Source organism: Ptychodera flava, chromosome 20 (assembly GCF_041260155.1).
Source record: "Ptychodera flava strain L36383 chromosome 20, AS_Pfla_20210202, whole genome shotgun sequence".
Lineage (NCBI taxonomy): Eukaryota > Metazoa > Hemichordata > Enteropneusta > Ptychoderidae > Ptychodera > Ptychodera flava.
Window position 1 is genome coordinate 16,116,559 of NC_091947.1, and position 144,179 is coordinate 16,260,737.

General features: G+C 39.6%; 7 protein-coding genes, 1 long non-coding RNA gene and 1 pseudogene across 8 annotated transcripts in view; 5 read left to right on the top strand and 4 right to left on the bottom strand.

Moving 5' to 3' along the window:
• Positions 1 to 5,293: 5,293 nt before the first annotated feature.
• LOC139120147 (CDK2-associated and cullin domain-containing protein 1-like) lies at positions 5,294 to 21,356 on the bottom strand. The gene is made up of 9 exons (XM_070684305.1): positions 20,900 to 21,356; positions 19,445 to 19,571; positions 12,420 to 12,522; positions 11,397 to 11,492; positions 10,800 to 10,902; positions 9,624 to 9,713; positions 9,247 to 9,385; positions 8,535 to 8,578; positions 5,294 to 7,512 (listed from the first exon to the last, which is right to left on the bottom strand). Exons 1-9 carry the CDS (start codon positions 21,009 to 21,011, stop codon positions 7,469 to 7,471), a joined length of 858 nt encoding a protein of 285 aa, XP_070540406.1. The 5' UTR covers positions 21,012 to 21,356; the 3' UTR covers positions 5,294 to 7,468.
• Positions 21,357 to 24,063: 2,707 nt separating this feature from the next.
• Positions 24,064 to 30,254, bottom strand: LOC139120731 (homeobox protein ceh-30-like). Its single transcript, XM_070685268.1, has 4 exons — positions 30,163 to 30,254; positions 25,577 to 25,854; positions 24,982 to 25,178; positions 24,064 to 24,677 (listed from the first exon to the last, which is right to left on the bottom strand). The coding sequence occupies exons 1-4, from the start codon at positions 30,252 to 30,254 to the stop codon at positions 24,270 to 24,272; spliced, it is 975 nt and encodes a 324-aa protein (XP_070541369.1). The 3' UTR covers positions 24,064 to 24,269.
• A 2,967-nt stretch (positions 30,255 to 33,221) lies between these two features.
• LOC139120156 (homeobox protein ceh-30-like) lies at positions 33,222 to 34,966 on the bottom strand. The gene is made up of 3 exons (XM_070684311.1): positions 34,744 to 34,966; positions 34,255 to 34,436; positions 33,222 to 33,937 (listed from the first exon to the last, which is right to left on the bottom strand). The coding sequence occupies exons 1-3, from the start codon at positions 34,889 to 34,891 to the stop codon at positions 33,515 to 33,517; spliced, it is 753 nt and encodes a 250-aa protein (XP_070540412.1). The 5' UTR covers positions 34,892 to 34,966; the 3' UTR covers positions 33,222 to 33,514.
• Positions 34,967 to 40,405: 5,439 nt separating this feature from the next.
• LOC139120157 (uncharacterized) lies at positions 40,406 to 44,113 on the top strand. The gene is made up of 3 exons (XR_011549053.1): positions 40,406 to 41,132; positions 42,600 to 42,692; positions 43,273 to 44,113. It is a non-coding gene; the product is annotated as an uncharacterized lncRNA (long non-coding RNA).
• Positions 44,114 to 51,116: 7,003 nt separating this feature from the next.
• LOC139120155 (homeobox protein ceh-30-like) lies at positions 51,117 to 53,927 on the bottom strand (annotated as a pseudogene).
• Positions 53,928 to 61,101: 7,174 nt separating this feature from the next.
• On the top strand, positions 61,102 to 74,433 carry LOC139120158 (protein-glucosylgalactosylhydroxylysine glucosidase-like). Its single transcript, XM_070684313.1, has 9 exons — positions 61,102 to 61,401; positions 62,115 to 62,251; positions 63,796 to 63,903; positions 65,294 to 65,507; positions 66,189 to 67,012; positions 69,970 to 70,182; positions 71,014 to 71,245; positions 72,021 to 72,321; positions 72,783 to 74,433. Exons 1-7 carry the CDS (start codon positions 61,196 to 61,198, stop codon positions 71,058 to 71,060), a joined length of 1,749 nt encoding a protein of 582 aa, XP_070540414.1. The 5' UTR covers positions 61,102 to 61,195; the 3' UTR covers positions 71,061 to 71,245; positions 72,021 to 72,321; positions 72,783 to 74,433.
• A 2,529-nt stretch (positions 74,434 to 76,962) lies between these two features.
• Positions 76,963 to 87,438, top strand: LOC139120159 (protein-glucosylgalactosylhydroxylysine glucosidase-like). Its single transcript, XM_070684314.1, has 10 exons — positions 76,963 to 77,202; positions 78,320 to 78,524; positions 79,014 to 79,138; positions 79,804 to 79,911; positions 80,831 to 81,056; positions 81,402 to 82,267; positions 83,198 to 83,410; positions 83,986 to 84,218; positions 85,215 to 85,515; positions 86,838 to 87,438. The coding sequence occupies exons 1-10, from the start codon at positions 77,151 to 77,153 to the stop codon at positions 86,978 to 86,980; spliced, it is 2,472 nt and encodes an 823-aa protein (XP_070540415.1). The 5' UTR covers positions 76,963 to 77,150; the 3' UTR covers positions 86,981 to 87,438.
• A 2,142-nt stretch (positions 87,439 to 89,580) lies between these two features.
• Positions 89,581 to 103,493, top strand: LOC139120160 (protein-glucosylgalactosylhydroxylysine glucosidase-like). The gene is made up of 9 exons (XM_070684315.1): positions 89,581 to 89,995; positions 94,913 to 95,037; positions 96,688 to 96,798; positions 97,322 to 97,559; positions 98,174 to 98,994; positions 99,288 to 99,503; positions 100,064 to 100,296; positions 102,016 to 102,313; positions 102,736 to 103,493. The coding sequence occupies exons 1-9, from the start codon at positions 89,835 to 89,837 to the stop codon at positions 102,909 to 102,911; spliced, it is 2,379 nt and encodes a 792-aa protein (XP_070540416.1). The 5' UTR covers positions 89,581 to 89,834; the 3' UTR covers positions 102,912 to 103,493.
• A 37,782-nt stretch (positions 103,494 to 141,275) lies between these two features.
• The window catches only part of LOC139120161 (NK1 transcription factor-related protein 1-like), a 5,542-nt gene continuing 2,638 nt past the window's right edge, over positions 141,276 to 144,179 (top strand). The window contains exon 1 of the mRNA XM_070684316.1: positions 141,276 to 141,971. Within this exon, the coding sequence (XP_070540417.1) occupies positions 141,536 to 141,971 (436 nt within the window). The 5' untranslated portion in view covers positions 141,276 to 141,535. The remainder of the gene's footprint in view (positions 141,972 to 144,179) is intronic.

Below are 144,179 nucleotides of genomic sequence, written 5' to 3' on the forward strand. Positions count from 1 at the left end.
CAATCGTCGATTATGGCGGAAACTTTAATTGTTCAGTTTACAAATAACATAAAATGTAAGACGTTATACTATGAAAAAAAAACCTTTTTACAAAACTACACACAGATAGGTCAACATCCAGAGAATAACCTGAGCCCAAATCCATCAAACATGATGTTCAGGTAGCACAACAGGTGCAACAAGTCTGTGCTTTATGTTGAAAGTACCAGCATCATCAGAGCCTATAAAGGCTGGAATTTCAATGAAAGCCTTATTTTGAATACATTTTGCTGTAATGTCACGACATTATATGGCTTATCCGAAGATATACCTATAGAAAATGTCAATGCGTTTTTGTGGAGGGGAGTGCCCGGATTTCTTCAAATGCACCCATAACATTGTGTTGATAGGTGTATTGCTTCAAAATGACGAATTAACAGGTATACCGTAACTCTTTTACCAGTAGGAACTAATCGTTAAAATATTTCTAAATGTCGCTCCGGATCAACTTCAGACAACAGTCTTTGATGAAGTGAATACACGTGCTGTTTATCGATAGTCTGTTTATATTTTGGTGAACGGTAATGTGTTCCAGATGTAACTGTAAGTTTTTCACTTGAGATGTAAGATGTAAGATGTTGTAGCCTCTATGTATGTACAATGTATAGCCAGACAGGCCTGATCTATGCATAATTGGGTCGAGGAGAATCTGATGTACCATGTGCATGATATACTGTCTATGATGGATATATTTGCCGCAGGCATCTTTGTTTTTTCAAGGGGCATTTCTTTGCTTGGGAAACCACTGAATGTCGAGACTATGAGTTTCATATATCTGGCAGATGTTGTTTATACGAAAATTACTGGTGATAATACTAAATCGAAGTTCTGATTTCTTGTAGGATATGCATCACTCGAAATGAATGCTCTGAAATGTAGATCGCAGCAGACAAGAAATACTTGAAGTGCCATCATTTCGTTGATGTTCGGGGCACGTTGCTTTCACTCTAATTATACGGTTGGGTATAGGGAGGGCAAAGTACAATTGATTATTGTCTGTTCTCTTTCGGGAAAAAAAATGCAGATAATGAAGACTTATGAGATCTCAATGATGATTATGCAAACGAGTAGAGAATCACGCGACCTACGTTTGTTTGGTATATCGGGTTGTATATCGGGTTCTCTCTGAATTCACTAGTTGCAGTCATGAAAGGCACGGAGTGTACACACGACTGGAACTTATTCGTGACATTTGCATAAGTTAACAAATATGAGTTCATTAGGAATATTCGAGGCATAGAAAGAATGAAAGAACATACAATCTACTCCTAATCAAAAACGAAACAATATAGTGTGGGATATATTTCTTTCTTATCATCCTTCAGTCATCCTACTGTTCCAGTAGTGCACTTGTTCTATGTGACTTTCTGATAAGGTACAGAGGCAGCGGCAGGATTTGAGAACCGAAATAAGGAACTTATACTTCCTTTCAACTGTTCAGTAAACTTTGGAGCAATATTGTATCAGACAACTGAACTCCCTCTTATACATTTGCGAGGAACAAGACAGGTAATAATTTATGTAACTGTAACAGTGTAACTAGAATTCTGTATTGGGGACAGTGGGTTCCCTGAATGTCATGCGTTTATGTCGATTGCTTCGTCGTTCATAAAAAACTTAAAGATGTAACGCTTACACTTTCTGTGACTTTCCAGCTCGATAGATAAGTGTTCCATACCCATATTTGTAGATGTAAGGTGATAGTGCCTGCTATAGATGTGATTTTCAAAAGACGACTGTGGTTCTCACCCTCTTTCACGATGAGATTTTAAATACAAAAGTTCCCGACTTTATAAGGCCTATACCGGCTAAGATATAAGCTTAATGAAGGCAAAAGCAGGCGCATACACAGATACATAATCATTTATGAGTGCTCTCTTCGCTGATCGATATACCTGAGTATGCCAGTACCAGGGAATTCACCCCGGTTGCAAAATACTTGTACCAGTGGAAGTAACAGTATTTATTGTACTCCTTTATATGCCTTCTACAGATTAAGGTGGTCGAAGCCAGCACATAAAAGTTCATGTTTTTTCTAAGTTGCTGATGATACTGCGCAATTGAGTCGTTTTTCAGAAGGGGAATGCCACATTAACTATAGCTTTCCCCGTATAGACCAATCTTCATGGTGTAGTTGAATAATTGAACCGAACATCGTATCAGTACTAGTAAAACTCGCGAAACTTCGTTCACAGAGAAGGTACAATGATATGACTCAAATCTCTTTCGTGTGATAGTTTTCGACATTTCAGTGTTGCAAAGTTACTCGAATCTTCTATCATCAGTTCTCATTTCGTACTCGTCAAATTTTAAACTCCCGATCCCCACGAAATAGCATGATTCCCAACTCACTAAAAACGAATGGACGGACAAAGACGTTAGCCACTGGAGAAAAAGACAAAGATACTTACAGCGGTGATCTCAAGAGGGCGAACTACATAGAACGAAAACTTCTGCCGACAGCGAGGCTATTTCAGTGCTATTTTGTCCCTATTGACGAATACTTTGTTTTTTATTGATAAGTTGAGGAGTAGCGTCGATATTTTTTTAGGCTCAATTTTTCGCGCCCAGAGAGACTTAAAGGTAAAAGATGCCCCTGAATTATATTAATTCTCACTTCCTTTGAAAGTCTAATTCTTTCGTTTATTTTTTGGGAAAATGCTTTGCTTATTTACAGTTATGTTGCCATGAATGTTCACGATGGTAGTGGACATGTGTATACGTGATTTGTTTCATGGATAAATATTAACTTTTGAAAATTCCTAAGAAATAAAACAAGTGCGGAGATGACTTGACAAAAGCGTTGTTTTACAATTGGCAAAAGGCAGACTTGCGATTTGCCAATGACTGCATTTGTTCTGGCAGAATGTGATAAACATGGAGCTGGAAGGTATGAAGATCATATACCACATACAACACACATAGTCGTATTATGTGTTACAGACTATAAACTATACTCAAGTAACTCAAAAGAAACCCTAAGTAAAAGAAGTCAGACCTTGCCACCCTTTATACGGTAACGGAGCATAAAAACACGAAGGAAATATAAGGGCTCGTGCGCACCTCGAATCATCGAGTTTCATAGTTATGCTCCTATTTTCCTCGAGGAAAGGTTAACCCTTTGAGCACTGTCATTTTCCCCCCGAAAATGACAGGACAATTTTTTTCCGTGATTTTGGACCAAATAGACAAACATGTTCATGGGCTACACATCTTGACCAAAATTTTGAGAAAAATCAGAAAAAAATTATCTAGATCTGAAAGAAATTGTTGGCGTTTAATTGTATAAAGACAACAAAAATCGACTTTGGCACTCAAAGGGTTAAACTATTCTCTTTCATAGTCAAAAACAAAAACCTGGCGTCACTGGGCAAATTTTGGTGGTGTAGACATAAAATATACAACTCATCGAGATATTTTATTTTCATCCACAATTTTGTATAATTCTGGTTTTCTTGATTTGAATGACCGAGAAAAGTTCATGTATGTCTTTGCTCACAAAGATAAACTACCTCTTGTCAAATTTATTTCTTGTACTTTAGTTCCTCCCCCAGCAGCAGCTTCATCAGGTTTGTTGAAGTCTGCATCTTTCAGTTGAGTTGTGTAACTTTTGCCTTACAACACTCATTGAGTGTGTTGTTGAACAATAAAGTAAAGTATAAATATTTGAAATTCAAAATGGCCGTGATACCCTTTTTTAAAGGAAATTAGATATCAAAACAGGCCCAATGATCAGTATCATTCAAGGTGAACAAATAATTTACCAGGTCCAAGGAAAAAGAAGACAGTGAATTTGAAAGCATTATCTACTCCGTTGGCTATAAAATGAGGCCACACTTGCATGACTTGTGTCTAATACATAAACTGTGCGCTTGGGGGCGCTCATCCGGCTGCCACCATCATACCTATACGGATGTAAAAAAATAGGAAGTGCACACCTCAACACTGACAAACTTACACTTTTGCTAAATTGCTTAGAGAAAGTTTAAAACGATTTTCTTTCCATATCAAGAATAAAACTACAAGACCCCCTGCAAATTTTGGTACAAGAGAAGCAAGTTACCTAAAATTCACCGACATTTGAAATTCGAAAGGGCTGCTATCCTTGTGTCTACCTCAGAAGAAAAATTAATTTTTCACTTCCCCGAACGAAGACAGTGAAAACAAGCTTCACGAGTCCCCATGAGTCGTAGATTAGAGCGGTGTAAAATTTGTGAGTCAGAATACTGCCCCTGAAGCACATTCAGCCAAATGGGAAAACTATTCTGTGGGAAGGAATCATCTGTACCTAAGAACTTGCATGTCATTTTTCGTGTTTTCTGCCTTATCACGATTGGAACTATTTTGGGATGATTGGATTTTTATATTTTTCAAATTTCTCAAAAGTGTTAGGTGCCGTATAGCTGAATGTTGCAATATTACAAATTACTCATAAAAGCAAGTGTGTAATGCAAAAAGAAAAGCAGATGAGATTACATCTGTAGATTAAATCGACATTACTTCATCATCCAATTATCCCAAATTAGTTCCAATCGTGTTCCTTACACCACATCCTCTTTGTTCTAAAAATGGAATTATATCAGCGAGTGCAAGGATCGGGATACAACGGACTCCTGATTAAAATGTGAAAGCACAGTAAGTGTGATCACTTTCTTTCACGATTGCTCATATATTTTTAGTCATTTTTTTTTAGTTTGTGTTTGCTTATTTACTTATCTCTTTATTTCTTTTGTCTGCATGTTGTTTGTCATTTTGATTGTTTGTGTTGTTCATTATTCAGCCTGAGACCCAGTGATCATGAAGCTGAACACGATTGGAACTAATTTGGGATAATTGGATTGTGAAGTAATGTCTATTTGATCTTCAAATGTAAGCTCATCTGCTTTTCATTTTAAGTTACGCACTTGTTTTCATTGGCAATTTGTAATATTGCAACATTCAGCTATAGGGCACCTAAAATTTTTGAGAAATTTGAAAAATATGAAAATCCAATTATCCCAAATTAGTTCCAATCGTGTTGCTGGAACGTGAAGGATCTGAGACTCTTTGTTGGATATTCAGGAAAATACAAAATTGTTTCTGTCCCACATGGTTTTGTCTCATTGCCATCGCCACCTACCATTATGTAAAATAAATGGTCTGTCCTCAACTGGGAGACATGTCGGATGTTGTTACCTTAAACACTGACGACCAACATCAATGTTAAAAATGCTATTTCACTCTGTATGACAGAGAACACAAACTCCCATCATGATTATTTCAAAACCAGATCAAAGTTTATTAGAAAAGCTGATATAACACAACAGTAAGTTAAGAAAAGTGAAAAAAGTGGACGATGGCCAAAAGATGAGGTTTCCATAAATTCACCCTGGTATTTTACCAGATTATAGTATATTGTATAATGACAGCCAGCCATTGTTTCCATGGAAATGAATCACATGACAGCACAATGCTTGAAGCAGTGCCCACTTGACACCAATCTCATTTTGACTGGCACATGATAAGATACAAATATTTTTGGACTTTCAAAAAAAAGGGTCTCCTATTTTTTTATATAACCATGCTTCTGAGGTTATTATCAAAGCACACTGTAGCATTTATTAAAATTAAATTAACTAAATATTTGAAGCTGAGAGTTTTGTATCTTGAACTCTGACCTTTTCAAGAGACAGTGTCTAACTGATGGCTAAAATCACAAAATTCTAATCATTTTTAGTCCTGGTAATTATAATAATACTATAATATATGCAATAATACCCTAGCATATTGCAACAGTGTGGCTCCCTTGCCACAGCTCTGTAGGTAATTCAAAATTCTTGAAATGTCTTTGCAGCAAGGTTTTTGTACTGATGCGGCAATTTGTGCGACAATTTGCCTGTTTCCCAGTAAATCAAAAAGTTTGACTCGCAAGAGAAAGGAAGTTCTTGCCCCTTAGTGAAAAAAAATGAACAGGAAAAAGAAGAGAAGTATACTGTATTGAGTGCTGAAAGTTTTGAGGTTCACTAGTGAAGTTAGGATATTAACATTGGATTCTTAATTATGATAGCTGTTCCCAAATCTTGGATTACGTTTTCAGGCCTATCATCTGGGGCCATGGAAAGGTTGACGACATTGTGCCACCATCTTATGATTTTGTTCAGACTTTGACCTTTGAACTCTGAAAAAAAAAAACTACATCTGTTGGCTGAAAAACCTTTAACTATTTTGTATACTTGAGCATGATCAGGACATAAAAAGTATCTACAATGTGTGTTATTGTGTCTATTTTTACTTGATGAAAATGTTTTTGTCTGTCCTTTTTTCATGAACATGTCAAACAGTTCTGCCGACCTGTACCCTCCTCAATGACAAAGCTTTGCGACGATAGAGTGCATGAAAATCTAAGATCTACTCGGTGTTATGATGATATCTTGAATGCCCAGTACTGACTATCCCTAAACTTCGTATTTGGTGTTGCAGAGAGTTTACCATGGTGTTTGGGTTTTAAACTACCATAGTTTACGTAGAAAAGCTTTTATCATGTTGATGGTTGTGTGTGTGTGAGTATGCTGTGTAAATGTGTCACATGATCAGAATGTTTAAATGCATATTTGCATACAAGAATGAGAGCGGTATGTGACTCTGCTAAGAACTTTTACCTCTTGGGGTCAGGGGTCACATCCACTTACAAGCTGTGATTTTGAATATCAATATTTATATTCTGTAGTATAGATAGGCGACTTGGTAAGATACTACATCTACTATTACTTTCAGGAATTGTGGCTTCCAGATGTATGAAATTGTCAATGAAAGTCTGTCCTACCCTGACCAGCACCATAACCTAAGGCCTGAAGCCTGGATTTTGCTAAAAACATGTCAGGATCGCGGAGACAATCATAGTACACAGTACAGTAGCAGTAATATTAGAACATCAGTTACTTTTTTGACATAAGGCAATGTTCACCTTGAAATAGAAAGATTTAAACTTTTGCTCCAAACTTTCCTCAAGGAAACTTGAAACCATCCTCTTTCATATAATCAGAAATAAATATCAGGGGTCACCTTGGAAATTTTTGGGATTAAAGCAATAAATACTGAAAGTCAAAATGGCTGCCATACCCTGTGTTAACTCTACAGGTGGAAAAAAATTAAACTTTTGGTTTTCACCAAACAAAAAAAAAATACCAAGATATTGAAAACTTCTTTTCTCCAAGGGCTTCTAAGTAAGTCCACAGGAGCAGCAAGCATTGCAGAATTGTTAAAATTGAGCGTCTGAGAATCCCGTCCCCCGAAGCATATTCTACTTGAAGAAGCACTCCATCAAGAGGCAGACAGAATTCTTTTGACTGTATCTATCACAATTTGGATATCAGCTGGCAAGTCATGGTAAAGTGATAAGTTTATTACTATAACCAGAAGAAAAAAAGGGGAAAAAATATCTCTCCGCTTTTCAGCTGCTTGTGTTCTTTGGCATAAAGCTTAAAGGTAAATTTTCTGAAACAGAAAAGAGAAAAGAGACAATAATTAATTTATCTGACCTGGATTTTTTTTTCAGAGATTGCTGTAAAGGTCTGTGTTTTTTGAAAAAAGTCAGACTTTGGATCAATTCACTGGATGAGAAGATATTTAAGGCGGGACAGAGACTTACACCTTCCGCCAAGAATGAAAACAGATGGCATGCCCTCATAATTGAGCAGTTTAAAAATACATCCCATTTATGTCATCTGATATATGCTAAACCAAGTCAGGGTTTAAACAGTACCTGATGGTCAAATGCTGTGAACATGTAATACTGCTGCAATTTTCATTAATTGAAATTTAAGACTAAATAGTTGAAGCATCAAGTATAGTCTCTCTGCCTATGATTTGAAGAGCACTTCAAATTGTTTGAATTATTATGACATAAAAACTTTGGACAGTGTATGAAACAAAAATGTGCATCATGTATGGAGTGAGCAAAATTGAAATCTGGTTATAAGAAGCAACAGCAAATTTTCATGTGCAATCACTTCTCATCAGGATAAAACTGTCAAGAACAGAGCAGCAATGTTACAGTTCAGACTTCTTACAGTACCAGAGATTTTCTTCTAGAACGTAGGTCTTCAGTATCGACTTGATTCATTCAAATATGATATGCTCAAATGCCAGTACCTTTAACTTTAGATAATTATTGTTTCACTATATTTGTTCTGTATATCAATTGCAAATTGTTGTTCTAATCCTTGCAGCGAGTTGAAACACCTTCATTTTACTTGTCAACACAGCATCTATCCATGTAGAATGCACTGTTATTGTTTAAATTTCAATTCTACTCTGGACCAGAATTCACTTGTCAACAATAACAATATGGTTCACACATGTACAGGCTGTTAATTGACAAGCTGAACACTGTGTATCTCAACATGCTTTGTGGAGTAGATCAAGAAACTGTAGTTGACATTAAAAAGAAAAACTATGAAAAAATCATCAAACGTTACAGCTGCTGGCCCTTTAGTACATGTATTATTATAACTCACTGGGTATACTGTCTTCTCCTGGCCTCTTCCTGCTTTGGTCCCCCCTGTCGAAAAACAACATTGAGAAACCATTATTTCAGTTTATTCCACCTACAGTCATTTTCATTAGCTGGTGATTTCAAGTCAGCGAATGTAAGAATGGAGTCCTTACTGTGACATATGTTGCCCAAAATTTTTCAGATCTACCCATCTTTTTTCTTCTCTGCAAAGCCATGGTTGTAAATGTCTTTCCGAGATGTCATTCCCTTCTGAACACACAAGTTTCACCTTTACATTCATTTTTTTCAAAAAAGACTGAGAAAAAACCATAGAATTTGTGGAAAAAGTACCCCTAATGGTGGTGAAGCTCATCATTAAGTGAAAATACACATACAGTGAAAAGCAGCATTAGAGACATTAGGAAACTCAACTGTACTAAAATTGAGCTTGCTTATTTGAATTGCTGTTTTTTGATCAAAACATGCTGCACTGCCTAAACCAGACCCCAAAAACATTAACATCTAAATAACATTTGGAAAAAAAATTGCTGTCATCATGACAAAACATTTGCTTTTTATTTCACCTGTTTCCTCTAGCTTTATGATGAATATCAATAGGTTGACAAATTAGTGTGTGACACACGAAGTAGGCTGACAGCGCCCACAGTACAATTTCACTCTGGAGTCAAAAATGCCTTTTACACTTGTGAAAAAAAATCATACAACATGCATACCTTGTGTAACCACATTTTTCCAGCTCTCGTTGCATCTGTTGTGTTTCTACGATATACTGTTCAAGCAGCTCCTCTTTTGCAGGAGGAAAGATATTTGGAATAAATCTTGCAAATAGATGTGGTTTTAGCTGTGCCAATTCTGAAAAAAATAAAAAATACAAAATGATCCTTGTATTATAGACACATAAAATCTTGTGGTGTTGTACATCTGTCAGTAATGTGTGGTTTACAGAGAGAGAGAGAGAGAGAGAGAGAGAGAGAGAGAGAGAGAGAGAGAGAGAGAGTGAATGATGTATATATAGAGATAGGCAGAGACAGAATGGCAGATAATAACACAATAAGAAAAAGAAAGAAAACGACTGACTTCTTAATCATACCTGGTTTGAGTTGATAAAGGCCTTTGACAATATTTGCCATGGTTGGTGGCGAAACTGCAAATGGCTTTGTCTGTGCTTCTTCTAATAAACCTATGATAACAATGAAATGTCAAAACTGTTAAAAAGATAATTTTCAGCTACACATATATTGATGCTGGTACAAGAAACAGCTGAGCTTACTGGCACACAAGAACTAAAATGAAAATGTTAAGTGCTTCAACAGAAGAGCTGAAAAAAGTTTTACATTTCAAATTCATAACACTTGAATCTTTTATTAATTATTCAAAGTTTTAGAAAAATCCGAATGCACTGGTATCAAAAGCCCCGCACACAAGTCGCGATCTCGGGTCTATGGCACAAGATACAAAGTGTAATAGTTCACTTTGCTCTCAGGGGTTAAGAAGCATGGTTAGCTATCTCTCAGAGCACTCACTGAAAGATATAGCCAAAGATAAACTTGTCTTTCAATAGAGTTGTAATGGACTGGTAAATGTAAGCTGCACAGATTATATGAGCCACGTAAAACATACAGATATTTAAACAGTTTTTGACACTTGGGATATTGCACCGACACGTTTTCAAACAGGTTACATTTGACAATGTTCAGATCCTACAGTATTGACATGTTGGCAAACACAACAAAGGATTGTATAATGTAGGGAAAACGATGGATATGTCAGGAATTCATTGAAAATCTTCTGTTTTTGATTATTTGTCATGACATTGGAATACTACATCATGTAATAAAACAATGAATAGTATTAGCTCAAGGACGGATCTTCTGTGTTTTTCATGGAAAATTGGAATATTGCTGAATCAGGAAGGTATAGAATGACAAACCGAACTGTTTATGGATAATTTCTACAGACATATTGACCTTTTGAATAGCCGATGCATGGCAACGGGGCAGTGCATGCTGCAAGGGTAATGCGGCAAACGTCCTCCAACCTCTATCAACACAAAGAAATTTGCACTTTGTGCCGATACCAGAACTGTATTTCTGGCTTGACTAAAACATTACAAGCATTGACTCGCTGATATTTACTGGGAACAAATATAATTACGTTGTAAGTGGGTTCTGCTGAAAATTTAATGTACCAAACAGTATACCTCATAAAACTGTTTTCCTACAGGGAAAACAAAACCAAATTGTTTGAATATGTGGATGGTACTTACTGAATAATAATGGAACATGTTTGTCTGCTACATATATTGTGAATAACTTAGATAATTCATCTTTTAAATCTGTATTGAGTTTTGTTGCTACGTAAAAACGATTCTGTAACAAAAAGGGAAAGGTCAGACATTAGTAACAAAATGTAATTAAATCAAATTGTTCTAATCTAATAATAATGTCTGACAGCTGAAATCAATTCATCTCTTCTCATCAATGTATAATAATAGTTGGATTCTTGTACCACAGTGTGTTGCACCGCGCATGGGTTTTCAGTGTTGCCTACAATATTCATGTTCATTTCTCGTTGCACTTGGAGTACTGCAGTTTTGTCACAGGGGCTGCACAGGGTCAGTGCTTGGGGTAAGTATTTTTTTGTGGTGTGTATGCACTGAGTCAGCAAGCCAAATACTGGGCGTTTCTTCAACATGCGTTCAGAAGTAAAATGACAAAATTTTGTCGATAAAGTGGTATAAATATCCACACATTTTCAGTTACAGTCACCGCGTGAATTAACCCTTTGAGAGTCAAAGTCAATTTTGTCTCCTTTACAAAATACAACTCACACAATTGTTTTAAGTGCTGCTATAATTACTTACCATGTAATTAAAAATTGGAACAATACCTCCTAAAGCTTGTGTATATTGGTTTAGTGCAAAGTTAAAACTTCCTACGTAGGATTCTTGTGGACTAGACTGGAATACAGAAAGCAGTAATGCATTAATTCTAATTTTGTTGAAGTATTACAGTATTATGCTTCCGAAAAGAGATCATTAGTATCCAGAAGTTTATTTTCTTTACATGTCTCTTTGTTTAAATTTCTTGGCACTTGACTCATCACAGATATTTGCCAGTAATTGGACATTTTGATTGGCCTTTTTTGAAGACTTGGTGTCTGGAACTATCAGTAGTGAAATTAAGAATTGCAAGTTTGAAAAATATAAGAAGTGCTCTTTGAAGCCTTTCGTCCCCATTTCCGAGTATTGCGGTCGAACTTCACCAATGTAAAACAGTAGGAGTGGGCAAAATCATTATAGTGAAAGGGTTAGAACAGGCCAGTCAGCTTTAGCTAAATCACGCTATGACAACAACGTAGGCACATAATTCTTGTTATCAAGGCCTTCAAACTATTTTTCCTTTCACTACCATGGTTGGGCCTTGACCTATTGTTATAAATGGTGATTCTGGACCTGCCTACGAGAAACAAATTTATCCTAAATGTGGCTCTGATGAAATTACTCTACTTTTGTACAATTCAAACATCAAATGTAATGACACAGTCAAATCTGATTTTAGTGTCATTACCAACAAACATAAACAAACACTAAAATAACATCACTTTACCAAATTTGCACTAGATGCACCGGGAATATGCATGTACTAGATGTACAATATTTTCACACTGTTTTGCTACAGTTCCAAAACACAGGTAACTGACTCCTAATCTAAGATAAACCCTTCTGTTGCAGCCTGGTACAACTCCAGAGATATATAAGCAAAGTGAAATAGAAGTCTAAAAAACATTGGCAGGCTTCATACCACACATGGAAACACTCTCTATAAATCCAATAATTAATTAATTAATTAATTATTAATGTCATTTAATATGATTAAGCACTTACTTGTAATTCCAGTGACAGTCTTTCTAAATGTTTACTAATGACTGTAAGTAGATCATTGTACATCTGTTCTGAATGTTGTTGACAAACACACTTGTAAACACAGCTGAAAAATGTCAAGAAATAAGAAAATGTCCATTGATTAATTAATGCTTCTCTCTTCAAAAAGTCACAATTGACCTGTTAAATGGAAGGCATTTTTATAAGAATGACTTCTGACTACCTTGCCACTGCAGCACCTGAAGACAAAGATCAATGCAGGGTGATTAGAAAATGTACAAGATGTAGGGTAGATCTGTTAAGGCATATCGGTTAGACACACATTAACCTCCCGGTAAGTTGAAATCATGACTGTGGTCAAGCTCCACTTTAAATTAAAGTCTCTGACCTATTTTTTGTGATATTCTGCTTCTGTCAAAGATGAGATAAAAATGTAGTATAGGTGAGCATTGTCCTTTATTATCTGCAGTAGCAAAGAGCAGGATTTCAAAATTTCATTGACTGATGTCAAGAGGGATGAATTCATGGAAAAGATAGGATCTGTTATATGATAACCACATTGCAAATCACATGTGAAATACCATTGGTGGTACGTATACTGTAGATGACAAGTCATTGACAATGACATAGTCCCCACTTGTAATAGGAGTATTAGTCTTGAGGGGGCAGGGAAATGAGGTCATTAAGAAGTATCACTAAAGTGTATATGTTCAGATCTATGGACACATAAGTCTATGTCATTGTTCCCAATTTGAAACAAGAGGCATGTCTAAGTTATGGTTCTAAATCGGGAAAAAAGATCAAACCTCTAGCTGTATTGGCCAGCCAAGAAATACATATGTGCATAATAAATGAGGTACAAGATGTGACATCTTAAGGTCTATTATCCTATCAAAATTGAAGCGTAAAGAACTTGTGGTTACTGAGTTATGCATATATATGCATATTCAAGGTCATAGGTCATCAAGGTCACGTGACATTTTGAAAAAAAACATTATATTGCTAATTAATCCATATATGCCAAAATTCAGACCTCTAGCTCTATTGGCTTGCCCACAATTATATATGGGCATAATTAACGAGGTAAAGCATGTGTTGTCATAAGGTCTCCAATCCTACTAAATATAAAGGACATAGCACTTGTGGTTACTTATTTATTGACATAATCGTGTATTTTAGGTAAAAGGTTATCGAGGTCACATGACATTTTGTCAAAAAATTTCTATCCTATAGTCTATCCCTATATACTAAAAATCATACATTTACCTCTATTGGCTTGCTCAAAATTAGATATGCACATAATGAATGAGGTACAATATGTGGCGTCATAAGGTGTCCCATCATGCCATATATGAAGGGTGTAGCACTTGTGGTTACTGAGTTATGGACAAATATGTATTTTTGAGGTCAAAGGTCACCAAGGTCACGTGACATTTGTCAAAAATTGTATTGCTAAGTTATCCCTATATACCAAAAATCAGACCTCTAGCTCTATTCGCTCACTCAAAATTAGATATGTGCATAATTAATGAGGTACAATATGTGGCGTCATAAGGTGTCCCATCATACCAAATATGAAGGGTGTAGCACTTGTGGTTACTGAGTTTTGGACAAATATGTATATTTGAGGTCAAAGGTCATTGAGGTAACATTAAATTTTTTCAAAATAATTGTATTGCTAAGTTATCCCTATATACCAAAAATCAGACCTCCAGCTATATTGGCTCGCTCAAACTTAGATATGCGCATAATTAATGAGGTACAATAAGTGGCGTCAAGGGGTGTCCCATCATACCAAATATGAAGAGTGTAGCACTTGTGGTTACTGAGTTATGCACAAATATGTATATTTGAGGTCAAAGGTCATTGAGATCACTTGACATTTTGTCAAAAAAATTGTATTGCTAAGTTATCCCTACATACCAAAAATCAGACCTCTGGCTCTATTGGCTCGCTCAAAATTAGATATGCACATAATTAATGAGGTACAATATGTGGTGTCATAAGGTGTCCCATTATACCAAAAATGAAGGGTGTAGCATTAGTGATTACTGAGTTATGGACAAATGTGTATATTTGAAGTTAAAGGTCACCATGGTCACGTGACATTTTGTCAAAAAAATTGTATTGCTAAGTTATTCCTATATACCAAAAATCAGACCTCCAGCTCTATTGGCTCGCTCAAAATTAGATATGCACATAATTAATGAGGTACAGTATATGGCGTCATAGGGTGTCCCATCATACCATATATGAAAGGTTTACCACTTGTGGTTAATGAGTTATGGACAAATATGTATATTCGAGGTCAAAGGTCACCGAGGTCACATGACATTTTTTCAAAGTGTCTGAGATATCTGCGTGAACGGATGGACTCACGTGGATGGACTCACGGACTGACATGACCCGATCTATGAGCCCCCTGGACTTTATCTGTGGGGACTAAAAACTGTGTCACTGCATCCTTTTTGCAATATGAATACGATGAGAAACTAAATTTTTATTTTTCTTGGCCTTATACATGGGAGTCTATGTACTGCCTTATACATGGGAGTCTATGGACTGCCTTATACATGGGAGTCTATTGACTTCCTTATACATGGGAGTCTATGGACTGCCTTATACATGGGAGTCTATGGACTGCCTTATACATGGGAGTCTATGGTCTGCCTTATACATGGGAGTCTATGGTCTGCCTTATACATGGGAGTCTATGGTCTGCCTTATACATGGGAGTCTATGGAGGTGAAAACTAAAAAGTCCTCTACCACGGCCAAATTTGATCGCATTGTGAAACAAATCGACGTGCATCTGTATGAGGTATGGTACTATCCTTGTACCAAGTTTGAACGAAATCGCTCCAGGCGTCTCTGAGATATCTGCGTGAACGGACGGACGCACGGACGGACGGACGCACGGACGCACGGACATGACCAAACCTATAAGTCCCCCCGGACGGTGTCCGTGGGGACTAAAAATGACACAATGTCCGAATCATGTACTTGTGTATGTTGTAATAAGGAGCTCTATTCACATCAATAATGAATTCATCTCTGAAATTGTAGCCATTGGAACTCACGAACATTATTGTAAGATTGATGCGATCAAGAAATGAGAACAAGAGTACAGGGGTACTTATATCAGGGAAATGCAGCAAAAGACTTTGATCTGACTGGAAAAATAACAGGCTCTATTTTACATGAGGGAAAAATTGAACATAGTTTAATGACATCGGGGAGTATAAAAAACTTAGCATTGGGCATACTTGACTCATGCCCAGCAAAATGCATGTTTTGAGATGTTGGTTGTGCAGAGAGGGGTACTGACGTAACAGATTTATGGATAATCATGATCTCATTTAAAGAGAATAATTTGCATAGCTTTTTTTATCGCTATATAATGTACTTCCCAGTTAAAGATAAAAGTCTTGTGTTCATTGATAAAAATATACGCAAATTCCTGTGAAGGGTCTACTTCCTTTTCATTTTGTTTTTTCTGATTAAGGGAAATTCTATGATGTAAGGTGTATGTAAGCCCACTTCCTTCTTGTTTAATGTGGAAACAGTTTCACTTCTACTGAAAGTTTTTCTTCTTTATCTGACTCTTGATTCTCGGAAGACATTTTTTTTCATCTAAAACGACGATTTTCCTTTGTAACACTGGTTTTCCTTCGTAATTTCTCCACAAGGTATTTGCCTCTTTTGTTGATTTGTTTGCTGAGCAAATCTTGAATGTATTACAGTATCTTTGGTATCTTTGGGTTATACAGTGTTATGGGAAAAAAAATTTGTGCAACAACAGTGAGTTGCTCATGGTGTTTTCATCTTTTCACGGGCCAACAGTTGTAATTTTTTATGAGTTTTTCATTATTTTTGTGTTTTACTTATACATTTGAATTTATTTTTGTTTTTTAATTATACATTTGAATAGTGGTATGGCTTAATTAGCATGCTGATCTTCTTTGTGAAAACTTTGTACGTTACATATGGTAATAAGCATCCGTTTTCACCTCACCATATTGTCGTGTATGTGCACATGATTATGCAATCGTCAGCATTTACTTATATCATCCTTAGGGTACCATGGTATTGTGATACAAAAAGACTGAATACACAAAACATGAATACCAAATGTTTACCTCTAGCCGGCACCTTGTCTCCTATTACACAATGAAAGTCAATTGCCTTTCTGGGGGATGGCGTGTTTCGTTGTCTTGAATACAGTCATTTCTAGCTAATCACTTTCAAATGCTTCCATGTATAATAGTTTTGGTAATTGACACAGTGGCCCAATCAGATACTGCTGAAGGGTCACCTCAGGTCAGAATACCACACAGAGCATTACAGGTTTCACTTTGATGCAACTATCAAACCTGCCTCAGTTCTACCACATAACAATTCATATACCATGTGTAATGTTTCTTTGGACTGGCATCTTGTGTTCCTTTCATAAAACTGCAACACGATACAGCTGGCATTTTTTTTTCTGTTATTACAATTCTATTGAAACTTTGGTGACCATGGTAAGTCAGAGCATTGTAAGTTACTCAGTAACTGTGAATTGATGAGGTGTACTATAAATGAACATTCAACCCATACAAAAGTACACTTGGTTGAGAATTAAACTGACAAGAGTACAGGTCACCACTTATTTACCCGGCTATAAGGAATGATTTCCACTTTCTTGAGGTCAGAATATCAGTAATCAACGATGAAAGCCTCGGTGTTTTTTTAAAAGGTTTGACTTCCTAGAAGCATCCTAGCAAGCAAAGACTGAACTGCTGATGTAATCACAGAAACTCCTGTTGTTCTATTATTTCATGAAGGAAATACAGTGTTGCATTATCAAATAAAACCTGCGTCTAGCTGGACTAATAAAATCAGCGTTTTGTTGGCCAGGAAAAGTTAAGTAAATTTAACGTGATGCACAACTAACCGTATAATTAGATTTTGTGAGTACATTGAGGGCTATGCCAGGTCTGCAAAAATTTGATGCACTGAGAAAGAAGAAAAGAAGAAAAAAGCTTGATCGATCAGAACACCTGATATTTTTACTGACTTTGGCTATTCAAGAATGAAGATTTTCCTGAATGAAGGATACTTATAAAATGAGAATACAGCTAATATCTATTTGAAAAAAGTATTAACTGATGATTTGAATTGCAAAGCCAGGGTAATGATCATGGGAATAGAAGGGTTCAGAATCCAATCTACTGTTAGCAATACTGAGTGTGAATAATTGAATAATGCTGATGTTGGCAATGCTGTACCAAAGTCATGGAAGCATTGCAATTTACAGATAACATCCACTATACCAGTGCTTGGTACAAATGCGTTCCATGCATGCATTTTACCTTGCTAGTAAATCAACACTTCTAACTACAACCCTTTCCCTTCAGGGGGCAGGCACCAGCCAAGTCAGCAGAATACAGTATTATGCCAAACCCTATTTTCACCTACTTGACATGTCTCTCATACCTATGAATGTAGCATACCTGTGTGAAGTTTGGTAATTTGAACACCCTAAACATCCACCTAAACACAGTGTGTATTGCTGGACTTGGCTGGTTATCGAAATCACTGATTTTCACAGACTTGACGTGAAAGTAATCATTGAATTTCAGCTAATGGGTACACTAAATGCAATTTCTACTGACTTGACAGTAAAAGGCATAAATTGAGGTATTTTTAACAAGGAATCCTGTCTCTCCTGTCTCTTGAATGGTAGAGTTTTGATATGACCAAGAAATACACTGTTCATAACCATGAAATCAATACACTACATACGTACACAATGCTCGTTACTGTAGCTATATATGAAATGTTGTATTTAGGATCCTTTCAATTACAAAATGAAGGGGCTGATGCTAAATAGGATACAAACAACCCATACACATGTATCTGAAGTAAACTACTGTTTTCTCAGTTAAATTGAATACCATGTGTAGTAGCAAGCACTTTCAGTCTCATGCTGTCAGCTAGATTCAAGATTTGGTTCTATCTTCAAGTACTTCTTAAGGCCATTTTCAAAAGACAAGATTGACCACAATGTTGTTTACTTATATAAATTTGCCTCAATCTTTCTCTGCCATCGACGGCTGTTGATCATCACTGATATGTGATCATCGATATGTGATCATCACTGAAGTCAAAATGTAAATAAGAATGAATAACATGCAAAAAGGAATCATGAACATTTTAATCTGTATCTGTAATTTCTCATCCAGGATATGCCGTCCATATGCCATATTACAGCTTCATAGTTGACAACTGATTTTTTTTCTCCAAATTAGAACTCATTTTTCAATAGTAATATTGTATATAACACACAGTGCATTGTCATGGTAAGAGCTGTGCATTATATTTCAATATAGCTAACAGAGAAGAATGAGAAAATGCATTGGTTTCTAGAACAAAAAGTAATAACAATAAAATTGTAATCTGATAGCTATTTTCACTCTAAGTACAGGAACATATTTCTTTGAAATCTGTATAAAAATATCCCTTTTTGAGAAAAAAAAATGCAATACCTTAAAACCTTTTCCATTTCCATTACTGCTAATTAATAGCCACCAAATTGAACACTAATTCTTTTCATCCCTAAGATTCTTTTTAATGCCCCTCTTTTACATCAATTACGGGCATGACGAATGTAAGGGAAACCTTGCCACACATAGAGATATCACCATCAAACATGACCCTGATCTCCAATGCAAGTGTTACCTAGCATGTTGTAAATGTAAATGTGGATTTGACAAACCCTTGGACAACAACTGTCTTTCTCATTCATCCAAGTATGCAAGTTAATTGACTTGCTATATTTTATCTGCATACCATAGACCACAGTGCCTGCAATTCTCTATTATCCAGTAGCAAAAGGAAATTTAATACTCCTGGTACACATGTGTGTAAAGTCATGCACTTTCAGTAGGACATTTGCTCTCCTGTATGCATATCCATTTGAAATTCACAATTGCTCATTCAATTTTCAGCAAGAAAATTTACCACTTGACAAAAAAATCAACTCACCTGTACATCTGTTCATAGGATATTGGGATGTAATCACCCGGTGTTTGGGTCAGGAGTTGAGTGATAGCACTCTCTAACTTGGGCCAATACTGGCTTTCATATTCTTCTTTTGTTATTGCACCCATAACTGAAATAAACAAAAGTTTAAATTTGACCAAAATCTAATAATTAAGACAACACATAATATTGAAACTATTTCGTCATGTCTGGAATGTATAACACTTGGGTTGTCAATGCATTGAATACTTAATCCATGTGTTAACAACTAATGCATAAAAGTGATAGATTTAACACAATTATATTATTTAAGTTGCACCTTTTGAAACAAAGTCCTACCATAATGGTACGAAAGGTAAAAGTTGTGTCTGCCGTTTTGGGGACAGACACCAGCAACATATTAACGCAGACAAATTTGGAAACAAATCCTATCCTAGTACTCGTACATATGAAACATGGCATCCTATATTTTCAATTTCACTTGGTGGACGTTCTGTTGTCATGAAGTCATTCAAACACATTCATACAAAACTTGTTACTTTATTTTATGACATGACAGCCTCGGCCAGGTCAGGGTATTATTATTGATTCTTAGAATAGAGCAATAGATGGTTGTGTTAGCTTTTCTTTCATGAAGCTTGTTATGACAAAATATCAAAGACTGACATTGGGTGTTGGACTAATTATGACACATAATAGTTGATTTAATAGCAGTTTCAATGGCAAACAAAAAGATGTTGATGTCAACTTAATAGCATACGACAACAACTTGATAATGGGATCAACCAGTCCCTCCATGGGAGAGACTGTCAATCAACACACCAGCATCGAAGTGCACATAGGAATCACAACTACAAGGTTCAAAAAAGAATGTTGATGGTATTTTGAAACATGTATTAACAACACGTGATGTGACGATTTGCTTTGTAGACTGTGGCCACTGGGGCTCTCTTGAAGAACTTTCTCCTGGTCGCGGTACGATGCGCCACAGGTGCTACTTCACACAGGAAGTCGCCCTTGACTGTAGGTTAGTGGCAGGAAGGACGGGTGACAAGTCATTGCTGACATGCAAAGATCACGATTTTAGGTGGCAAAAGCGGCTTAATGACTGCTTTGAGATGAGGGAAAAACAAATCCAGGGATTTTTTAAGTTGTTATTTTATTGAAAAATATTTGCGTAGTATAATTTACTGATCTTGATCTTAAAAGTCCGACATCTAGGTAAAACTAAGCTACCAGTCAGCAGTACCTCGATGTCGACCCATGGCCACACGGCACCACAGCATTTGCTCGCGTGACTTTCACTGTAAAATAGACAGTGCCACATGTATGCGTGTCCATTGAACATTCAACTTTTTAATGAGCGATTCGAAACTACTGTGACGAACGGGAAAACAAACACAAACACATATGAACACGGGAATGGTTTCTGTCAGACAGCGGCAAGTGTACACATACCTACTGGCCTAAGAAGTGATGGCAACTTCTTACGTTCGGCTTCAGCCGTTGACTGCTGTTGGTCTTCATTAGGCTGGTGTTCGCCGCACTGATCTTCCATGGGCTCATCCATCCTTAAAGTGTGACGTACTCCCCTCTTGATGGCGAATTTATCACGAATTACAAGACTTTCTGTGAAACTTCATCCGTGCTGAGGTTTCAATATGGCGATACCGTGTGTTTGTTTGTCAACTCTACATGAAACTGGTGTCGCAAGAGGGCGCTACTATCACAGATGAAGGAAGAGCAGAAGAGTGCATATGTCGTGAATATTCGGAGTCAGAGGCAGTCCAGGGAGCCGTCGGAGTATCGTGCGCTGGGTTGATCGCCTTCCGATTCAGTGACGAGGAAACAGGTTTGCTCAAGTGAACAGTAAAAGTACGATCATATGCATGTTGACATGAATGACACAATAGAAGAGACCCTCTCACGAGTCGGGAGGAGAGGGCACTCAACCCTATCTGTGTACCATGGACAAAGTATCAACTGCAATTTTCCACTACTTGCAGAATAGTCTATATTTTCGCAAAATAAGCAGGTTAAAACTACATTTTCTTCAAAAGCAGGCAAAAAGTGCTTACTTGAAAGTCGACGTTTTGTAAACATTTGCTCGGTCAAAAGTCTACAGCTACATAATGCTTTAAGTGGGGGTGCAAAAGCGCGGTACATAAGAGCCTATATGTATACCCTTCCTAATATGCGAAATGGTATCACTGATGAGTATGAGTGTCACATATGACGTTAAACAACCGCGGCAAACACAGCAGAGTAACCTTTTTTCTCGTGGAATTTTGCAATAACAGTGGGTTCTAAACTTCTAATATGATCTAATCGCAAAAATGATTTCGCATTCTATACCTTGACCTCTTTCAACTGAATCGGTTTGATACGAAGAACACCATTCTCGCCGGATGCGAAAATTCCTTCTAAGACCCACGGTCCCTCCACAAAAGGCCATGCACTGGCGGGGAAGGGTCGACGCTCAGTTTCTAGCTCCATGCTCAGAGTGACCAGAGTTTTAGTCGTCCTGTTATGTGCGAAACTTCCAACTGTGACGTCGATGAGAAAATCAGCATTGTTTGAAAACCAAAAACCTAACGAATTTAGAAATTGAAAATATGAAAAGAGCGAAGAAATAAACGAGAACATTGAGGACCTATCTCCTATTGGTTGGTATTCAGAGAGGCGAACAAACAGTCGGTTCAAACTTTTACAATTGAATAGCATTTCCGCTCGTTTCACATCTCTGGCGTTTTCAAAACGTTGGAAGACAAATCCTGGATGTTTACATTATGAATGTGACGTGTCAGAGTACAGGTTAGTGTTTACGTCGACATCCAGTGATCGCACAGCCTAGAATCCTATTCGTCCGCTTGCCTCCGTACCTCCGACCCCAAGGGAGTGGGTCGGAGGTACGGAGGCAAGCGGACGAATAGGATTCTAGGCTAGTGATCGCAGAACACGCGTCAGTTTCAAGTCAGAAGTCTAGGAAATGTTGGCTTTGCTACGGTCAGCAGGTTTTAGAGCCTCAAGGCAGTAAAGCGGTGTATTCTGATTTTTGATGTCAGTCCACAAACGACAGACTGGATATGTAAACCAACGTTCAAAAAGTTACTACTGGAACGGATTTATGTGATTAATCCTTTTGCCAGTGGCACTTGTGGATCGGAAAACATGCGCTAGAGGTTTTCACGTCAAAATGTAGTAACAAAACGACATTAATATCAAACGCAGTCACGTGTGGGTCGAGCGCAATGCAAGTGAGACACGCGTATACGGCATATCGGTCTGTGGATGGCAGCTGGTTAATGCTATGACAAGAGGTGAGGCCTGCTCGATCGTTGATAGGACAAATATTTTGTTTGTCGGAAGAGATGGACTATTGCTGTCATTCTTTTTGTAACAATGAAATAATGTTGATAAGTGCAGTCACTATGCTTGGAATTGCTCGAATGTAACACAATCCCTTTCTGTAAATGATGCACTGTCTGTACCAAATGTCGGGTTTTTCCAATACGAAGATCAGTTCAAAACTTTCGAAGGTAGCAACGCCCTCGCACTGTAGCAATCGTGACTACGCAGACTTTCGTTTTGCCAAGTTCTTCATACATACACATATTTACGTCACTCAACTATAGACTTTCTCTCCCCGGATTTTTGCGAGTTCCATTCTCAAAACCCAATGATTTATGAAATAGCTTGTTTAATTTCATTTGCAAGACACAACACCATCCCTCCATCCACCCGCGGGACGTTGACATGATTTAATAAAATAAGGTGTATGACACGCAGTATGTGACGTATGGCACATGAAAACATTGTTTATTACGGATGGCGTAAGCGGGGGCGTATGGTTATCTCATAATTAATCTTGGATTAATAATTTCTTCAGTTGGTAATCCAGCCTATAGACACCCGAGAGCAGGGCGGCCGAAGCCCCGCCCCTATAAGCCGAAGAAAATACCTTGTCCCCTTCGCTTTGTTCGGCAACGTTCGTTCGCAGTCGGGGGTCTTGACAAGATTTTGCCCGTATCATAGACATGTCTGCACACAGCAGCTGGTAAACTGGCCCCCAGTCGTCTGGCTTTTCTCGGCAGCAGTTACTGGCTGGCCAAGGCGTTCACCCAAGGTCCCTCCACAAATTTGTGGAGGAACCGTGGTTCACCCCACGCACTAGCCTACCACTTAGCGCGAGTCTGGTGAAGTTTAACCCATTCTGTTTTGGTAATTATATCCCAACAGTCTTTGAGCAAGTCTAAACAGTTGGTTGATGAAGTAAAAAGCAACTCTATGGGGTTTTTGTGTTTTTCAAATTTGAAAACAGGGGCAAAGTCGATTTTTTTCCATGTGAATAGTAGTTTTCACTTATATAAGCACGAATACTAAAGGGGTAAATGGAGCTTAATTTGGGGTTGTGGAGAATTTTGAAATTCTTTCACCCAATCTTCAGCATCATGCGTGACTGCATTTTTTATTGTGTGTTGTGTACAGGACAATGGACTTAACTTTTGTTTACTTTTTTTTTGAAAGAAGCGAAGCCTGTCACTTTCCTTGTTAAATGGCTGTGGTGAGTGCATTATTGAAAAGGGGGCAAAAACATAAAGGAACAAATCCAGGAAGCAAAATTTCAAACAAATGGAAAGTTTATTATGAAATAAATAGTTTAAAAATTCTGTATATACAAAAATTTCGCTGAAATTTTTAAGTCAAAGAACACGAAACTGGGGGTACTTGGTACCGGAAGAATGCAATGAAACGAAACAATAGTCAGACGGCATTGATGTGTCTCTGTCATTTTAAAAGTAAATAAATCTCTATCAAGGAAACTTCTTCAACCAAAGTACGGTAGCGAGTATTGTCCATGAAATGACCTGTAGGGGCTCGACACTATGGGTCCTATGTTGTAGTTCGCTGCTGGGTGAAGATGCATGGCTGGTGCGAAAGCCGCCCTCATCGGTGGCATGGTTTGGTACGATAACGTCGGCACTGCTGCCTGGTGGTAGGGCATCGGTACCATGGGTTGAGTCGGTGGATGCAGGTGGACGGTTGTCATTGGTTGTAGCGGGGATGACATCACCGGCGTGCGGTAGACAGCTGGTGGAGAGGGGATGAGCGGTGATGGGTAGGAGGGATTGGCGACTGCGGAATACGGATGAGGAGCGAGAGGTGTTGGGTCGTCAGAGTAATCTTTGCGCTGTCTCTTCCACTTCATGCGGCGATTTTGAAACCAAGTTTTTATCTGCAATAATAAAAAAGATAATCTCATTAATTTCTTGAAGGAGGTACACACATTTAGTCACCTTTAAACACCTCTCTCTCTCTCTCTCTCTCTCTCTCTCTCTCTCTCTCTCTCTCTCTCTCTCTCACGGTAGGTCCAATTTGATACTGTCAATTTACAAAGTGAGCCATTTTAGATGTTAGGCGTTAGTTTCGTTTGATGATGGTTTTTATGAATAAGACGACATAATTTTAGGAAGAGCAGGACCGTATTTCGAATATTATATGACAAACAACCCCAAATAAGTAAATCGAACCGTTTACACACCTGTGTTTTCTGAAAGTCCAATTTTATCAGCAAACTCCTCACGTTCTGTGGGTGACAAGTACTTTTGGTCTCGGAATTTCTTCTCCAATTTATAAACCTGCTCGTTACTGAACGCCGTGCGTGCCCGCTTTCGCCTTGACGAGCACGCACTGTAGCAACTGTCACTGGTGCTCAAGTCAGACCCACTGTCAGAGGCTGTGAAAAAAGGATTAAAAAAGAACAGGTTATTCACTGTGAATATGTTCTGGGAGAAAGTACAGCAATAACATAAGGTGTGGCTCGCAAGATTGTTTATTGCACGAACAAAATCTAATTACTATTTTTTGCACTGAGGATGTAATAGAAGTTGAGTTGAAGCTCACGCTATATTCAAGAAGTAACGACAAAGTGAGATATGTTTTTATGCACTGGATCTGTTAACGTAGGTAGATGGTTGTGGATGTATGGATTAGAGTTTAGCCCGACAGCACCTCTTAGACGACATTTTACGGTGCAACGACGTGACCGACAGATACTCTTTCGGTGTTTATGCTACCACAAGGGCACGTCTGGCCTTTAAACTGCGATAGGGATGGAAGTAGGCTAGTACTTACGTGTCGGGGAACTGATCGCACTCTCTGCACCACTGTATTCGGTCTCGGAGCCGGCAACGCTACTGGTGTCTGAGCTCTTGAATTTGCCATCGACCATGGCGGACGTCTGCGCAAGAATAACGGCAACTTCGTAATCGTCGACGTCAGACGGCCTTCTGGAGTCCTGTCTTTTTGCGTCGCTTGAGATATCGCCTTTCGTAACCATAGTTGTAATCGTAGAGAGCTGTGATGGATGTGAGAGTACACAGTAAAGTAGTGTACTGAAGGTAATAGCGACGCTTTATACTATCTGCGCAATGAGCCAATTTGCATAGACTTGGCACGTATGGACCAATCACATTGCAGGGAAACGTGTGAAAAAGTATTATTGACTTGTGAATGGGTCTGTGGAGTAGTGATAATGACTCAACAGGTCTCACCTACTTTTGTTTACATGTGTCAACGCGTTAATTCTGGAAAAAATATCACATGAAAGCCCATATCATTGTCAACCTACATCAAACTTCAATCCAGTTTACACATAGCCGATAGGCCTATAGTCCTGACCACAATGAAGAGCTAGAAAGTTTTTCTCAACTGCCCGATGTGTTTTCTTTTACTGGCGCCAGGGTTTTCACAGATTAACATCGATGGGAATCAGAATTGAGACAGCTCCACGACACAGAAGCGACTCTCGCCGAAACAAAAATACCCGTTCAGATTTTAAAAGAATAATTTTCGGAAGCTCATCGACATTGTCAGATACGACAGACGACCCGTACAAATAGGCATTGTATGCTGGCTTTTATCTGCAGCGATTGTTGAAATCTATCTGCGACTCATCCATTAAGATCTGCAGATAACGACGACAATATATTGTCCCTCAGGGTACGTTTGTAGAGACAACTAAGAGAGAACCCTCCTGATCAGTTTCTACCCCTTTCCTCATGGGGATATATAAGCACAGAAGTAGCTCACATTGACAAAACGTATCTGAAAGCTGCGGGTACTGGACACCGCACACCATGCATGCACATAGAGAATTGCACACAAAGGCTTCCCTTTCATGGAGTATTTCACTGAACAATTTCACTCATTAATGCAGTCTCTACGACTAGTTTCCCATACTCAGTAAAATTCAGACGGTTTCTATTATTAGGTTGGTAACTTGTGCCGCCGACCGTAGTCGCTGTGTACGGTTGTGCCCGGGGAGGCAGGGGCGGTTTGCAGTTTCAACACGTGTTGGGCTGCGAAAAGAAGACATTAAATCGGCAATAAAGAAGTGTTAAACCACTTCACAACCTTTCAGAGAGCCTTAAATTCCTGTCCCGACTGTGTGTAATCCGGTGGCGCCAGCAAGTGAAAACAAACCTCCTCGTCTTTTGAAATCGACAACGATCCTCATTGTTTTCCTAACTGTGTCTTACACTTTCCCTCAATATTGACAATGATTTTTTTTCCAAACCGAGTAACAAAGGGACCACACGAGGTTAGCAAGGAATCCGTCGATGGCGAGAAATTCCGGACAGCGCCTATCGGTGTCAAATCGTTGATCGATGGGGTGTTAGGAGCTTTTCACGCTAAACATCGTAATGACAAGACCCGAGGCAGCTGTTTATGTACAAACTCATGTACATGTATTGTATGTAAAGGAAAAAGGATACGGATCTTGTAGAGAGAAACATGGTTCAATTAACACCCCCTACCCGCTTCAGTCGATTTACACGGGTAAAGTCGGTCGAAAAGGATAAAATTAAGGTAATCTTTGTCGGCCTGTTTCCTTTTTCCCATGTTTCTTACTCTATCCTAAATTGTGTTTTTTTTCTGTGCGAGGAATGGATCGAGCTATCATAAACCGCGATCATGTGAATATAGAGGTGTAAATGTTTCCATTGTCCGGTATCTAATGCCCAATACTCGTACTTTTTCTCGCTTCGTTAGGAACGTGTGAACAGAAGAAAGCTACATTACAATGACAATTGGTAGAGCTTTCACTTTCTATTGATTTTCACGGCAATCGCACCTTGCTGGCGCCAGCCCTGTATCACAGAGGATCCGCCGACTATTTGGTTGTAATTAAAAAAAAATTGAGTAGCGAAAGAAACTTGACAATTGATCATCAGGTATAGCTTAGTGTAATGGTACTTTTTTATGAAGAACTTGTTAATTGAAAGATATATCAGAAAACACGCTGATTACCAACAACAAAACACTGTTCTATATTGTAGCATAGGCCACTCCCGCATTTCCCCGAAACATGAAAACTGCCGACTTTCATTGATACACTAATACACCTTTTATATTGCTTTCCTTGGCGTTTTTAGAAAATCTTAATACAAATTTAGTAATATATATCTTAGCTTGCGATACATGTCCATGATCCCTCTACAGAGTGGGCCATGATACAATATCAAGGCGTTGGGTATTGGGCAAATGTTTCAAGACGCTGAAATCGATCTGGTTCATGCACCGAATGTAGTGTACGGACTGTGACTTATCTTAGCTGTACACGTCATCTGGTCCAACCTGTTCACCCCCAGCTCCTGTAAACACGTCTACAATCAACATTTATAACAAAGGGTTTGAGCTAAACCATGGTGGTGAAAGGGTTAATACATCTGCTATTTAATATCGACAATGTCGCGTCAGCGAACAAGTTATGAACCACGAAGAAGTGGCAAATAGTTACATCAGCAACAAAATGTTCATGGAGGTATTGCACACATGTGAATACTATACCTCTTTGCGTGGTAACGCTACGAAAGGCCGAGCTTTCTCTATATGCTATAAAATTAATCATTGATTCAACGCAAAATGTGTACAATCGCGTTGACCTATGTCAAATCTTAAGTTCGTTTGTTATCGGTGCACGCGACGTGTTACAAATACTGGCGCCGTTAATTAAATGTGTGCCTTGTACACTACCAAGAGCGCCAAACGATCGTCAAAAGTGCGATTGGAACACATTTCACACATCCAAACTGAATACATGGAAAACCTATACAATCCATTGTCCGAACGCTCAAATTGCTGTTATTCTGTATTTGTATGTTAATCGAATTTTTATCGGGATTTAGTTGATATGCGGGCACCAGAAGGTTATTAAGCTCTCAGCGCTTTTTTAAACATTTAAGCGATTACACGGTTTATGACGTGCATGAACAATAGCATCATGATGTTTATTTCAATGGCTTGTTGGCGCCATTGTAAATATCAACATCACTGATTAATAACTTTAGACGATTTTCACACGATTGATTGATAAAATATATCCTGTAGGTTTACTTTGTGTCGTTGCTGAATGAAGTATGAGCATATGATATACCATGGAATTAAAAACGGATTGTAACCTAATATTCAGCCAAAACAGTGTCAATTAAATTTAAACTATTTGCGACATAATCAGTTTCAAGTAGTCATTACAATTATTATAACAACTATATGTTACCCCCATGTCTTTTGTAAATTCATTATTCTACTTTGCCCGTATCTAATGCGTCAAAAGAAGGAAAACAGAGTACGCCCTAAAAAGGTGAAATAATTAAGTAACAGCGGTACGATGTGACGTATAATGCGTTACGAACAAATCACTACATTTTATTTTTGTTCAATCGGTCAAGTTTCTGATAAAACCCATTTTTGTCAATTCAATTTCACGTCATTTGATCATACACGGACACGCAAAAGAATGCTGCATGACTTGTCGAGAACACCACAGCCAGCCTAATGTCTATTGCGTGTGAGGGTATACCGTTTACACACAGCTGCCTCGCACACAAAGGAAACTTCCTGTATCCCTCCATATGCTGCTCCAATGATCCGCAATTGCAAGAGATAGCAAAGTTATACATGACGAGAATCTTGCCCGTGGTTCATTTGACCCGGACAACATATAATAAATTACGTTGGGAGGGCGTTGCACCTCATAAAAATGTACCATCACACTGGTGTCATGTCTTTATGAATCATCTCGTATTGAGTGATGTGCGAATAAAACGATTGTAAACAGATTACTGAGGGCCAAAGGGGGCATATTAAAATACCCATTAGCGCTTGGAACGAACAGTGCGTACTGAAAATTACATAGTTGAAATATTCTACATGAACGTGTGTGAAAATAACTTAACACAGTCTAACTCCTTCAGTCTTGAACCGACGACATATTCATGCGCCTCCTCAGCTGCTGTAATTTATGAATTTGCGTGTATATAATTCATTTGATAGCAGTCAGTGCAGGGAAGGCGTGTTTTATAATTGGGAATAGATTGATCGGGTGCCGAAAAAAATACAGGCTGTGGTAAAGATTATAATGAAATTGACACAAGTAGGACGAGACCTCATAGACTAACACGGAGCATAGACGTCGAGGTTTTACCTCTATGCACCGGGGTACGTAGTACCGTGGAGGTAGCGCCTACTACCTGCATGGTAGTACACTCAGACCATGGAGGTAGGTAGTACACCTGTACCTCCAGCCACCCATGCCATGGACTGAACATGCCAAAGTAAGACTGCAGAACAGTGGGCCCACACGAAGCTGAGGTGTGACTCAACAACATCTAAATTCAGAGGGTAGTATGTTTGTATTTCTTCACCATTAAACAAACCCCCCTCCCTCGACAGGCCCTGATTTCAACCTTGAGGAGGATGTGGCAACGTGTTTTTCGGACGTGCCTGGACCAAGTGTGCCTGTGTGCATCTTGCATACGCTGGAAATACATATAGTACGGTGACTTTCGAGTTGGGTTTTACCGTAGTACACCCACGTTGCATCTCCCACGTTGGGAATATATAGCAGACAGCAAACAGGAACTGCCGTAGGCCCTGATCCTACGTACAAAAGTGGTGTTAAAAATCTTGGTTAATTCACAGCCTCCATAACATACGCGTGATTCTTTATATAAATAAATGTGAGGCATTCTGTGGGCTGTTGAGTCCAAGAACAATCTCTTTCTCCTTACTAATTCACAGGTTAATTGTCGTGCGATATTGCATTAGCCTTACGATTCTTTTAAAGTTTTGTGAAACCCGTCAACATGTTCAAAAAAGTAACTTTACATTTCAATGGCTATCAATGAGAACAAAACGAAGATCAGGACTTTCGTCTTCCCGGCGCCAGTGGATGGTCATTTGCATACGTGAGTGACCGAAAGTGAAATTGAAAAGGATGGGATTCCGCGATTAATTAGAGAATTTCTCACGTTTACAATCAGCGATGTGTAAATCACAAACAGGGTAAAAGACATGCGTTCAAAGGTCTCTGAAGACATTGAATTATCGAATTAACCTTCGTTAGTCAGGAGTTCGTGTTCAGTGACCGGGTAACATTGACAATGAAATCTTACAGACCAGGTATTTCAGAAATAATACCTTCACCCGGGCATTGAATGTTTTTTACGCATAAGCAATGCGCTTCTTCTTCCGGTCTGAGGAACTGTGGTCTATGGTTGTATCGACATAAGCGACGACTACTGCTTTCGCATACTGTCAAATATGGCAAAGGAATGTACTATTGTCATTATATATACATCTTCCTAGACTTGCTCCAAGTCTGTGCATGGGCATATAAGTATCAAAACATATAAAAAATTGGAGGACTAAACATCAGCAGACCGACGCGCTAATGGTGGGCTCTTGCGTAGATCGTGTGGTGAACTCCTTGACTAGCTAGTAACTAGGAAAACCAGGCGACTGGGGGTGGGTGGGTGGCAGTCTAACATCTTTAAGAAAAAAAAGTACATCTTTTATTTGAAACCAGTGTGTAGAAAGGTTGTAATTGAAACATAACGTATGAGCCCTGTATGCGCAAATGATTGCTTACAATATGCGATGTTATTTTTTTTGACGAACGAATCCCAGTCCGGACTTGAATTTATTGGTAAGGTGGAGACGCTACCCCTCATGTTTGTAAACAATAACATTGAACACCACGTGCATGTAGGGTGTGTTGTCAAGTTGAACACTGAGCGTTCGGCGCGATTTGGAAATAAAAAACAGAAAGAAACTGTATTACACAAACAGGACAAAGACAATTGAAAATACATTACAAGTTACAACTGTTGGAGCTGGAGAAACTAATGCGATAGGTCACGGCTCGTTCACTAATGGTCGCACATTGCACGCACGTCGAGGGGCGTGCTCCTCGACAACCGTGACTAATTCTTATCACTGTTGTATTTACGTCATACAAAGACTTTGCTGAAGCCCTAGACGGTATCATCCGCGACAGCACCACAAATAAACTTTCTTATTTACATTTTAGGATAAATATACAACATAATTATATTTTCACGTTTACTTTATTTTAATCAACAAAATTCTTGTTAGTTCTCTGTATCATTGGGTAATTTGACCAGTCCTCTACCATGAATGTAGTCTAGCTCTCTTTCCGTGTTTACACTACATGGAAGATGATGAAGGATCATGTAAGATCAATGTATTATGCGGAAGAAATAAACCTCTGCTGTTCAGATAACATGGTTTTCAAAAATAAGGTAGGTAGATTGGCAGGAATTATTTTTCCAATTTTTTTTATTTTTAAATATGCATTTTTCAGGGGTTCAGGGCGGTCAAACACTGCCCACAACATTTCCAAATGTATCATACCACAGTCTCTATCCACATATAAAAGGAAAAAACATAAAAGACATCCTCGTGCAAGCAAAAATCAAATGCCAAGCACAGTCCCTCTACGCGTGATTTTACGTTTTTTCACCTCCGTGTTTACGAAGCTATAAAAAGTTTAGGGTCGGCAGGTAAAAAGTAGGGTAGGTCGGGAGTATTTCGTTAGAGCGGAGTGCAGTGTTACGTTTCTGAGATGTCTTCAACCGTTTCACATCTGTTGATCGGAGGGAACGCTATTCAGCATGTGCAAAACCCGAAGAGGTGCTTCTGGACAATGAGACTCTAGTATCCAGCGTGGATTTTGATCTCGTGTTTTTGTTTTTCGACTGCTCATCGATGGTTTTGTGAGGCCGCTGGCGCCAGTGAAGACAACATACCGCCCTGTTTCATTGTTCGGTGATCCAAAGAACAATTGCGACGTTAATAGAAGTCTTACACCCTTTTCAGGGATTTAAAACACTTAACAAGTTGACCCACAATTAAGCTATTGCTAAGACTACTCACAAACACTCCTAAATTGGACTATCACTGGCACAATGTGTGTTTTGAATAGTATGCTCGTCCAACGCTTATTAGCGCAATGTAACTATTTTAAATAGCAGCCAAGTCGACGGAATTTTCAACGGTCCCGGTTTCGTAAACAGGGACCGTTGTTGTCGTGCGTGGCATTCAAATATCTGGGTCACATTTCAATCAAAATCGCAGAATTGTGATGTTAGTAGTTAACTTAATCACCGTAGATTATAAGAACAGCCATTTAATTGGTATCCCTGTACATGCAGAGCAAGGCCTTTCTATCCAGCTAATTCAACGATTGTATTAATTATCAATTGCTTGCATTAATTACTTGTTAATAAATGTAATAGGATATGTTGAAAGGGAAGAAAGCTAATTTATAAAGAAACAATTAAGCAGCATGTGCATGGAGAATAACAAGCACACACACAGCTAGCACACGACGCACACTTTAAATGCACACCATACGACTGTGAAGACCTCAAAGTGGTCCCCGACTTCAAAGTACGACACATCTCAAAAAATTTTTTTCAAAATTATAGTTTCCGTTTTTTAATTATTAATGATAAGTAGATATACGTATATAAAATTGTAATGTATTCACAATATTTACAATGGCAAGGTATCTCGTTTGCTACATCAACCAACTTACAGATAATAAAATTAATGCGAATGCTTTAAAGTACTAGCGTGGTTAGGACACCACTGTCGTTTAAATTATTGAAGTTAGTGAACATTTTGACGACATATAACAAATTGTCGATTGATGTTGATCGAAATTCCCCTCCCCCTTTCGATAAAGTACTTGTGACGTTTAATTCAGTACTGCAGACTTGTATAGTGTCCGCGTAGTGGTCCGAACGGCGTTGGAACTGCGCGGTAGCTTGAAAAATACGAGTCCGCTGGGAACGGCACGCAGGGTCGTGGCAAGTGCGTGAACGGTGCGTAGTGCGGCAAGGCAGTGGGCATAGGGTAGTGCGATGGATAGTATTCTCGCCTGGGCAGTGGGATCGGTGGAATATGGACTGTCGTCATCGGTTGTGGACCTTGCGGCTGTGCCTCAGGAATAACAGGTGGCGCCAGTGACGATGGAAACATGGCGTGATGGGATGGATAGGTTGAAACGGGATAAATCATCGATTTGCAATATCCACTGAAGTGTACATCGCCACTCGGAACGTCAGCGCCCGCTTTAGGTTGTCTCTTCCATTTCATTCGTCGGTTTTGGAACCAGGTTTTCACCTACGTAGTAACATAAAAGATAAAAACTGTTTATTATCATTATATTCACCGTAGTGCTATTTATGAAGCTTACTGCTTTTCGATCAGCATTTCAGTAACAGTTCTTCGTCCACTACAGCTGAACAAAAGTGATATATTTTTGTTTTGGAGAATATGTTGTTTATTCAGATGAAGACTCGTTCGTGGAGTTACGGCTACTCCACAAAGTGTGGAGTGACTCGGGCTATGATGGAGCATAGTCCCTCATGGAGCCAAAAAACGACCCTCCATGGATTGTCTCACTGTTACTTTTCACACAAGAAAGGTTAAATGCTTACCTGCATTTCCGAAAGTCCAACTTTCTCCGCGAAGTCTTCTCGTTCGGCCGGGGCCAAGTACTTCTGTTCGTTAAATTTTTCCTCGAGCTTGATGATCTGTTCGTTGCTGAATGCCGTACGCGCCCTTTTCCGTTTCCGTCCGACTGTTTCGCCACAGCTGTAATCTGAACTCACTTCGGATACTGCAAAAAAGGAAAGCGAAAAGATAAAAACATAAGTTCGCTCGTTGGTTGATAAAAGATCAAAGTAACCGAAATTTGAAAAATGCTTTGTAAAGTACACGTCTTTTGAAATGCTGTAAACGTGAAGTGGGAAATCGGGACAGTTTCGGCAAAACCGGTATATATACCCAGACAGTAAAAGCGAGTCTCCCTTCTCAGTATTGTCTATGATTCAAATCATTTTTTTGCAAAAAAGGTCATCATTCTTGTAGACGATTGAAAATTCCGTCTTATCATTTTTCACATCGTGGCATACTTTGATACTTACGTGTTGGTGAAGACGATGCGCTATTTCTTCCCTTAGCTTCCGCGTGGCTTTCATCACACGGTATAACGAGTGCCACCTCGCCAAGGTTGCCATGCTCCGCCCGTGCATCGGCGTGCTTCGGTCTGGACATGAGCGCTTCTTGGGTCATCTTCGTTGATGCCAGGTGATTTCAATTCGCGTCCGTAGGTTTGCCGTCGGAATGAAGTAACGTATACGTGCGGGTCGCGTTCAGTCTTATATAGGGCTGTTTCGTGGAGCGAGTTTACCATAACAAATAGCTTAATTTGTGTTGTACAACAGTCCACGGCTGAATGAGCCCAGTGTAATGAACCAATGCGCTGGTTGCTTTGAAAATGCAGTGGTGATAAACAGTGGGTAAATTACCGGTTAAACTATTAACCATGCGGAAAGAAAAGATTAAACATTGTTGTGTTTTGTAAGATTGAATATCAATTATCGTTTCTAATTAGTCCATATGTGCCAGGACTGACATCATTGGTTCTGCACGTGAACATAAGGTGACATGAAATTAAAGGTGTTAGTGAATCATTTCTAGTCATGAAAAATGTTTTAAAATATTCTGAAAATTAGTTTTCTTCACGTTTCAATAGACTATTCGAATTGGAATGTTGGAAAACAATAGGTGGCGTAGGTCCTAATTCGTATCAAAATGTAACGATTTAGTTTTCGCTGTTGATTGAGTCTATGACCATTCTGGAAACACAAGCATTCAGACAATAGGGCTTCTGGTCCGTACCTAATTAATCACCGTTTTCCGAATTAGTGTATATGCTCCTTCTAGTTCTTCAAGTGCATTTAGCTTTTTTCCTATAACTTTCTTGCCACCAGACTTTGTGCTAAATGTTAGAAAGGCAAAAAGTATGACCAATATATTACATATAGTGTTGGAAAATGATGAAATATTATAAATGCAGTTTATTCTGCTTTCATGCAATGATCGAAACCTAAAATTTAAATTGTGTTCATCATTGATCCATGTCGGTTATCACAGATCACAGAAATGAGAGAGAGAGAGAGAGAGAGAGAGAGAGAGAGAGAGAGAGAGAGAGAGAGAGAGAGAGAGAGAGAGAGAGAGAGAGAGAGAGAGAGAGGGGGGGAGGGAGAAAGGCAGAGATGGAGAGAGGCAGAGAGACAGAGAGGTAGGTGGTCATGCAGACAGAGACAACAGAGGTCCATTGCCTAAAACACTTGGTCATATACGACTAGCTCTGTCTAAAACTGTCTCTTCGCAATTTCAGCGTGGACTGCCCAATCGGTCCGCATACATCAGAAGTGCTGGTAGCACGTGATACAAAGGCGTACGCGCGCGTGCACTTTTTGTGCTGTATATCTGAAGGGCATTTTCGTTGCGTGACCACGATGTAAACGCTTTCCATGTGAAATAGTGGTGACATAGGACGACAATGGGAAAAGCGATACTTGTTCGGAGTTATTAACATTTGTGAATATTGGTAAGCCCGTCCCTCTCATCAGTTGCCTTGAATCTTGCTGGTAGTATGTACACACTCAAAAACGTATATGCTGGTAGAATGCCTGTAGGCATAAAAAACTCCAAAATCCTCCCAAAAAACTTTTTGTGATTAAAATTTACATGTGAATGTTCCCATCTGAAACCCACTACAAGGCTGTTTTTGTTTCACGTTGAGGCTCCCAAGCTTCAACTCAAAAGCAGTGGACATTTGGACAGGTGGATCGACGCTTCGTCGCTCTCTGTAGTTTTGGTAACAGCTCATAAACTGTGAGAAAATTTCCCCGGTTGCTGTACATGCACTCCGAGGAAAACCCATCTTTGAAACCGACATATCATTTGTTTAGAGCTATTTATGAATTTGTCACCACGGAGGATGACGTGGTGTGTATAGGCACGATTTCCTCGCACGATTGTTTACGTCATCAAGACTTTGTTACGAATAACTTTTAGCGATGCAAATTTTTTAACCCTTTCATAAAGGTGTCATCGTACACCATAGCATGCCACCATGTCTCTCTCCATCACTCAAATACAAGTAGTTCACTATCCCCTGAATGAAACGAAACCCATTTCAATACCGAATATTTTAGCTTGTTAATAAATTTATCAGATTGTGTCACAGATGGTGATCTCTGTTAACATCCGGTTGGCAAAATAATACCCTACAATTACCATGGATTTCTAATTATACCCGTCACTACTGCAATGGATCAACCTAATGGCCACTCTCAAGAAGGTGACAACGGTATTCAAATCCAATCATAGCCTTCGAGTCATGCGTACTTCGCCTTTCATGAATTGTGTCACTCATTGGCGGTGGCGCCACCAAGTCAACATGGGGGATTTGTTAATCTATTGTTTTCCGCGAAAAACGGGTCTCTCGCGCATTTCTTTTCAACGCGTGTCTTTTCAGTAATAAATTAGCAAACACAACACAAGTTGCCGTAACAATTGTGTTTTGAACGGCTTCAGCGAAAACACGGACACTTGGATGATATAGCGCACAGCCCGTCCCATCATCGAGGAAATGTGGATACAAGACGCTGTCTGCAGACATTTATTGTTACGCTGTTTTGTTTTCCCATAAACAGACTGAACTCGAAGCCGTGTCTGCTATGAGGCGATTTGGTTTTCCTAGGGCGATGAGGAGGTATTATGGCGTCCATGCATGAAGCACCATGTTTCGCTTCATATTTCCAACTGACGACGCCGGCTGCTCGAAAGATTCGAAAAAACGCCACCTTTTATGACTGCAGTAATAAGTTAACGTACGATTTTGTAAGCACGCAGTGTTCAGACTCGCGGTTGTTGGACATTAAAAGTGTGACGTCATGGATATGCAAATGAATCAGTAAATTTGAACTTATTCAACGGCGCAAAAATTCCGCCAAAACTCCCGAAATTTCAGGATGCCGGAACTGCAACATATATATCGACTAGCTTATTCAAGCAACTAATGTGAACTTTGTAATTTCTTTCTCATGTCAAGCTCATGCCACATATCAAAAACAGCGCATAATCATTAGAAACCAATCCTAGCTCTATAATACACTACAACCCTAGCGAGACATCCGTTGCTGTACTTTCCAAGCTTATCGAAACCCCAATTGAAATGCGAGTAAGAAAAATTGAAATTGACCGACACTGTCCTTTTAAGTCATTTGACATTGAAAGCACACAACAGAACATAGATTAATCGATGCAAATTAAAGTCAACGTATTTGTAAATTGCCATCAACAGCGCACAGGCTTTATTCTTCATATCACCCTCATTGAACAGCATTCATGACATCGAGGAAAGGGAATAAAATAATTAATCGTAGCAAAGGGTGCAGTAGAAAGTTCTTTCAGGAGAGGATGTGGTTTATTCTCCTGTTTATCAGTGATACTAGTAGATCATTTTGCCGACGCCGCAGCACGCGTCATCATAACGCCTGGTGTTGGCAATTAATTCAATACTCTGATAAGGTCAACACATTGGACCTTCAGACGATGTCTGTTGACTGGTAACAGCGCTGTGTAGCCGTGTGTTACGAGTTGAACATGTTAATAATGGAAAGGGAGAGACTGGTAGTAAATACATGTATTTTTTGGAAATATCTCAGGTTGAAAAGCGAGAATAAAACATCTTTTTTCAAGCGACCCGTCCAGGCAGCACATGAAGTGTAGAATTGGTAGTTGTATAGGATGGCAAGCGTCGACATGGTAAAAAAATGACATATTTCAATATCATCCTGACCTTTCTTCAATAGCTAAACGAACCAAACCATGCTTCGACGGTCACTTCGAACTTTATTATATTCTATCCACAAACAGACGAGGGCGGGTTTCATAATTGGATACCGAACAGAGAGGGCGCGTTTTCACACACTGGGTTGATTGCCAGATGATTCAAGATCTTTTGTGTCAAGTCCGATAAATGTTAACACCAACAAAATTTTATGATCGTTGCGTGGACAAGTCAATGAATAGACACTTGGGAAACAGAGAGAGAGAGAGAGAGAGAGAGAGAGAGAGAGAGAGAGAGAGAGAGAGAGAGAGAGAGAGAGAGACTTCAGTGATGATACGACGATAAGAACAAACTTTAAATCGCCCAAGTTCAGAACTTTCAGAGCTAACGGAAGACCCAACGATATCAAGCTGTGAACAGAAATGAAAACTCGCTGATGTCATTTGATAAATGATGAAATATGCATTTTCCTTTGTTTCAAAGAGATTCTCTATGACATTGAAAAATAAACCTATCCTGGTGCAGCCATGGGTCCCAGAAAATTACATTTTGCTGTATGATGAAGCGAATAACATTAAATCGCGAAAACCACAGTTTCTCTACGGTCTATGGTTAAACTAATTGATTGGCTAAGACTCAAGCAGTCTTCAATTGTCACCGTTTTCTTGTAATTACAGTGTTTATACACCAAATGTATCATTCATTTCGATTTCCTGCTCTTTTCGTTTGCTCCAGAAGATAATTACAGACCACGGAGCAACTGACCAGCGGTGACCAAAGACATCTGTGCTACTTCGATGTCTCCCAAGGGTCCGCTTGTGCTCAGATCGGCAAACAGTTCATTCAACTGAGTATAGTCGGCCAAGTACTCGTATCCGACTCCAGTCTGTTCCAGGGAAATATTCATAGACCCACGATGACTAAATTTTGTCAAACTGACAACTGTCCAAACCATATGCACATAGAAATTCTTTGTTATTATTCAACAAGTTCTTTCCGATTATCGATGCTGGTATTTACTCAGTCAAATCTATTATTCTACCGTACAGAAAATGAAAGGATTAGGCACTCGATTAATTACATGCCAATGGCGTTGCATGCAGTTTCTATATGTCAATGCATGAATCTAAAGTCGTACCGTTGTCGCCAGATGTGTTTTACTCACCGTGACTAATCACTTTACCGGCTGTTACATCAATTGGCTATAATTGGTCACAGGTTGTAAAATGACAATAACGAATTAAGTGGTTTCCGAGCAAGATGTCAGGCATAGTACACCGGTAATTATGACCATTATATACAATGGAAATCTACTTCACGCCCTGATGCACATCCTCAGAAAAAGAAATTATCGCTCTTGAGTGTACATCATGGTACACAGATGACTCTTAGAGTGTTTAGGGTTGCCGGTAATACTTAAAAAAATGAATATGATGACCTGTATTTAAACAGATACATGACCAGCAACTTAAAGGGCCATTATTTGTAACTTTTGACCATTTTTTACACCGGAAAATTCCATGTTGGAGGCTCATATTTGTTGCAAAATGTTGTTTTAACGAAGAAACAAACATGATTAGTGATGTTATAGCCGCATAAAACTGCTAATTTTTGTCCAAACGCGTTTCCCTTCCGAGCTCGTTTGTTGACGTCTGGCATGCTCAGCGTGCTGGGGAGAACGCAGATATGGTGACGCCGCGATCACGCGAGATGTACAAGTTCACCTTTATTGCGTGATCTAAACAACATTGCGTCGTGGATTGCCAGACATCTGGCTACGCAACCTGTTCGGACAATGGACTACGACGTAAGTACCGGTCAAAGTAATGAATATTTATTTTTAAATTGCTGTAAATGGCTCGAGCAGGTTCAGAAGAATGCCAACGTTGGAATCCGCGTGTCAACAGAGTTTGTATTTCTGTCCGGACAAAAATGAAATTTTCGTTGTAAAATCACATGTTATTTAGTTGTCGGGCACGTAATGTTTCCGAATAATATGCGATTCTCTGTTATTTGACAGACTCTTCAACATGAGCCAGTGATCATTTCAATCAAAACTAACGGAAAAATCGCCAGAAGATACAGCTAATGGAACTTTCTATAATACTAAATAAGGAGACTTCGTTTTGCGTACCAATTTTTCTCCGAATTGAGGCAATGGAGCACCAATCTGATGGCATAGTTATGCTCACCTACCAGCTTTGTCTGACATCTCCCCAAATCATCATCGTTTATTGCGTGGATCGACCGCTACACATAGATAAGTTTTCACATTCGCCGTCGCCGAACACTGCTCGCTTTTGAAAATGGCGGCTGTGAGTGTAAACAATACGCAAACAATACATACAAACGTACACTCACGGCCGAAACAAAGGCGATGATCGGCCATCGTTCGGCCAACATCCGAAAGTTACCGACATAGTACGCATGCGCAGACTGTATTTCTGAACTATAAAGCCTGCCGCACTGCATTTGACCGGACAGTATTTCCAGACTCCTCGGAGGAATATGCAACGTGTCAAGATAGTGGTCCCGGTACGGCCGTTCATACAGCGAGCAGTTTTCGCGGAACTCATTGACGGGGAATGGGGGGGATTTGCTACGGCGATAAGTTATGTTGTTTAGTTTAATGGAGAAGATTTCGTTTATTGTGAGCAAAACTATCAGGTAAGCCAACCATTGCAACGTGTAATTTCTGCGTGCACCATGGCATGTGACTTCACTGTGTCTGTGGTTTTATTTTTCGTTTTTGACTAAGACTTCACAGTGACTCGGGTGTTGCATTTTGTTTTTGACTAAGTAACGCCTATCCTTATTCTTCTTTTCACAACAACATTCTATGCGGTGACTACAATTTTGAGTTTGTTTGATTTGCCGACTTTTGAAATCATTTTAAAGTTTACTTTTGCAGCCATGCAGCATGACATGAGGTCATTCATTTCAACCGTCAACTTGCACACCTGTACAAAAGCGGCCTTGCCAAATTCCATCGAACGCACCTGCTTTGCATTCTCTATTGAATGACATTTTTGAACGGAGACTCAACTTCAAGAAAAGGAAAGTTTCGTTTTTAAATTTAACAGTTTTTGACGCCTCACACATAATTTTGTAATATTTATCGTGAAATTTATCGACAAATTCCCAGTCATGTAAGTCATGGTATGCGCAGCAGCGACTGCGAGAACTATGAGAGAACGAGTGACAGAGGGGTTTGATATCGTGTCAGTTCTATGGATTAAAAAGCCGACGACATTAAAACACTACACAGCGTGGTTCCTCTAAAACCATGAGTACAGTAACGTTTACTTTGACTTGAGGCAGTGTTTTTTGTGAATGATATTTTTTTTATTACTTTCCATGTATCTATGTCAGCCCTATTAGAAATATTTATGATAGGGGCGTATAGAGAACATGTTATATCCATGATGTACCCATGACTTTAACGTCATTTTTATGTCGCGCTGAAGTGAAACAAACTTTCAACGTACTCGAGCTTGAGATATCAGTGGTAAACTATGTAAGCCGAGTGCATATACATGTACCCTCTCCTGAAGTGCTTAACATATGAATTATCAACTTCTTATCTCTACTTTAATTGCCCAACTTTCCTTATAATAAAGAAAGAGACAATGTAACTCAAAACAATAATTGTGTTATTATTATAGTTGACAGAGTACTGAGTTGTCTTTAATGCAAAATACCTATCATCTTTGTTCACATTCTCCTTTCTGTAGACATGCCAAAACGCAAGAATATTACCACAACCATAGCAGAACTTCAGACCTCGCAACATCATTGTACGTCATTTGGTACGTACATGTACATTACCAATGTAACTGCTTAGTATCCACTTTGGCACAGCAAAGTGTACGGACATATAAATGTGGATGATGGTAATTGAAGTATGCTGAAACAGGACTAATGTAGACATTCATAAGGGATCCTTTTGTTTTCCACTGAACATGCAACGTGCTGTCAAAATTTTTTCCTCCTTTGTGAGATAAACAGACGCAGCTTTATTTCACACCACTGTATCAATGAAACGAAGGCATGATAACATGATGGGACAGGAAAGGAAACAGAACAATTAAGTTATAACTCTGTATTAACTGAACAAATCTTTTTGTGTGGCAGTTACAACACAGACACTGGATCAGAAACTGACCAGAAAAGAGTCGCCATTGAAGAGCTTGAAGACTCCAACCGTAACATCAAAAGTCTTTGCAGGTGAGTCTTGCATATCTACAACTTCTACATATTTGCTTCTGTTTGCCACATGGATATATTGCAGAGGAATCAGTATTGGCAGTATTTATCTGGTGTACATAATCCTTATGTTTCTAAGTCAATCTGTCTATTGCTATAGTAGTCTTGAGGGCAGAACTAATCAGCTGAGGGTCAGGTTTGTGAATGTATGAGGAATGGGTTGATAATTGAATGTCCTCATAGTCACATCACAGTTCCAAAAATAAATATGCTGTTAGCCTTACAATGTAGAAGCAGTCAAAGATCACTATTACTTTTGAACCTGCACTTAATAAATGTAGGAATGACTGTTGCATTCGGTCGCAAGTAGATGGGTTAAAATTATCATGCATGTAAGTAAATTAAGCAAAAACATGGTCAAAAAGTTAAGAATCTAAAATTTGAAAACTTCTGGCTCTGGGACTATTACATTATGTAGAAAATTCTATGATCAGATGATAGCACAAGTTTGTAACAAAAAAGTTGACCTATTTGCAAGTATGCATATGAATGAGCAAGGAATTGCAATAACATCAATTTCCCAATTTACTATTTTCTATAGATACGTGCACAACACCAATATCAAGCCAAACAGCATTCTAAAGTTACAACATTGACAGCTTGGTTCAAAGCCAACAGTGAAATATCCGATGCAAGACTCATTCCTTATCATAATTTCCCAGAGCACTTTACCTTGAATGCAACTACATGTGAGTGGAAACCAAGAAAGAAAGGACTTGCTATTGGGAGACTATATCAAGCTAACCCTGTAGAAGGAGAAAGGTTCTATCTTAGACTTTTACTGCATCATGTACCAGGAAGCATATCATTTGAAGACATTCGAACATTACCAGATGGTACAATTTGTTCAACCTTTAAAGAAGCAGCACTGAAGAGAGGGCTATTACAGGATGATGAAGAATGGATTGAATGCCTCAGAGAAGCTTCTGTTTATGCAAGTCCAAATCAAATTCGTCAGTTATTTGTACAATTTTACTTTTTTGTGAACCTGCAGAACCTCTTAATATTTGGAATAAATTCACAAGGGAGATGTCTGAGGATATACAGTTCACAATGAGAAATAGTAGGAGTAACTTGACTACAGATGACATCATAATTGTACACTTCGTCATATTGAAGATTTACTCAACAAGCATGGGAAATCATTGAAAGACTTTCCAGGGATGCCTGAAGCACAACAGCAACTGAAAGCTACTAGCTGTCTTATCGAAGATGAAACTTGCTATTCTGTTGAAGAACAATCATTAAAAGCAGACAAAAATGAAAAGATGTTTAATCAAGATCAACTTAATGTTTACAATGCTGTCTTACAAGCCATCGAATCCCCTGATGCATCATTTCTGTTCTTTCTTGATGGACCTGGTGGAACAGGGAAAACTTTTTGTGTAACACTATATTAGCCCGTGTTCGCTCAAACAGCGCATTGCATTAGCTGTAGCATCATCAGGTATAGCAGCTGAACTGCTTGACGGTGGAAGAACAGCTCACTCTAGATTTAAAATTCCAATACCAATACTTCAAAACAGCACATGCAACATTTCAAGACAAAGTACTCTTGCTAAGTTAATTTCTAATACATCTATTGTCATCTGGGATGAAGCACCGATGATCCACAAATATGTGATGGAGTGTGTCCACAAAACATTTTGTGACATCATGCATTCAGATATGCCATTTGGTGGAAAAGTAGTTCTGATGGGGGGGGGGGGGACTTTAGGCAGGTTCTGCCTGTCGTTCGCAATGGATCCCAAGCAGACATTGTTGATAGTTGTATCCAAAAGTCATTTCTGTGGACCCATTTCCGCATCTTTAATTTGCAAATCAATATGCGTATTCGTAGTCAATCACATGATTCTGAACGAGATTTTGAAGAGTTTCTTCTTCGTGTTGGAGATGGTACTGAGACTGAATATCTTCATGATGAAAAACCAAAAATTAAGTTACCCAAAAATCAATTTGCATAGAGAAAAAACAAGATGTAAATGATACTGTTTGCACTTTGATACATAACGTCTTTCCATACTTGAGAGATTCAACAGATTTGGGTCATAGTGCCATTAACCGAGCTATTTTAGCACCAACTAATGCAACTGTGGACAGTATAAATTCCAAAGTCATGGATATATTTCCTTCAACTATCTGTAAAACTTATTATAGTGCAGACTCAGTATCTGATACCAATCATGCCAGACTTTACCCAGTAGAATTTCTTAATTCACTTACACCATCTGGACTCCCCCCCCCCCCTCATAAGTTGTTTGAAAAAAAACTGTCCCATTATGCTTATAAGAAATTTGAGTCCTTCAAAAGGCCTTCTAAATGGAACAAGGCTAAAAATTGCTAATCTTGGTAAGCGCATTATTGAAGCCATTATTACCACAGGAAAACATGCAGGACAGTCAGTATTTTTACCTAGAATTACAATTACGCCTTCAGATTCTGGCTTGCCATTTGATTTAAGGAGGCGACAATTTCCGATTCGTCCAGCCTTTGCTATTACAATTAATAAGTCTCAGGGACAAACATTGGACTTTATTGGACTTGACATAAGAGAACCGGTATTCACTCATGGACAACTATATGTTGCACTTTCGAGAGTTCGTTCATTTTCTAATATACGAGTCATGTCTGATAGTTTTGAGGGTGAGGATTGCTTTACTGAGAATGTTGTTTATAAGCAAGTATTATTTTCTATGAAATAATGATTAACTGTCCCATTATGCTTATAAGAAATTTGAGTCCTTCACAAGGCCTTCTAAATGGAACAAGGCTAAAAATTGCTAATCTTGGTAAGCGCATTATTGAAGCCATTATTACCACAGGAAAACATGCAGGACAGTCAGTATTTTTACCTAGAATTACAATTACGCCTTCAGATTCTGGCTTGCCATTTGATTTAAGGAGGCAACAATTTCCGATTCGTCCAGCCTTTGCTATTACAATAAATAAGTCTCGGGACAAACATTGGACTTTATCACTTTCGAGAGTTTGTCATTTTCTAATATACGAGTCATGTCTGATAGTTTTGAGGGTGAGGATTGCTTTACTGAGAATGTTGTTTATAAGCAAGTATTATTTTCTATCAAATAATGATTAACTGTCCCATTATGCTTATAAGAAATTTGAGTCCTTCACAAGGCCTTCTAAATGGAACAAGGCTAAAAATTGCTAATCTTGGTAAGCGCATTATTGAAGCCATTATTACCACAGGAAAACATGCAGGACAGTCAGTATTTTTACCTAGAATTACAATTACGCCTTCAGATTCTGGCTTGCCATTTGATTTAAGGAGGCAACAATTTCCGATTCGTCCAGCCTTTGCTATTACAATTAATAAGTCTCGGGGACAAACATTGGACTTTATCACTTTCGAGAGTTTGTCATTTTCTAATATACGAGTCATGTCTGATAGTTTTGAGGGTGAGGATTGCTTTACTGAGAATGTTGTTTATAAGTAAGTATTGTTTTCTATGAAATAAAGTAATGATTAAAAAAATTACATAGTCATTCCTGCCATATGGCATTGTTTCTATAGATAAGATATCCCCATGTTGTCTAATGATGATTCGATTCAATATTTGACCCGTGCAAAGCACGGGTATCTGTCTAGTAAGGTAGAATGCGCCTCTTGGACAGATATTTAGACTCTCAAATCTTTTCAATTTCTTTTCTCATCTACACTTGTTGGGTTCATTATAAAGCCCTTGGTGTAAGAAAACTTTTGACCGTTTTAGTTTTTTGAAAATCGAAAATTTATTTTTCTTCATAGAGTTAACACAGGGATGGGAGCCATTTTGAATTTCAGATACCAAAATTTTGTACGAATGACCTCCGATTGTTATTCTCGATTTTGAAAGAGAATGGTTGAGATATTCCTTGAGGAAAGTTTGAGCAAAACGTGTGTAAGTCTTTCACTTTCGAGGCGCATAATACCTTAAAATGAGAGTTTATTTCCAGGATAAAGTACGTAACGTGACACTGTGTATATCCACATAATTCATCTTTGATTCATTGAGTTATTGTAAAAAATGAAGGAAAATGACGAGTGAAACGAAACGGTTGGGTTGCTAGCCGTCCAACGGAAAAAACGGAGAAAATGTCTGGCGTTCTATGTCAATCTGAACTCGTTTTTGTAAACGATAGTTTATTGGTTATCAAATTTCCTCGACAAGAAATGAACTGCTTGAAGCCGTTATGCTAAGGGATGGACCATTAGACCTTGGGAGGGGGGTGGTCACAATGAAATTGTGAAAATTTTTTTTTACTATTGTAAATTTCTGAAATTTTTTTTTTCCAATTGAGATTAGCTGTGCAAATTTTTTTTTTCAGAGTAAATTTTCAGATTTATAATTTTTTTTTAGTTCGTCGCTGTCTGAAGATAAAGAGGGCAAAGATGTGGTGCCAAGCACCACAAGCCGCCACGCAAGCGGTCACGGGGGGGGGGGGGAGGTCAGGAGAGGGGTGTCCCCTGCTGCTGTTGGAGCTTCTGAAAAATAGAGATTAAAATGGTGTTATTTGGTGGCACTTGGGGAGTATTTTTGCGGGGGGGGTCAGGAGGGGGTGTCCCCCTCCTGCCGTTGGAGCTTTTGAAAAATAGAGATTAAAATGGTGTTATTTGGTGGCACTTGGGGAGTAGTTTTGCCGGGGGGGGGTGGTCAGGAGGGGGTGTCCCCCTCCTGCCGTTGGAGCTTTTGAAAAATAGAGATTAAAATGGTGTTATTTGGTGGCACTTGGGGAGTATTTTTGCGGGGGGAGGTCAGGAGGGGGTGTCCCCCTCCTGCCGTTGGAGCTTTTGAAAAATAGAGATTAAAATGGTGTTATTTGGTGGCACCTGGGGAGTATTTTTGCGGGGGGAGGTCAGGAGGGGGTGTCCCCCTCCTGCCGTTGGAGCTTTTGAAAAATAGAGATAAAAATGGTGTTATTTGGTGGCACTTTGGGAGCATTTTTTTGGATTACACATCTTCCTCTGAAACATGGTCTTCTTGCTCCTCAGTAGCTTCCTATAGTTTTGAAAATTGACTATTTTGGTTTCCTGGCTTCCCTTTCTACTGCGTGGTGAAATGCCTACATTCACCCCCCCCCCCACCCCAAACATCATGCATATCTCATGATTTACAATTGATTTTGACAAGCTGAGAAGCTAAAATAAGCTAAATAATATAGTTAAATTTGCATATTTGTGTTTTTAGAGCAATTGTTGCCCTTTTTTGATCAAAACATCTATTTCTCTGTAGCAGCATGTCCAAATTGATTGGATGTGTATAGATGTGTTGAAATTTCAATATTTGTCTTTTTAGGGCAATTTATGCCATTCATAGTAAAAAAATCTGTATTCTCTGAAAGGGTTGTCCAATTTCTTTGAAATTTGCTACACAAAAACGATTATTCATGCAGATTTATTCAGTATTTGCTATCGAGAAACTTTCAAAGTTCAACCCTTTTGTGTGTTTTTGTGTTGGGATTTGTTGGATAGATGGCATTCTACGTAGTGTATTGTTGAATGTTAAAACATGTGTTGCTGTTGTTTTTTGAGACTGTTTTTTGAAAAAAAGAATTGAAAATGCCTTTTTAAAAGCAAAATAATACATAATGACTTGATATGTTGTTTTATCATTATTGACGTGTTTCTACTTGTTCACCCATTCTTGCATTCATCATTGCAATAAAATGCTGTGAAAAAAATGAAACTGATGTGGCCTGCATCTGTTTACCTTGATCTTAAAAGGCAAATACAACTTTCTGTCTTGACAACCATACCATAGTTTCAATGTTTTACCTAGTGTACCTGCTTGGTTTGTACACAGGAACAAGTAGAAAACAGGCTCTATAATTTCATAATTTTCAAGTGATCAGAATACAAAAGTCCTGAAAAGATAAGATATTACAACTTCCAGTATAAGGGATACAGTCACTCTAAATGTATAAATTAAAATTAAAAATGTGCCAGGAGGATGTACTAAAAAATACAGAAAGTTGCTTTCTGTCGGTAAAATCTAAAAAAATTCAAAATTTTAAAGACTTTTGCAGATTTTTTTTTTACGCCTTTGTCTTCTTATTTATTATTTTTTTTATTTTGCAAACTAGTTTGAAAATTTTTTTTCCCTAACTTTCTGCTCTGAAATTTTTTTTTTTCTGTTTTTGACCACCCCCCTCCCAAGATCTAATGGTCCGTCCCTAAAGAGAATATATGTACCTTGCAAAAAATTGTAAAAAAATCCACTCATCTTACAGAATTTACTTAAAGGCGCCCCTTCTCAATCCCAGGTTCTCGCATTAGCAAATGTGCCAATAGCCCATTAACAGTTTGTCATTCTTTTGTTTTCCATTGAATATTTATCAAGTACATAATATTTATATTTGATAAATCTGATAATTGAGTGGGGGCTTTAAAAAGACACGCATCGTACACACAGACACAAAGTGACACAAATATATACCTTGATGAATAAGCATATTGTTGTTCATACAGAACAAAGAGAGAATGTCCAAAATTTACTTAAACCGGGAAGCCATTATAGTTAATCCAGCAAACGGTAAATACAACCAACACTTTAATTAATGCAATATATTGTTGAGGTAATCAATGAGTGGAACAAAGCTCGGCTTTATTCTGTCTGCGCTGAACACAAGGATTCGCAAAAGATGTGTTTTAAGGTTTCCGCGTACTTTGGAAATGAAAGCTTTATTAACTATCGTTGGCTCTTATTAACAGGATCGGATCAATTTGGGATAATCGGATGATGAAATAATGTCGGATTAATCTCCAAATGTAAGCTTATCTTCTTTTCTTTTTTAAGTTATAAACTAGTTTTTGTGAGCAATTTGTAGCATTGCAACATCCAGCTATAGGGCACCAAACATTTTTTGAGAAATTTGAAAAATATGAATATCTAATTCTCCCAAATTAGTTCCAACCGCGTTTACTATTATTGTTAAATTAATCATTGGCATCCCTCCAATCGTCTGAATTGGACGACGAATTATCCTTAATTCACCGAAATTTGAAATCCTGAATGGAAGAAATTTTCTGTTTTAATGCTATCGGAAGAATTAATATTTCGATTTTGATTGAAAAATCACCATGTAGTCTTAGAATCAATTGATTCCATACGAGCTGTAGGCGAGTCACAAAGAACAGTGATCCCGGGTCAGTGGTTGATCTGTCGCTGGGATGTATTCCGTGGAGAATCTATGCTAAATTCATGGAAAAAGGAAATTGTGAATATCTTAAAAGATCATTGTTAATGTTGTACTTGTTAGTCAGAGATCAAACCAGTTATTTTTACCACACTGTAGAGCTTTTTTATCTTTTATCAACAAATGTGCAAGAAAAACCTTTACGTATCATTATAACGGAAAGGATAAGAAGAAAGCTTTCAGTGCATTGGAGACATTTGGATGAAGGGTTTAGGTAGGTGCGCAGCCTAGCCAGAAGATCCTCCAGCCGAAGATGTCGTTTTTTTGACGAGCTTTCTAGTTTCTTGAATATATCCTCATTGATAAGGCCACATTTCCTTGTGGTGGAGGGATTGTGCTTGGAATTACTTGGGATAAGGGATTACCACTTCTTGGATCCCGATGATACTCCCCTATTTCGCGATTGAGGAAAATGAAAGACTCAAAATTTTGCTCAGACTTTTCAGAATGAAACTTTCAACCATTCTCTTTTCAAATCGACAATAAAAATCGGGGGATACACTGCAAAGTTTGGTACTAGCGAAACAAATTACCCAATATTTTGTGATATTTGAAATTCAAAATGGTCGCCATCCCTGTGTTAACTCAATTAGGTGAAATTAAATTTTGGATTTTTAAAAAACTAAGCCGGTGAAAGTTTCTCCAGCTTTCCAAGAGCTATAAAACGAGTCCCACAAGTGGTGATTAGAAAGAATTGAAGAATTTGAGAGTCCGCATATCTGTCCCCCGGGCGCGTTCTAAAACCCTGCTCAGGTGCAATATGTTACATGTATTGGGTATCAATAATTATTGGTAGTGGAATGTTTGGACAACTATCTATACGAGTAACTTTTGCTCGTTTATTCAGGACATGTAACTCTTAGCAAACAAAACAAGGCAAACAGGATTATGCCGGATCAGTCAACTTTATTTATTCATGCTAAAATGCCGTGTCGCAATTTCCACGACTTTCATACAACGTAGATGTGGTACCGTATGTTCATACACAAACTGCAGATGCAATTTCGTTCTGCGCATGCCGCTTTGGTCTGTGCGCCACCCCAAGAGTCTAGGGTTGTATTGACCAATTTGACTGAATTCGAAGTTTTTTTCAGCGTCTGTGTGTATTTTTGTAAAGTGCATAATCGCACGAGAATAATAGCCCGAATCAAACGACGGGCGAGCTTTAACAATGACGATAGAACACAATTGTTTAATTTTAAATTTTTATTCAAAACAAAGAATTGAAAGTTTTAGTGGCAAAATTAATCTATATACAATATTGTCTTTAATGTTTCACAATTATTTTTAAGTTAGATTAATTTAAAATGAGAAAACAACAACATGAAACGACGTTTCGACATCAAAGTAGACGAAATCGAAGAGCAAAATAAAATACTGTAAGGTCATGACACATCTGTGATACAATCACAAGTCTCTTTTCATAATAAATATTAGTCGCATAGTTAATCACGACCGGAGAACCAGGATATGGGTTGTCTTGGATGATAAAGAAGTGAAAATATTTCGTGAACGTTCTCAGTACATAACATGCGGCACATCGTAATGTCCTGCCAGGGGTCTAATCGGCGATGACGCTAGGCCATTGTAGCCGGCCGGATGGTAGGTCGGCAGTGTCGGAGCGTAAGAAACAGGTGGTACACTGGTCACTGGAGGATAGGATGGCGGAGGCTGAGCGTTATAGGGTGGCGGGAGGAGACTCGAACCAGGCGGTAATCGGACCGTCGTCATCGGCTGGGCCTGTGACGTCACCATCGGCGAGCCGATGGTCTGATAACTTGCGCCGGAAAAGGTCGGGGAGTCCGTCGAGTATGGAGGAGCTGCAGGGTACATGCCAACGCGGTTGACCTCGGGGTCATCTTTTCGCTGCCGCTTCCACTTCATCCTGCGATTCTGGAACCAAGTTTTGACCTTGACGAAGAGAGACAAAGAAGAAAAGTCAAATTTGATATTATACAAACTGGGTACCTCCTGATCAGACAGATCTCGTTACAGTGAGAATTATCAAATAGCTAAGTACATTTCATATTATTAATTTATTATTATCATATTGAAACCACTTCGGTTACTATGATGCTTTGATGCAGGGAGTCTGCAATGCAAATCCATTGTCAGAATTGCACATTCTCGCCGACGTTCTATCATAAAGACAGACGTAATGCAAATTAGAGATATCACTTGGATTCGTACAAATCAAACAGATTTCGACACTGCCAGATCGTGTAATCGTTTGATCTTGACATTTTGGCCATTAATCGTATTATTCGATTCATTAAATGTTTAGGAGACATTTTTAAAGTTGGATAGACACTTCTCAGTTTGAAAACCTTTGTGTCAAATCTTGAGTGTCATAAACAGTGATAAGATCATTGGTGGCCAAATGAAGCATTGTCTATCACAGACTGCAGAAGACAGACATTTACTCGCCCTACAAAAGTACATTAGAATATTGAGTGGAAGCCAAAAATATCGTAAGCTGCACTCACATCAAACGACTTCTGAATTTTTTTGAATTTTTAGATTTCCCATAGCAACAGCGTGTACCGACGCGCCTTTGCAACCCTGATGCAACTGCATTGTTTCTCGAAACAATGCACGCAAAGGTTGAAAAGGTCGTGATCGAATAGCAGGTGAAAAAGAGACAAAGGCGAAGTTACCTGAGTGTCGGAGATTCCAATCCTTTGTGCGAAGGTGTTACGTTCCGTTGCTGACAAGTACTTCTGCTGTCGAAATTTCTTTTCCAGTTCGACGATTTGTTGCTGGGTAAAAGCGGTACGGGCCTTCTTTCGTTTAATGGATCCTTCGCCACTGCTGTCAGATTCAGCCTCAGAAGCTGAAAGTGGAAATAACGAAAAGAGTGTTGGCTTAAAAATGTACCGATGGCCAAAAAAATGTATATGAAGCGTCGAACCGGACAACCACAAGCCATAAAGTGGGCTGATCTCATACATTTCCTGCTAACTTGATACGTTTGTTATTATTTACATGTTCAAATTGAGCAGGCTATGCACGACGAGGGTTATAACACAAAAAATAACCGTGTAAATCATAAAACAAGAGGGGGCGAGATTTAGACATAGACCCTCGAGGGTCTATGATTAGACAATTGAGCATACAGCCGAAACTTCTGTGGTCAATCATTAATTAAACCATAGAGGTAAAAAAGATTAAACCTCATAAACATTGCCTATAATAGCATAGTTTTACGATCTCTCTTTTTCACTATATCACAATAAAATTATGTTCAGAAACTTTTAAATCGTTTGAGAACCATGCAATTAAAAAGGAATGGTAAAATAGTATTGTTACATATTCAGTTCTCTGTGGTTATCGTATGGATTTTGAAAACTTACAAAAAACATAGACCCTAAAAATTGGGGTCTATGCAAAAAACATGTTGTTTTGGAAAACACCGTGTGAACACACCATCAAGAAAACAAATTCTTGCGTGAATACAGCGTCAACGTTATTAATTCGCCGCGTTTTGCATTGTTTCTTTAGGTTGTTTTAGGACAGAAATAACATAGTTGACAATAAACACGAAATACCTGGGTATAAAAAATTCAAATGCTGTACGGAAATCGTGAAATATCTTTACCTGCTGGAGATACGAGGGGTCTGTGTCCTTGCATGGACGGTAATTCCCGGTAGGATAGATTTTCCATGTTAACATGGTGTGGTTGGTTGACTTGCAGTGAAGCCGGTGTGCTCATCGGGTATCCTGGTTGCAGCATATTGTCAACGTATTGTGCCATCTTCATCGGTTGTTGTGAAACATATGGAACATAAGTGGTTGCTGGGTTCTGTACCGGCGGCTGAAACCGCTGCTTCTCGGTCAAAATCATAGCTACCTCGCTGTCGTTCGGATCAGACTTGCCCTTCTCTGCCTCGGAGGAGAGACTGTTTTGCTCGCTTTCAGCGTAGAATCTTGCACCATGATTAGAAGTGACAGCTCTCAGGAAACGTATGAGGGTATCGCTGCCAGCTGTGGAGTGAGCTTGAATGAGCAATCCCGAAATGATTGCAATCCACTTTTATCCATCCTTTTGTTTCATTCTCTAATTAACAATGCAAATTAGGGAGTGCAGGATACTGTTGAAAATCTCCAGGGAGAGCCCCCAACAGTTGCGATTAAAACAATGCAAATGTAGCGCTTAATTCATGCTCTTGTTAATGAGATGCCATTAATTAAAATCGGACAATGTAATTTCCTGAGTCCAATTTGAGATTTTTTCGGTGTATCAAACTGGAGGGTGATCCACAGTGTTGCAATTATTATTTTGAAATAAATTTAGTTACGGTTTCCCGGGACTGAACAACAAAGCAAGACCCTAAACTTCAAAATGATGGCTTTATATGAAGACAGGATATTTCCCTCCAGACCCGCAGCAGCTTGCAGGTGTTGCCTCAATTAGATCACATACACACGCTCCGCGGGTTATCAAACTTAGACTACTAGTGCCATGAACAATCGAACCAATTAGAAAACGGATACAAAATAAAGATTAATGTAAGTCACTTATTGGTCAGACAATAAAAAGCAGAGTCAAGTGCTTATCAGAAATGGTAATTTTAAGCACTCATTCGTTTAACATTTTTTTCAATCCATGAACAGATGTTTGCGATTATTGAAGTTCTATCACGATTATTGGCTCTAATGGCTGCATATTTTGTAACTTTCTATTATTTGTCTTCTCTTCTCAAAATCACGTTGAATTTTCAGCAATTCAACTTGTCAACATAATTCCTCTCTTTCTCTCTAATGCCGTATGTCGCTGCTGACGGATTGTTTTCTCCTCGACAGGAATCAATTTGTCAGAAACAGAATGATTGCTTATAGTACACTGAGCGTCGTATTTGCAGAGCTACTATTTTTACTGCTACATACTTAGTTAAAATTGGATGCTACCTAGTACCTAAAGGGACGTAATTTACAGCACTTTCTGGAGTTACAGCCTGGGATCTGATCGACGAGGGTTATACTTAAATCTCGATTATCCAAGCTTAATATATATAAGGTAAAAAGCGTCTCGGAGACATATTTGGACCTTACAATTATCCTGATATTTTCAGGTCTACCACCTGATTGGGCTCAGTTCGGAGCTCTTGGAGTAAATGCAGTTTTCATCGTCTTAGTTTTTTTGAAAAACGAAAATTTAATTTTCCCCAATAGAGTTAATACAGATTTTGCGGTCTTTTCGAATTTCAAATTCCGGTTAATGTTGGGTGGTTTTTTCCTAGTACCAAAATTGGCATGGTGACCCTTGATTTATATTCTTTATTTTGAAAGAAAATTGTTGAAAGTTTACTTGAGAAAATTTTGAGCGATTAGGTGTTTCACTGTCGAGACGCATCGTTTGAGACAAATCACTTGGTTTGTCCCCGAACCACAACAGGCTGGTTGTTGTTCATCAAATGCAAATTAATGGAGATTAATTGGTGCCATCAGGAACAATAGCCACTCGGCAGACACAAGACTTCGTTGTCGCATAGACTTTCTCGACTGTCTATGGTTGTCGCGGTTACATATTGGTAGAATCTTAGACAGTCACAAGAAGCTGTCTGGGTTTGAAAGAAAATTTGCAAAGACCATTTCTAGTTTCCTTTCCTGTTAAATGTCCTGGAAGTTACCCGTACAATGTCTATTAAATATTTCCAAATTTCCACGTAATTAAAAACAGATGTGAAGATCTGCTAAGTGGTATATGACTGCTTTGATAGCCACTAACGACCACGATCATAATATACGGACCTTTAACAAGCATGTAATAGAATATAAACAGAGACAATAGATATCAACATCCCTGACACAAAAAAGTTTTATGTTCTCGATAGTTTCGCTTTGCAATGTTGATGTTGCGAATGGTATTCTCCGTGGAGTCATTCTGTAGTTACGCACATGGTCGCTTAGTTTTGCCAGTCGGCATACTGTATTGTGCTAAATGCATTGTAGCCAGGTCCAACTATTGTCAACCTTTTTGTACTTTCTGCAGACGAGTAACTTTTTTTATTCCACAACTAGAGACATTGTAGTTTCTCGCAAATTCGTCATTGTCTTAACTGTCGACTAAACCAGTTCACCTTGAGTGGACCGTAGGCGTAACATCCATGATTGGACCGTACCCATACAGCGATGCGACAGGTTCGAAAAAATGCAGCATCTCGCGACGTAAAAAATGAGCTTTCAATGCCCCCTGGCATCGTTGTCTGTCTTTTGCCAAACCATGGAGGCAGAAGTGCTTCCACCTCCGTGCCGCTCATATATCATACCATGCACGGTGTCAGGAGTTTATTGTTTAGCATAAAGTTAGTTCTCTTCTCTTCCTTCAAGTTGAATGATTAAACAGTTTTGACCAAAATAATTATCACATCATAAGGTATTAGTTATTTGGCATGAAATGATATGTAAACGGTCAAAATAATCCGATGTTACTTTCGTACATGCCAAATAATTCGATATTACACTAAACCATAGACAGTGGAAACGGAGACTATGGTCTTGACTAAACCACAGTCCCTCTATAGAGGGACTGTGACTAAACGTAAACATGGCCCTCTATATCTCGACAACGTTGAAGCTATCCCGAACGAACGTTGAAGTTACTGCACATAATAATTACTACAGCACTGCTACAGAAACAAGCCTTGATTATCCCACAGTATATCGACTAGGGTCTACGTGGTTTTGCAATGATTCCATAAATAGAACAAAAGAAAGGGAGAGTTTCGTAACTATTGCAAAATTCAAATACAAAGAATGTCTGGAGTTTGGATGGATTCAGCGTCGAGTGGGACAATGGTGGCAATGTTACAAATGCAAATACAATATGTAGTCAAATTTTTCTCTGGTTAATATTTTAATGATAAGTATTTACAGAAGGACGGATCGGGTCGCAGTTGACTGGCAGAGAGACAAATATATCTGAAACTCTTGACAAATATTTTCGTCATTTTTCCTCTTGAAGACGATTACACGTTCCTGTCCTCGTCTAAAATTGTGCTGAAATACAATTTAGTTTCTATGCTAGCACATTGCATTGGTTACAAAATGCGTCAAATACCGTTGATAAATGAATTGTAGTCTCGACTATTATCTGCCATTACTCCAGGCATACTGATTCTGTCGACAAGTTGAAGACTGAGTATTCACACATAAATAAGTTAGGAACAGGTAATTGTATTTAGGAGACAGAAAAAAAAATATAAGAGAACATAAACGAGTGCAAATCTACCCTGTCATTGGAATCTTGTGCAATTTCGAGTAAAAATGATAGACACGAGATACTGTGTTGGAATAACTTTTAAACATTTTTATCGAAGGTAGGGTACCACTTGAAATAAAACGGAAATGGCCTTATATTCTGCGGCACGTGCATGATGTATTATGCAAACAAGCTAATTTGGAAGAGAAAGGGACGTTGGTAGAAAGTGGAATCCCACAGATCCTCAAAACTCCTTATGGGTATCGCCATTGTGACTATCACCATCCACACGTGATATTGGTGTGGAACGGCCGCTAATGGGACTTTTCCATTGAAAGAGTTGTTACGAGGTTCATTGTTTCAATGTATTGTCTCTCCTACCACAGCTTTCGTTGATCGTACGCTCTCTTTGTACCTTTAGTGAAAGAGGTCGTTGCCAAGACAATAGGAGACAAGAGTGGTTTCCTCTGAGAGAGAAGCCAAGGGGACGTTTGTGTCAGTTGAGATGGCGCCGTCGGCAGGGGATCAAAGCCAGGGAAGAAACGCGTTGGTCGCGTTCCATGAATTAAAATGAAATTCCCGTCGTCGGAGAGTTTGAAAAGAATTTAGCACCTTTGCCACGTGACACCTATCTGTATCTAATGTTGCTTGTGTCTCTACCTTGGGTCTTTCATCACAGAGTGAGTATCGCTGTGGTCAGTTATTTCGGCATCGATCATCTTCGTGTAACAAACTATGTCCAAATTGGCCCTTACATTTCACTTACTATATTATTTGCGAAGTGACATAATGCCACTGTAATTTTCCACTGTCATTGTATCATTACATCATGGTCCCTCCCCGTGGTAAAGCCGTATGCCATTTTAAGATGACACCATCAAGACAGACGGTCATTAAATTTGTCGCGATAAAGATGAAGTTGCTGGAAGGACAGTGAACCATAGACCCTCGCCCTTCAGGGTGTGTGTGGATGAACCCATAAATTCGAGCAAATAGATGTCACGGCCCGCCACGAGTATGGTGTTTTCGAAGAGTAATCTGATAAACATGAATTTAACAATATTGCTTTTCCGCATCGATGAAAATTTGTCTAGATTATTATCCATAATTGAGCTACTCGTTGGATCCAAGGAGGCTTTTGGAAGGGTCATCTGATAAACATGTATTTAACACTATTGCCTTTCCGTATCGTTAACCACGGAGGCAGAAGCTGCTACTTCCAGTGTAGCAACCCGGGAATCTACCTCAGTCCTTGAACTGTTCAATTCTCGTTCAGAAACACGAGTACTTTGGCTGTTTCAATGGTTTAAACGGTGACGGGGCAGATAGTATTACTGAGAATTGGTTACGGTTACTGAAAAAAATCGTTGCCGGAACAATCCACAAGATTTGCAAGTTTGGTTCTCAAATTGGCAAGGTTCTGATTTAATTCTGTCCATGCATCTGCACTATATGTATGTACAGAATGTGCCAGAAAGATTTCTGATCCAATAAGACTTCTCTGTGATGTTTGTAACTGAGTATGAAGTTTAACTTGCATCCTCACCCCTACCCCCAATCACCGTTTCCACCTGGAAAGAAACCGGTGCTTTGACATGGTGTGAAATATTGTGAGCCAACCACAGTCACCTGTGGCCTATTCCGCTCTGCGTCTATATATGCGCCCCATAGACGTGTGTACACATGCCTGAGAAGACGATGTACACACGTCTATGGGGCACATATATAGACGCAGAGCGGAATAGACCACAGGTGACTGTGGAGGAACAGAGTGCACGGACAGGTCGCGTGCCCAGCCAGATTTGCCTCATCACGCCACAGCTTGACGTATTGAGGTCAAAATGGAGGCTATAATTCCCTTCATTAAAACGCGACCAACAATGATTTCGCTAGCATGTACTTTTGCAAAGGTAAACCATTTTTTGTCTTTATTTGTATTGTCCATGCCATAAATCTCAGTGTCTCGCTAAGGGATGCCTCATATGATCTTTAGAGGAGGTCAGAAAGGAGCTTTAAAACAGTCTATTCTTTTCGCGCTCCAACATATGCTGATATGTGACAGAATCTTCGCCAGTGTACTCTAGATCTGAGCTTGAGCACTTTCAACTATAATTCTACACCTGTTTCGTTTACTAGTAATATTAAAAACTTTGAGAACTTCAGCAATGTTTCAAAATTTTTATCCATTTTTTGCTCTTCATTTTTTACAATTTTGATCATCCCTTGAAAGATCTAATGGTCCATCCCGAAGTCGACGTCAGGTGTTTAAACTATCGCCACCCTACCAGTACTGTTACTCGTAGAATGGCCGAGGGTGTACTTGTTCCTAAACCATAATGCCGGGACAAAATTAGCTCAGCAGGGTTGCAAAGTTGAATGTTATGCAAACACAATCCACCATTTTTGCAGTTGTTATCTCTCTCAGTGGCTCGACGACCTACATCCCTCTTTTGTATGTTAATTTCTTTACAGTACTTTTATCCATGAGTCAAGGATTGTATTATAGCTTCAAGCTACACAGATACTTTACACTGGTATAAATGCATTACGGATAAACCAAACTAGCAAGACGTTTATGGTTTTCGAAAGTCATGAGAACCCTTGAACGCTGAATTATGTGACACACTATATCTCCAAAGAAACAAAAACACTGAAAACAGCAACAAAAACTTCCTCCTCCTCCCCTCCCCATCCCCTCCTGCTCCTAGTCATCGACATCATCACCACCACCTCCACCACCACCACCACTACCGCCGCCATCATCATCATCATCATCATCATCATCATCATCATCATCATCATCATCATCTTCATCATCATCATCTTCATCGTCATCACAGATTTACATTCTACGTATGTCAAGCAACACCAGCTAATGAAATGAAGTCCAGACGAGCAGGTAAACTTGGAAATCGATGGAGAAACTTTATTTCAAGTGGTCGATTGAAAATTACGAATTTGATGAACGAGCAAGGTATTTAATTTGCGACCATTACCGAAATGATGGTAATCCAGTTACATACATCATAAGTGTAAATTTACGCAATGAATAAGCATTCTATTCTACCATTTTATGTAAATATGCTCTGGGTTGGGTCCGTATCCAAACCTATTACCTGCATTTTCGTTCAAGGCCAAAAGGGCAGGCCACACTAGTACTTTGTTATCACTCGACCGAAAAAAGTACCACAAATTCATAAATCATAACGCTATATCTGTCAGTCTTATGACAAATTATTCTTGGGTGGCAACTGTACAAATAGTAGGTTCTGCAAAGGAAACCTAATTTAGAAGGACTCAGGTTCCAAGGCAATATAAGCAGTTGACCTGACTCGGACCTCGTTGCGTTGATTGGCGATGATTTGTTCTTGGCTAGCAAAGGATGTAGCAAGCTTTTCAATCTCCTCGTTTACTTCCAATGCTCGAAATAACCGTTTACCATAAGTTGAGCCAAGTGAATTCCAATTCCATCTACGGTTGGGTCCGTATCCAAACCTATTACCTATGACCTATCACTAATTTCTCTGCAACTTCATGACTGATTTACGCGGTTCAGCCCTCCCACTTGAACGTTGCGATGTTCAAAATGTCACTCTCACGGATTAATAATCTTACCAAAATTGAAAGTACATTGAGAAGACTCACAACAATTAAAATTGTATATGCAAATATGCTATCTTGCTCTGCCAAGATGTAAAATCTTTATAACCTTACCATACAAAGTACTACGGCAGAGGCGATGCATTCCGTTGCAGACTATCAGATAAACCTGGACAGTGAAAAACCACAACAACGAGGCAATTCTAAACTTGCCAGCGTGGAGAAGTCGGGAGAATGACGCAGCTTTAAAAATATTACATAAATCATCTAAAATATCCGTGATCAATTTTCAAATGCCCGGATGAAGAATGGCGGGATTTTGAGACAGAGGCTTGGAATGTTTTATATTAGTATAGGGTTCGTGACATCGTAAATGTAATAAATTAATCGAAAACCTGAGGTGATTTCACAAAGCGCGCTCTCTGTCAAACTCCCTGTTAGCGCTGCCATCCGGATTCTGGAAAGATGTCGAAGAGTTGTTTTCTCGCCTTACTATTGGTGTTTTCCTCAGCCGGCGTGCTTCGCGGCCACTACGAGGAAGAGTTGGATCGGTTGATGTTAAAGTACCGAAATAAGCCGATCGACGAATCCGTCAGAAGGAGACTCCGTCGATCGACAGACCAACAAGTAGAGGACGTAAGTGACTCGCCGACGGTTTACGAATCTAGGGAGTAAGTTATCTTTATTTGTGTTCTATCACTCCATCAGGTAGCACCGTGGAAACCAAATTACAGGTTGATGTATCCATTGCAACCTGGGTATATTAGAAGCAATAAAAAGAAAAGGGCTAAACACACGGGCATGGCACTGCGGTTATCCGCGTCTGTGCCGATACTGAATTTGATGTCAGGCCTCCAGTCATAGCAGGGGTCTCAAACTAACCACTTGTTGATACCTAGCTGCAAACGTGTCTTTGATATGAACTGCCCCACAGCTAGAATTAATATTTCAGAAATGCAGGCGATTTTCGAAGATTTTTTCCACCCAGGCATTATTATTTTGCTCACAGCACGTGAATGCGCAGAGGAACCAGGTACTATAGACCATAGACAGTAGTCCCCCCTCAACTGTCTATGGATAGACCCAGTAAGATACGAGAGAACGCTGTCCTTTGTTGACGCACGGACGCTAGAAAGCTGGGATCTATGATTGACGCCAAGTGTATGCGGGTACCACCAGCTGACATTCACGGCACAATAAATTCTTCGGTTTTGTTGATAAAAACCGTGGTTTTGGTATTGACAGCGTGGGAATTTGCTGGGTGACAATCTCCAAAGTCTTTCGTGTTTTCTGTTGCAATTGTCATTGACTGGAGTTCAGAAAAAAAATAAAACAGCCAATCTCCATCACAACACGAAGCAATTTCTTTTATTTCATTTTGTAGATTACCAATGAAGGAGGATGAGGATGGATCAAAAACAATCGATTTGAGCTACATGGCCTCTGTAGGCAACGGACATCTTTCTACCACCATCTATGGCGATAGAATATATGTCAACGGATTGTACAATGGCAGACTGGGTGAGTGGCACGCGCATGCGTTCATGGTCATTTTATGAATATTGCATGCGCTCATTTGAAAATTCAACACTGTTTACTGCCAAGGTTATGCTCCAAAAAGTAGTCACACCAGGGAATGAACAAGTATGAAAAATAACGATCAATGTCACAAACGATTTTAACAAAAAGTTGAAATGCAGTTTACGTCATGAATTACTGCACCGTGAAAAAATGTGGCTTCGTCAAGATAAGGAGGACAATAAGTTATATTGACGGTACACTGTGATAAATTTGTCTAGAAGATTTATTTTGTAAACGTGCATTTTGTCAGAATTATTAATCATAAAATAAATAGCAGACTGAGTAAATATGTCAGAAAAATCGTGTAGAGTCTCAGTGATACATCATCTGACGTCGTGACATCTCGGTCTATCACAGGGATTCGTAAAAGGCCAGAAAATAATCCCTTATTTTGATATCAAATGATTAATAAATCATGATTTCAAAAGCAATAGTGTGAACCTTTTTTCTTTCTGTTTGGTGCTATATATGGCGCGAGGCCCTGTATGCCGATAGGCTACTCAGTGGAAAACGCCCAAAACCATAACGTCAACGTACACAACTAACTGGGCCCGGTGCTGCATATCAGCAAGCATTAAGTTGGAAAACAGGCACACTATTGCTTTTTGAAATAATGATTTATTTAATCATTTGATACCTTAATAAGGCATTATTTTTGGCCATTTGCGAATCCCTGTGGTTCAATCTTTCAGTGAGTATCCCTTCAAACCTAGACTTGCTCCAAGTCTCTGGACATAAATTTATCAAAACATATAATAAATTGAAGGACTAAACATCAGTAGACAGTCGTGCTAATGGTACGTAGGCTATTCCGTAGATAGTGGGGTGGACGCCAGGCGACTGGGGCCAGTCTACTTCAAACCTGAATCACTCCGAAAGATCTAAGGCTTACTTGTACAACACTTGGCCTAATTCTCCTTATTTGCCTATCTGCTTTAGAGCGCAATTTAAGTACAATTTACAGAAATACTCAATTTGGATAATATTTTATTGTTGTTCAGCTTACTACTCAGCCTTAGTATTAGGCGTTACCGAAATATCAAAGAAATTATATTTATTACTTTCCAATGGCGTCATCTTACTCGAAGTATACTACCGGCAAGGAATATGGTTTAATCGATCGTTATTCCAAATGACATCCTATCACGAACAAGCAAATTTGACGACTTGCAAATCAGCAACAGATTCTGGTGCCTATGGTGTGTTTTGTCAATTACTTTGTAGAGCGATGATGAAATCCGAGATTGGCTCGTCCTTTGCGAGTGCAGTGAAAAACGGTTTCTGCTTGTTTCGGAAGTGTCAGAGGGCTGAATACATCCCTGTTTCGAAAGCCCTCGCTTCGGCGATGTCGCTATTAATGTTTCTTTTCAAATGCAACAAAACAACAATAACAACAACAAAGCCATACAAACACGAAGCAGAATATCGACTCTCGTGGGTGAAAGCTTGTAACATGCTGTTCCAATTTTTGAACCAAATTGCAGGCGAGAGTCATCGAGCTAGGATCCCGTCCAGAAACGCCATCAGAGTGTCCTTTCCTGAGCAGGTAGAACAACGAGTAGAACGGAGATACTTCCTGGACGTGGAGAAGGGTAAGTACTGCGCAGAATTAAAAGATCATAGTTTGTCAGAAAAGTGAATTCGGACTGCTATTCATAGCACAGGTTCGAAGTGAGATAGTTTCATTGCAAATGCGTAGGCACTACCTTAAAGCCCTAATAGCTGCGAATTTCATGCATTATTTTCATGATTTTATTTTCAAATCACAGTTGGTTTCTGTTAATGTGCTGACTGAAGGACTTGGATAGAAGTATCACTTCTTTGGACCACTGATTTGGACCATGCCTACGTGTTTTAACGGTGCCGCACTCATAAAATGGCGCCCCCACAGAAAAGTACAAAAAAGCAGTATTTCCTGTGCATACATGTTGTGATCATAAAAAGAACAAGCATGATGCCATTTGCTTGAATGCACAGTACACGGTGGTCACATTTTGTTGTAGTAATCTTTATTTTCTTTGTCACATCATAGACTCTCGAGAAAAACATAGACTTTCTCGAGAGTCTATGGTAGTCTATTGTCACATGATTAGTTTTTGAAAATGGCGGGAAATCTAAAATGATGTTAAAACGTTTGAATTTACATGCCACTTTCGACACTTACGTCAGTGTTATACACTTATTTAGTCTGTAACGAGTCTTATTCAAAGATAACTCTTAGAAAATAGGGGATATTTTGAGATCAGTTTATTACACATTTGCAGCTATTGGGGCTTTAAAGGCCGCATCGCTTCATAGCCAAAAAACTATAAGACTCGCATTTTTCCTCAATGCTAAACCTATCTCTCTCGGCATTCAGGGTCTACTTTGAGCTAATAATATTATATAGTGTTAAAATATGACTTATCCAACCATCTGGCTGTTGTCATAATTAGGATCGTTTTGCTCTACAAGCAAACACTTTTCATGTCACACATTTTTTACATTCGGCCGAACACAAAAAAATGCGCTGTTTCAATAACCCGACCTACCCTCTTTTTTACCTGCCGACCCTAAACTTTTTAGAACTACGTAAACACGGAAGTAAAAAAAGAAAGAAAAACCCTTAAAATCACGCGTTTGTTACTTGGCATTTGATTTTTGCTTTAAGGAGGGTGTCTTTTATGGTTTTTTCCTTATATGTATGATACATTTTTCTGGAAATGTTGTGGCCAGTATTTGACCGCCCTGAACCCCTGAAAATTGCATATTTAAAAATAAAAAACTATTTTGGAAAAAAAAATCCTGCCGACCTACCTACCCTATTTTTCAAAACTATGTTATCGGAACTACACAATATATTTTTTGGCCTTATATAATGATGATATTTAATCCACTAGGACTTAAACGACTGCCTTGTTCACGAAACTTCGTCTGATAAACAAACTGCCAGTAGGCCTACACCATCAAAGACACTATCAGCATTTTTTCCAAAATTTTCAGGAGTATGGCACGAAGAGGCAAAGCACGATCATTTCACCGTAACGGTTCGTATTTTCGCTCACCGCTTCTACACGCGACTGCTGGTGACTCAAATCGAAATCGTCACAAATGGAGAAGGAACCGGTGACGTCAGGATGACACTGACCAATAACGAAGGTCCCGAATCAGAGGATATCAACTTCGGAGAGCCCGTAGACTACACAACAAACGAAGTGTGAGTGTATTGAGCCATACTTATTTTCCACAGAATGCTGACCTATTTCAGGTGTAGAGCAAGAAATCGTATTTCATAAACAAAAATTGTCAATAGAACTCCATGCAATTGATCGGTATAGCTACAGAACTCAGGTAATGGGTTACATTGTGATGATTTTGTGTCACGATAGAAATACTTTTGCGAATTCTTTCAGAAAACTTAGCCTTCAAGAATACTTTTTCCTCATATTTTAGTTTCTCAGAAAATAAACCATGGCATACATCTGCAGGGAACTTACTTTTACTTAAAATTACCAAAATTACGTTCCTCAGACATTTACTTGTTTCTCTTTAATCTTATTACGAAAATTATCATTACTACTAACATGAGATTTGGGTACTTTTCAGTCCATTATTGTCTATCACATTAATCAGTAAAAAACCGTTTTGAAACTCTCGATGTAATTAATGGTTTTTCTTTTTTGTTTATCGGACATGTTATTTCTTTTTCAAAAAATAACTGACTTTTGTCTAAGGGACCCTTAGTCGCAGATTCATAGACCCTCCAAAATATGGTAGATTCTACAACAGTGTGGAAATCGATCTTGATTTCGTTAAGCTGTGGCTGCTTCTGACCTGCAGGGTATGAACCTTTGAACCATTGACCTCCAGAGCTGTACTGCACATTTTCTTCTTGCAGAAACTACAAGAAAGTCGTTGGCGAGACGAAAGTATCTGAAACAATATTCAGCGAGAAGTCCTCTGTGTTTGTCTACTACACAGAGATCTACCCCATTGAGTTTAATACGAGAACCAGCGATACCGAAATTCACAACTTCATCACGTCGATAGATCAAAATGACACTGTAGCTCAGTCAGATTTCGACGACGGCTTTGCCATCGCTGCAACGGATGGCGGCCAGGAATTGTTGAATTCTCACATCGAGAAATGGCAAGAGACTTGGGAGAGTGGTAGAATCGAAGTGGACAACGCACAGCTCAGCAAATTCATCTACGGATGCTTCTACTATATTCTTAGTTCGCTGCCTGTCTTGGATGACACAAACAACCCAAAGAACCAGTTTTACGGACTCAGCCCAGGCGGGCTCGCAAACGGCGCGTTATTCCGCGACTACCAGGGCCATAGCTTCTGGGACACAGAAACATGGATGTTTCCCACCATGCTGATGTTCTACCCTACACTCGGCAAGGACATTCTATCGTACAGATGGCACGTCAGGGAGGAGGCCAGACGACGAGCCGGTTGTCACTGGCATCTCGGTACTCGCTATCCCTGGGAGGGAGCTTACACCGGCGCCGAAGTGACACCGGACTGCTGTATTCCAACGCGGGAAAACCAACAGCACATAAGCAGTGACATCGCATTCGCCGCAAGGCAGTACATCTCAGCAACTCGCGATATCGAATGGCTGAACGACTGGGGGTGCAATTTTACCAGAGAAATTGCCAACTTCTGGCAAAGCCGGTCCACATATACGAGACAAGAACTCTTGGAACTTCTTGGTGAGTATAAGGTACCGTTCAGTTTTATTACGGCCGGGGGGGGGGCGGCAAAATCCAGGGGGGGGGGGTCATCATAATTTTGGAATCCGCAAAGGGGGGATCATCGCTTTTTCACTGGTAGGAAAGGGGGGGTCACCACATTTTCAAAACATAATACCAACAATAAAGTTCACTTTATGCCATGGCCATGATCGACCCTCTTTACCGGCGGGCCGCCTTCGGCGCCCACTACAATAAATATACATTATGTATTACCCATGACCCTCTTAACGGGCAGACGCCTTGGTGGCCCACTCCAATTAGGTTACTTCATGCAATGGCCATGATTGACCCTCTTTACCAGCGGGCCGCCTCCGGCGGCCCACTACAATAAATTGACTTTATGTAATACCCCACGGCAATCTTACCGTAAAATTCCCAATTGAAGCCGCGGCTTGTATTAGAAACATTTTTGAGGGACCCCTGGGATCACGCACTGAATAATGGTAATGGCCGCGCGCCTTCAGCGGCCCTGTCCAGTAAAGTCTACTTTATGCAATAGCCATGATCGACCCTCTTTACCGGCGTGCCACCTTTGGTGGCCCACTAGAATAAAGTTGACTTTACGTAATGGCCCATGACCCTCTTTACCGGAGGGCTGCCTTTGGCGAACCACTCCAATAAAGTTTACTTTATACAATGTCCATGGACATGAGTTGTCTATGGAAATGAAGTTAAAAATTGCCTTACAGTCGTCCTAATTAACAGACGTTTCAATGGATGTGGCTGAGAAGTTTGTGCACTGGCATCGAATAAAGTGCGCCGCGTACCGGAGTTCAAATCCAAACCATGCGGGTAAATTTGACATATGGGTTTTGGTTATTTTTCGGGGGGGGGGGGGGGTCATCAATTTTTTTCGTCTGACAAAGGGGGGGTCATCATTTTTTCACAAAAAATGCAGGGGGGGTCTATATTTTTTTGAACACCGGCGACAAGATTTTGCCGGCCCCCCCCAGGCCGTAAAAACTGAACGCTCCCTAATCTACCACGATAAGAGAAGTGCCTTGGCTTTTTTTATCATTATCATGTACGTTTAAAATAAAAACTACACAGAACATATGTTTTACATTTTAGCTGAGAAAAATAAGGGGTGTGATAATTTGAATAGATTATCGAACACTGTGAATGGCAGTAGCTGTAGCTTCTGATGATTGTTTCACTACTTTCAATTTTCATGCAACTACACTTTCTCCTTTCACTCCCCAAAGCATAAAATTCGACTCAAGTCTCCAATTCGTGTTAAAGCTTAAGGGACAGTCTTAAACCCTGGTTCTCGCATAAATACTTGCTAACATTGAGTATTTACATGGCGTTAGCCCTTTGATTTTCATTCAAATTTTTATCTAGGCGTCGATCAATTTGCATGTAAGTAAAGTTGATAAAATAATCTGCCCCTTTAACGATTAGCGATTGATGGGATTAATACACTGGATCATTCTGCTTGCTGCTCACTAGGCGAAATAAGAAAGAAAACTGTTTTTGTAATTATAGTATAGAAGTAACGGACGACGCGCTGACCATTAACGTTTATTTGTGGGCAAGGGCGAGAGGAAAGCCAAAAATTAACGGGCGAGGCTTGCCGAGCCCATTAATTTGCTTTCCTCGAGCCCGCGCCCACAAATAAACGTTAATGGTCAGCACGGAGTCTGTTATTTCCATTATATTATCAGCGAACCCAAGAAAACCGTCAAATATCCGAAAATTTCAGGAGCGAACGACGACTGGGCCCAGAAACTGAGCATTACGCGACGCACTGTCACGCGCGCTGTAAAGTATTCGCAAATCCGGAGATGTTTTCAGAAAAAAAAGTATCTCAACTTGATATACAAGTGCTCCAATTTATTTTGTGATTGATTATGATTTACGTTTAAGCTGTAAAGTTACGATACTTTGAGTTGTTAATATTATTATTCATATTCACGGGCATATAAACAGACCATTACTGTGTATCTGTGGTCAGTCACGTGGTTCAGCTCGACCAATCAAAATGCGACAGGCAGTGCATGGTAATATAATATACTGTATCGGTTTGAAATAGTTATACAGAGCTGTAGCGGGAAAACAAGACCAGGCTAAAATATTATAACGTAGATTGTTTCTCTCATGTAAATAAACCTGTAGCTTTCCTGCGCATGCTTGGTGCCTCGGCCTGAAAGTATATACTGTCCATCTCAACGGGAAAAAACTGTAACTTAAGTAAGAATAATTCCCGTTGAATTCTTATCATCGTTACATACGGTACAATTCCCATCACGTGACGCTATGTGTCTTGCAGTACACAGAGATTAGAAATGTTGAACAAATTCGGAATATTATTGAGACTCGCGCCGAATTAATGTTTCACTTAACCAAGATGTCGCTGTTTGGCGGCTATATTTTATGGCACTTGTTTATCGGTTTTCAAGCCCGTAAGTATCAACTCTTGAAATTCTGTAAAATAAATAGAAAGCGCCTTGGGGACACACAGTGGGACTCCCCAAACTTTTACAATTCTTTTCTGATATACCACTTGTGGGGATTTCAGATTAAAGCTCTCGGTGTAAGAAAACTTTTCACCGGCTTAGTTTTTTCGAAATTCGAAATGTTTATTTTTCTACATAGAGTTAACACAGGGATGGCGGTCATTTTGAATTTTAAATATCGGTAAATCTTGAGTTATTTGTTTCCCTGGTGCCAAAATTTGCACCTTGACCCCCGAACTTTATTCTTGATTTTGAGAGAAAATGGTCGAAAGATTCCTTAAGGAAAGTTTGGGCAAAAGTTAAAGTCTTTCACTTTCGAGGCGCATATTAGTGAATTTAAATCAAACCAACATTTGCCTAGGCGATGAGTCGCGACACACAATACGTTATCATTTGTTTCATAATCTTCGATCGGTTCCACAAAGAGAAAAAAAAAACGAATTTGTTTTTCCGCAGGTGTTATGCCGCCTGATGAGTATCACGAGGAGGTCGACAACTCCGTTTACACTAACATCGGTGCCAGTTTAGCCATTTTTCTGGCAGAATATGCAGCCTGTCTGTGTGGAGACGAACCTTTACCTGAAGACTGGATGGAGAAAGCTCACAAGATGACCTACATCTTCGACAGTGAGAGAAACTTCCATCCCGAATACGAGGGTTATCCTATCGGTGAGTTGAAATTTGATGTCAAAACGTTTGAAGAAGGCGATGGGGAAAAATGGCTAAATCAATGGATTTGAAAAAGAGCTCCACGTTATGAGAGAATCAGTCCGTCTATAGCACTTTTTTTTACTTTAAAATTTGTTTTCACATTCTGGGTCGTTTGTCAAATTTACAGTTGCCGATGTACTAGCATACTTCTTCATATTTTAAATAGAATGTAAGCTTACAGTTTCACGGATGTGCGAATCCCATTCAACTGAAATAACAATGGGACACTTCCAAATAACGTGGAACAAATTTTAACGATCAAGTGTTCCAACTTCTTTATGCAACTCACTGGCTTTGCATCCAATCAAAATGATGTCATGACAGAACATAACTTATAGGTTGTTCTAGCAACTTATGCGGCAGTGAGTAAAGAGAACCACTCAACTTATACATGTATCTAAAATGAATTAATATCAACAGATTGTAGAAAGTACGACCTGTAAAGTTATTGCTACCCGGAGTTCTCGTTACGTTTCTGACAAAAGTGGCGTTCTGGAGAACTTTGCAATCGTGCAGTTCGACAGCTAGATTGAAAGATCCGTGCTCGAGGACGCTTCCAACCCTAGCAAGAGGGAGCGTAGAGAGCGCCCTCGAGCGACGCGACAGATCTTCCAGTCTATTTGACGGCAAAATTACAGCTACGTTGAAATGCTATAATGATCCATATATTATTACAATTATAATATATAATGCTCAACAAAAACACACTCTCTCTCTCTCTCTCTCTCTCTCTCTCTCTCTCTCTCTCTCTCTCTCTGACACAAAAATTTAAATTTGACACACTTCCAGGAGAGATGATAAAGCAAGCAGACGTCGTACTGTTGGGTTTCCAATGATGTGGCCGATGGAGAAGGAAGTCCGACGAAACGACCTAGAAATTTACGAACCGGTCACCGACATTTACGGACCGGCCATGACCTGGGGAATGTTCTCTATGGTCCATCTCGAACTCGAAAATTTTGACAGGGCGGCAGAGCTCTTTAATAGAAGTTACAGTCTGTACGTGCGTCAACCCTATAAGGTATAATGATCCACAGGACTGTGAATGATCCTAGGGATCAACGAGCACCACCTGTACTCCAGTTTTCAACTACATGTTTCACATGTCTTACAGTTTTAAATCAAAGTCCTAGCAACAGGTGTCAACGTAGGCGAATTTATTTGAGAACTAATCCCACGGGCAGCAGAAGTATGTGATATATTTGATTCTATCTCATATCCTAGGGTCTAAAGTTCTACAAACTATAATAGACAAGCATTCAAAGCTACACCACAAAGTTCATAGTAACGTTGTTTACGTCATGAAAGCCGACAAGGGTGTCTTGTCAGTAACCTTATCAGGCATATTTTATAATTGCATATGATAGAACCATTATTAGGGCAATGCCATACACATAGCCATACAATGTGCGTAACAGTGCATTACTCTTGCTGCTCAACAGAGAATATTTAAAGCTGCAATTTACACATTCGGCAACAATAAATGTACAACCCATGTGGTTTGATGACTGTAATAAGTTGTCTATACATATCGCAAACGTACGTGGCGGGCCAGCGCTCCTGTTGAAATAGTCCTCGATACAAAATTACTGAACTACTTATTTTGCATCGGAGTAGTATCTTCTTCTTGGGAAAGACAGGTAAACGTGCGACACTTAAAGAGCGGCGACGGAGAACGATGACATTCTTTACATCACCAGAAATAGAAATGTTATTTTCGATCATAATCTTTACATTTTTGTCAAATATGATTTGCAAACCTCGCATTATTTTGCATTAAATTGCTATTTTGACAGGTATGGACCGAGGCACAAGTGCTGATTGGCGCCATCAATTTCATCACCGGAATGGGAGGATTCCTACAGGCTGTATTCTTTGGTTATGGCGGTTTCCGATTACACGTGGAGCATCTCGACTTCAATCCCAACCTGATCCCAGATACCAATGAAGTGAAGTTCATCGGAATCAAATACCTAGGGTCTACCCTCGATTTCATCTATGACGAAGAAACGGTTAAGATCAACGCCACCACACTTGGAGATCTGCCATTGAAAGTAACCCTTAGTGACGAAACCACGACACATGACCTTGTCGAAGGTAGGCCCGGCTAAATAATATATTTGACTACCCTTCCAACCAATTTGGGGGTTTTGTAAATATTTAATTACGCGAAATTTGTAATCATTTTCGTTTTAGACGTTCGACGCATGTAAATGGGCATCATTGTCATGTCCTTCCCTAGCACGTGATCCATATACACAACACAGGAACTTATGCGATACTGCTTACAAACAAGAATTATTGTAACTGCCAATAAAGCAATTTGTCACATATGTTACAAGATTTAACCATAACTAGTAATAAAACTATGCATGGCTAATACCAAAATTCTAAGTTTGTTGGTCACATGATCGAGTTTGAGACTTTTCCTGATTGTGGTCATCAACCAGTTCTCACACATGGCAATCGCCTAAATAAATAAATAAATAAATACATAAATAAATAAATAAATAAATAAATAAATAAATAAATAAATATTGGCTCAATCATTCGCTCAGGTGAAGTTTACTCTTTTGATCGACAAAGCGGGAGAATTGAAACGACAGTATCTAGCGGATGTAACAAACCAGAAGACAGAATCGACGAAACAACAGACGTTACCACTCCAACTCTCGGTCCGTCGACTGTGGAACCACCATCACAAGATCCGCCGACCAAGACACCACCAGAAACGTGCAGTGCCTGCAGGACATCGGCCACGGCTGTGGTTACGTTAATGTCTGTACTGAGCATCGCCGCAATCTCCTGATCCGTTGTGTGAAGTTGAATGGAAATTCCTGATGGATGATTAAGAAACTCACCGTGCGGTCAATTAACAATCCAGTAGTTTTAGTCAACAAAAATTATTCTAGTTTGTAATGCAAAATAGATGGATTGGAAAAGCCTTAATTCGTTTATTTCTTCACTTGAATGTCTTTGTGCAGTACTGATTGGACAGCCATCTAAATTGTCAGTTTGTGCCATGCAAGGTCGGCAACGTTTAATAGGAGTATACATGTATTCTTGCTATAATGACAGCCCTCCATTGGTGATGGGGGACAGTACAAAGTTTCAAGTGTCGTTTTTGTTATATCTAAGAACACAGAAACCTTACACATTTCAGATGTGGTTGATTTAAATAGGGAGATGGAGCATGCGCAATCAAGTAACCAGTTTTCTTGTTAGCCGGGTTTACCCCGTGCTGATTCCATGGAGGTCTATCTTTCTACGTCCATGCTGATTCTGTGTACATATGTATATCAATCTATGAATCGGTGGCTGTGGCCCATGTTGCAATACCCATGCAAGTTTACCGTCCGTATTGTGCATACAAGATGGCTGTGTTACATGATGTGTTTTCTACCTTGCGTAAATTCAGCAGTAGATAATCGGATCACTTCATGAGATCAGAGTCTTGTCAATGTCGCCACTGTTTGCTGATACGAATGCAATGATTTTCTCGCCTCCGAAAGCCAGTAAATGCACACCAATAAAATAGGGGGGCACAGGTAGATATAATCAGACTTTTAATATCAAACTGTGCTTATTGCATTGCATAATATTTTATTTTCCGAAATCGCTTTGTCGGTCTTCTCAATAAACACTTCGAAAACGTTAAAGGGCCAATACAACAACGGCAACTTTTGATGATTTTTTTCACTACTTCCAACCACTGTTTGTTGTGCCATTGCCCAAAGCATGTAGAGAATTGAGAAATTTGCAATTGACATTAAAATAGAGTGAAAACATCATCATAAAACATTATAGCTACTAGGGTACATTATGTTGTATGAGGCCATACTAGAGTAGGTTCAGGGGATACTTGTGTCGTGTCCGTCTGTTTTCCCCTTTCCTTGGCGGTGGAAGCGCTCAAATCACCCAAAAGACAAGGCAACGGGTACGGGTTGGGGTACTCTATCCTCCCCTAGCGTGAAATAACATAAAAGTTATATTTTTGGAAAGCTCACACAACTTACAAGAAACACAAACATTTTAGTAAAATAAATTTGTGTTTATAGAATAGGACGATTTTAAATTTCGGCAATTTTGAATTTTTTCACCCAAATACCACGTAATAATTGTAATGTTCTTTTCATGAAGCAAAATTTTGACAGCTCTATGGGCTTAAATTACTTATTTCTACATATTAAACAAGCAAATAAGTGTTAACACTGCTTCTCTGGAGTCCGATTTGAGTTTTGCATATCGAATGGGGTACGCACGAGCTAGGAGCAGGGGTTACGACATCCTTTTCCAGCCATTTTGACGCCTTGGAACGGAATATGCATAACTTCAACTTTACGTTGTTGTTCTTTGGAAATTTTAGGTGTCAGCAAATCTACTCGATACCTTAGGGCCCTGTCACACCTTGACGATTTAGCCAGCGTATGCTGACCACGGTCCCTCCATCGTGTGCCGACGTATCAAAATTTCTCTAAAACGCTGGCTAACGATGTATTTTTCAATTTTAGGCGTATACATAACGTATTCATAACGTCCTCATAGGTTAAAAATACGTTTTTGGTACGCTAGAAAATTACGCATTTCGACTTATGAGTAACTTCAAGTAACCTGTGTGAAGGTGTGTCAACGAGCGCATAACCTAAGTTTATATCAACTGCTTATGGCCCGCTTGTGCGGGACGAATGAACCATACCTGCCACACGTCGGAAAAGTTTTTGTGCATGCGCAATATACCAGCTAGCTGTGGAAACGCAGCTATCTGTTGGCGGGGTAGCGGGGATCGCTATGCGGTCAAAGGTCAACCCCGCCACGGATAGCTGCGGGCCACCTGCCATCGAAAGTGGGTCTATTACGACGACACAACATGTATCGGAACTTTGAACAGCAAAATAAACCAAAGTGAGCGTAATTCAATAAAATGACCTATACCTGCCTGAACTCTGATTATTGCTCATTCTCCTAACTCCTTTTGTGAACAAAATTTCTGGTTCGTTTACGTAATTCGGCCGATTTTCCAAGGAGTACTCAAGATTTCACTCCAGCAGCGAACTTTGACTTCTATTGATATGCTAATAAGGATGCTGACGCTCGTTCGAACGTGAATAGCGTGACGGTCGGTCAGAATCCTATTAGCATATCGATAGAAGTTCGCTGCTGGAGTGAAAATCTTGAGTACTCCTTGGAAAATCGGCCGAATTACGTAAACGAACCAGAAATTTTGTTGTCTCGAATCGTCACTGGCATCAGACTTTCGCCGATTTGTTTCATTGTGTCTTTTCAATCAGTGAAAAACAACGCGACGGTTGAACGCTGATATGGTATCCGACTTGGCGCTGATATGGTGCCGGGCGATAAATTCCACATTTCCAGAAAAATTATCCTCTTTAACAGAATGCTGTGCACCAGCATAGAGTATATCCAGATATCTCGAATTTCGAGACTGAAACTCGAGTTATTGCTTCAACTTCGAAGGTTGAGGGAAAGTATTGCCAAACGATGTTTTACATCGATCAAACTTTTTCTGAATGAACAATCAAGAAATAAAACATGAACCTGTACAACTTTACACATCACATCGTAATCTTTACAAAAGATCGTTTCTGAATCAGTTACTTGGTTTCACACCGTCGCGCGTGAAATAAAACTTGAATTTGTACAACTTTAAACATCACATGGTAAGCTGGAGAAAAACGGCCTATTTGTGGTTTTACATTTGAAACACTCTCGACAGCTCAGTCGTAAAGTTAAGTGTTGGAATTAAACAATCTCGGAAATCTAGCCGCAATTTTATATTTGCACTGTCGATCTTGCCGTTTGATCCATGGCATGTCAGACAGACGGCTGGTATCAGTCACCGTGTGGTATCAGTTATACCAACGTTGACATATTCATATAGACCCCGGGCAACGTACTCGCTCCCTCCAGATCATGTTACACCCATAGATTCCAATCAGAACACCTGCACTTAAAGTTTAGGTTTTACTTACGAAAACATTTCTTGAAAATCTATGGAATAAACTTTTATATTAAACAGTTATTTCAATATTTGGTGATTTTAACATGATATGTAATAAAAATTTCATAAAACATAAATTTAGAAGGTCGTATTTTGTTTGATAAGAAGGCATGTTGCAGGTTTCGATCTGTTCACCCCCATATCAGTGTAAACAGTTCCACTAATAGGATCTGACCGACCGTCACGCTATTCACGTTCGAACGAGCGACATCCTTATTAGCATATCAATAGAAGTCAAAGTTCGCTGCTGGAGTGAAAATCTTGAGTACTCCTTGGAAAATCGGCCGAATTACGTAAACGAACCAGAAATTTTGTTCACAAAAGGAGTTAGGGAATGAGCAATAATCAGAGTTCAGGCAGGTATAGGTCATTTTATTGAATTACGCTCACTTTGGTTTATTTTGCTGTTCAAAGTTCCGATACATGTTGTGTCGTCGTAATAGACCCACTTTCGATGGCAGGTGGCCCGCAGCTATCCGTGGCGGGGTTGACCTTTGACCCGTATAGCGATCCCCGCTACCCCGCCAACAGATAGAGCTGGCGTTTCCACAGCTATATACCAGCGTGCTTCAGCGTGCTCTTAACTTGCACAAAACTTAGCAATAACGTATTCGACGTACGCCCAGCGTATTCGCCAAATTTTCCACACGTTGGCATACGCTGGTTAAATCGTGAAGGTGTGATAGGGCCATTAGTAATGATGCATCGTTATATTGTTGTGCGCCCCCTACCGGTAAACGTTTCTCTTGCTAAAGTGTTTGTCACTACACCGAGGCAGGGACGATATCAAAAGGCTTCCTCATACGCAAGACTAGGAAGTGAAGTTTGAGAATCGATGACGACATCATGGACATTCTGCTGTAATCCTGAATATCATAACGAGGTCGAGCGATAATTTGAGAGGCGTATGGCGAGGCAAACAGTTCGAATTCTTCGCCCATTTTGGTTTCTGACCGGAGGTGAGTACTGCAGCTGGTGTCACAGGTCAGCGTTGTGAGCTTACATCTGTGATGAATCGCGCCCTCATGTTGATATCGAGGGTCAGGTCATTTTACTTTGTCGACTTCGTGTTGATTTCATTCTCATACTCTCATAGTTCGAGAAGACTGAGATTACCGATGCAGATTTAGACATTTGAACAGAATAAAAAACGCAGTTTTGACGTACATGTGCTGCATACAGGCTATAAATTGGTGCTCGACATTGTGCGAAACCTGTCCTTGAACTTCCACATGCAGCAACGACAAAATCTACCATGGTCCTGTGTCGTCCGTGACACTAATTTGACACATTTTGAGCAAGTTAATGCGTATTTACATATCATGTATAGCTCCTAAACCCGATAACTCGTTTGTAACCGTAACAAGCAAAAATGTGTCGTGTAGTTTGTCTACGTGAAAACCACAAGTTAACATGCCACGCCTGATTTGCGAACAATGCTTATGTAGAGGTCATGTCAGGTGAACCCCAGTGATTGCTTGTAGTACGTAAAGTAGGGCTGGCCACTCATTAACGCCTTGCCTTATTTGCTCATACGCTGTGTAAAAATCAGGCCTATTGCAATATCTTGTGGACACAGCTCTTTTACAGACAGCCGGAAAGTTATGTTTGCAGTCTGCGATATGTCACAGTCTCTTGACCTGTGATTTATTAGGCCTAAGCTTAAGCTTATGTCGTAATGTTGACAACATTAAAACACATTTGTTGGAGTGAAAAGACAAGTCTCAACTGTGTAGCTTGATGGCCGCATCTTTTACAAAAAGACACAAACAAACAAACAAATAAAAACAAACGAATAAGTTTTTTCGCAGAATCGTATGCAATCTCATAATTGCTCGAACTAAACCCTGTAGCAACGTGACTGTTGAAAATCCGTTGTCAGTAGCTGGTAGTAAACTACAAAGAGTGGGGGCGTTTACATAGAAGAAAACCTTGAACAGACTGTTGTACTGGCTGTCAGTCCGCATAGAGTGTATAGGCTGACAGTTTGATTGGACTCGGCGTGATGGCCGTAACCAGCCATTATGTTATTCTTTATGTTTTAAACTAATGAATTGTTTTACTGTCTTCCTACAGGGAGGATGAAAGTTAGAAAGTTGTGGATTTTACTGGTAGCGGTTTGTCTCATTCTCTGTTTCTTACTGACGAGTTACATCAGTACGCAAAACACAAAAACCGATTCAAATATCGGAGACTTCCTTCGTAACATTGTGAAAAAACAGAACAAAGCGAAAGAGATTAAGGATGTCAGTTTGAAATCAACGACGTTCGAAGCACATGAGTAAGTTTTTTATATTCCACAACTCTTATTGTCTATTGCATTATGGCTGTGTTTATCAGCCTGCCAGGAGTGAATACAGTCGATGGCTTTCAAAGTCGTTGGGGGCGCTCAACCCTATCACCGAAACGTTTTGGCGGCAGACCTATCATTTTCTCTTCAAATAATGTTGAACCTTTGAATAGATCGACAATGAAAGGGTTAGATAAGGAATATTGTCACGTGATGCGAAAGAGATAAGTTCACTCTAAGGTGAGGCTGAAGGCCCCATTATCTTGTTGGGGCAAAGACCCTTGAAAATGTTTTCTCCATGGTCTATCGTTTGGGCAAGTTTGCGTCCCTTCCCTGACGGGCGCCCTCAGACAATCACGGACTTCTACCACGATAACAAGGTAGCCCAGTCTTCTTCAGTTACGTCCTAGTATTAGTTATTTCTTTCACAAGTGTTGTAGCATCGATAAACACCGCTTTTACGAAAATGTAAAATTTCAGGCTGCCACTGCTGGCCAATGGCGAGATTGACACTCGATACATGGCATCTGTTGGAAATGGACATGTGGCAACGGTCATTTATAGCAACACAACCTATGTGAATGGATTATACAGTGGTCAAGAAGGTAGGAGATATATACAACCATATAGGTCTTCTTTACCTCCATGATAAAATATAATTTATATATCACACTCGGACACCCGCACCGCCCCTTTTTGTGGTTAATTGGTTAACTTCAGAAATTCAAGATCAAATGATCAAAATCATGTTCTTCACCACAGTGCAAGAGTCCCTGACGATTAATTATTACTGGTAGAATTTATTAACTCTGTCACAGCTTCTCGTTCGCTGTTCAGCTTCTATTTATCGCCGTACACTTATGCATCCTCGCGAACGCCGAATAAGGCGTCCAAATAAGCTTTGCAAGCAGGAGGCATAGTCAGGACCGCACGTGATCTGGTCAGAAGGGTAGGGTAGTATTGCGAAGAAAACGGACGGGCTGTGACAGAGACTGCACAGCAAATACACTTGCGTGCTATTCACCAAGGGCTTTGAAGGGTGGCATTTCTTCCTATACCAAGCTGGTCCAGGAGTATGTAGAAACTACAAAAGTCAATTCATTCTTGGATGATAAAGTCCCCTTCATTAGAAACATACACCAACATCTCGTTTTTAGCGCAGTGACGTTCCGTCATATTGCTACTGAAGTTGCTTTCTTTCTCCGTCCGTCAGTTATTTATTTCCTCTTTATATATTTTTTTCTTATATGTCTTCCCTTTAACATTTTAGGTTTTAGCCATCGGGCAAGAGTCCCCTCCAAGAATGCCATTCGTGTTCACTTTGATCCATTCGTGGAGAAAGACATATCACGGCATTTCATCCTAAATACCGAACAAGGTAAGACTCCGATTATAATTATATTTCAAATCAACGAGATCAACGTTCCTGTTAAGGGAGTCGTCATTATTTACGGCCTGGGGGTCGGAGGAATGTGAAGGGGGGAATCAAAAATTGAAAACTTCAAGGGAGGGTTGCTCAACATGTGGAGAGGAAGAAAGGGGTTTCTCAATTTTTGGTGAAAAATAAATAGAAACACCTCTGCACCATTACACACATCAATTTCTCAAAATTTTTGATGCGAGAGGGTGGGGACACCTCTTGTGCTCACCCCCGTTTGGGTGCTCTAACAGTTTTACTGAGTAAAAAAGCAAATTAAAAACACCTCTTAGATTGCACCAGACTGCACCATTGCACACATCAATTTCTAAAAAATCTTCCCCCTCAGCCTCTTGCGTGTTCTCCCCATAAACTGTCAAATTCTGCCCAGTCAGAGGGTTACTCGAAATTTCGAGTTTTCGATGAAATTCCTCCTACACCCCGGCCGTAAATAATGACGGCTCCCTAACCCTGTCGCACCGAGCAATACACGATAGACCAGATAAAGGGAATTCAAGTTAAAAGGGAATAACTGTGTTTATACGTTGTGCAGTCATTTTGTATGTATGTATGTATGTATGTATGTATGTATGTATGTATGTATGTATGTATGTATGTATGTGTATGTATGCATGCATGCATGCATGCATGCATGTATGTATGTATGTATGTATGTATGTATGTATGTATGTATGTATGTATGTATGTATGTATGTATGTATGTATGTATGTATGTATGTATGTATGTTTGGTGGCTGAATGTGTGGATGTATTTATTTATTTTTGTATGTGTTTATCCATGTGATATCCCAACTTTTTTATCTATATTTTGCGTAGTTCTAACAACATATCATGTTTTTCCCTCGTTAACGATTTCTAGGAGTGTGGAGAGAGATCATTAACCACAAACACTTCGTCGTCATAGTCAATATATACGCCCACCAGTACTATAACCGACTACTTGTAACCCAGATCGAATTCATGAGAATCGGACGGAAAACAGACGAAATCATAGAAATGAGACTAGAAAACAACGAGGGAGGACCAAGTCGGGATATCAAGTTTGCTGACCCTGAATTGTACAATCATCAGTACGGCAAGGCTTGGTTAGTTTACTCGTTGTCAATACATCTGATCGACTGCCTGTGTTATTGTGAACCCACAAGAGTTTCTGTTTCCTCCAACTTTATGCTTACTTGAGTAGGGTGTCATTAAAATTTCTTTATCTGTTTGGTTCAGTGTAAGACAAATACCAGACAGTTGGTTTTTTTCGGCGTTTGGTACATGAACCTTTACAGAAATGGCTGCACAGAGTATTCAAGAGAAAAAGACCGGTTTGTGAAGGTGATCACGTTTAAAGGATCATAGCTATAGTGAACGTGTCGAATGATATCGAATAGATTGCTTTTTGTGAACTGTGAAATTGTTATATCTTTACATATACTTTGCAGGAAACTGAGTGGACAGATTGCCCAAACTGAGTTGTCCGGTAAAGAAAGCGGCATTCCAAACCAGAAAACCGCGGTTTACGTCTTTTATTCCGATCTTCCATCCAAGTTGGAGGTGAATACCGACAGCACACACAGTCATATGTGGACTTTTATCACCTCAATAGACCAGGACGAGCAAGTTGCCAAGAAGGACTTCGACGATGCCACGGCGGTACTGATCACTGGCGCAGATCAGAAGGGCCGTGTCAGCGGACCGAGGGCGCTGTTCGACAGTCACATGCAGATGTGGGAAAAGCGATGGCACGATGGCGGTATCGAGGTCGATGATCTGGCGCTTGGGAAGTACATCTACGGGTCTATGTACTACATATTAAGTTCTCTTCCAAGCCTGTACCCGACTAATCAACCGAAAAACCAGTTCTTCGGTCTCAGTCCAGGCAGTCTTGCCAACGGGGCTAACGCTAGCGATTATATGGGACACAACTTTTGGGATACTGAAACATGGATGTACCCACCGATATTAATGTTCTATCCGGAGCACGCCAAAGACATTTTATCCTACCGGTGGCATGGTAGAGAAGCCGCCCGCAAGCGCGCCAAAGCCAACGGCCATTTCGGTACAAGATATCCATGGGAGTCCGCATATACCGGAGCCGAGGTGACACCTGGTAGAATTTGCATGGCCTGTCGCGAAAACCAGATACATATTACCAGCGATATTGCTTTCGCTGCGAGGCAGTATTTCTCGGCGACAAGAGACATGAAGTGGCTGAACGAATGGGGTCGCGAGTTTATCTATGACATGGCAGACTTCTGGCAGAGCCGAGTAACACCCAGAAAAGGCACAGACGCATGGGAAATTAAGGGTATGAATGCCGTGTTTTAAATTGAATGAAACACTCGACAAATTTTCCAAAATTTAAGATTTCCGGTCTATGAAACATATATTTTACGTTCATCTGTCATTACCTTGAAAATACCACCCGTAAATTCGTTCTACACTTATTCTTACAAAGAACGTGCCATAAGTGATTGCAAGCCTATTAGGGGTGAGAGTGTGGCTTGGAAAAGCGTTTTGATCATATTGAAATTCAGTTTGATGGTGTTTTGAGGAAAACTGAAAGTCGATTTTCCTCAAAACTGAGTCTCAGAGATTTTCCTTCGTTAGACAACGATTCAAAGTAATGTTAGCAGGATTTCATTTTCACATAATCCAGGCCGATGGAATTCATCATTTCACGATGTTCTGTTGCATAGATGGACCGTAATTGCATCCAAAAACGCCACCTTTCAGGGATGTTAAATGGATTAATATTAATTTTATAGATCAATATTGAAATATGTTTACATAAAATAGATAAATATTTCTGTTATGCACGTAAAGGGACAAAGTCGGTCGTTTTTCATGAATTTTTTTTGATACGAGCTACTCCTTATATTGTTTGACATGTTGAAAGATACAGATAAATGGGTGAACATGCATATATTCGACCCTGGTTTTCGACGAATTCAATGAAACCATTGTAAGAATGAATTAATGGTCAAGGCCATTAATTCATTCTCGTGTTGGTTTAATGTATCGTGTCTGAAACCAGGGTCGAATATATGCATGGTCACCAATTCATTCAGTATCTTTCAACTTGTCAAACAATATACGTAATATCTCGTATCAAACAAAATTCATGAAAAATGGCCGACTTTGTCCCTTTGACGTAACTCAAGAAGATTTGAAATCGCCAATTTATCTGATATAGGACCTCCAAAATTCTGAAATTGTTGAAACTGATAATTTCTAGGTGTGATGTGCCCAGACGAGTACGCGCGGAATGTGTCCAATTCCTTTTACACGAACATCGGTGCAAGTCAAACCATATCCTATGCCAAATATTTGCAGTGCGTAGCGGGTGCAGCGCCCCCACCGGACGATTGGATGAAGAAAGCCACCGGACTTGTAGAAGTGATCGACACATCTCAAAATTACCACCCAGAACACGAACACTATATCCGAGGTAAGTGATTACACATTCTAGTTAATTATTGCATCATGATATTGGCCTAATTCTTACATATACGAATACACAACCATGTGTAATCTCTCCATAACAGAGAAATTACAAACTCACAATTTTTGAAAATACTGAAAGTTTGTTTAATAGCGCTAAAAATATTCTATCTTTGCCAGAGTCCCATTTCGTCTTCAATTGCTGACGATCAACTCTGTTACAATAAAATGTACGGCCAGGTCAACGTTCTCGGTCTTTAATAATAATAAACCCACGAAGTTTCAAAATTGAATATTTGATGACGAACTTCAAAGAGTTTACACACATTACCCGTATCTTTTTGTTTTAATACCTCACTACAAATTTGATCATAATTTGATTGTCACGGCACTTTCACCGTCGGAGAAATAATCGTTTCTGGGTGGAAACGACGAAACAACCCAAACAAAGGCTCACACACACACAAAAAAAATACAACGGTGTTTTCTTTCAAAATAATCTTTTGCCGAAATTGAATCAAGGATTAGATTTCTATAGGCGTAAATGTAAGTGAAAATATACCATTCTTTACCCACTGGCAGGCACCACCGTAAAGCAGGCTGACGTTATCTTAGCTGGTTTCCCGTTGATGTGGAACGTTGGCCAGGATGTGCGTAAGAACGACCTTGACGTCTACGAACAGGTGACTGATCCACTGGGGCCAGCTATGACGTGGGGAATGTTCGCCATTGGTCACATCGAACTGCGCCAATATAACAAGGCAGCTGATTTGTTCAAAAGAAGCTACAGTAGATATGTGAGAGAACCGTACAAGGTAATCAACATGCAGGGTTTCAATTTTAGAATTATTTTACGACAGAGAGGGGTTCTGAATTATGTGATGTAAAACTTAACCTGTTCACCCCCAATTCCCTGTGAACAGGCCCATACTTCCCCTATTGATAACAATGGGTTCTGACCTAGCTGTGAGATCCACATCGGGACTGTGGCGATGACCGCAATGACCCGAGCGCGTTCGATACGCCACAAGTACCGCTGCGATATCACAGCTAGTTCTGACCAAACCATGGTGATGAAAGGGTTAAAGGAAGCCTTTATGGCTTACGGGAAAAAATTGTTTGATATTTGATTTTGCTCCTAGCGATAGACGTAGATTTTGTTCACGTATATAGTTTTAGTCTCTTGTATTTGTGATCGTTCACGTAAAATACTTTCATGTGCATCTTTACGGGTCTTTGGTGTGGGGTAGGGACTTGGGTGGGGTAGCTACTAGGTCCCGCTCAACCCTGCTAGCAGCAGAGTCACCTGTGGTCTATTCCGCTATGCGTCTATGCGCCTAAATAGACGTGTGTACATAGGCATATCTACACACGTCTATGGGGCGCATAGATGCAGAGTTGAATAGACCACAGCCTGCACAGGTGACTGTGGCCTGAAGCGTACTCTCCGACGCGGTCTGTTCACCATAATCTGACGATGGACCGATTAATGCTCGTAAAAGTCAAAAATAGCTTTTGATAAAGTTATTGAGCTATACACTATAGGCCGTTTAGGGCTATTTCTCTTCGTTTCAATCAGCGACTAAACGAAGTCGTCTGGGCTGTACGTTGTGTTGTCACATCATGGCGTTCACTGTTTGATCACCCTCAACGGCTGTTCTACGAGTATTTGTCTCTGTTGATATGTCAATCTTTACCCGTTTATGTAATAATGCCATTAATAAACCCGTTTATCAAGTTTAATTAAACAATATAAAACATACGTTCTATAAGTAAACCACAATGAAATGATTTTGTGTATTGTACTTCAGATTTGGACAGAGGTTGTCAAAGGCATGGGCGCAGTCAATTTTATCACTGGCATGGGAGGATTTTTGCAAGCGATTATATTTGGTTACGGTGGAATCCGATTACGTGTCGATGAACTGACCTTTGACCCAGTACTACCACCGAACGTTAATACGCTCAATTTCAAGAACTTGAAGTATCTTGGGTCTGTTTTTGATTTCTTCTTCGATCAGTATAAAATCAGTATAAAGGTTGAAAGAGTGGATCCAAATCACGCCATTAAGTTGCAGACTGAAGACGGCAATAAATATGCGTTTGTCCAAGGTACGTGACACTTTTGCGTTGGCAACATTTTCAATAATTTATCGTCTGCATTGTTTAATAAAAATCAATATTTGCTGTATTTTTATCCGTAACTGGAGTAAATTCGATACAAGGCGCCATATTTTCTCAATCCCTGTCAAAGTGCACGCTGTATTTGAGTCGAAAAACTCGGATGCTCTGCAGACGACAGTTCGGTCTGGGAACATATCGCAGTCTCGCTTGGGCAAGTCGCGGCATCCACAGCTTGACGCACAGTGATAAACATTGGTGCCTTAGTGTTATTCGTTTTCAATGCGGACGTTGTATTTACATAGCAAGTCATGGTGGATACAAAGTCCATCGCTTGAATAAGAAAAACACGCTGGCCCAATTGTATGGCGTGCATTACTGCGCAGACCATATTTAGTTTCAACATGGAGGTATGGTTTCAACCTTGAGTAGTAGTTACATAGTTGTTGAGGACGGACTGCAGTTCATATGTATTGAGTGCCTGCCCTAATCTGCTCGGTTTTTACCCAAAGCGATTGTCAAACGAGATATGTTTCATTGCAAACAAGCTTTTTTAATACCACCTTTTGTTTTCACGAGATCGCATAATTATTAGAAACAAAGTCAAATATAACGCGACGATTCTCAAATTGGGCGCGGTTTCCGGCCGTTTCGTGTGCTCTCAATTTTCTAAGTCTCTCAACTGATTTCGTCTGCTCGGAGTTAATTTCGGGAAAATGTGAATGAAGGGGTAATCCGACTGAAAGTCTGTTTTGAATATTACAAGATCGCACATAATAGATTATCATGTGACATGTATCAGGCGTGTGTAATTTGATAAAAAGATGCATGTTACCATGCCAAGGATGCATGGTAACTCTCAATTGAGATGTCATATTTAGGAATGCCACAGAACTTAGAAGCAAGTATCCCATATCTTGTCTCCCATCTACACTATGTACTATTGAAGCTTACATAATCAAATTTATGTATCCCACGGTCTTCCTTTGGAGTGCCCCTCTGCTATTTTATCTCCAATTCCTATCGCGTTTGGCAGCCATAGAATCAACAGGTGGTCGCAGAAATTCGGAAAGTCAGCAAAGGCTATGACCAGAATATGTGCTCTCAGGGTCATCTGTGACCACGCTGACTGTGACACAGGAATACTGTTCATATGAACGTCTCACCTTTGCCCGTGATGGAGCTCAGTTTCTGCTATTTAAATAAATACACATTTCAAATACAGAACGTGCGCGGTGACCGCACGACACTTCCATAATGAGCAACACTCCTGACATCTCATATCTTTAACTTTCGTTTCTCTCTCGTTTCAGGTCAGCTGATCGAGTTTGATCGGACCTCAGGTCGGATCTTCTCGGAGAGCAAGCTGACATGTGACCCCCCTGTCGACAGAATGGATCAGAGGGTCGCCGTTCGCTCGCTTCCGACAAATCGAGCTGCTCGCAAAAATACGTAAATTACAGAGTGTGAGTGAAGTGCGAGTTGTGCTGTATAGATTAAAATGGAATGCTGTGAAGAAGATGATGACATTCTCCCCTGATTATGACGACGTTGGTTAATGATACGTGCCAAGCTTACAACTACAGGTGTTCCCATAAACTGCGAAAGACATTAGTAATAGGCAGCTCTGGGCAACTCCAAACGTTACTGGACTGAAATGAGCCACCGCAAAGTGCGACGTCTGGCTCTAAGATGTGCCGCAGAGAGATTCGCTGTAGCGATGTGTATTATTCTCAAAACTATTCAGTACTAGAAAAGAAATTTCATAAAAATATGCAGTACATATTTTAAATAAGACAGCATTGCACTTTCTGCCACGAATGAATCTTATAAAACTGTAAGAGAAAATCTAACTTTTTAAATTTGTAAATGGATCGAATTATTTTCTGAATAAAATTTGCTACTGAACAAAAACGGGAAATGCCACGTGTGTCTAACTTTTGAATAGGACTACATTTATAGTGAGTAGGTGTCCCGCTTTTACGAAAAAGAAATTGATTGAGAGAATGACACAACAGCGAGAAAATTGAATTATTTCAAACAACGCAGGAGTGAGACGTCTGGAAAATGTCTCGTTAACTTTTAACAGTTTAGAAAGTTGCCATGGTTATAAGTTCATGCTGAACCTAGGTAGATAAATTTACAGGCCATGGGTTGTAATCTATCAAAGCCGTTCAAGCAGCACAACCCCACTGGGAGACACATAGGTATTGTCCTGGGTGTTTACCGTTCTCAAGTTGCCCCGTTGCTTTTGTCTCCGCCGACCAGCGATGGGTGACCTCAGTTCTGACCCTCAACCCTTCTGGAGCAAATGCAGAAGTTTGAAAACGTGTATTGACGGGGTTCTTTGATGAGACTAGTCCCCCTTGAGCAAGATAACAATACTACAAAGAAACTAACATGTATACCAGACACATTAAAACCAGTCAAATCAATTTCTCTTGGATAAAGAAATACCAAATACAGATAAATACATGTATTATTTCATTCTTCCTATTCTCATGAAAATATATTATCAAAGGAAAGATATATGCAGTAACGACACTAAAATAGACTCCAGCAGTAATACTTGTGTAAGAAAATATAGAAACAATATTTTAAGGTAGGTGTTAACGTTGAAAAGTCTGTAAAGATTGTCAGAGGGTTGCACAGCTCGACAATATTCGTGAATTAAAAAACGTAGAAATTGCTTGCGCTCTGTCCACACACTTGCACATGACGTTTTATTTTTCAAATTCGTATTCCTTGTCAAGAATCACAGCATTATTCTTCCATACATGCACGGAGTGCATAGATTTCCACTCAGGGACATTTGTGATTTCAACGTGAAACACGATTGGAACTAATGTGGGATAATTGGATGGTGAAGTAATGTCGATTTAATCTACAAATGTAATCTCATCTGCTTTTCTTTTCACATTACACACTTGTTTTTATGAGTAATTTGCTATATTGCAACATTCAGCTATACGGCACCTAACACTTTTGAGAAATTTGAAAAAATATGAAAATCCTGAGTCACAAACGCTTTTAACCGCCCTACCTCAAGTGTACGATATCTTGACCGGGATAATTTGCTTGGTCGGCTCTCATTGTTGAATGTTTTGTTAAAGATTTCAATGTTGATATCGACAGTCATGGTTTTCGGGACCATCAAATAAGTATCGTGATTATTTTCCTTAAATGCAAATTCAGGCCATAACGCTTTTTTCATGTTTTGTGTGTCATATAAGGGTTTCATTCCTTTGCGAATGAGGAATGGAGTTGATTTACATAATTTACATGCACGCCTGAAGTATTTATCGATAGGTATTCTGTTATCTTTAGCGCCCCACAGCTACGAGCGATATCCGTTTTATCACGGTCCCTCCTTTCTGGAGGGACCGTAGTTTTATCCACCCAACACGCACTGTGTGACTAAAGATAAACGAATTGACTCAAATTTGTCGGCAATTGACCCAAACACGCATGCATTAAAACTTAAGTCACATCCAAAACAAGATGATCTCTCATATGATAGGAAATGACACGCTGACTCAATGGAAGCAATTAGTATAGTAAAGGCCAGTTCCATTTGGTCATAAATATTTTTTTATGGTAACAGTCCGGAGCTTTTATGGCGGGTCGGCACGCTGCCTTGGCGCATAATAAATCAGTGACGTTTTATGACATATCGATGAAATATTATTCAGTTATGGTAATGCAATGTGCATGATGTGAAGCGTGTGACCAGTGTAGGTTAATTATTATACGAGATACGTCTCAACTGAAGTCGATGATGTACGCTCCAAAATTTTTCTTCCCAACGAAAGTAATTTTCAAACGCTTCTAATTTCGAAGATAGTAAAACATTTCTTGACCAAGTCAGTGAGACACTCTGTCAAAATGGCGCATAATATTCTTGTGCGTTGCGAGAGACACATCGATTTGCATGACGTCGATATATCGATACTTATCAATGTGCATGAACCAAGCTTGCCAAAATAGGCAACCTATCAACCTGGTCCTGACAACTTCCGGTTAAGTATATGCATGACGTCATGATACTTCAGGTGAAATGTCACCGTTTATAACACACCCCTCGCCGCCACAGTCCATCGCTGATTTCAAATTTTACTGGCGACCGTTGGCGTAAGGAAGTTCAGCTTTCATCAGCAACGTGGGCGCCGAAGATTTTAAAAGAGCAGATAACCCACATACCAGTATTTTGAGGAACCCGCTCAAGGAGAGCGTGCAGAATTTTACATCTACGGTGATTTGGACGTTTTCTTGCCTGTTTTAAAACTGTTACCGAGCCAAGAAAGTTGAAGATGGCTAAGTTTCACTGTGTGTATGTTCTTGTTGTCGTTGTGACTGTCCAGTCTGCGCTGCATGCAGCCGTGGTAAACGAACCCGACATCAACGCAGCTCATCGTCAAGAGCGCGCCGCGTCGCTCGCAAATTCACCGAAAACAGTATTCTCGACAGAAAGGTAAGTTTCACGAAAACCATGTTCGCTACTTGGCCGATGATTTATGATCGATCTACAATATAACATCGAAATCATTGTTTATATGTTGCTAAGTTCATCATATAACTAAACAACATCCCTTCAACGGTACTTGTGGTAATTACTCTGTATGAAGACGATTTTGATGTAAATACTACGATTCCGTTCCGTTTTTAATCTGCGTTATAACATTTTTAAAAAATCTGCGGTCCAAAGGTCATTGGTTTATAACTGCCATACAATTATTGGAGTAATGTCCTGGCCAATTCTCCTACACTGTTTAAATAACAATTGACATTTGTGATCTTGTTAGAGTATGATGAAGCGTAAGCTTAAAAAACCCAGTTTTTTATCTGTCCTTAACGGTACATGCAATTGGTATGAGTCATGACACGAGATGTACCATAGCATGCCAGGGAAATAGTCGAAATTCTAGCGTTTAAAGCAAGGAGACATCGGCTCCACATTCCTTGAAGAGCGACCTTTAAGATAAGATAATCGAGAAATCTCTCTTCAAGAATTATGCAATGATTGCAATCTGTTTCAAGCACATACACAAACACCAAAGCGACGCAAAAACGTTTTTTTCTATAACCAAACGAGGCTTCGCTTCACTAAATTCATTTTTCCCAATATGGCGACCAGTGCTCACTCTCAACAGGTGGGCCAACCACCACATAGCTAGGGCAATAAATCAATTTATACATTGCGACGTAAGCACTCTCGCGCGTCCCTGAGAAATATGTCCAAAAACCACGTGAAAGCAAGATTTTCGGGTTACTAACGATCTTGAATCCTCTCAAATTATAATGTGATGCACGAAATACTTAAGAAAGACACGCAATATTGGCTTGTTCTGCAGAAAAAGTAGCCATGTTTTTTTTTTTCAGATCTTGCCTTGATCAAACAATTTGAAAGGTCTCGTATATAAATTAGTTAATGGTTAACTAACGGTTATTTTATAGCGGAGTTGAAAAGGCTCTTTGTTACAGCAGAGCAACCTTGTGTTTCACATTTTCTTTCATATCTTTGGGCCCTGAAAACCTCATCCCATTTCAAAGAGAAGAAAACAAAACTGAACAAGGAAACGTAGCGAAGAGACTGCAGGATAGCTGACGGATTCACTAAATCATGAGACTAAATTACACTATTTACTCAGCGTATTAACCAACCAAAGTCTGCACGTTCAGCTATCGCAAGTGAATTCGCACAGTCATGTTAAATTCGACAGGACAAACGATAATCGGACGACGTGATATCTTTGGTCACAGAAAACACCCCCATAAACATCTACTTCAACGTATCTGTGACAATGACGTCATTAATCGAAATCTGCAAGGGAAATGAACTAATCATATAGCGGTCACTTCCAGGATATCTCGTGTAATGACCTTGACGCGACACCTCATGGGGTTGGTATAAATTCGATGACGGTGACATGTTCGGAGATAATGATGTCACGCATGAAAAAACCTGGAAATTCTTGCCCTGTTTCGTAAGTCTTGGCGAAGTATTTCGCCCACTGGCTATTGTCACACAGACATTTTCCACGGGGGCTGCACAACTCACTATGTAAACATCACACCTATACCACAGGAAATCAACGTCGGTCATGGCACGGATACTCTACTTTATCAATAAAACGATATTTTCATTTTGTAGTATAAAATTACATTAAGACTGTCAGAAAAGACCAAATCTGGCAACAGTACATCATTTTTAGTACGGCAATATTGGGCATCATGAATGAGTTTGTGTAATTTTTCGGTGCTTCGACGTTAATACCACTCTGACATAAAAAACGAAGATTGCGAAATATCAAATTGATTTCCTTGACCTTGCCCTGTGTTGTATTACTTCAATATGTTCTATTTCATTAAAGTGTTGTTTTTCTCCTTGTCATGACGCAAATAACAATATTGACATAAAGTAAGATCATCTTATACACCCTTTTTCTCTGCATATCATGATTTTTAAACATTTCATTCAAATAGCTGAAAATTGACGGAGTACATATAATAGTGATAACAGTAGGCGACTTTGTCTTTCACCGGTTTAAAACATGCAACCGCTGCATATGGCATCATCGGAGAAGGTTCAAGCAAGTCGATTTTGATACTAGTATTTGGACGGCAAAAGTTTACAGCCATTTCGTATAGATGGCCCTTCTTTTGACTTTTATCGAGCAGAGTTCATGCTAACACGAAAATGCGTTGTCCGGTGCCATTTGGACAGCTAAATTTTGCCACCTGAGCTCTAACCCCTGTTTCATATGCATACAAGCCCAATATTTGACCATAAGTGCGTTTCTATGTCAACATTGTTGATACTTCCTCAATATCTCAGATTGAACACTACATAGTCAATGAACTAAGGTGCATGTGTAATTCTACTTACTTGCTTGTTTCATAAAATAACTGGACGATGGGAAAACGAGTGCCAAAATTTACTCGAGAGAGTGACTATAAAAGGCGTTATTCTGTCAGTTTCTTTGGTTAGCTGTTATGAAATCCAACGAGTGGCTTAGACACCTGTTGGATGCACATCCTCCATAAAATAAAAGTTTCGTTTGCGCCGAATTTTACTGTTGTGATAAAAAAAAATAATTGCGAATAAAACAATCTTTATTGTCTGGGAAACGACAGGCAGGCATACTCATGTTTGAACACTTGCATAAAGTTAAGATCCACCAGTCGTTGAAAACGTCCATTAATCATCAAAGTTATGAAATGATAAAGGTTAAGAACAACAATACAGTTTCAATGACTGAATGCGAGGAAGCGTTCCTACACCTTGCTTGCCCAAATGTGAAACACACTCTGAACAGAAACTGACCGAAACACGAAGGTCAGGACTTCATCTGCCCCCTCGGTACCCATAAAAAAGCAACGCGGCTCTCACCCCTGGGGACATGCATGAAGAAAAAGCAAAGCCTGTCGAGTCCCAATTTCGTCGGCTGCGACACAAAGCTGTGGTATTAAACAACCGAGGAATTTGCCAGTGACAGCCTGATTACTTGAAAGAGAAGAATGCATTATGTCAACAACTTGAGAGTCATAACCGTCGATGACCTGTGTTTACAGTCACGTCGTCGTTTGACCAAACAAAAGGTGCGGCATGACAAGTTCAAAACAGAAATTCTTTCAAGGCTACATTGTTTAAAATTAATAGAAATTATTCATCGAGAGATTTTCAGATAAGTTGCTCATCGGCTTGTAGGTTCGATTTTCTAAACGAGACAGCGAAAAATCCACATCGTCAAATGAAGGCTTGTGTGTGATCTACGTGTCTATTTAGGTCATCGAAGGGTATAATATTCCATCATAAAAAAATCAGTACAAGGCTATTTGTCGAACGCGAAAGGTTGTCCTTTTTGTAGCAACAGGGCAAGTGATAGTAAATTGGTGAGGTCACCTGTTTCGGAAATTAAATTTGCACAAAATATCTTCCTGCGAGCTTAAGTCACGATAAAAGTCAGTGTTGTTCTATATCCTATCGTTGGCGTTAAAGAGAAGGTTCTGTAACTTCAAATTTACTCTACCTGTCCATACAAGAGAGTCATGATAACGGTCAAAGTCGTTGTTGCCGGACGTAGTGTTCTGTCGGTGTCTCAGAGCATCTTGAAAAAGAGTGGTCGACAAGAAATGGGCCAGCCTCGCCTGCAGAATAAATAGAAAATATAAACTTACCAGGAACACTGAAAAGCGAGGGGGCTGCTTCTGCAAACGTCAAAACCTTTAGTAATAAGGCACTGGGAGGCTGTGTCGGAGAGTCATCTTGTCTTGTGGCTACACCATTTGTGTCTAAGTTAGCTTTGAAGTAGTTATTTCAAGCTTTCCTGAAGTTGAAAAATGTCAAAATACTTTTAAACAGTCACATGTCATCATACAAAATGATAAAACAGGTAATTACGTGACATTATACCTGAGAGAAACATATCAAACTCACATTAAATTACAGCACATGTATATTGCACAAAAACATTGTCTAAAAAGTTACACGTATAATTTGTGCATTTCTTTTAAAAAGGTGTACTTTGCAAAGAAGAAAAAATCTTAAATTATCATGATTATTATTCCACGGATTATTTTCTCTAACACGTAGACCTGTCGTCCTCCTTTTTAATTAACGATGGTTTCTATGATTCCTAGCAAGACAGCATACCGTTACCAAGTCTCGATATGTAGCACTGTTGTGACAAAGCAAACCCATAAACGAATCCCCACAAACAATAATTAACAGTAACAACGCGTTACATAAATCCTGGCCATATCATGTTAACAAGAACAGGAAAAATGATATGAAGTGACTTAGTACTATCACTTTCCTCCTTAATAGAAAATAAAATTGTATTATTAATGTGCGAAGAACAACGGTCTAAAATGAACATAACGAGCAACAGTTAATCAAAGACCATCAGAAAATATTTTCATATATTCATGTAAACTCATTTTGCATATTTATTTTTAGCGCTTACGTCATATGTAATGGTCATGTGTCTTGTTTCCAAGAGACACACGATGCGATATTCTGTATTTGCGCTTGTGTGCATTGTTTCTTTTACAGCGCAGCGATGTGATAAAATTCTATATTTAAAACGGCCGAGAGCATTGAATATCCTGCCCTCCGCGACCCAGCTAGTACAACATAAAAATTAAAAAAACAATACACAGTGAACACAAAAGAAAATTGTTGATCCAACCCTGCTTCTTTTAAATGACGAAATTAAGATATGCATCGCGTTTCATAAACGCAAACAATGTATTTCGTGGTGGTGGACACTCCCACAAAATTAGACTCGTAAAATTTAAGAAGGATAATAAAACGCAAGTGTGAAAAGAAGTTCCTATTTTGCTTCAGAAAGTCATTTTCACTCGTCTTATACTGTTTGTTTTTCAGTCTACCAGTGGACCAGGAAAATAACGTGGATTACAAATACTTGCCGACCGTTGGAAATGGCCACATAGCTCACGTGGTCTACACAGACACCCTGCATGTCAACGGACTCTATAATGGAAAAGAAGGTAGGGCCTTCGATGATAATGTCTCACACACATTGAGTTTACATTTCATGATACAAACTGAACTAATGAGATAAAACAGTGTCTTTAATCTTTAATTATGTTGATTTTCCATCGTATATGTAATATAAAATATTTGGTTTGTTCTGGAAGACACGTAGTACATATGCTTACCAAACGAGGGCATTTGAAATTACAATTCTGTATAAACCGCTCAAATGTAAAATGCACGAAATAGCGGCAGGAAATGTCAAAGATACCAGCCAACCTCTTTTTTTCAAAATGAATGTCAGTTATTGTTTTTATTTGATGAAATTTCCATTCTAATTTAGCATTGCATATTGTTTTTAACCATCGTTTTAATATTCATAAATTTTCACAGCCATAGTTTTGATAACGCTGTGTAAATTTCAACGTACTATGACCCCTGTACGTCAGGTATAAATCGAGACCCGTAACTTATAGTGTTATTGTGTATAAAATTTGCACAACGTCAACAATGGTATGATTAATAAGCGTGGGTCACTCGAGCATGATTCTTGTTGATTTTAAGCGCCACCTATCGACCGTACCAGCTCGTCATGTGAAGGCTTTAACTGTACAACCTAACATTTTGCAGTACAATATCTTAAAATTTTGCAAGAAGTTTCATTTCAGAATTGAAATTGACGTGTCTGGTCGAAATTGACATCGGCAGTACCCCTATACCCACTGACAGCTGAAATTAACCTTTTCCTTTGTCCTATATGGAAAAAACGTAGAACACACTTCCTAGGAAGCCTATAGATTCATTTATTTTAGGATAAGTACAGGAAACATGTGAATGATGTACCACGTGTACGGAGTAAAAGTATGAGTTTGGACAAAATTAGACGACAGATACTTAGCCAAACTGTGAATATGTGAATATGTCCATTAGGGAAAACAATACTATTTTGCGCAGGAAATATAAACCAATAATCTAAGCGATAAGGCCAAGGTCCATTTTATTCTAGGAAGGCTAACTTTGGCATAAGTTTCAGCAAATTCAAGTCGTACTCAATGAAAAATTAGGTAGTCTATTGTCCCAGCCTGGTCAACGGATTGCGTATACCGATTCGTGGTATAGAGGTCATTTATGCCTGAAATATTTAGGTGCATGTTGAAACCATCGACTTCTCTATACTGTCTACGTTAAAAAACGATCTTGAAGCAGAAATTTGATCGAAATATGCAAATATGTCAAATTCCATATCCGAGTAGGAAAGTGTCAAGAGATTGTGATAGCTGAAAGTTGCATTGTCTGACCATCAAATTATTCAAGAACCAAAAATACCCAGGCTTAATTACTATTTGATACTGGCATCAAGGCGTGATTTGCCAGTTGTCGACTTGAATTATTGTATAATATTTACAAAAAACATTTTCACAGACAAATATAAGATGCGGAAATTCAATGTGGGAAGATATTGTGTTGCATTCTTATTAGTTCTGAAACATCCCAAGTTGGCGTTTTCCATCAATCCGCGTATTCTGTAGTTAATACAGGTACAAGCAACATTCAGAGAAGATCCACATCCAAAAACAAAAAACAATATTCCGTAATTTTGTTCTGAAGTAGCCCTAAATGACTGATTACGGTTGGATTAAAATATATGAAAATTCTTTTCACAGGCGGCAGCCATCGTGCGAGGATCCCAGTCAAGAACGCCATCCGTATAACGATCGAAGATGAGACTGACGAAAAAACGGCAAAACGTACCCACTCCTTGGATGTAGCTAAAGGTAATTTAGACACGAGTCTCTCTCATTCAAGCGTACAGGCAGTCCTATCGCCAAGTTGGTTGCAATATTATCTGAGTGTCAATTTAGCCGTGCCTTGTACACTGATTGTTGTCTTTGTACATCAATTGCAGTTTCTTTCGCTTTCTTTCGATTTTCTGTTTCGCTTTATGATGGGCAGCCGATATACCCAAGATCTCTCCAAATCCGTACAAGTGGCAAAGCGGGGAAGTTGTATAAATTTAGAGTTTTCCTCTGTTCATTTGTGTCCTCGGTGAGTCTCCTCGACTCCCTACAAAGTTCGATGGGACGAAGCTCTCTTAGGAATCCAATAGGACTTCTCTCCAAGATGTTTGTGGGATTTCGGTGACGCGTTTCAGCGTAGAACCACACTCGTCCCATGTTGCTGTAGAAATCCCACTGCGAACCTTCAGTTAATTCTTAGTCTCATGGTAATTCTCATGGATTCTATGATAAATCTCTGTAAGGGCCAGTAGACAAAGTTCAAGCTGTTTGTTATCGGCAGGTATTTGGACCGAGGAGATCCTCGTGGACAGAGTGTGTAAAGTGACTATGTACCTGTATGCCCATCAAGTCTTCTCCCGTCTGCTGGTTGCACAAGTCAGGTTCAACCGAGAAAAGACAGAGGACGGCAGCCTGAGCAAGAAGGCCGTCACGCTCAAGGTCAACAAGCCTTCGGCAGAGAGATTGGAGAGCGATGACCTGAGGATTACGTCAACGACAGACTTTAACGAGCTGAACTGGTGAGTCACACCGACCAAGAACTTGGGACGTTTCGACATTGCTTATTTTTATACAACTGTGATGCAATATAATGGTACCTTTGACAAAAACACGATTGGAACTAGTTTGGGATAATTGGATGGTGAAGTAACGCCGATGTAATCTCATCTGCTTTTCTTTTTACATTACACACTTGTTTTATGAGTAATTTGTATTATTGCAGCATTCAGCTATACGACACCTAACAATTTTGAGAAATTTGAAAAATATGAAAATCCCATTATCCCAAATTAGCGGTTCCAATCGTGTTCAAAATTAAAATTTGGTGGAAAAGATGTAAGGAGTGTCTCTGATGAAAAACTACCTAAAAGGCAGATTTTTGAGAGATTTTATACCATTTGTGCATGATGATACACATACCCGAGATGGAAATTTTCATATTTTCAACGTAATTTTTTTTCGAAAAAATCAATTATTGTGGAGCTGATCTGACATTCGTTTCACCGCTGAGTTTATACAAACGTTTTCGTGATGAAATGTGCTGGACGGTTTAAACGGTCCTGCTAAACGAGGAGATAATGAAATAAGTGTGTTAAACAAATTAAATGTTGTCAATAGCGTATTTTTTGTACAGGAAAAGAATTGCAGTCACCAAAACGCCAGAGTTTACCGGCCAGTCGTCAAGCAACGTTTACATGTACTACAACGACATCCCCGACAAAATCAGCATCAACCAACAAGCGACTGCTGAAAGCTGGCACACGTTCATCCTTTCCGTTGACACCGTGGACGCTAACGCCAGAAAGGACTTCGTCGATGCCGAGGATGTGATCCACAGCGGCATGACGGACAGTCACAAGATGTTCCTACAGAACCACACCAAGAAATGGGAAAACACGTGGTCCAGAGGGCGCATCGATACCGACAATAACGACATCAGTGAAAAGGCATACACAAGCATGTACTATCTCATGAGCTCCCTACCGACGCTGGACGAGCCCAACAGTGCGAGGGGCCAGTTTTACGGAGTGAGTCCTGACGGTCTGGCAAACGGTGGCGAGGAAAGCGATTTCCTGGGTCACGTGTCGCCGGATATGGAAATCAATATGTTTCCACCGATCTTGCTGCTTCATCCCAGCATAGCTAAAGACATGCTGTCCTACAGGTACGCCAAACGAAGTGAGGCAAAAACCGCTGCCACGGACGAAGGCTTTGCTGGCGCTAAATATCCCTACGCGTCTGGCTTCAGCGGCAGGGAGCTTACGACTGATCATCTGTACGCTCAGAGGCATTACGTCAACGGGGACATCGCGTTCGCCGCCCGTCAGTATCTTTTGGCGACCCGGGACACGATGTGGTTGAGGGACCAAGGGCGTGAGCTGATGCACAATGCTGCAGATTTCTGGCAGAGCAGGGCTGTCTATGATGGAAAAGCGAAGGTTTATGAAATTACCAGTAAGTCGTGACATAATATCAGATCAAATTGTAAGAACAACGAGAAAAGGTAAAGGACCGTTAAATTAAAGTGATACCGATAATATTACAAAATCAATTTCGGATCGAAGATGTACTATGATATTATTAACCATAAGTTGGACTCAATGGCATGTCACATTGCGTATAAGTTGTCATGAAGTAGGACTTCCACAGGTAATTCGTAAAATCTGATATTTTGCGCATACCTTTCTGCTACAAAATTCAGAAAGATGAGTGCTCGTACTTATGGTGTTCATTTTCCTTTCTTTCAGAGGTGCACAGTCCGGATTCTTATCCGCAAAAGCTCGTCGACAACTCTGTGTACACCAACGCTGGTGCAAGTCAGGCGATCTGGTACGCTGGTTATGCTAATTGTATGAGCGGCGAAAGTGACGTTCCAAGTGCGTGGCTCGAGAAAGCCAACAAGATGGCAGAGTTGTTCGATCACACCGAGCGCTATCACCCAGCCTATGAAGGCTACAATAAAGGTAAGTTTTTCTTGCCCGGTTTTTCTTGGACCTCACCTGTACTACATGAGAAAACCACTTATTGACACAAACTTTAAAGTGTTTGACTCTGTCGGTCCAATATTTTCTCATTTACTCATCACTTTCCATCGTTTGCGTGATTTTCTAGAATGGACATGGACTGGCTTTTCTCAGCAACAGTTGGTTACTGGCTGGCCTAACAGCCAGCGCGATCACTCCATGATCTACTCAACAGCCCACCGCTATCGCGACAGTCTTCTGAACTTACCCTTCAATTTATTCTGTTTTGATACATGTATTTATAAGCCAACATACTTGGAGCAAGTCTTCGAAAGGACAGGGAACTTATACAGTAACTTTAGCCCTTTCACCACCATGGTTTGGTCCAAATCCATCGTTATCAATGGTGATTGTGGACCTGTTTACAGGGAATCGGGATGAACAGGTTAAACTTCTTTTGACGTAGTTTCATCGAAACGGTCTGATGACCGGAATTGTGATGTTGCTATCTTGAGTAATGTCCGTGTTCATCTTACTTCATGGTTTTTTTTAATCCTAAGAAATAACCGTTAACGACGCAGATGCCATTATGCTGGGTTATCCTCTCCAGTGGAACATGCTTCAAGATGTCCGTACAAACGATCTGGATATCTACAACACAGCTACGAGTGGGCTGGCCCTGCCGATGACGTCAGCGATGTTCGCTATTGGCTACCTGGAAATCGGCGAAGAGAGCAAAGGGGCGGAGTCGTTCAGAAGCAGCTATTCCAGCAATACCAGAGAACCGTTTCATGTGAGTATACTGTTGAAGGAAGTGAAGAATATAACAACGAAGCTGGCTGTAAAGAGTCAGCTCTAGTAGCTGTAATTTTTTTATGTATTTGCCCAAAGTTTTGTTCTGTTTGTGAAACAGAGTGTTCGCTGGCACTCTACTCCACAAAAATCTCGTCGAAATGCTAGTATGACTTGTCGACACGCACGCCGTCTATGTTTGTGTGCATAAATGTCATATTTTATTTTTACAGCTTAGTTATTTTCCGGACTAGAATTCATTTGTCAACAATAATATTGTATATAGTACAGAATAGGTTGTCATGTCAAGGTGGATACTTACTGTATTTCAGTATACTTTAAGGAGAAGAACAGGAAATTGAATCATTTATAAAACAAAACTCGTAAAACAATGATTATGAATTGTCCCACCCAGTTTTCATATGACTATTAATTCCTATTTTGTTAGAAATGTTATTATGACTGATATTTCGTCGAAGGTCATCATAAAGACATAAGCTAATATCAAATAATTGCACAAGTTTAATACCTTCGGTGTCACTCACTATACACATACGATGACCAGTTCGCGACGCCCGTGGACTGCTTTGCTTGTACGGATTGCGCCCTCACGTGTCGATGTTTTCGGTCATTTTGTTTACTTTCAATATCATGTCCAGTAGAAAGCTGTTATTATCTCGACAATCCCTACGATATAGAAGTAGTTTGCAAAACACACTCAAAAACGTTCAAAAAATACTGTCACAATAGATTCTCTTAAATTTTAACGTTGTATATGTGCATATTATCTGAGCAAATTATTTCTATATGCAACCTCATGAGCCCTATGTTTTGAAATAAGCTTATTCTAGTCACAATATGGTTGAGAATCTTCCAACCAGCTACGATTAAGGACGGACAGAAATAGAGTTTGGTAAACCAGAGTAATGTTGCGGAAAGAACAAACGCAAACAAAATGCGTCATGTTTCATCTGGTCGACAACCTATAATTATACCAACTTTATAAAAATTACAAACTAACACAAGTACAAAAACACTGTTCTACTATGTGTCGCCGTGAGTTGAAACTATACGAATTCGTTGACTCACAGCATAGTAAGTGCCCAGTCCTTGTTACAGCAATGAAGCAGCAAGTGGAGACAGTCAACAGGACGGCAATTGCTTTTGAGGACTGGTAACGCGAGAGTACTTAAGTCGCTTCGCTGACCGGTACTGATACTTAGAAGATAGGTTGCTTATGATACGTAGAACGGTTGACACCATAGCCTAGATCCTTTCCGTCCGCTTGCCTCCGTACCTCCGTCCGGAGGTACGGAGGCAAGCGGACGGAAAGGATCTAGGCTATTGACACCATGGCCAGAGAATGTCCGTTTTTCTGGGAAATCAGCAGCAGTAAATCGTGACGTCTTGGCAAACATCTTTCTATATTGCCCGCCTCTGGTGATGCAAAGTCATAACCGCGTCCTCGAAGCTGATTGATGTAGTTTTAAGAGAACCAGATGAAGCACTTGCAGTATGCAAATTACTTGACCTGTCCGCAATCACCCGGTCAGTTACCCTACACCTAAACTGTAACACCATATGTAGGATGTGTAAAAAATGACAATGAAAATACACGGCTAATACACTGGTTATCTACACATGACAACTCTTTGCGATGAGTGTTACCAACAATGGTTACACAAACTGATCGTCTCTTGAAAATTCTTTCTGTTCAAAGATTTGGACAAACGTGACATTCGGCATTGACGCAGTGAACTACATGAGCGGAATGGGCGCCTTCCTTCAAGTTTTGATGTATGGTTACGGAGGATTCCGGCTCAACCACGAGCAACTTGACTTCAACCCGGTGCTGCCTGCATTATCGTCCTACATGAGGTTCAGTGGTATGGAGTTTCTGGGATCCGAGTTTGACTTCCACTACGACAGCGCCAACATCCAAATCAATGTGACCAAAGTTGGCAGCTTTCCACTGTCTGTGAGCAGCTCTTCTGGGTCGACAATATCTTTCATAGCAGGTGAGATATTGGTCATGCCAGCGTTGCCTTCCTTGTAAATAAAGCTTAGAAGTAACCTTTGATTCATTTTCCGCGACATTTGTTGATTTTTGTAAATGGCACAATGACAAAACTGGTGCTCACAATATACTGCAGTCTAATGCCGCCATTATTAATGATTATTGACTACTGTGCTTTGTCTATGGCAGCTATGAAATAATGGTACTGACATGTAAATATCCAATTTAAATATCACTATTACACATTCTTGAACGATCTACTTATGGCAAAATGTTTTTAGAGTTCACAGTGTTCACATGTAACTCGCAATAATTTGAAATACGTAAGTAAAGGCAAAATTAATGCTCAAGATGTATTGATCCGAATCGTATTGAGCTAACCCTTGATATCCCTCGTCACTTTTCCTTCCCCTTTGTACACAGGTGAAACAATCACCATTCCTCGCTCAAACGGCACGATCAGTACGACAACGGAGACTCAGTGCACGTTACCGATGAACCGAGTTGGAGGCCTCGTTTCGTCCACTGACATAGCTGCTATTCACCCAACGTTGCTTCTCTTCCTGACGTTGGTGGCGCTCTTCTACATCAGAACATGAGGAGGGAGATTCGGCATGTGAAAGTTATGGCAATTACTGTCGACTGTCGTTTTTTTTTGTATAGCCCCCGTTTCGTTTAAGTCTAAAGGTATGAAAAAAGAGATGGTTAATATCAATATTTTAAACTGTATTCGCCATCTACAGACTGATAATGTCTCTATCTGGGCAGCTTGCCTCTAATTTCTTGTGCTAAGGTACTTCCCGCCGTTTTGCTTCATAAGTGTATAGGTATATTTGTGATTCCCGGGACGAGCGACTTGTGTTGGATAATTGTTCTCCCAAAAGCAACACAGTAACTGTCAGTCAGTAAATAAATTACCGTGCATAATATGACCAGATATTTGTATGCAGAGAGTCAATTTTTCTAACACAATGTACAACTCTCCGTCAAAGAACACGACTTCGCGAAATGTCCCATCTACAGAGATTTTTTTATTTAAACGGTTCTAATGAGTCTTTTTGAAGGGAAATTGCCAGGTTTAAAATCAATCATGTATTTGTGCACGCTGTGAAATTTCATTTCCTCTATTGTCGTTCTTTTACCCGTTTATAAAATTCCGAGTTTTTGATATATTATAAAAACAGTCGTCGTCTTCTTGCTTTATTGTCAAAAATGTTCTTTATGTATACCCGCCTTTGAACTTCAAAGGATTACAGAGTTTAATAATGTTGCCTCTCACATGAGTGTGTTCACCACGAATACACTGTCCTTTCCACTGTCTTTACTAGTTAGAGCCAAGCCAAAGTAGTTAGGTTTTCCATAGGTTTGCCATTGTCAAGACTATAAGAACAAACTGTAAGGACAGACTTTCCTGTTGTTTTCCTTTTAGTTACTGCCGCTCTTAAAATTCCAAGTTAGAGACATTTTGTAGAATTTTGTGTCACAGTAGTCGAAAGATTTAGGCGAAAGTAATAAAAAATATATGTTCTTCTGACACAACTTCTTTAAGGTTATAGTATGTGGGTCGGTCAGTTGTGATTTTCGAAGTTATATTTTATGGTTTTGTTATCCAAGGAAAAGTGCCAAATTTAGCTAAGCTGTGAGCTGGTGCACAACTTTGACAAAATTAGCCTTCATAGACTAAAAAATAGCAAATGAGTTGAATCCTTAATTAAGGAGGAAATATCATGATCATTAGGACAACAATCCCGGTGCAGGATCATGATTTCATCATACAATAATAAATAAATAAATTAATAAATAAATATATAATAAATAAATAAATAATAAAATAAATTATTTTTCAGAGTAGGAATCCGAACAAATGACTGATATACGGATTTGAAATATCTGGCCATCGTAATAGAATTTTCAAAGCTAATGACTTGCCTCATTCTTTGAGGTCGCTCTTTAGTGTTTAACTTTTTGACCTTTCAACTCACATAAAATCTTCTTAGAATGCTCTTATTCGAAATCACTTGTTTTGTAGAATGAATTATTTTTCATGATAGATTGACTCGAAAGGATTTCAGCTGTTTTGTTGTCCTTTGCTTTCGTTTTTGTCGATGGAACGATGCCATCTCATTTGGTTGACGTTGCTGTCGACAGCTTCTATTCCGAGGCTGCTTTGGGTAGAGAACATGTAAAATACTGTCATCAAGGCCATCATCGAATTTTCTATAGGGTGCGACTTAAATGACAAAATCCAAACGTCGTTTCCAGTGATACTGGAGAGGGGTTACGAGTCACGTGATCAATAACGCCCGGACGAGGTCATCTATACTGAAAATTAGATCATCGTGCAGAATGACTGTTGAACTGTAGTGGTAAACAGATAACAAACAAACGAACGTCCCCTCTCAGTGATTCCTGCTAGACTCATAATGCGTCTCCGGCAACCGCACACCTGTTATGCCGGCATTGACTGGTATACCAGGAAAATCGGCCGAATGAAGTGTTACTGTATTATTTTCATGTTTCGTTTGAATGGACAAGTTAAACTGTGTGTTCAATACATGGTACAGGTTTTTTGATGAGGCTGTTTTAAGTTGCTGAAAGTCTTGAAGAAAATTGTTCAGATGATGAAATCATACCATTTTTAACGTGTGAGTTGAAATATACAGGAGTTGTCATTTTAGTTATATTGATGGAATTTTATTTCGCTAAAAGTGTCTCATTTGAAAAGCGAATTTTGTATTATGAGTTTTTTCTTTAAAAATCTCTTGCAGCCAGTAGTTGCATCTGTAATTTTGTAATTTTCTTTCGGTACAAATATACGCATGGACACTTAATGTTTTGATAAAAAAATAAAAAAATGAAACAAAACCATTATGAAATCAATAGTCTATTTGTATTACTACGCCCCTTTTCAGTTGAGCGTTCATTTATTTGCCTAGCTATTCCGCATTATCAGCCTGCTAACACGGTTAATATATAAATATTTTATCGGCCGTATTATTAATGGTTTTTGTGAACAAGAATGGGTAAGAAATGAAAGTCTGAGATTGAAGCGAAACCAGCACAACTGGGATTTAGCGGGATTTTAGGTGTCGATAAAGGCCGCCGTGAAATAGTTCATGTCCGGTGCATTTCAAAGGAGAATACAGACACTTAAGTGCATCGTCAGTTTCTGACAAAAAAGGGTAAAAATAGCGCAGAAAGAACGGCCCTTGTATGCTATCAATTTAGATTCATAAGGCCCGGAGCAATTTAGTTTAGAAATTAAGTCTCATCATATTGTCGTGAGTTACCGGTGCGCTTTCTCGGGGGAGACTGCCGAGTTCACTTTCCCTTTTATTAGGCTGTTTTTACCTCACTCTGTACCGAGAATTCCCGACTCAATCAAAACCCACTCTCTCTCTTCTCCCCCCCTTTTTTTTTCATTTATTTGCCCCGGAGCTTAAGTGGAAACTCTCTCTCTTTCCAGCGCAGGGAAATTATGGAAAATTATGGTGGCCATAATGTACACTGATCTAGGTAATAATTACCAATATAGTCGACAATACACAGGGGTCGCTTGGCATCCGGGTCTGTCTTGCCTCGAGCGGTGTTAGCGACACTTGGGACTCGTTTGCCGACTCTAAAAAAATGGTTTGGCTGTTGAATGTGGACAGACATCGGGGAATCAACGCTGCAGCTGCTGTTAAGCTGGATAGTAAATTTAAATGCCGTGATTGAGGGCCAAATGCACTAAGCTAGACAATCGATTATTATCAATAAATACAGTTCGTCATATAGGAGAGACTAGGGACCTAGAGCGGCGACGCAGGCCGAGCTATATGAGGCTTTTTACGTACTCGCTCTTATTGCGTGCTGAGTGCCAGGGATTTCTTGTGGCCCAAGCAGGTGAGAACGATGTGTCATTTGAACTTAACAGCCATTGAAAAGCACATATAAGTGCCTGGGCCTTTAGTGATTGTCATTTGCGATGCAATCCCCAGGACATTTCCCGAGCGAATTCGCCGCCACCTCGCAGTAAATGGCACGGGCTCGGTCTGAAATCGGAAATGTACGTGCACCAGGCCTTTCTGGAGCAAATTAGGATTCGTTCCTTCGCAAGTGCACAAAAAAGACCCGTACTTGCCTGTATTTCTGATGACCACAGGGGGTTTTGGAACAATCTTGATATAATTTGACATGATGTAGCGTTCAATAATCAGGGCATATCCTATACGCGTTCGCATAAAGTTTCATTTAGGACACGGAATCAAGCGCAGAGCCAGCAGACTTGTTCTCAAGGCTGTGCGTTGAAACGCTGTGACAGGAAGTAGCGATTCGTTGTGTCCGTTCCTCGATAACGTCCACAATTTCGCTTTCAATATCAAATAAATTCAAGATTTTCTTATTATTTAACGATCTACAAAGATAATGACTAAGATCGTCTGATTCTGATAAATGCTTCTGATTTGAAGTATGTTTGATGTCATCATTTCATGTTTGATGTCGTCAAAATTCGAATTTAACGGCAGCGACCGCTATGTTATCAGAGTTTAAAGAAAAATCATGAACTCTGCAGGTAAGAGTCCTTAAGTAATGTAGCGGCAAATCTCCATGTTAGAGCAATGTTTGACAAATTGCAAAACTTTCGCCGGAAGCATCAGACAGTTACTATGAAAGTAGGTGTACAGATTAACTTGAAAATGGGGGCCAACGCTAATGGTGGGGTGCTGACCCCACTTGGTGAAAATTTGAGAGCATTTAAGTCGGTGAGCAAAGTCAGAGTCACTCACAGAAGACTTGCAAGTCTTCTTTGCAGACAGTCGACGGAAACACATTGACACAAAGATGACACATTGGAATATTTATCTTTAAATTACTTAGTTGATTTCATACCATTGTATTTTTATGATATCGTCGAACTATCTGACCATCGGCACAAGCAGCCATGTTGAAATAAAGCGATTGAAATTCATTTAGAACGAAAACACGCACTCTCAAGGATGTACACTATATACCCATTTCCGTTTCCAACTATCGGTATATATGGAAGTGTCACTATCGCAGCTATGTCAAGGTTAAGGGCGTGCAAGGACAGTGTATGCTCGAATACGGTAGCGTAAAAGGAGGGCAGATTGATTACAAGTGATGGAATGGCATCTTAGTATCGACACAATCACCTCGACTACAGAAAATTGATTGAACGGAAGCAATGATAAGCCATAAAGTCGACGATTACGGACAGATAAAAATATCACGCGTCCAATACTCAGTATCAGTTTGAATATCAGCGAAGGCGAATTTCACTCTAGTACCTGGCGTATTCCGCACAAAATTGGCAAAACAGCTAGAAATCAGAACCATTCGTCATTTATTTAAGAGAAACGATAGACAACAACATCGACCACGACACTCCCGCATCACCTTCAACATCGTTTCCGCGTACCATGCTGTGAAAGTCGTTCCGTCATTTCAACATTGCGGTCAGATCACGGCTACGGTAAAAAAAAAGTAAGAATTCGCAGGTCCGATGTTCACCAAGTTTCAGCAGTAGAGGGGGCTAGAGCGTCCTGTTTTCCTCATAAATGCAATAGTAAAACTCAAACACAAAGAGTTATTCAATAACTTCATATCATTACCGGTAAGAATATTTAACCCTGGTACACAATGTCGCGCTGTTTAATACGGTTTCAGCGGGGGTTATGCATACAGTACTTCCATCACAGATATATGGCCGTGATCGGGAAGCTGTGGGCGACAGAACACAGAATTGGTCGCCACGGAAATTGTCTGGAAAAAATGACGAGACTCTGGTGTGCAATCCCCATGCCACATAACACGAAATCGAAGGTCAAAGGTCGGGGAGTAAAGCATTAGAAATTGATGCAGTGTGTACTTAATCAGCACAAGATCTATAATGGTATTGTTTCTCTAATCGTGTAATAAAGCATCCGATATCCTCATTTGACTTCCATTTCAACATTATAAAGAAAACGTTATTGGTATTTATATCCTCATCACCTATTCATTGGCTTGTTAATAATGTCAATCTGGGGGCTCCTCTGACTCCGAAGTAAGGCCCCTCAGCTGCACCGATGCAGACACACGGCGAGAAGTTGATGCTGATGTTTGCTCGGCGAGACATACGTCCTGCGTATGGGCAAGAATTTCTACCACGACACTGTCTGAATAAATGGCATTACAACTTCAGAGAACTGAATAATACATATCCTTCATTTTCACCTTGACTGATTTATTGTTCATATAAAACAGTGAGAAAAACGATAGCAACAGCAACGATACAATAAACACACTGGTAAAAATATCACTAATTATCACTTTAATATCATTTATTTACACTGAAGACAATGATGACAACGATTATCGTTATCCAAGTCATCGTCATAGTGACGTCATTAGCATCATCACATGATATCTTGATTTTTACTATCACATTTATTATGATTATCATTAACATAATATATATATATATATATATATAATATATATATATATATATATATATATATATATATATATATATATATATACATACAGTAATTCCATCACAGATATATGGCCGTGATCGGGAAGCTGTATATATATATATAATATATATATATATATATATATATATATATATATATATATATATATATATATATATATATATATATATATATATATATAATATATATATATTATATATACATATAATATTATATATATAATATATAATATATAAATATATAAAATATATATATATATATATATATATATATATATATATATATATATATATATATATATATATATATATATATATATATATATATATATATATATATATGTATATGTGTGTAAACAGTACTTCCATCACAGATATATGGCCGTAATCGGAGACAGAACACAGAATTGTATCAATTGTATATATATTGTTATATATACATATATATATGTATATATATTGTATTGTATATACCAGCATATATTGTATATATGTATATATGTACATGTGTGTGTGTATATATATATATATATATATATATATATATATATATATATATATATATATATATATATATATATATATAAGTAAAGCTTCCATTACTTAGAAGGAATTGGGGGTTAGAATTAGAACAATAGTACCAAAGCCATAAAGTATAACATAGTCATAAGTTCCATAGCGACAAACTCGACATAACAAACACAAACAACACAGCTGGACAACAAAAATAGCTGTTTGTGAATAACTAATCTAGTCCGACTCCTACACTGAGAAATATATTATTGATAATTATATTTCAGCTTTGTCAATGCCAGCGAATTTTATGACGTCACTACCTGATTATTACTGATAAGTTATCCGATTATCCAGCATTGTGGGCCTCAAATGTTTCGATATCTACGAATTCACTGGCATTGCCGAAACTACATAATAATAGCAATAATTTGTAACCCCCTCCCGGCCCATAATGGACTCTAACAACCTTTCCACGACTTAATGTACGAGGCGAATGACATAATGTACGGGCTGAAGCCTCGTACATTATGTCGTGCAAAGTTTGCTTTCGTCTTTTATGGGCCGGGAGGGGGTTCATTAATAAATAAATCAAAACAGGGCGGATTCTGTTTATAGATGAACAATATTTGGAAAGAGGATTAGGATTGATCATAAACCTCACCGTCACTAGCATTATCGTTACTGTCATGATCTTGATCATCATCATAACTTTACAACTATTATTGTCGTCATTTTCATGGGTTACGACACTGATATCCACAAACATACGACTGCACTTACTACGCAGACTCAAAAATGAGTCCGTTCGTGTACAAGCAGCACACATGAAAAGCATTGTACAAATTTGAGTTTCCGAAAAACTGTCCTGGTGACGTATTCTGCATCAAAGAGATATGCCATCCGTGCTAAATTCGAAAATTGCAAATTGCATGTTGCTCTCAGCCAAAGAGAACTCTCGCCCATCGAAGTTACATGACAAGAACGAACAAACGACACTTTCAACTTGACACCTTCGTGGCGGAGTGGAAAGTCAATTTCGCATGTAAAGTTAATCTTTTGTTTTATTTACGATGTCACCACAAAATCGTTGTTTAAAGTTCTTAATAGTTAATAATAGAGTGTGCCGATTGTTGGCGCATTGGCCATGAATTATGCACAGTGTGTTCGTCACGTTTTCGTCTATGAGGCAAGTTTCGACTAAAACTTGTACACAGTCTACTAGTCGCAAAATTATTAAGGGTTTCTTTGTCACGGCAATAACAGCAGGCAGGGTCGTCACCCAACTCTCCTCAGACCCCGTTAACTCATGTCGCCTTGTTTATCAATTATTTGTATACACTCGCACTTACAGAATTCATGTCCACGACAGGAGACTAGACAGAAAACCCGTAAAAAAATACCAGATGTCAGAGATCATTGGATAAATAGCAGCAGTACAGTTTGTCCATGTACATGCGTGCGCACGCTTGTGCGATTTCAGTTATTAAGACGCGGTAAAATAACGAGTCATCATTTTTGGGGGTTTACGGCGTTTATTGATTGATATCAATCCCTATGATCTGCAGGCTTTGCCGCTGAGGGAGACGACAAATTTATGGGATTTGCAACAGTCGGATACGCTGATGAGATTTCGAATTCCACTTAGTGCCAGATTACGTTTTGGATATGAGCTTGGCGAACTCGTGGATGGCGCGCTTAATCCGGATACTTCCTCGAAAAGGATTACATGTCGTAAAGGGGCGTGCCATATGACGGGGCTTGCTTGCGTACCATACCCTACGTGTAATATGGCTAGGGTATGTGGCCCCTAGCCCCGTAATGGCTTATGCGACAGGCCCCTTTCGCTGAAATAATAGGGATGACAGCCATAACTTTTGATGTTTTTCATCATCTGCTTTCTATAAAACAAGTATACTGTTGGAGTACAGCCTGGATGAGCAATGTTTCAGACACAACGAGGACATCAGGGGACATCGTTTCAGCCAATCAGCTTCCATCTTCAATTGTAAATGTTGTATATTTTATTGTGTGCTGACAGTCGGCGTTGCGTAACTATAAAAACGAGTTCTAATTATACACACTTGTATATGATATGATAAAATTGAAAGTAATTTTGCTTTGAAAACGCGATGAGTTGTGTACAGTATGCAGTGTTATTATTGCTGATATGGGAATTCTATTTCGGACTGAAACTCAGCGATAACACTGTATACTAACATACAGGCTGTATCCATTGCATGGGAGTTCCGATGTGGACGTAGAAAAAAGAGATGCCGTATTATATATATTGGAACAAAAACAACGATAAAAACCATCGAAAGTTACAAGTCATATAAAGTTTTCTTCTGCTGGATGAATCACACTCAAACACGTTTGTGACTGAAAAGAGTGTCGCTTCTAGAACGCCGCCACGACTGCACTGAAAGCTCGGCAAATGTTCGCCTCGGGCAGTGTTTAACGATCCAGTAACGTAAGATTGAGAATCTTGTCGTGGGTTGAGTACCATATAAAGGGCAAATAGTACATTGCCTGATTCAGAGTTGACCTCTGGTTTTCATACTCGAACAGTTTCATCGAATGGTTTACATAGATTGACTGTAGAGGACTCACAAACAGTAAACGAGGCCTTCTTCTTTAATCTGTGATTGAGGTGTCCATATCTTGTGGAGTGAATTTTACTTACTTGTCATAAATTAAGATATTCGACTCAACTTTGCAGAGCATGTTTCTTGCATAAACGCTTCTTAATAATATTAAACCCATTAAAATGTTTCCAATAACGATGAATTTTTTAACATTTGAGCATGAATTATTTTTTCATAATTTGCGAGTAGCTGAAAATGAAATATATTACTTTGTACATTGCTTCCTATATTCTATCTGATATTTAGGGCAGAATGAGCCTTGAGGACAGATTATCTGGATTCTCAAAGTTTTCCAATTTTTTTCTGATCTACCACTTGTTGGGATCTTTTAGAACATCTTGGAGTAACAAAACTTTCACCCTCTTAGTTTTTGAAAATCGATAATTTTATCTTTCAGAAATCAACAATTGAGTAGTCTGGGGAAAAAACGGTGTCCCAGATTTTTTCTATTCCCTTTTGTTTCAGCACAATAAGGTGTGAAAGTAACAACTCTGGGTTTTTGAATAAATTACTGGGTTTCGTTCACTTCAGCAAGAATTTCTCTTGTTCTATCAATTTTACCGAAAATCTGGGACACCGTTTTTTCCCCAGACTACTCAATTGTTGATTTCTGTTAAAAGATCTCAAGTCGCCATAGTCCTGTAACACCTAATTTTTTTTAGGTAAAAAAACTCAAAAACGCATATTTTTGAGAGAAATGGTCACAAACACTGTGATTTCGGAAAATAAACATATTTTTCATAATGTTGAGATATAGGGCTAACAGAAAATATATAATGTGTGGGGTCTAAAAGTGAAATTTATGAGAAAAAGTGAGTTTAAAATAAGTGTCATCTAACGTTGTCTCTACCTTAAGTTAACACAGGGATGGCAGCTATTTTGAATTAAAGATATCGGTAAATCTTGGTTGATTTGTTTCTCTACTACCATGACCACTGTGCTGCTCACCTGCAGGGTGGGCAACCTGCTCACCTGCAGGGTGGGCAACCCAAGCGTGGACCACAAAATGATCTGTCATCTCAGGGATGACGACCAAGTGTTTAAAGAAAGGAGTTGCACTCAATCAGGATCGTAATCTCTTTACAGTGGAAAGCTAAACAGCCGAACTGCTCTTGCTGAGTGTTGAATATCGAAGAATTTTTTAAATGAAATTCAGAGCGTCGTTGGGTATGTAGGAAAGGTATTGATGAAAAAATAGAGCTTAGTTCAAAAGAGCTTCGCTATGAGTGTGAAACATTTTTTTTCATTGTTGCCATGTGAACAGGTGTGACCATAGCAGAAAACAAGCAAATTAAGAAAGGCGGAAATAGCAAACGTGAGCCATCGATAAACAACCCGCGTACAACACACAGCAAAACGTTCAAGAAAGAGTCTTAACACAGTGGTCAGTATAGTGACAAGGCGTTGTGAACGGAAAGTGGAGGCCTTCACCTGAATTCTGTCATTTTACCGTGCCCATCTCATCCAATTTTCTCGTAGAAAATATTCATATGCAGGGAAGAGTATTTCCGGAAGGAAATCACGTTGAACATCTTGTCAGGGGAACAAGAATGACGTGACTACTAAACTGGATTTTCTTAATGTACTATACGTAAACAAACTATATAACACACCCATGGTCACATACACACGTTGATCATAAATAGGGAAATTTTCTGTGTTTATCGTCATCTTTCAATTTTTCTTGAAATTGATAGTTTTCTCCAGGAGAGGAACGAGTGAACGGGGAATGATTAAGAGAAAGGCATTTCCTTTCAAAACTGTCAATGAGAGACGGTCGGGCTCTCTGATGTGTAACACGAGTGAGAAAGCCTCGTCGTTCGATAAGAGGAATTAAAAAGCATCTAGCTAGGGAGGCAGACTAAATTTCTCGGTTAAGAACCCGTCTATTGTAAATTCCTCATACGTTGCGACGACAAATGGAACAATAATTTGTTTTTACGGCAAACCGACAGAAGGGCGACCCCTATGGCAATCGACAATGATTTTGATTGGGCCATCGATTACAACGCAGAAAGCACTCAATAAAACTCAGGAATAGAATTAGACTTTAAGTTGAAACCGTGAGAGGAATAGCCGTGATTGATGTGTTATTTTAAAGTTTTGATTGAACCAGAAATACTTTAATTTAGTGAGAATTAATGGCGTTCATGAGTTACTTAAAACGAGCGCTTTTACCTACCAAAAGGTGGAATGAATACCGTAAAATGTATTACATTTTAAAAGAGACCCGATTCCCTTATACAGAAAACATGCGTTTGCATTGAGTACCCGGATTAGGCAATAGAATCCCTTCTAATGAATTGTAATAATTTGTCAAATTTAATTCTTTTCATAAGCTCGATGGGATCGGCATTTTCACGAAGGAAGGCGATTAACCCAGCCAAGTTTGGCAAATTACAGTGTCGCCTTCTGATTGCAACTAACGCGATAACTGGAAAATGGGCATACTTCAAACGTAGCGAAATGTAAATACCGTATAACAACTTTTCGCAGTCAATTCTCCTGGCTAATTGGCTGGAATGCAACAGACGCGGTACAATTGAGTGTTATGTCTTAAGAATTAATACTCTTTGCAAACTAGTCATTTTTGGCCGGTAAATTCAATAAAATAGACTTCCGTTGTTGATTAAGTATAGGTGTAATGTTGGCCCAAAGCAATGGATCACTATAAGTAGCTAATATTGAGCGCTGAGAATTATACGGCCCCTGTAATAATCTTGAGCGGTGATCTCATAAATCCGTGGCTGTCTGTCCTTAGGTAGTTGTCAGATTTCAACAATTATGGCAACCAACGCTGGAAATGAACTAGGTGATTTGTCACTCGGCTCCGCTGTTCTACACAGGCACAGTTTAATTTGCATCAAAAACTGCAAATTCCCCAACACCACAATTACTATAAATCAAGTGTTAACGATCATATTTATATGTTGCCGTGACAAACTTGTCATTGAGCCCTCGAAGTAGATTTTTTGTAACTTTAACAAGGTTTATTCGAGAGCGCTATGTCTTATGAAAATGATTAATTTTGACTCAAGGGGGAAGCGATTTGGAAGCGAAGTCAGGGAGACGGTACACCGCAATAACTTCGAGTTTCACACAAAAATGGAAATTTCGAACTCAACATAGTTATTTGACAGAAATTACTTCATTTGACCAGAGGCATACACAATCGTAAAATTGCGTTGAAGTATTCACTGCTTGCTTCCTACCTTGGTATCAGTTCGTGAAGTGTACGAACGGTTTCAGGGATTTCTCGTAACTTGATGCGGCCCAGTCTTTCGTTAAGATAAAATAGTCCAAAAGCAGTCAGTTGAAAACAGTTTTGCTTCTAGCGTATAGATGTGGTGTGTCGCTCTGTTTACCATCCGAGTCTTCATAACACACGCTGAAACTTCGACCAAAATATCATCCTACTGTCACTATACCCTATCAAGACAAAGTGTGTTACCTTCTTTTGAGTGAACTGTAGACATCTTGTAAGTATTAAATGTCAGAACGATGAGCTCGCTGGACATATCGAATACTGTAAAATCGTCAATTTTCACGGGGATTTAATTTCACTATTTTGATGTCTGTGACATTTCACAGTTTTTGCCGGTAAACCAATAGATTCTATTGTTATTTAAAATTTTCATTGGGATTTAATTTAGCGGATTTTATGTTTCCTATCATATGTTGCTGATTGAGGATGTTTAAAGGTCCATTAGCTTTAACTTTTTGTATTTTATCCATATTTTTTTGTTCTGTTTGTAAAAATAAAGTCTCTCGTCCAACTGCCTAAAGTATGTCGAAATGCCATTTGTATACCTTGTCAACACGACGCGTCCTCCATCAATGTGGGAAAATGAATTTTCGTCCGGACCAAAATTATTCATTTATCAACAATAACGCTGCATGTCATATTAGAGGTTGTTTCTTCAGTACTCACTTAAACATGAAATTGGTATGTGTAATATAACACAACAGAAAACTGAAACCAAGCTAATGTTGTGCATTGCGTTGAGGTTTATATTTATATGAGTCGTTTGGCTGTCTTCCCGCAATACCCGCTACGATGACTGCTACAGTGTATGAATGTTATATATTCCAGCGGCATACAGAACGAATGTTAGGGTTTTAAAATGTATAAATGATAGTAAGCAACGGGCCGTAAATCTCGAATTAGAGCGGTGTTTTGTAGAAAAAGAGACAACTTGGAATTGTCTATGAGGATACTACTCGGAAAAAATGATTCATAATAAACAGCCATGAGGTCACTCAAGTCACCGTTGTTTGTGTGATTTGCATTTTATGTTCGCTATCAAGTTTATTGCCCGGATCAATCTCGAAAAGATAATTTTCTGTTCACATCAAAGCTCAGGTGACCAGGTGAGTGATCCGCGTGCTTTCTAAATTCAAGTTATTAGATATAATGTATTGCCCGTGTATTCAATGATGTCAGTCTAATATGTATGAACATGGCTCATGGAATATTGTGCGTTAGGGCGCGCCTCGGGGAGAGTATTCATGATCTCCGAAAGGAGTTCAATTCTTTTCTGATTTAGATCTCGTATGGACTCATCTTGAAACCTGAAAACAGAATTAAGATGTCATCGTCAGGTTTGTTTTTGAAATTAGAAAATTTGACTGTCTTCCGTACCTTTAACACACACTGTAAGGCAGCCATGTTGAATTTCAAACATAAGTAAACTTAGTGAGTTAATTTTCTTCTCCTGACAAACATTACTCACGGTAACTCGGATTTTTATTTTTGACTGTGCGCAAGAGAATGTTTCAAAGTGTCTTTTGGCAAAGTGTTAGCAAAAATGATAAGCTTTCATAATACTTTAGACAAAGGCGAAATGTGAAAGATTTTACCGAAACACTGTCGTGTCATGAAAGTGAGATAAGGGCGATTCGCCTACTTATAAAAATATCATATCTGACATGTGACATTGAATAAATGAGGGATGGGTGAATCTATCCCGTTCCTTGTCTGGGCAAAGACAAGTATTTGTATACATGAGATACATTTGGCAGTGCGAGAGTCTTCTATGGTTGTCTTGTATACTAGTTTGATGTGCAATTCCATCGAAGCTCTGGAATGGAAAGTCCGCGCTTTTCCGACCAAAGCATTTGCGTGTTACCAGACCTGGGACCAACACATTTGTTCACTCCTGAATTGATTTTACCAAGATGAAGGGCTTCGTCAAGATACAGTCTCATCTGACGTTTCTAAATATTTTGTCAGAACACAGTTACGGTTGCACGTGGACTGTCGAACGAGTTTAGAGATTCAACTTGCAGCAGCAGGCGTAGTTTAATTTGCACCGAAGAACTATTTTAAAAGCAAGATGCACATAGTAAATTGTTACCACAAAGGGGACTAATGTTGGCAAGTTGATAATCGACAAGTTCCGCAAAGATTTTATTGTCTGTCAGGTTCTTCGATAGTCGTCTTAAAGTCATAAAAATATACTGTACATGCATGGCGAACAGATTGTTTGATTGCCGCTTTCCCCGATCATATAATTCACCATCAGATCTATATCACGAAACTTGGTGCTGCAATGTGATCTGTGAAATCTTCACAAGAGAAGTAAACGTCGGTGGACAATCTCACAAATTTATCCGTAACGAGCAGCATCGAATATGTAAGTGCACCTAACATCTGCTGGAAAGCGCGTGATATTTCTGAGTGCAAAAATCATTAAGCGTAGCCGACATGACGTAGTGTGCGCGGGAAAACATCAGAGAATGATTTGTCTTAGCGGGTAATCTCACCATCTAATCAGATAAAACCAATAGGGGTAATTCTCTCTCTCTATTAAGTAATAAGCCATATCTTGAATCTTCTTGTTTATTATTGATGAATTGGCAATCACTAAAGCGTGATAACCTTCTTTCTATCATCTACATTCCTCGACCCCTATTGACCCCTGCGCCATACATCACCATTTTGCTTCTAACGGCTCATAACATAGCAGGCAAATGCATATGTTAGTGAATTGACATGCATTGGATATTTCTGAGACGCACGATGTTAGGACGCGGATTTCTCAGCGCCCTTGTCCGTGCTGCTGTTAAAAGCGCGATCTGACGTTTCTGCTTTCGCTGTGTCTGAAGGGCTGACTCGTTTTGGCGCCGAAACAAAGGAACGACGGTAGAGCAGCGCAGGAGATTGAAACGAATATGGACGTTTCCGCCGCGCAGTAAATTTTCTTATTGGCTAATCAAGCGTAGAGAAAAGTGTTTGAAAACTCATCATCACGCTTTGTTTAACACTGAGCTAACTTAACGAGACTCGTTTTTGTCAAGTCATGCAGAATTTTACATCGCATCACTTACATCCACTTCAATTGATTGGGTATAAACAGCGGCCACACCATCTATAATTCCCAATCAAGTACAACCAATCTACGGTGTTGTGATTGATAAGGACACGGTTTGTTGTTTGTAATTTCCGATGAGTTTCAATTACCTTGACAGTAGTTTGAAATTTAACTAACCGTTATGCCATCTTTTATCTGATTTTTTTGCAATTTTTTGTCGTGAACTAGCGAGAGAGTTTCCCGTGTCTTTGCAACGAACCTCAAGTCTTGTTAACGTCCACGCTGATAGTATATTCACGCTCTCGATGCGCAGAATAGGTCAATTTGCGCGGGAATTCACGGATCGGTCATCCCACTGAACGACTCTGCGAATACATATGATATTTGTGATGACTAAGTATTGTCAACAAATGGCGAATCAAAGGGTGAAAACAACAAAAACAACAACAACAACAACAACGACAACAACAACAACGGCGGCGGCGACGACGCCGAAAAGAAGGTCTCGACGGGGAGAAACGGCTGCTTCCCACAAACAACCGAACAAATATAATTGACAAACAAATTGAAATTTGCCGGAAGATTTCTATAATACTTATACTAATCATCTTCTAACGTCTCATTGCTATGGCAACTACGTGCGTCTCACGTTTATTAACGGGCCAGGCCCGACAAAAGAAACAAGTTGTTCCGGGAATAGCAGCTTATACTTTTGCCGATTTTGACCTTTTGAAGTCCGTAACATGGCTACAAACACAAGTACAGCCTCTTTACCGGCAACCATATTATATTCTCCAATAGCGTTGTCGTAAAAAGTAAAGAAAATTGTAGTTACCTATTCCTTTGGATCATGCACTTCTTTAGAAATTGTATATGAATTCTTGTTACAGCATAAAATGATTAAATTCACTGAACTCACTAATTATTGTTTGTTTCTCTGCTGAGATATATTTACTTCAACTGTTGAGTATGATTCTTAAACAAAATCCCTCGGACTCTTTCGCTTTACCAGGAAAATCCTAGAAAAATGTTTGTGTGCGTGTGTGTGTGTGTGGGGGGGGGGGGGGCTCATGGGAAATTTCATAAGCAGGTAATGTTCAAAACTTTCACCTGGAAACGTTGAATAACTTGTGGGGGAATACCAATGAAACTGTTGCCTTATTCTATATCTTTTGGTTTTTTCTGATGCGGCGAGATGATTTCACAACAAATCAGCCATATCGCGTAGATGTCATGATCGCCTCTTGTCCAGCATGTACCTCTGGGGGCGCACTCCAGGTAACACGTTTTACCGCTATGTGAAACTCTGTGCTGCCGGAGTCTCAGTCAAGAAAATTCAGAATAAGTTTATGATAACCGGGTAAATATTCGTTCTCCGCTGCCACTGATTTCCCTTATGTGTCATTTGTTTTTGTTCTTTTTCCATTTAAAGTGATATGTTTACTGGAAGACTGGAAGTCACAAGGGAGGTGACTGGGCGTACAGTCATGAGAGCACATTACAACGATAGGGCAAATGGAAGCTAAGGACAGACAAACCACACCTTTAGTTTTCTTGTCACCCTAGCCTGTGGGATAAAACCGTTAAAAAGACATGCGGGATAGCGACTTATCCACTGTCTCGTTTGTAGGCACAATGACAGATTTATCCTACATGAATTTTCATGCACTGTTCAATAATTTGATGTGAGTATCTTTCGAATTATTCTCATATTCCGAACTGTTTGGAATCCAAATGAAGCACCTTGTCGCAATACTCCTATTTGGTTTTATTAATTTATTAAGAGTATGAAATCGCCGATACCTATTTATATTTAAAATATGCCACACCCAGACCTAAGGGTTGTCAAAAGATGTTTGATCACGTGATGTAAATATTTAATAAAAAGACCAATACGAATGACACGCCAATACATCTCAACACTTCTCCGAATGGGTAGTTGCAACAATCCGTCGATCTGATTTTGTCGTTGTTTTGTGTTTTTTTTTGCGATAAGGTTAACTTTCCGTAAACAACTAGAAATTGTCTGATTTCATAGCGGATTCGTAAAACAAAATGCATGATATCTGTATAATGTTTGATGAAATTTTTATTACCTTTCTTTTGGAGAACTCGCAAGTTTTTTTTTCTTCGTTTCTCCGAAGCATGTTGAAATACGAAGCATTGGCCTCTAAAACGCAACGCATATCGTAAAATATGCAATGTCACCCTGGTAGAATTCAATTGTCAAGGAAAGAATTGGAAAAAGACATGTACTCACATTGTGCTGCATTGACAAGTTGAATACTAGACACTTTGACAAGACTTTGAGAGCAGAACAAAAGAGTGTATTTTATAAACGGAACAAAAATGATATGTTAAACTTATAACAAATCAATCGTTATCGTTTCTGTTCCCAATTTTAAGAAAGCTTAGATTTTAGGGATTTGGAAATCGGACTTCTCTTGTCGAAGGTGATTTGGGGTTCTGTTACTCGTCTCCGGAACCCCTTCTAACTAAAGAATCGAAGTTTACACCGTGACAAAATTATAGAGTTGTTTGAAGATACTGCGCTCCTTGGGCACGTATAATTTTTTTAATGTTTTCACAATTATTCGTGAAACCCTTGAATTTTAGAATTCTTCTCGACTTTGAAGAATTCGGTGACGGTACACGTATCTCAGAATTTATCAATGGCCACGTCCAACTCACCCAAAAGCTTGAGAACTTCAGATCTCCTACCAAGTTGAGACACCCATGGTGTTTCCGTGCTGTACAAAATTATCAGTAAATACAGAACAATAAAAAACTGTAGATTGAGACCTGATTTAATCAAGATTTTATTTATTGTACACGACATGTTCATGCATGCCAGTAAAGAATTTAATTTCTTGGGTTGATTGCAAAATTGTCAAAAGTTTGACGGTTTTTATTTAGTAAAGATATATTGTACACAACCACAAGTTAGAGGTTTCATAAAAGTTTTTAAAATCCAAATACGATTCTTGGCACGGTGTTTTTATGTTACCATCCCATTGTGGATGCCAAAGAGATAAGAGTAAGGGAACAACGCACACGTGGGAAAAAAGCCAAAGAGAGCACAATATTTTGATGTCATACCAAGCACCCTGTCGAACGAAAAGGCGGAAAAACCTGAAGGAATACGACACAAATGAGAAAATATTCGAAAATGAGTAGTTGGCAGGATATAGTATTCTATCGGCACTTATTAAAAGGTTCAACGAAACGTCAAAAATAACCGAAGGACGATCCAGCAACATCGACGTCGACGCCATTACACGAAAAGTACATACTAATAATACTTCACCCCTGACTCGTGAAATCAATTTTTAATCGGACCGAAGAACTGAAACGTCGTCTCGGGCGACTAGCTTCTGTCTCACACACGCAGAAATGTTCAAATCTCGGCTTTTCTCACTCTCGCAATAGTGTCTCGACGGACACAGACAAGTACAACATAAATCAACTGGATCGATTTCGTCGTTGAGCCACCATGTCGTCGATGGTCTTGTCTACATTATTGCGAAGTTGAATGGATATAGCCTGGTAGCAGTTCTTTTTTTGTCGTATTAACAGAGGAAAATAATCGTTGCAGTTTGAGCTCAACACTTAAATATTAATATCTTTAAAAAAGCCATATTCATCTTCACCTCGTAAGCTCGAAAGTCAACGAATTTTTTATGAGACGCACAAAAAAACAACAGCTACGACAAACCAGTACTTGATAGAGTTCCACAGATTATTTGAAATATTTATAATTTGAAGTCTTCGTACGATATCATATTATTTATCATGTAGCAGAGCATGTTTAACAGACATTTGGTACACCTTTTATCGAATTTCTCGCCTTAAGACAATTCCAAACCTGCGCTTTGATCAGGTATCTTGTAACAACCCTACAACAGGGAAAATTAGACATCGCTTTCTCCGTTTTTCTCGCAACGGTCTATTCATAGACGATTACCACAAAACAAACATTCATTATTTAACACTTTTATAAATTTATGATTGAAAATTAGCCCTCCCGTCCCATAGGCCGACTGAAATGCCTGGAGTTTGATTGTAGATACAATGAGCGCGCCATTTTCTCATCAGACGATATCGCTCAATGCTATTACCCGCCATTTTCCCAGAAGACGCTGGAATCAAATGAAAACTACAACTTGGAAGACTATCAATTTCCTTAATACATAAAGCTTATGAATTGATGAAACTTTATGAGAAATGTTGGAAGTGTAGAGATTTTACAAAATCCCTAATATTTCTTCATTTTGTATATTAGGACCGCCGGGAACAATATTTGATATGAAAACGTACATCATTAAAACAGTTTGGCTGTGCTTGTGCTGTTTTATCAATCCCGGCGGCCGGTATTTATAAGCCGATTCTCACGCTAAACTTCCTTTTGTTTATCGTTGAGGTTAATAGAACATCGATAGCTTTGACTCAACGACCCTGATTTCACCCAACACTGAAGATTATATTTTGAATTAATAATACTTGTAATCCGTTGTATTATAATTTTATAAATTGAGATTGTCAGAAAAGGTGCTAATTCCAGCGTGAATGTCACCAATCTTGCATTAAACATGCTAGGTATATGGGTCAAAAGTCTCGACTCGAAAATCTGTCTCGAAGTATCGGGCCCTTCTTTCACGTCTTTCGTGCATACTTTAATCAATAGCCTCAGCAATAGCGAAGGGCTGAATGCGTTGTAGGCGTAGGAGAGTGAGCCATCGTGGACAGCCGGGTAGACATGAGGGCAGCCAAAGAGACAGGTAGACATAGGTGGATAGATCGACGGTTGAGCGGTAACGCTGCAAGACAGAAAAGTGGGAACAGAATTACCTCAATGTATAGTATACCACAGGGATCCAAAAGCGAAACGACAGAGGGACAGCAGAAGGCAGCTGACGCCGAGGGAACCGGACAGAGGGTCAGATGGACGTGCCTGCAGATAATGTCACGGTGTTAGAAATGTACCACAGAGACAGGGAGGGAAACACATAGGATGAGATTTGGCGACAGAGAGGCACGGGGAACAACTGACGGAAGGAGAGATAACACTGCTCTCAGAGACTGAGAAACAGATATTTTTGAACACGACTGATGAAATTATGGTGAAATAAACCCACTGAAAAATATAAAGATGTAAGCCTACGAAGTTTCTGTAGTACCAATATTTTCTTCAGACCTTTTATTCGTCACGCTAAGTGAAATAAAGCCTTTGACGGCAACTTGAAGGATAAAACGTGCATTTCACGTTTATGATTGGAGTCCACGCCTGACTATCGACGAACACACTTGAGTGACTTCAGTGGCCGCTGGCGCCGTCCAATCATGGCTGGCTACAGAGGGGCGTTTAGACGTGAAATCCCACAAAAATGCCGATTTGAATAGCCGTGATGGTTGTAATTGCAAACAACTACATCGGAGTATTTGTTGTGCGCCAACTATCAATTTCCAGGCAATTCAGTCCCCTTATTTGGATAATTGCATCAGTTTCAACGTTGCAGACTCTTCTTTCTCTGCCTATTAAAACGATACGCATTCAATTAATAGGATAATGTGCATTGTTAGGCAATCATCCCGTCTATTGCGAGCCTGCGTCTTTGCGTGGAGTATACACACTGAACCTCGGTGTACTTTGCTGCATTATTGAGAGATTGTGAATCACAATTGGAGCGCACACGTCTCGTTCGGGTCTCTGAATTCTGTAAATTCAGTCTGGGCGACGACTACAGCGCTACCCCTATCCACCGATTTCTCCCCCAAACCGCCTTAATTGATTTGGGTTTACAATTAACCTGCAAGACGCCCGGTGACGTGTTCTCAAAGAAACCTCATTTCGTATCGCTCGTTCTTAAGATTTAAAATTGGCTAGTTCATTTAACCTCTGACCCCTGGCTTCTCATCTCGTTACTCGGCTATTGTTGGCAAGTTATATTTACTCGGGCATACGAAATTGGCAGCCCGGATGTACGGGTCTTGTAGTCCAGTGATTGGGCTGTATTCGTAGTGTGACCTTCAGGATATGAGTGTTTTTCGTGTTTGATTTTAAAATCGCGAAATACTAAAGCAAGGGAGGGGAGACAACGACTTGGATTTAAGGTGTGCGCTACAGCAAACGTGTTGGATATTTGCCTGGTCATAGTTTACGGCCAACCAAATGTGAAATTGTGGGTATAAAGAAGGCCAATTTTACCTTCAACATGTTTTTACACCTGTCGACGGCAGACATCCAATTTACGACAAACAAAGTCGAGATGTCGTTAGCTTAACACCTTGTCTAAAATCTCTCTACGAATTTTACGACCGCCATTTGCAACATTCCAGGTGAATTCAAATCGGTGTTTGCACGAGGATTTTCGGAAGATATTGACAGACTGACTATTTGTATGCCAAGACAGGGAGTTATAACGGTCTACTTGATGCGATGTATGGTTCATTTGCCCTCCGATTGAAGAGCGATTCCACGCTCGGTGAGCCGACCACTGTATCGCCTTGGTTGCTACACCGATCGGGAAATCCGGGGCCCATAAAATGAGTCGGAAAATAGGTCCAAATTAAAATTGGGAAATAGCTTCATGCCCCGGTGCACCGACTGAAATAATGTTAAAAGCGGCGCAGACTTTCATTGAGAGAGGTTCAGCGCACGGATGTGTGTTTATAATAGGCGACACAGCGGTCTTGTTATTATCGGAACACCAATAGAATCGATTTCACGGTTTTCTGGGATTATGGTTGAAAGAAGCGAACGTGACCGATAACTTGTAACAATCCATGAAAACTTTTCAAAGAGCACTGCAAACCGCTTATGGTTCAAATCTGTTCAAAAGTCCGGAATGTTGAAGGGTATCGACCAAAACTTTTTCGAAAATGCCCAAAAAGTTACATCTAAACAAAAATTAAGCAACAGTATGTCTGTGAAAACAATGTGTACGCGCCGCGTATATGCCTCGCTTCAAAAAAAGAGACCTGGTACAGTGTATAGTTTCGATGCAGAAAGATTACTTTGTGAGCACTGCGTTAGTTTGCAGGTGACAAGTTAAGAGGTCGCTAGCAGTATTTAATAACAAGTACATTATCTTTACTGCAAAAAAGCGTGATATTATGTGTGAGATGTTGGATCTGCTAGAAAAAGATTGTTCGAAAAAACGTTATGGTAACACGCACCTCGAAACAGCAAGTTAAAATATTAAACCTATGCATTTGCTCACAGTTTTCTCAGAGAATCTGTATAACCATTCATATCACAGTAAAGTATAAAACAAGGGGTCACATAGCAAAGTTCGGAATTAGAGAAACAAATTGCCTAAAATTCACCCTGTGTTAATTCTATAGGTTAAGTTTAATTTTCGAGTTCAAAGAAAAACAAGGCCACGAAAACTTCATATACTCAACACGCTAAGAAAGGTGTCAACACCAGCGAAATAACAATAAAGTATTTTAGAAATTGACTAATTAAACATCTTTCCGATATGTGCATTCAATTAAGAGCAAAAAGTTGATATGTAACGTTTCGGTTGTTTTGTAAAAGAGCCGGACAAGTATCAATTGCCAACAAAACAATCGGGACATAACACTCAATAAGGCTGTGAAAACAAGTTTAATGGTAAGTATTCCGAACTGATTTTGTGGTTACAGCAAGAAACTACATCTCACAAACAGAATAACAAATACCTACTGCTAAAGTAGCTTTCATAAAATACTCTGCCGAGACTGACAAATATGCGTATATATATATATATCTTAGGATTTTCAATCAGACGTCACTAATACGCACGCGGCTTGATTGGCTGAGATTGTTGCCAAGTTGCCACAATGTGCAAATAGCCGTGTAAAGGAGGGAAAACGCCGGCACAGACGCCAGAAAGAACTTGTGAAATTTGAAAACTAGCAATTCGTCGGGATTAATTAGCCACTGACGCCTTTTCTTTCGGAGAGAACGACCTTATGTCGAATAAGTCATTTTAATAAGAATGATGATTATCAGCGAATGAAAAGTAACGATCACGGCCTAACAGGAAATTTTGACCACGTGATGTTCACGTGATGTGTGTGCAATACTTAATTGCCCACGATTCGAGTAACGATGTATCTCTTCGAATTAGAGATTCGAAAAAGGGAAACTACATCTGCTGACGGATGTCACTGTTTGATTTCAAACAAACCAACAAACCTCAATGTTTAGAGAAGGAAAAATGCATTCAATTTCTCTTGGTCCGACTCTTTTTTGCAGCGATTTGAAGAAATAAAGTTATTTGTGTGAGTGTGTGTCTCTGTGTGTCTTTATATGTATACATGTATGTATAATATATATAATATATAGATATATATATACACATATATATATATATATATATATATATATATATATATATATATATATATATATATATATATATATATATATATATATATATATATATATATTACCTTTGTTTTATGCTCTACAATCTACAATATAGTTGACCAACTGAAAAGTCTGAACATTGATGCGGTTTGTGAAACTGTAATAAAGGACATCATTGCTTTATTTTGGAATTTGTGAAAATTACAGTTTATCAATGTAAGCAAGTCAAATGGGACTAACTTCAGGAAAAGTGTATCCCAAGTTTACAACTCTCTGCTGTACGGCACTGAATCATTCTTATCCGAATTCTGTATATTCCTAACACCATCTGGATAAAAGTATGACTTAATACTGCTCCCTTATTCAATATTTATGACGAGATAAAGCGTTCCTGTCCCGATGGCTGTTTGGAAAGCACACACCTTGGGAAAGAACTTCAACTCCAAAGTTGTTGCAAATAGGATTTCTTTGCGATGTGGTGACTAAGGACTTCGTGACTTCCGTTCCCATGACCAGGTTTTTCTATCAAATGCCATCCAGAAAAAAAAAACCCGCTTGCAGTTGGCGGCAGCTTGAGCGAATACATCTGTTTTGTTGAGAACTTTCTCTGTCTGCTCTGATCGATGCACCTGTAATCCAAGATATTCTTTTTAAGTCCGTTATAAAATAAAACATCAGAGCTTAGTCCTCGCCGCACCAGGATTTTAATTATCGCGTTTAGAAGCTGAAGATCAAAAGAATTCCAGAGGCACAGCAGGGAAAGCGTCTCAATTTTACACCGAGTATTCCTAAGTGATATTGAAGCGACCTTTCCACGCTGTGAGACGCCTTCGAATCAGTTGGATACCCGAAATGATACTATTGTACCAATACATACCACAGCTCTTGCAGGGTAGGTGAAACGCACACATGTGTTCATTACCCGCCAAAAAATTATTTGACGTCATTGGATCTGTTTTGTTCGACGCTTCATCTCAACGGCGCACAGCCTGACATGATTGAATCATAATAGATTACGTGCTGCTGCAAAATCGTCTTTGTCAAAATTGTCTCGATTTTCTTCGCGTTCGAGTATGAAATGTACAATTTCTGCAGAAGAGCCGATGAATGAATGGGTTTTTTCCTCCATTATTCTAGCATCCGGCGAAATATCTAGGAAGCGAGAAGCTGACCTCTTAAATTTGCAACCGTTTGTAATTTTCTAATTCTTCAGAGTAGCAACTTTCTTTATCGACCATATATAAGTGCTATGATTCCAAAAGCATTGTAATTTGCTCTGCTTAACTTGCGAGACATCCCAATTGTCCACGTAGACAACGTATTCTCAGCGGAGTGTCATGCAAACGTGGTTTAGGTTATGGGGTTCCATCATTTCCTACAAAAACCCATTAACGCTTGCCTGCAAGCTGTACTCTGCTACAATATATTTGCCCCGAGTCCCCCCTCCTTGTTCATTTTCTCCGTGTTAAATACGAAACTCCTGACCGAGTTCTATGAAATGTACACCGAAATCCGCCCGCGAGTACTACACACGTATTACGCTTGCGCCAACCACATAATAGTTGCAGAGATGGTCTGAGCAGAGGCGGGGGGGGGGGGGGGGGGGCTAGTTTCTGTATAAACGACTTAGTTTATATGGGTAGTGAAGAAGACGCGTCGCTTTAACGTTGGACACAGACGAAAGAATCGTCACAGAAATATGTGCACGGGGAGAAAGTCAGTTGTTTATTGGTGTATCTAATCATCACGTATAGACGATCACTGATCATAGAGTTCTAGACATCATAAAGCGCTGACACACGATGGGATCACCCTGGAGTGGCACTTGCATTCGATGGCACACACACAACATATGTGCCAGTATGTGATTTGTGTATACACATATTGTTTGCGTAAAGTAAATAATGGAAGTAAGAAAGTATGACTTGCAAAACTAACCTTTTTTTCATTTGCTGTACAGAAAGGGATGTTAAATCAGATGCTCTCGCAGTAACGATCAGAATGAGAGAGAGAAAGAGCGAGAGAGAGAGAGAGAGAGAGAGAGAGAGAGAGAGAGAGAGAGAGAGAGAGAGAGAGAGGAGAGAGAGAGAGAGAGAAAAGAGGGAGAGTGAGTGAGTGAGTGAGTGAGTGAGAGAGAGTGATAGTGACAGGGACAGGGGCAGAGACAGGAGAGCGACAGATAGAAAGGTTTTAGGACAAGCCAGACAGAGACGAAAAATTAGACAGAGTACAGACAGACGGAGAATGAGATACAGAGACAGACAGAGTGACGTAGAAAAAGAGACAGGATTCAATCACGAAGCACCTTGGTAAGTGGGACCATCTGCCCAATAAAATTTGCTTCGAATGGACACATATAAAAAGGTCGGTCGGCGCTCGCGGTACACATTAACGGTATTAGCGGAGTCATCATTCATAACACAGCTCACATGTGAAACATATTGGGCGCTGAAATACCGCGGAGTTTGATGGTACGGTAACAAATAATATATTGGCAATTAGGGGGAGGTGAATGGATTTCTGTTTGAGTAGAGACAACCGGTTATAGACGTGCAACCGAAATAAATCAGACACCAGAAATTCCCCGGACGGTGCCACATATTACACTGGGTCCTTCTACGGGTCCTCATGAATTTTAACGACCCGAAAAATAAAACAAAGGTAATGGCTAAAGCGAGGCTGGGCACATGTTGTTGACATTTACTTTTCATCGGCGAGCCGGTGGAAAGTTTTGACATCAAGGTAAACTCGCTTGCTTTGGCGTGTCCTAAATCATAATTAAACCGTTTACTATAATCACTTCTCAATCTGGTGGACTCTAACGAAATTCTTGGTATTTTTGGGACTCTTTTCGTAGTTGTAGTGAAACGACAGGCACAGCCTTTCCAATGAGTTTTAACAACATCAGTTTATATATTGTACCTCCTTCTGGAATTTTACCTTCGCGCAAATCGTCTCGAACCGTTCAGATTAGTTTCGATACCGCTACTTCATCCTGGAACTTCGTTTGCTTCCGCCCGAACTACCGAACGTACGTTAAAGTCTTCCAGCTGAACAGAAGTTTTGCGTTCGGAGAGAACACATACGCTTGCCACAGTTTGATCTGATTAGTTTTTGCATAAAAGGAACTTACTTTTATGCCATCAGGTAATTTACGCTCATTTTTTAAACTTTTCGTCATAATATATTACACTCAATGCCGAAACGCCTGTCTGTAAATATTCATTTTGCTTGTTAGATCTGGTCTGAATCCTAAGTCTTTTATAACCCTATAAGCTTCGTCTCCGTTCCTTTGAATGTTTGCAAAGATTAAAATTTGGATTCAACATGGGGTGAAATTTCTCTGTCACGCGTTTATGAACTAATTGCAGAATACATGCGTTCTTTCATTAACTTTTTTGCATCACATCGAAAAGAACAGAAACCATCTTTCTACACCAATATGGGCATATTGCAACCGCAAAACCCATCAACGTTTCCCATTATACTTCCTGAGCAGTCGTAGTTTCTTCTGAGAATACCTTAGCCTTTTGCGAAAATCAGACCCGCTCGGTGAGACCACTGTGGTAAAACTTAGATGAAATGAGTTAAACATCGAGCGAAAACGACGGCGATAAATGCCATTATGCACCAAATGAGTTGTCTTTGAGTGTCATAATTGATACATATCATGACTGGACTAGCCTACTTTGCATACTAATTCGATTGCCTCAATTGCAGAATTACCTGAATTATAAATGGAGCTCCTTTGTCGACGATTTTTTTCACTTGATTACGATTTATGCTGTTGCAAACAATGTGACAGATAGCTCAGGAGACCCATAAAACCGTGGAAAAAAAATCGAAAGTACAATTCAGACGTGCGCGCCTCTTTCGAGCTCTTTTAAACATGAATACAAACAGCCAAAGCAAAATGTTTCCGCCCATTCGTCATTTGCATCAGAATAGGACGAGCGGGAAATAATATCCGAAATTTCCGATATCGATGGGTTTCATTTTCGGTTCCATTTGGTTCGTGCGCGCTCTGTCGTGTCCGCTGGCGCTGACACGGTGGATACGAGTGTTAAAGAAAATATGATTGAATATGTCTGAAGATCAGAATCTGAAAATTAACAAGGGAAAATGACCATTATTTGTTAAACGGAAATGAATGAATACTCAATAAAAAAAATAAAAATATATAAGGACAGGTAAGGGGTTTTTAAAGTTGAAAATGAATTTGTCGCTCGATATGAGATATCAAAGTTACACTTTGCGTTGTCCCCTGAGTTTACACGTGTACATCACATTTTATTATTTCACATTTTTTCCGTGCAATTGACTACGTGCTTCAATATGCAAAGTCGCATTTCACACACTATTTGACATTCGATGCCGCCCTGGCTGATTCCAGCCCCAAGTATTCAAGCACAACTCGCCTTCCAGTCATGTTTACTGCGGGAATTGCCTTTCACGACAGGAAACATTCCAATTAGCTGACTCTTCGGCACGGAATAACGGGCAAATTTGGAATTAATTTGAACGCAATTTGTTTTGAAGGTTCGGCCACGAGTCTGAAACGTATCAGATCGGAGCTTGTTAACGAACACTGCGACGTGCTAATGAAAACCAAAGCTGGGATACGGCCCGTGATGAACGCCTTCAACGTGGAGGCGCTCATAATTGGGTATTTATGGGCAAAACTACCGAAATATTATCCATCTTTTTAACCATCTGCGCTCCATAAATAATGAAAACAGAAAAGCGAAGAATCTAGCTACACGATATGTCTCGGCGGACAGGCATATTATTGTGCAATACATAAGGAGACTGGTTTTACATTGCACATCGGGTCCCTCCATTAGTCGCCGGCTCTCTGACTTCCCACAGTACACGTCTTTCATGGTAATATTTGTGACTTTAATAGGCAACGGTAATTGGACAATTTCCTAGGATTAAAAAATGTTCATTTAGGAGTTAATAACCACAGCGCTGTTAATACTCGGTAATTTGGCTGATGTTCACTTTCAGCCGGTAAAAAGTTCTTTTCTTTTTTCACCGCAGAATGGGTTTCCAATCTCTGCAGCCTGGCCCTTCCGAAATACGTATGCCGACGCTATTGACTAAATTCGCACCACCCCCTGTGAAAATAAATCACACACAAAACGGTAGAAATTTATAGGGAAGCCATAATGTTCCCCATGAATAAATAATGGCTAGGCAGTTGCCACGCCGTTTATTTGATTCATTTGACGACTCCGTCCCTTTCAATGAAATCGCATCATCGACGACATGTTTAAGGCGGACACCGAGTCAATAATGTGTTTGTTTTTATCCCCCTGTTCAAACTGAATTAGCCCAGGCTACACGTGTTACTGTTGTTTTCGCCCGGGGCAAAGCGCGCTGATAAACTGCTTGTCTGCACCGTCGCGTCTGCATGCATAAAGCCGAATTAAGCGAAGCCTTCGCCGCCGCCGTCCCGTTGTGACGAATCCGTTTGATTCTGCCCGTGTACACGATCCGTCTTCTCCTATAGTATCGCCGGTTTATACAGTACCGTCATGAAATCGATACTTTTCCCTCGAATTATCCTCTTCTGACAACTTCTTGTCATTAGAGGTTGACCACACGCTTTTGACGAGCGACTCAGCGAAAGTGTTTGCCTTACACCTAATCTTCAGTTGGCGGTTTTGTGGCATCATGTTTGCGTTACTCTTTAAATTTTGGCAAACGATTCCCTTTATTCACTGTTTGATATTTTCTTAACAAATAATGCGGGCATGCATTATTACTTGACAGCGAACAGGCGACCCAGAACAATTTTACCAGGGTTGGCAATTTGACGCGAGTTTCGCTTAAAGCTCCATTATCTGAAAATTTTGAAGTATTTCTTCCCATGATTTTAGTTCTATTCTTAAAATACAGTTTGCTGTTTTCCCTCCATGCCAAAGGTTTAACTTTTCAACACAGCCTGTATGTAAAGAATGCCCAATTTCGTTGTCGACAACTGAAGTTTTGTCCGGGTTAGGATTCTCTCAACCATAACACAGCATATTGTGTAGAAGGCATTGTATATGCCAGCCTGTAATACTTGGTATTTCATCATTCTCCAGGGAGCAAAGAAGAAGATGATGTAGTGGGTTTTGCTGAGTAGAAATGATGAAGATATCAAAAGTTACAGTCATTTCCCCTTTAAAAACTTGCAGTATGCAAGCAGCCGTAGGCAAGCAAAACATAATACACCAAGTTGAGGGAAGCACAATGAAAAAATATGGAAATGAGGTGACACTGGTGAAGCCATCATTATGTCAGTGAACAAGGCATTTTCATGTCAAAACGAATTTTGTGTTATGCACGCGAATACATCTTTTCTATTCAGCGGAAGCTTTACAAGGACAACGAAGATAAAATGTCCAAACAGAGACAAACAATTATAAAAACAAAAGGAAAAGGTGGCGGGAAAACCATCTTATTCCACAAAATAGCGCGAAAGGAAATAACCCGAACTGGAAAATTCAAATTGCGAGAATAATTTCAACGAATACAATAATTGCAAAGTCGTGCATTTTTTGTTGAAAACTTTTATTACAAAGTGACTTGGGAACTTAAACTTGACCCGGACTTAACTCTTCAGAATTTACCTCCGGCAAAACGAAGTCAAAACTGGCATACAATTAGGTCCCACATCATTACACTTAATTTATTGGCATTCATCCTGTGAGTTGGCACCGTTTTGCCGGTTTTGGTCGGCTTGAGTGGCGGTGTGGAGTGAGTGGAAAATAATAAGAGAAAGTGACTTATATGGAAATACATGTACATGGTGAGTGAGAGAACAGTGAAAGGTTCAAGACATACAACTTACTTATACATGGAAGCAGTGTAGAGTTCAATGAGCACGCGCACAGACTCACTCGCAATCACGCATCGCTCACAAACTTTTATCAAAGCAATGAATACAGCCAAGTTTGATAAAAGAAACATGAATTTCAATAACGTGATAACTGTATATTTGCTTGACTTATAATCGGTAGGTGTACCCGTCCTGCAACATATGTTTATTCTTTTTCTCTAATAATCGAATTTGACCGTGATGACTCGGCAAAAAGAGCGAAACCCAAAACACATGAGCAGGTGTTTTTGTTCCAGACAACAACACTGATAATTTTCTTTTCCTTCATGAATTGACATTGAAATATTGAAAATACAATGCATCGGCCTTTCAAACGCGACGCATTGTGTACGATAAACAATGTTATTGTTGATACCAAATGAGCTGGTGAAAACTTTATTTATTCCACGAACTTCAAAATTAGCACCACAAGTGGTAGACCTCAAATTGTGTTGTGAAAGTTTGAGAGTCCAAATATCTGTCCCCGAGGCGTACTCTACTTTAAGTGGTATGGTGACAGTGACAGCTAAGTATTTCAACGTGACTTTGCGTGTAGAACGAACAGGAGAGCGTATTTTACAGACTAGACAAATACGCCTGGATTGGTACACATCAAGTTAAAACTAGTGGAACATTAATTGTAATGGAAGTCCTAAAAATGGTAAACAAGGACCTAACTTTAAAAGCGCATAACATTAGAAGGATGCCTAGCGCCTATGTCACGTACAAAACACAGATAAAAACATACCCTCGATCACTCGTTACTCAAATATCAATTACGCCGAAAGAAGTTTCTTTGGACTTAAAAACAAAGTTGGAAACTAGGATTATTGTTATTGTGTGCCTAAAATGCTGATATGAGTGTTCCCTCTCGGGATTTAGACTGAACAATAAGAGAAAAGAGACCCAAAATCCGAACGATATAATTTTCTATTGATTGTTAAAATATTACAAGATTGCATTTATTATATTGATCTCTACTATAGACATGGTATATTTGATTGATGGAGCGGTCGTTGGAGAATCATTGATAGTTGCTATTGCTCCGTGTTGCCAATCTTTTAGTCTTTGTGTGAGAAGAGGGTTATTGTTTTACATAGCCCGAATACCCCTTACTACAAAAAACATCGGATTTATCAGACACAAAGCATTCAATACAACATTTTCTATGACTGGCGGGACCAAGCGTAACTCAAACCCAGGTCGCAAATGTACCTTACCTAAAAGTAAAAGAAGGATGATCAATTATGTATACTGTCTTAATGTGTGCTTGCTTAATTGCAGACATTAATGTTGAGTGGCTCATTAATAGTAATTAAATGGAAATGAAACTAGCTGAGAAAAAATATCACGAAAGAAGCCCGAAAGTTGTATCAGGACTCGTGAAAAAAAACCTGGCTTGCAGCGAGAGCCTAGCAATAAGCGTAAGCTTCGTGTAATCTGGTTTAATGCGAGTAAAATAGTGGAAGCCTGTTTGAAGTCTGTTTGGTCGAAGCAAACACTGTACTGGTTGGGTGTGTGTGGAAACAAACCCTCCGGCAAACCGTATCTTCTATTCTCATCGTGTTGTATAGAGGCTTCCGTGTATTGGATTCAAATCATGTATAAATGTAACCGGCGGCATGGGGGAATCCAGCTCAAGCTCGAAGACAATGTTGCGCATACTGCATGGAGCGGAAATTACCAAAATGAGCTATTAATTTATCTAATCTTATCGAAAAATTAGATTACCGGACTATTGAATTGTGTTTATCGATGATTCGCCTTGCTTTGTAGCTCAATCAGCAAGTTTTAAATTATCGCGTCAAATCTGTCAAGTGATTTTATAATTAGTCCAGAGCGATCGTGTGACGTAACTGTTTATAGAACGTTGCTAGATTTACGATGTCACGATACGTTGTCCTACCAGTCTGGTTGCTAAGCGGGGGTTGCCATGGTGTAGCTGCGGTGGTTCAGGCACATGGAACACTGAAGCAAAATCAAATCTTTGAAGCTAATTTGTAAAATATGGGAATCTATCACAACGTTAATATACCCATTTTACTATTAAAAGGTAAGGAGAGGTAATTTTTGATGATTTTTCTCTCTTTTTGCATTTAATGTCAATCCAACGATATTCTCTTCGTCTCTACTCCCCAGAACGTGTTGAGATACACAGTATTCAGCTTGTCAACCCGGCCTTTACATGTGTAAAATTCATTGTGATTGTTGGCAAATGAATTCTGGTCCACACCAGGTTTCAAATTGAAACAATAACACTGCATTTTAGAAGTGTAGGAGACACTCTGTTGACAAGCTCAATAGTCGGTGTTTCCACATACTTTCGGGAGTTGAACAAGAATTGACATACAGAACAAAATTGTGAAAAAAATAATCAAAAGTTACAGTTTTGTGGAGGGACCGTGGTTACAGCCACTTGTCCTTTATGAGGAACCTATGGATGGTAAACAAAGTTAGGATGTTGACTGCTTTCCTTAATATCTTGGAAAAATGAAGTTTGGGGGATAAAATACTTAATCTTCAGCTACAGAAGAATGCACTGTATTAAACAGTGAGAATTACCACCTTTAGTCTACATTAAACCACTCCCAGTTGGCAGTAACTATTCGATATCCCTAATGAAACTGAATTAAAGTAATTAAACATTTTAAAATTCCATTAATCTGACAATAGATAAGATCCCGTAATCGTGTCTATAAATTGCACATATTCCTAAGACCCACACAATCAATGGCTAGTGATGAGTAAAGTAAAGTAATTTGGCCATAATAATTCCTGCATTAAATGTATTTGACAAAATTAAGTGCTTTCATCTAACCTTGGCGCGCTGGAATAAATTGCCAACGACTAGGCACGGAACTTTGGGAGAGGAAGCGCTCAATTACAGGCAATGGCTAGAAGGACGCCATGAGACGAAAGGTGCGAGGATTTTCTGGGTGACGGTACTGATGATAGCGTTGCTGGATCTGACTTACTGCGAGTTCGTGGCTGTTCGACGTCAAGTAATCAGTAGCTAGGGAAAACCTCCTACTTGAGGAAATGCTTTCAGACATGCAGAAACTTCATAACGGCAAAGAGAAAAATACATGAATATGTGACATGACGGAGTTCTGAATATTCACTTATGGTTAATTGTTGCGTTATAGGTTTTCCTGGCGATGACATAAACCCAGGGACATCGCAAATATGCACATGTGCATTTTGTAAACCGAAACAAACGGAGAGGCGAAATCAAGCGTTGGAAGTTTTGCACACCTAGGGCAATGGCACAATAGACGATGACGCACCACAATTGAACAGCAACAATAGCGTTTATCCCCGAGTCAGCACCCTCTGTGAACGTATTTGTCACTATCATAACATTGTTTCGGCCATCCTTTGATCCGGTCTTTACTGTTGTTCACGGGGTGTCAAGTCGAATTGGAATTTGGTTTCTATTAGCATTGCAATTATGGGAAGAGCTTTAACCGAGTACTGTGAGTCGGATTCCAAAATTAATGTTGTATTCGAATGAAATAAAATATTTCTCTTTAGCCGTTTTCGACACGGTGCCTCTTAAATATCGAAAACGAGACTTGCATATTCTGTACAATGCCTGTCCTATAGACGTATCGCAAGTTTTCTGAAAACAAGAAAAATTGTATTTTCATAATATTATGACATATTGAGTGCTCAGTCACCTTCTCGTGTCAACGTTCAACATGTCGCCTCGGCCCTTACCAAGAAGTCAACCACGGATCTCTCGCAATGGTGCGTTTGCAGGTATAGACATGGAGTGCTAAATGATTCATCGCATCCGATGGAATCGCGTTTCCTTTCCGAAGGGAGACTGGCATCACTCTGGAATCATTCTGAATTAAAGAGTGAAAAAAGAGAACACGGGCTGGCCTCGTACGACAAGGGGGATTCGATTGACTAGTACCGCATATTATGCCAGCGACCGAGCTTAGTGAGTGTCTCGGTGTAACAAAATTTTTCGTCCACGAGCAGAAACCGATGGTCCGTTGACAGTCCTATCGGTTTCTATGAACGTATAGCGAACAACGGGATTTCGAGGAGAGATCAACACTTTTGTGCTGTCGGATAAGACATTTCACACCCAGCAGCGAGTTTTGTCTGGTCAATACAAAACGCTGGTATAAACCATTGTTGTGTGATTACCACTGTTTCATATCACGAAAATCGAATTCAGTTCCCGGTCACCAATGTTCCCATGGATGTATTTATTCGGATGTATTTTGGGGGCGGTGAATCATAAACAGTACGACTCATTTCTTGTTTGCTGGTGCAGGTTACTATTAATACTCTAGTCCTTCCTTGCTCGCAGTGCGGTTTCAGTGAAAACCTATATCGCATCACTTGAAAGTGGGAGAAACGCATTCGTGAATTTGCGATAGATTCCTATCTGTCAACTTGCAACCAATTCTTCAAGGGTTCATTTCAAATCCGTTTTAGGTTTGCCCTTTTGACAAACTAACGAAATAAGATAATATAGAAAAAAAATCAAATTTTGGCATCTTGTCGATGACGAAGGCAAACTCTGAGACTGTTTTGAAAACCATATGCAAGTGAAGTGTTAATTTTTCACTGACATGCGCAGAATGACTCGATTTAAGATTAAAGTAATTGATCGATTAGTATCCGATGTTGATAATGTTCAATCGAAAAATTTAAACCTTGGTGAGACAATCAGACCGTAATATAACGGGCGACGTTGAACAAAACTTGCCGATATTAAATATTTGTAGCATCGCGTTTCTGTTACCTTAGATTTAGTAATAACGGCAAACCCATCGTCTTAATTTTCGCGCTCCGGGCCGAACTCCAAGACCCAGTACAGATATAACCTATTTAGAGAGCATTTCCCAAAGTACATAAGCGTATACTCAACGACTTGAAGGCACGAAGGCCATCTGCCCGATCGTCCCTGTCCGTTTCTTTCTCTATCTCTCTGTCTCTCTGTCTGTCTCTCCCTCCCTCCCAAATACAACAAAAATTCAATGCATAATGTCGCTATTTAAAGTCGGAAAAGAAGTATTTATATGCATGGGAATTTTTCACGAGCTGATAGGTATGAAACGAAAACTAAAATCGAGAGCGCGAAATTTAACTATTATTTTGAGACTCATGCCGAACAAAGGATGCCCTTTATTATGTGACATGTATGGTTATTCCTTTAAAATATCAGTCAATAGCTGTACTGATGTGACGGAAATGTTCACGGTTAAAATTATGTGGAAAATATGAACATAATGGAACTTCTAAAATGTACAGGAAATCAAATACTGTCTTCACTATAAATCTGTTGTTAAATCAACCTGCTTAATTATATGTGTACCTATCCACTTAAATCACCTTGGAAACGTAATTGTAATGGAGCAAAACGTAAACTTTCCACAGGTCTTCTTATAATTTTCATGTCACTATGTTTAGTTATTTGGATTCGATTTAAAGTGGACAGATTTCCACTTGGTGCAATCCGACGTGGGAACAACAGATAGGCAATTAACACCATGTCTTGGAACAATAGGAAAAACCAATCAGCGACGGTGTTAATTGCACTTGAGCTTTAATAGGTTGAAAAGTGCTAAGCGGAAAACTTAATTAGATTATAGAAATCGGCAAATTGTAAAAGTAACAGTTTCATATCAAGCGATAGAAATCGGCAGAGCACAGTCCGAGGTCATTAACACTAACTTGCCAATCGCATTTCACCGTGTTAGAGCATGAATTCCTATTACCACATGCCCGCCAAAAAATTCCTCACCAATGCTACGATTGAAATCAATTACGCTGAAAATCGTTACAAGAGCTCGTAAAAAGCCGTTTTTGACGCGGCAGTGCGAGGATGTGAAAATGCGGCAGTGAGGCCGGGGTGCGCTCGGCGCGTTGGTGGCAGAGAAAGCCGGCGTGAAATGGCTGTCTTTTGACTTGTACAATCCGAGTGAAGTTATGCGGAAGCACATTTTCATGAGAGTAGGGAATTTAGCCAAACATTGTCACAGCCAGGGAATGGTCACAAAAGAGGCAAGGCTCAAGATCTTAGGCATGTAAATAAGCCGGACCGCAAAGGCCCAAGTGTCAACGTCTAGTTTGTTTAGGCCCCGGTTGAAGTGTCCAATTTATATAAACAAATGGTGTAAGATAGTTAAAACCGGTGTTCATTTCAGAGGAACGCGATCGTTCACACCTCCCAGCATGAACGTGAAATGGATTAGCCCTATCAATTACGAAAAAGGTCCAAACGGCCGACCAGGCCGGCCTATGTCACCCGATCATCTCACTGGGTAATCTCGTACAAATACTAGAAAAATTGCGTCAGAGAAGTCACTAATTGGCTCGCGGAAATTGACTATAACAGAAACAGAAGGCGGGTTGGTGCTCATTGATGAACTACCGGATCGAAAGTCATAAAAATTTGTGAATTCAAGCACTGGAAATATTCCTTGAGTGAGGAATTTTCTGATCCAAGGCCTCAGCAATCTCCGACCCTTTCCTTTCCGTTTGACCGATAAGTTAAGTTACAGGAACCCTCCGCGGTTTCCTCCTGACAAATACCAAAACGCGCCCGTCACTTGTGCTTGCTCTGCCCGATGATTACAACAATTCTGGGAGTTCACTTCCATCCTGTATATTAATTGACACTGCTCGGCAGTCTATTTCCCCTCCCATTGTCGAATGATGATCTCTGCTTCAACGTTTTTAATTGAATCCGAGCTTGGTGATCAGCGTGTGAAAAGCTGATTACGAGGCACTGTTTTTGTTGTCCGCTCGGATACATCTCTCGGTCTCGCTCACGTCACTTCTTAAAGCAACGTATCAATTCAGAAGAAAAACGCCGACAACGGATCTTGGTGGGTTAATGTGTTTACATGCAATAAACCAAATCACAATAAGCTGTTGACACAACTCGATTTGGAGAGATTTTTAATTTTCTTCCTGAAAAGATACTCATTAGGATAACAGCGAGCGCGGTTTCGAATAAATTGACTCAATGAGGATCCTATTGTCTCGGCTCACCGTCAAAACAAAATATTGATGGAAAACCATTGAACACGCACCTCTTTGAGGTAACCGATTCCTGCAAGCGCTGTTGGTGCTGGAGCGTTGCGCTGCCAGTCGACCGTCACTCACTGACGCAAACCTCACTTCTCCCATCCACGTGAATCAAACGCATCCCCACCTATCTCTGTGCTATGAAGAGCCTACACGCAAAGGAAATCGTAACGTGTGGAATTGTCTGTCCCCCAACTTCCTTGGACCTAGCAATAGGGTATCAGTAACTTGTACCGGACCAATCGTCTCACCTATGTGTAAAGTCGCCTCCAGTGAGACGTCAGCCATTGGCTCGTCGGCGACATCTTAAGAAAGCTTTACCGGGACTTATTACCTCCGTATGCAAAAGACTATGTTTCCGCGAGTTTCACCTTATTTGACAATCGTAGTGACATCAAAGAAAACAGCCCTTTGTCCAATCAACAAAAGGAAATATTAATCACTTTGACATAGCCATTCATGTGACGATGTTGCACCTCATTAAGCGACGAGAATTACTATTCCGGGGGAATGTCATTCCGATCAGCGGAGGGGCTTTATATTATAAATAGTCGCTTCCTTTTGAGTGAAGTGTCCCGGGTGATAATCGCATACATATTACATCCCACTGCAAAGTTGGCCCTGTTAGCAATTAATTTGGTAGCCAATTAAAAGTCAGCTTTCAGCGGTTGGGGCTGGACTTTTGACGTGTCGGGCCACTTTCATTAATATCCTGTTCTCGGTTACAAACTACCGATGACCAGCTATTAGGCATTCAAACACTTCGATGATACAGTCCGCAGCTGCGAGTCCGCTCCACCGAGGTACTACCCGTTCCGGCTATCAGTTCACACGCACCGAGCTGTATACCGTGCACCCAGCGTGAGAAGCCATCGACTCTAAGGCTGAGAGCTGAGTGCCGCTCACATATACAAACTGTCAGGCTCTTGGTTTCTCGGGGGAACCCTTTTTTTCTCGGGGCCTTGCAGAACTTGCCTGTGCGAAATGATGGAACATACACCCACTAAACTGAAACTGGTCAGCAGTAAACGGAACGTTACCGAAAGCAGTGTCATGGCAGACGAGTACACGGACGGAGAGGCCGTTGACGTGACGAGCGTGGAGAGCAGTGACCATAGTGACATTTCTGATAGCCACCGACCGGCGTCCATACACACGGTGTCCACCGATCCGAGCTCACCGGCGAGTATTAACGTACCTCAGCAAGCACAAGCCGAACCAATGTTACACCACACAACGTCCTTTTCAGTTGCTGACATTCTTGACCCCAAAAAATTTAACAAAGTAAGCGCCAGGAAAACTCCCAGCCCGATCGGTGACAGGCCGGCGAGTGGGACAAACAGCCTCGGCGCGGTGTGGCACCCATGGGCGTCGCAGCCATCGCCGAGGAGTGACGACGACGACGAAGACAGTTCGTGCGGTAAGTGTTCACTACATTTCGGCAACAGTCGATATGAAATTAACACCACACGAAATCCATTCCCCCCATTCTATTGCCATACTTAAGGCATGAAATTATGAATTTCACGGGAAATCGGATCACCATCAGTGTCCTTTAATAGCGCACAACTTGTCAACTATTATTGTTTGCGTTTTGAGTGTCCATGTCTGTATGTCAGTAGGAGACTGAAACTAGATTAAACTTCAGAAACTTTGAGTCATTTGTACAAACTGCAATAACGTAAACTTAACATGCCGCGAAAACCGTACGTATTTCACTGTCATAAACCGTCTGCGTTGGGCAACTACCTCGGTCACGTTCGTGCATAGTTTCCAATACAGGATGGGTTGTACAATTTTCCTATATAGAGAGATTACTCGAGACGAACAACTTCATATTACGTCTATGTTGAGTTTTTATTATGCTTGCTAAATACTATCTGAAATTGAAGAGAAAGTTGCCAACCATAGAACGATAAGATACGAGGGGAGTCCGCAGTGCAAAAAAAAGCGAAATCCACCATATCCAGTGTCCTGTGTATCTCATTTCCCTCCACACGTGACACTTCAAACATAAACAGTACACTGACCTCCGTAAATATTCTCAAATTTCATCGAGCGAGGGGAGCACCATAAATGTTGTAAGTGATGCAAAGCATGTACTGGCTATTTGTACAACGTTACAGATAAAAACGTTTAAGTAGGTAAGCCCTACCGATGGCATCGCTCTCCCAAGAGTCGTGCAGTGGTTCAGTCGCAAATAGAACTTGCCGTCGTATAAAATCGCTCTGCAAACAAAAACCACAACGGCAGTCAACAAGAAAATGAGAAAAGTCAATACTGCCGGGGCCATTTATTGCACTTCAAATACCGCGACTGTCGAGAGCAGCCGAACAAAATCCAGTACGGCCTCATTTGAAGCCCATTACGACGCAACGATTACTCAACAACTCTTGATTTTAAAACTTACAAGGAGCCGGTATTTCGTTATGCAATTGACAAAAATGGCAGATAAACTTTATATTGAGAATAAAGTCGGCGAAGTTCTCAAAATAAACGGTAGAGAGCTGGAGCGGTAAACTTCCCCACCTCATCGTTTGGTCACGGGGTAGGGTGGAGCACAGTCCATCGTGTTGGTAGAGTAACTGGTTTGGTCGGGGAGGATTTAAAAATTCATCAGAGCGACCCTGTAACTTGGTGATCTGAAAACTCAGAACATATTTACTGCTATACTTCTATTTTGGCTCTTTGACAATTATGCTCAACCAATGCACGAAATTCGGATCTGCAATTTGCGAAAGCCTGTTCTGTAGAGACATACCTCTCCGAACTCTACGTAGAGATTACACCGTAACAGCATGTTCATGGTTCACAGTTTCTTGTAAACACCAAAAGTCAGTGCTTTCCAGTGGCATGTAAACAGATTAAAGAAAGATCATTCTATGTTTGCCTGCTAACGGTACAAGTTTTGCTAATTAAATTTTGCACATCTCTGCATCATCCGACGAGCTTCAGAAAATACTTCTCAAGAGGTGCAAAATCTAAGGTTAGCTATACCATATTTAATTTCGTTAAATGTTAGGATATATGCAAAAATGTGAAAACGTTCAACTTTGTTATTTTTTTGCGGCCAACATTTTATTACATTACCCACACGCGAGAGAAGTCGCTTACAAGCTAAATAACGCTTGAATCTAAACCGGAGTTAGCTAGAGCGAATCAACCACCATTTATGCGTTAGTTTAAAGTGCTCCAGGAGAGTATGAAAATTCCATGTTATTTGATATCACTGTTAAATTGGTTGATATACCGTCCGTGACTTTGTGGAAATCGGCAAAAGCGATGTTGCTTCTGGACGATTTACTGCAACAGACACTAAATATGAACTGTACATACGTGTATTTCTCAGCAGTATTTTTTCTCTCTGTTTGTTTACCTGTTGTTAATCTCACCCTGATTTCGAATTGCTAGGGTTAATGGTACGCCAATTGTAGCTAAACATTTTCATTAAGGAAAGACGTATTTTTATCGCAAAAAATCTGCAGCTTGGCTTAGAACATTGTTAATGCTTTCGATAGAGGTATATTCCTCGTATGGCTTGGTGTGTTAACAATACAATTTAACCATCGTTATTTTTTGAAGACGTGCCTTGGAGTGCGCCTCTAATTCGCCCAGCCCTGTACTTTAT

Excerpts from the sequence above, each read along its gene's own strand:
- LOC139120147 (XM_070684305.1), bottom strand. The coding sequence starts at position 21,011 with ATGGATGAGCCCATGGAAGATCAGTGCGGCGAACACCAGCCTAATGAA. Across the intron at positions 19,572-20,899 it reads ATCACTTCTTAGGCCAGTAG|TTATGGGTGCAATAACAAAA; the intron begins GTATGTGTACAC and ends TGTTTATTTCAG. Across the intron at positions 8,579-9,246 it reads GAAAAATGTGGTTACACAAG|GGGGGACCAAAGCAGGAAGA; the intron begins GTATGCATGTTG and ends GTTTTTCGACAG.
- LOC139120731 (XM_070685268.1), bottom strand. The coding sequence starts at position 30,254 with ATGCACACAGGCACACTTGGTCCAGGCACGTCCGAAAAACACGTTGCC. Across the intron at positions 25,179-25,576 it reads TGCGATCAGTTCCCCGACAC|CCTCTGACAGTGGGTCTGAC; the intron begins GTAAGTACTAGC and ends CTTTTTTCACAG. Across the intron at positions 24,678-24,981 it reads GACTTTCAGAAAACACAGGT|ATAAAAACTTGGTTTCAAAA; the intron begins GTGTAAACGGTT and ends TTATTATTGCAG.
- LOC139120156 (XM_070684311.1), bottom strand. The coding sequence starts at position 34,891 with ATGACCCAAGAAGCGCTCATGTCCAGACCGAAGCACGCCGATGCACGG. Across the intron at positions 34,437-34,743 it reads CGCATCGTCTTCACCAACAC|TATCCGAAGTGAGTTCAGAT; the intron begins GTAAGTATCAAA and ends CCTTTTTTGCAG. Across the intron at positions 33,938-34,254 it reads TTGGACTTTCGGAAATGCAG|GTGAAAACCTGGTTCCAAAA; the intron begins GTAAGCATTTAA and ends GTTACTACGTAG.
- LOC139120158 (XM_070684313.1), top strand. The coding sequence starts at position 61,196 with ATGTCGAAGAGTTGTTTTCTCGCCTTACTATTGGTGTTTTCCTCAGCC. Across the intron at positions 63,904-65,293 it reads CTTCCTGGACGTGGAGAAGG|GAGTATGGCACGAAGAGGCA; the intron begins GTAAGTACTGCG and ends CAAAATTTTCAG. Across the intron at positions 65,508-66,188 it reads GACTACACAACAAACGAAGT|AAACTACAAGAAAGTCGTTG; the intron begins GTGAGTGTATTG and ends TTCTTCTTGCAG.
- LOC139120159 (XM_070684314.1), top strand. The coding sequence starts at position 77,151 with ATGGCGAGGCAAACAGTTCGAATTCTTCGCCCATTTTGGTTTCTGACC. Across the intron at positions 77,203-78,319 it reads ATTTTGGTTTCTGACCGGAG|GGAGGATGAAAGTTAGAAAG; the intron begins GTGAGTACTGCA and ends GTCTTCCTACAG. Across the intron at positions 79,139-79,803 it reads ATTATACAGTGGTCAAGAAG|GTTTTAGCCATCGGGCAAGA; the intron begins GTAGGAGATATA and ends TTAACATTTTAG.
- LOC139120160 (XM_070684315.1), top strand. The coding sequence starts at position 89,835 with ATGGCTAAGTTTCACTGTGTGTATGTTCTTGTTGTCGTTGTGACTGTC. Across the intron at positions 99,504-100,063 it reads CTATGAAGGCTACAATAAAG|AAATAACCGTTAACGACGCA; the intron begins GTAAGTTTTTCT and ends TTTAATCCTAAG. Across the intron at positions 102,314-102,735 it reads GACAATATCTTTCATAGCAG|GTGAAACAATCACCATTCCT; the intron begins GTGAGATATTGG and ends CTTTGTACACAG.